The 141,570-nt window shown below is 47.6% G+C and overlaps 5 protein-coding genes and 2 non-coding genes across 20 annotated transcripts in view; 5 read left to right on the forward strand and 2 right to left on the reverse strand.

Annotated features, from left to right (window-relative positions):
- Window positions 1–6,841: 6,841 nt before the first annotated feature.
- LOC138810725 (NACHT, LRR and PYD domains-containing protein 3-like) lies at window positions 6,842–96,419 on the reverse strand. 7 transcript variants are annotated; one of them, XM_069997899.1, is made up of 13 exons: window positions 96,005–96,419; window positions 86,998–87,120; window positions 85,945–86,005; window positions 85,168–85,529; window positions 73,025–73,138; window positions 68,722–70,477; window positions 65,491–65,661; window positions 61,443–61,613; window positions 59,686–59,856; window positions 57,175–57,345; window positions 56,570–56,740; window positions 53,639–53,734; window positions 6,842–8,605 (listed from the first exon to the last, which is right to left on the reverse strand). In XM_069997899.1, the coding sequence occupies exons 4-13, from the start codon at window positions 85,448–85,450 to the stop codon at window positions 8,515–8,517; spliced, it is 3,195 nt and encodes a 1,064-aa protein (XP_069854000.1). In that variant the 5' UTR covers window positions 85,451–85,529; window positions 85,945–86,005; window positions 86,998–87,120; window positions 96,005–96,419; the 3' UTR covers window positions 6,842–8,514. The 7 variants fall into 7 exon arrangements, with proteins under 7 accessions (XP_069854000.1, XP_069854001.1, XP_069854002.1 ...); XM_069997900.1 differs by lacking the exon at window positions 86,998–87,120; XM_069997901.1 differs by lacking the exon at window positions 85,945–86,005.
- LOC138810744 (olfactory receptor 2B11-like) lies at window positions 18,071–19,027 on the forward strand. The gene has a single exon (XM_069997946.1). The coding sequence runs from the start codon at window positions 18,071–18,073 to the stop codon at window positions 19,025–19,027; it is 957 nt and encodes a 318-aa protein (XP_069854047.1).
- LOC138810745 (olfactory receptor 2B11) lies at window positions 45,101–46,075 on the forward strand. Its single transcript, XM_069997947.1, has one exon. It carries the CDS (start codon window positions 45,116–45,118, stop codon window positions 46,070–46,072), a length of 957 nt encoding a protein of 318 aa, XP_069854048.1. The 5' UTR covers window positions 45,101–45,115; the 3' UTR covers window positions 46,073–46,075.
- Window positions 96,420–99,367: 2,948 nt separating the features above from the next.
- Window positions 99,368–99,436, forward strand: Trnaa-ugc (transfer RNA alanine (anticodon UGC)). Its single transcript has one exon. It is a non-coding gene; the product is annotated as a tRNA-Ala (tRNA).
- A 4,635-nt stretch (window positions 99,437–104,071) lies between these two features.
- Window positions 104,072–121,343, reverse strand: LOC138810727 (zinc finger protein 496-like). 7 transcript variants are annotated; one of them, XM_069997912.1, is made up of 11 exons: window positions 121,210–121,343; window positions 120,873–121,043; window positions 119,336–119,455; window positions 118,583–119,009; window positions 118,067–118,250; window positions 111,742–111,783; window positions 110,698–110,771; window positions 107,774–107,885; window positions 107,217–107,324; window positions 105,631–105,744; window positions 104,072–104,998 (listed from the first exon to the last, which is right to left on the reverse strand). In XM_069997912.1, the coding sequence occupies exons 4-11, from the start codon at window positions 118,970–118,972 to the stop codon at window positions 104,265–104,267; spliced, it is 1,758 nt and encodes a 585-aa protein (XP_069854013.1). In that variant the 5' UTR covers window positions 118,973–119,009; window positions 119,336–119,455; window positions 120,873–121,043; window positions 121,210–121,343; the 3' UTR covers window positions 104,072–104,264. The 7 variants fall into 7 exon arrangements, with proteins under 7 accessions (XP_069854013.1, XP_069854009.1, XP_069854008.1 ...); XM_069997908.1 differs by having other exon boundaries at window positions 107,774–107,906; window positions 118,583–119,112; window positions 121,210–121,341; XM_069997907.1 differs by having other exon boundaries at window positions 107,774–107,906; window positions 121,210–121,340.
- Window positions 106,565–106,672, forward strand: LOC138810758 (U6 spliceosomal RNA). The gene has a single exon (XR_011367236.1). It is a non-coding gene; the product is annotated as a U6 spliceosomal RNA (small nuclear RNA).
- Window positions 121,344–129,363: 8,020 nt separating the features above from the next.
- Window positions 129,364–141,570, forward strand: part of LOC138810728 (zinc finger protein 717-like) — a 13,866-nt gene continuing 1,659 nt past the window's right edge. Inside the window, exons 1-5 of one of the 2 annotated variants that reach the window (XM_069997915.1) lie at window positions 129,364–129,437; window positions 136,657–136,791; window positions 138,656–138,782; window positions 139,024–139,116; window positions 141,215–141,570. The exon at window positions 141,215–141,570 is cut by the window's right edge and continues 1,659 nt beyond it. In XM_069997915.1, the coding sequence (XP_069854016.1) occupies window positions 136,777–136,791; window positions 138,656–138,782; window positions 139,024–139,116; window positions 141,215–141,570 (591 nt within the window). In that variant the 5' untranslated portion in view covers window positions 129,364–129,437; window positions 136,657–136,776. Of the gene's footprint in view, window positions 129,438–136,393; window positions 136,792–138,655; window positions 138,783–139,023; window positions 139,117–141,214 lie in introns of those variants that run through there. The other variant, XM_069997916.1, reaches the window with a different exon arrangement.

The following is a 141,570-nucleotide window of genomic DNA, read 5'->3' on the forward strand; positions in this document are numbered from 1 at the left end:
AATATTTTAATCTAAACAGGTACCCCGATGGGTACCGCCAATGTACCATAGCACATATCCTAACATGTGCCCTAACCCTAACAGTAACCATAACCCTACCCCAATTGAGTACCCTAACACTAACACATTCTGTAACATACCCTAATGTGTGCTCTAACCCTAACCCAGACCATAACACCAACAAATCCCTTATCAATTATCCTAACTCTAACATATACCCTAACATGTACCCCAACACATATGCTAACACATACCCCAATACATAACAGATATATTAACAAAATGTACTGTAAACCATAGTTACCCTTACATGTACCCTAACTCATACCTTAACACAAAAACTAACCCAAACCTTAATACCCTTACACATGCCCTAAGGCAAACGCCAACATGTATACTAACGTGTACCTTAACCACTAATACATACGATAACAAGTACTCTTACACATACAGATACCCTCACATGCACCCTAATATGTACCCAAATGAACCTTAACACTAACTGAAACTCCAACCCTAAGTAATACCCTAATACATGCCCTAACCGTAACGCATACCCTAGCCATGTACCCTAATCCTAACACATCATCTAAACCCATATCCTAATTAATTCCCTAGAACATACTCAAAACCATGCAGGTACCCTTACAAGCACTCTAACCCCAAATGTAATCTAACATATTCCCTAACACATGTGTTAACTTTAACAAAACCATAAACCTTATACCCTGAAACATGTCCTAAACCTAACACATACCCCATCACATATCCTAACATGAACCATTAACATTAGCACATATCTTGATATGTAGCCTAACTATGAACACATACTCTAAATGATACATGTGCCTAACATGTTCTCCAAATGTATGGCATAACAGTAGCCTATAACTTGCCATGATCCTAACATGTATCCTGACATGTTCTCTAACATATATACATATCCTATCTCTAGCCCATACTAACTCCCTAATTTGTAAACCTAACCAAAACCCATACCTTGACATGTACCATAACTAACACATATCTTACCATGTACCTTAAAATGTGCTCTAACCTCAAAATATTATTTCAACATTAACATGTATCCTAACAAGCACCCTAACAGTACTGAAAACCACCCTTACATGCACCTTAACATGTACCCCAAATGCACCCTAATAAATACTCTAACATGCCTTAGCCCTAACAGGTACCTTAACCCTGTCATTTCCTACGCTAACATGTACTCTAAATCATAGCAATACCATTACATGCCCTGTAACATGTACCCCAAGCCTACCCCAATGCATGCCCTAACATGTGTGCCAAAACCTAACACCCTAACATGCACCTTAAACCCAAACACTATCTTAACGTGTTCCCTAACATGTACTCCACCATACATCCTAACTCTGACCCATACTCACATCCTAGCATGTGCCCTAACCCAACTCATACCCTAATATGTACCCCAAGCTACTCACCAATCTTATGTCTCACTCTAAACCATCTACTAACCCCAATCCATACATAACTACACAACTAACACTTTCTGCAATCCTAACCCTAACAAGTTCACTAATCCTCACCTGTTCCATAATCAACTTTGAAGACTACTCCATATCCATACCATATCCATAACCCCAACCCATCCCACAGAGTTCTTCCTCACACATTCCCTAACCCTAAACCTTTCCTGGACCCTTACTCTAACATTTCCTCAAGTGCATCCCCAACATCACCCTTTGTCTACCATATTCCCTACACCCTTTCCTGACCTTAAGCCTGACCTATTCCATAATCCAAATGCTAGCCCTAACCTCACCAGATCAAGAACTTTAACCCATAATCCTAACACTGACAATGACCCTGACTCTGACCCTAACCCACAACCCTAACCCATACCATAGCACATGCTCCAACATGTACCCTATCAGTTATCCTAACACATACCTTTACTCTAAAACCCTAAACTGTAACACATACCCTAATAAGTACCATAACAAATATAGTAAACAGTGTCACATTCTATCAAGTACCCTAACAAGTACTGTAAACCATACAGGTACATTTACATACACCCTATGATCTACCTCGAATTCACTTTAACACATACCCTAACACTTGCCCTTAACCCAAACTATAACCCTAATATACACTATAGCATATACCTTAACCCTAAAAATACCCAAACCCTAACACAAACCCTGACATATACCATAAACTTCATCCTAACTCAAACACACGCCATAACATATACTCTAAACACTAAAATGTGTGGTAACAGCTACTCTTACATGCACTCTAATACATGCCCAAACATACCCTAATACATAACCTTAACCCTAAGCCAAACCCTAACAAATACTCTAACATATACCCTACTGATTAACACAGACCCTAACCATTATCATGTACTCTAAAGCTTACATATACCCTAACAAGTACCCTAAAGTTATCCCAACATACTTCCTAACATGTTGCCTAACCCAAACCATAACTGTAACCTTAACACATAACCAAACACGTACTCTAACACACACTCTAAACATTTACGTGTATCCTAACAAGTACTCTAATATGTACTTCAAGTCATACATGTACCCTAGCATGTGCACAAAACATACCCTGTTTGCTAACATGTACTCTAAACACTAACTCATACCCTAACAAGGACCCTAATACTTATTCAAAACCATGCAAATACCCTTAAATACACTCAAACTTGTACCCAAAAGTAACCCAATGTACACCCTAATATGTGCCCTGACTTTAACGTGTCTTTTAATCCTAACAGATTTCCCAATAGTACTCTAACACATTAAACATACTCTAGACACACATACTCTAACAAATACCCTAACACATATTCTATAAAGCATACAGGTAACCTTACATGTACCCTGAATATACCTAACATACTCTAACTCTGACCTTTACATATACCCCAAATACCTTGACACGTACTCTAAAAAATAAATGTACCCTAACACGTGACTCAAACATATCCTAACATGTGCCTTAACCCTAACATGTACCCTAACATGCACCTTAACATCCCCTAACAAGTACTGTAAACCACACAAGTATCCTTACATGCACCCTAACATGTACCCTCAATGTTCCCTAACATATAGCCTAACATGTGCTATAGTCTTAACATGAACCTTCACCCTAACGAATCCCCTGTGAAGTATGCTAACTCTAATACATACCATAATATGTGCCCTAACACACACTCTAACATGTACCATAACCCTAACAAATCCCCTATCAAGTACCCTAACTCTAACACATACCCTAACATGGACTCAAACACATACCCTAATACGTGCCATTACTTTAACATGTATGTTAAACCTAACAGATTCCCAATATACTGTAATACACTAAACATGCTCTGGACACGAACCCATATGGTAACAAGTACCAATTCACATATTCTATAAACTGTACGTGTACTCTGAATGTACCCTAACAAACTGTAACTTAACATGTACCCTAAACGTAGCACATCCCCTAATAAATACTCTAAATTCTAATACATTGTCTAAACCATACAGGTAACCTTATGTGTACTCCAAATGTGTAACCTGACCCAGGCCCTAGTCCTGACACATACATGTACCCTAAAATATTCCCTAACATATACCTCATCACACACCCTAACTCTGGCCCCTACTCACACCCTAACATGTACCCTGACTGACATCCATACGCCAGCATGTACCCTAACTCTAACACCCTATGTACCTCAACCCTAAAATTTGTGGTAAACATTAACATGTACCCTAACAAGTACCCTAACGTGTACTCTAAGTGAGCCTTACATGCACCCTAACATGTACCCAAAATGCTCCTGAGCTCTGCTCTTCCACAAGCCCTGCCCCTGGGCTGCACACTTCCCTGCTCTAGGCAGAAGGTGCTCTAGGCAGGTGCACTATCCATGGAGGACACTGGGTGCAGTGAGGGCTGCTTCCCACCAGAGGGCGCTCTAGGTATGTACACTGTCCTCCTCACCACCAGGGGTTGCAGTGACCACTGCTTCCCACCAGAGGGCACTCTAGCTGTGTGCACCGTCCTCCTCAGGACCCCGGGGCCTCCCACAATCTCCGCCCCTGGCCTGCTCACTTCTCCTTTGCCACACCCCTCCTGTGCTCTGCCTCCCCACAAGCCCTGCCTCTGGACTCGTTCTTGCCCCACCCCTATCACTCTCTGCCCCTCCACAGCCCTGCCTCTGGACCGTTCACTTCCATGCTCTGCTCCTCCCACAAACTAGAGGGTGCAGTGAGCACTGATTCCCACCAGAGGGCGCTCTAGGCTTGCATACTGTCCTACTCCTCTCAAGACCTGGAGTACATTAAGGGCTGATTCCCACCAGAGGGCGCACTAGGCAGGTGAGCTCCTTGCTGCTCTCCTCGGGACCCAGGGTGCAGTGAGAGCTGATTCCCCCAGAAGGTGTCTAGGCAGGCTCATAGTTATCTTCTCCTGAAGACAGGGTGAGGGGGGTGGGGGTGCAGTGAGGCTGCTTCCCACCAGAGGGCGCTCTGGGTGTGTGCACCGTCCTTCTCAGGACCAGAGGGTGCAGTGAACACTGATTCCCACCAGAGGGCACTCTGGGTGTGTGCACCGTCCTTCTCAGGACTAGGGTGCAGTGAATACTGATTCCCACCAGAGGGCGCTCTAGGTGTGTGCACTGTTCCCAGGACCAGAGGGTGCAGTGAACACTGATTCCCACCAGAGGGCGCTCTAGGTGTGTGCACTGTTCTCAGGACCAGAGGGTGCAGTGAACACTGATTCCCACCAGAGGGTGCTCTGAGTGTGTGCACTGTCCTTCTCAGGACCAGAGGGTGCAGTGAACACTGATTCCCACCAGAGGGTGCTCTAGGTGTGTGCACCATCCTTCTCAGGACCAGAGGGTACAGTGACCACTAATTCCCACCAGAGGGAGCTCTGGGTGTGTGCACTGTCCTCCTCAGGTCCAGGGGGTGCAGTGACCACTGATTCTCACCACATGGTGCTCTAGGTGTGTACACCATCCTCCTAGGACCCCAGGGCCTCCCACTAGCCCCTCCCCTGGACCCCTCACTTCTGCTCCCTTGCCACACCCCTCCTGTGCTCTGCTTTTCCACAAGCCCCACCCTTAGACTGCTCACTCCCAAGCTCTTGCCCCTCCCTTCTCGTGCTCTGCCAGTCCACAAGCCCCACCCCTGGCCGCTCACTTCCAAGCTCTTGCCCCTCCCTTCTCGTGCTCTGCCCCTCCACAAGCCCCCCCATTGATCTGCTCTTTTGCACGCTTGCCCCATCCCTCTCAAGCTTTGACCCTCCACAAGTTCTGCCTCACTTCCAGGCTCTTGCCCCTCCCCTCTAGTGCTCTGCCAGTCCACAAGCCCCGCCCCTGGGCCGCTCACTTCTGGGCTCTTGCCCACCTCTCTCGTGCTCTGCTCCGCCCACAAAACCTGAGGGTGCAGTGAGCACTGATTCTGGCCAGAGGGCGCTCTAGGTATGCACACTGTGCTCCTCTCCTCCCGGCCAGGGGTGCAGTGACCACTGATTCCCACCAGATGGTGCTCTAGGTGTCCATACTGTCCTCCTCAGGACCCAAGGTCCTCCCACAAGCCCCACCCCTGCACTGCTCAATTCCTCACTCTTGCTCCACCCCTCCTGTGCTCTGCTCTTCCACAAGCCCCACCCCTGCACCTATCACTTCTTGTTCTGCTCCGCCCACAAAACCAGAGGATGCAGTGAGCACTGATTCCCGCAAGAGTGTGCTCTAGGCTTGCACACTGTCCTCTCCTCAGGACCTAGGGTGCAGTGATGGCTGATTCCAACCGGAGGGCACGCAAGACAGGTGAGCACCTGGCTCCTCTTCTCGGGACCAGGGGTTGCAATGAGGGCTGTTTCCCACCAGAGGGTACTCTAGGCATGCTCACTGTCCTCCTTTCCTCAAGACCAAGGGGTGCAGTGAGTGCTGATTCCCACCAGATGGTGCTCTAGCTGTGTACACGATCCTCGTCGTCTCAGGACTAGAGGGTGCAGTGACCACTCATCCCCACCAAATGGTGCTCTAGCTGTGTGCATTGTCTTCTTCTCAGGACCAGGGGGTGCAGTGACCACTGATTCCCACCAGATGGTGCTCTAGCTGTGTACATGATCCTTCTCGTCTCAGGACCAGAGAGGTGCAGTGACTGCTCATTCCCACCAGATGGTGCTCTAAGTGTGTGTACCGTCCGGCCTCTTCTTCTCTGGTCCAGGGAATGCAGTGACCAATGTTTCCCACCAGATGGTGCTCTAGGCCTGCACATGATCCTCCTCATCTCAGGACCAGAGAGGTGCAGTGACCACTGCTTCCCACCAGATGGTGCTCTAGGTGTGTGCACTGTCCTCAGGGCCCTTGGCCTCCCACAAGCCCTGCCCCTGGACTGCTCACTTCCTGCTCCTGCCCCACCCCTGCGGTGCTCCACTCCTCCTGCTAGCCTGTAGCTGCAGCTACTTCTGCCCAGGACACAGCACAGACTCAGGAGCTGAAACTGCGACCCTGAACAACCACAAGCTAGGGTTTTTAAAGGCAACATCCACGTGGTCCAGCCTGGCCACGCACAGGTGGCCAACAGGGATTGTAACACCACATAAGGGTTGCATGTTTATGTCCATGGCCGGTGGGTTACAGTCCGACTCCTAGGAACTGTTTGAACTAACCTATCATTCTGGCTTGAATTGGCAAGCAAATTTGGGGTCCCCACACAAAGCAAGTGGATATTCTTACTCTTGGGGTTTGTATATTCCGGAAACATAATGTCCTATGCCCCTGCATCCTTGAAGCTGGGGGCTGTTACAAAGATAGCTACAGGAGATTTATTACAAAGATAGCTACAGGAGGATACACAATGTGCACACCGAGGCATCGACTCCCTTGAAGCAGGAGGCAATCGATCACCGGGTGGGATGCACAGCACAGCAGGCACTGTTCTAATTGGGCAGAGTATGAGATAGGGCTGAAGTCCATGTGAAATATGCTTTAAGGTCTCCCTTCATGGCCTCTCTTTGTTTTTAGTAAAGGATCAATTTCTCAGTTTAGTTTTGCTCACACAGTCTGGGACCTTCACAGTCTAGGAGACCCTTCGCCCTACACCATCTCTCAGTGAATTCTCACAGTGTCAGCTCAGGCCCAGCAGTCACGGCCAGCAGTGATCTGCCGGGTGCCAGGAAGGAGATGGGGGGCCCCATCAATAGGGAGGTCAAATATGGAGGTAGAGGCTGCCGGCAGAGGCAGGAACATTGTAATGGGTTGTGTTCCCAAAGTTCATATATGGACGCTCTCATCACCTGGTACCTGTGAATGTGACCTTACATGGAAGTAGGCCTTGGCAGGAGATCAACTCCAGTTCCTGTTGTTACTGTGCCCCTAAAAGTGGGAAATTGGGTCCCAGAAATGCACCCAGGGATGATCCTCTGCAGAGACGTCACCCTGCTCTCACAGGCTCAGAAGCTGAGAGAAGACCTAGAACACACCGTGTCTTGTACCTCCTGAGTGAATGTGACCCAGAAGACACTGATTCCATGCTGCTGGACTTCAGAGCTGTGAACACAGATCTCTAAACCACCCAGTCTGCAGTGGTGTGTCAGAGCCACACTAGGGAAATAACACACAAGTGTTCCACTCTTTCCACACGCTCTCCAGACCACAGTGCCTCCCCCAATTTCACACAAAGGGTTTTATGGAAAGCAGGGCCCTTCACAGGACATAGCCATGGCCAGGTGGTCACTTGCGTCTGTCTGGCATCCACGGCCTCGGCTCTCCACCTCCTGGGACCAGAGGGGAAATTATGCCAAGAAACAGAGGTATGATGTTCTGAAGCTGGTGAGCCTCTACGCTGCTGATGCTGGATCTCAGGATCCCAGCGCTTGGGTCACCTGTGCTTGGAAGAGCCAAGACGTCTCTTGTGAACTCAGTGGGGAACGTGACTCAGGAAGGTTCGTGAAGAGGCTATTCAAGCTGGTCATGGCATTTCGCCCATGTCCACCGAGCCCAGGCTGGCCCTTTAAAGGGGGGAGGGTGGAACAGGCTGTGTATCCACACCCTGCTTCTCAGAGAGGCCTGGGGCGAAACCACAAGGGGGAAAGAGAAGAAAGAGGCCGGGTGTCAGGATGCTAAGGTTAGGGACTCCTCCCACAGGGCTGAGAACTGACGAGGGGCCTCCTGCTCCATCCACATGAGGGCCTCTGAACAGTGTGGAGTGACCCTTCTCAGGAGGCCCAGGCCCAGCAACAGTCAACTTTTCTCAATGTGCACATGAAGCAGCTGCCAAGTCAGAGTTCTAGAACTTTCAGGACAGCCTGCTGCCTGCCCAATGGGAGAGCCAAATGCCCTCTGAGTCCTCAAGCAGCCCACTCCTGCTGGGCCTGCAGGAGGACATGCTGGCCTCAAAGCCTCCTCGTAGGCCGTCCAAGTCGAGATGTGGCAGACAGTCCCTTACCCAACCTTCTGAGCGCCCTCTTGGAGGGAGAAGGCAGGCCTACTGCAGCCAGCATTCATTCATTATCTGTTCCACGTGTCGATGTAGACCATTGCTGAGCCAACTGAGTAAACCACAGGACTCTTGCATTTTCAGTTATAAGCCACCTGGAATAGAGACCAAAGGAAGCAGTCATGGTGTTAAGCAGAAAGTGTTTTCAGAGATTTGACAACCTCAAAAATCCTCTATCCCACCTCAGGTAATCATCGTGACAGATTTGAAAGTTAAGGTGATTCTGAACATGTAATTCTAATAGGCCATATATTTTTTATAGATTTAAGTCACTCTTTATGGAATTATTGCATTTCTAATTTTCTCGCTCTTCTTTTTTCTTTTTCCTATTTTTCTTCTACAACCCCTGAAATTTGTCTTTTTTTTTTTTTTTTTTTTTTTTGTCATGGGGCCTGAACTCTGGGCCTGGGCACTGTCCCTCAGCTCTTCAGCTCAAGGCTAGCACTCCCACTTGAGCCACCGTGCCACTTCCAGCTTTTTTCTGCTTATGTGGTGCTGTGGAATCAAAGCCAAGTCCTCATGCATGCAAGGCAAGCACTCTACCGAGCCACCTTCCCAGCCCAAATTTGTCTCTTTAAGCTGCTTTCTTCCTTTTCAATTATTCATACAATTGTGTAATATGAAACTCAAACAGTCTTACACATTTTCTCCATAGATTTAAACTGTCCCTAAGTTTAATGTTTTCAAAATATTATAAAAAATAAATGGATTCTTTTCCTCTTCTGTGATCAGAGATAACTTTTTTCTCCTGTAACTCAAGCTTCCTGCTACAGAAGCTTTTCTTTCCATTGACTGGGGAATATTTAGTGTAAATGTATCTACCTATGTTCTCTGAACAAATATACCTATTTCACAACATAGATGAATCTGGATCTTATTTATATGTAAGAAACCAATAGAAAAAAATAACAAACATTGGGTGATTCTATTTCTCTGAAGTATAGAGACTAGTTTGAATCATATATAGTAAAATGATGATTAAAAATGAAATGATGGATGACAGTATCTAGGGTTAGGGATGAATGAACAGGGAGGTAATTTTACTAGGACTACTTAGACTGATAAATAGATTCTAGAGTTGAATGGTAGTGATGGAGAACAATACAAATACACAATACCACTAATCTGTACACTTAAATATTCTACACATAAACATGTTTTGCTCAATGTTATGTCCTGTATATTTTATTACAATAGCTGAGTGAAACTGCAAGGCTCTAAGTTAAGTCTCATTTGATGGCCTCTTCAACAAGAAAAAAGTTGCATAACTATGTAGCTACTTGAGCATTCTCAAACTAAAATCTGCTATTTGAGCCTCCTACATCTTTAATCCAACTGAACTGAGAAAATAAAACAACACTGGTTATGAATTCCCTTAATAATTTTCCTGGACGTGATGTGCTAGAGAAAAAGACTGTGTGATGCATTTATGTGACATGAGAGCAGTTTGGACTGGAAGATAAAAATGGTGGCAGGAGGGGGATTTTAAAGATAGGAAGGACATAGAAGACAGAGAGAACAAGAGGGAATAATATTGTAAAGTTATTAGAGTTGACTGAATGTATAGAGATTACCCGTTATGTTTGGGACATTCCAACACTAACTTTATCCCTACTTCAAAGCAGAGCATAGGTTAGTATGACAGAGAATCACCCAATATTTAAGAATTCTATTAGGGAATCATCCTATCAATAGATTGGGAAACTTGTGGTCATTGTCATAGAGTTATGGAAATAGAAAAGTTCTACTTATCTCTTTCCTTGGTAATATATGTATATGTATGTTTGTACTTACACATATATGTATACATACATATACACATATATTTATATGTGTGTAAAGCAGAAGGTCATGGAAAGAGAAAATCTTTCCCCAACACATTTGTCCTTCTGGGCTTCTCAGAGCAGACATGGCTGCAGCTCCCCATCTTTGCAGTGCTCCTGGTCTCCCACATCCTCACCCTCATTGGCAACAGCTCCACCATGCTTCTGTTCATGATGGAGCCCAGTCTCCAGCTGTCTTCCTAGACAACTTGTCCTACTGGACTCTGCATCACCTGCACTACTGTCAGCTGCTTCTGTCCAACCTCTAGGGCCCAGAGAAGTCCATTTCCTCCTGGGGATGCACCACCCAGCCTACCTCTTCCCTTGGACTGATCGATGTGAATGTGCACTGTTGGCAGTGATGGCCGTGATGGGCTTTGATCTATGTGGCAATCTGCCATCCTCTCAGATACAGTCTCATCATGCATCCCTGGGCATGTGTGTCTGGAGCTGTGTCCTCGCCAATTCCCTGCTACAAACTACATTCACCCCCAGCTTCCCCTCGGTGGGCATCACACCATGGACCACTTCTGTGAGGTGTCTGCCCTAATACAGCTGACTTGTTAATTGTCTCTCCTCGACCTTGGGTGCCATCCCTTTTGCAGTGATGGCTCCCTCTGGTGCTCATCTCCTACACCCTCATTGCTAGGGCTCTGCTAAAGTTCCCACTTAGTTCCCACTTGGTGGTTGTCACCATGTTCTTCAGTGATCCTCAGATGGCAGTCTCCTGAGTAGCTAGGATTACAGCGTGAGCCACCAGTGCCCGGCTAACCAAAGATTTTTTTTGCCCCTTCTGAACAGGCAGCTGACTGTGGTATTCTCTGTACCTGTCAACATTCCAAGTGCATTACAAACATCAGCTCATGCCTCCCCGTGACAGATTTGGAGGGCAAAAGCAGTTCTTGACCGGTGCTGATGGCTGACACATCTAACCCTAGCTACACAGGAGGCTGTTCTGAGGACCACTGTTCAAAGCCAGACTGGGCAGGAAGGTCTGGAAGATTCTTATCCCCAATTAACTAGAAAAAAAAGCTGGAAGTGGACATGTGGCTCAAGTGCTAGAGCGGCAGTATGCGCGCGTGCTCCTGTGTGTGTGTGTGTGTGTGTGTGTGTGTGTGTGTGTGTGTGCGCGTGCGTGCGTGCATGCGTGCGCACGCGCGTGCATATGCCAGTCCTGGGGCTTGAACTCATGGTCTGAGCAATAACCCTGAGCTTTTTGCTGGTCTACCACTTGAACCACAGCTCCACCTTTGGCTTTTATTGGGGGGAGGAGGGGTGGCAAGGGATAGTTAATTGGACATAAGACTTTCATGAAGAAAGCCTGGGCTGACTTCAAACTATGATCCCCAGATTTCAGCCTCAGGAGTATGTAGGAGTATGTGAATGAACCACCAGCACCAGCTTTGAGAGAAAAAAATTAGCAATAGTACAAAGCTCCCAGTTCAAACCCCAGTACTGGCACATACAAAAATATAATAACTCCTGTATTTTGCAAATGCAAATGGGGCTTGGAGAAGTTAATGACCTGCCCAGAGGCTCTGAGACTGCAGAGTGATAGACTTCAGTCCTGAAGTCAGTTCAGACCTCAACCACTAATTGAACACATTGAACCTCCACTCTGAATTCACAGTGCTTAGCTCCTCAGCTCTAAATAATAATAATAATTATAATAATAATAATAAGTCTCATGCTCTCTCATTTCTCCATTTCTTCTGGTCCTCTGTTCTTGTAGGATTTGCTCATTAATTACAAGTACTTCAGGATCAAAGAATGCCTCAATTATCAGCCAACCCCTAGACACTAATTAAATAAAACATCAGGGAAAACATCCCCAAACAGAAAATAAGCTTTTCCTCCCAGTCTCTCAGGGAAAAGAGCAAAACTCTCCTAGAAAACAGTGGAGAAGATAAGGTCAAGTTTAATCTCAGAATACTTTTGAAATAAGCAGGAAGCAGGTCATTGAAAGACCCGTTGTGTTCCTCAGAAGTCATCTCCACTGTGTAAGTGTGTTTGCTTGCTATACCATCTCCAGGTAGCACAACTTAGAGAAAATCTCCAGACCTGTGACACCAGGAAAACCCCAAAGCCCTGCATGTCCCCAGCAGGCCTGCAGTGAGGAACCTCAACTGTTAGAATGAGTTTTCAATGCCTGCCAAGGTCAGGTACGGACAACGTCTCAGTAGCCTCATCTGAACACCAACAAGAGGCACTTTCCTAATATATGCTCCACATGTGCAGAGCGTATCTTCCCAGTAGACACGCCTCAGGCTGCTCCATCTTTAAACCGAGTCTTCTGTAGAAGCCATGGATCCATCAAGGTAAATCCCTCATGGTGCCCTTGACTTGGGACAAACAAAAACTCTGCATTATGAAGTAGTGGACCTTGTGTTTAGTTTTTGCAATATTTGCTTTCAAAAAATTTAATAGGTAGAAACTAAAACTGCAGTATAAAAGCTTTTGCAACCAGGCAGGAAAGAAAGTCTGTGAAACTATTATCTCTAAATGACTTTTTAGAAAAAGACAAGACACAGATCTGTGGCTATGGTAAGAGTACTAGCCTTGAGCACAAAAGCACAGGTCAGCACCTAGGCCTTGAGTTCAAGCCCCAGGACAGATTTTTTAAAAGGCTTTTGTTTTATTTTAGCAGACAAGTATTGAAGACAAGAGTTGAGATTTCACTGTTAGAATCTCTCATTCTGTCAGCTAATGTTTTGATTTATTTTAATCATAACCTCTGTCTAATAAAGAGCATGCTATTGAATTAGGGCTTGCAAGTACATCCTGTACTTCCCACTGCTGCTAGGATGAGGACGCACCTCTGGCATCAGTTAAAAAGCTGGCTTCCCCAGGCCTCCTCCCTAGGATCGAGTCTGTGGTGTGATCTAGGTCTGGCCTTGGCAGGTGCCCAGGGCCTTCTGTTTTCTTAGATGACAAGAACCCTAAGTAGAATTTCAGATTGAGTTTTTAAAAGATGCTTAGATCTTTTCAATAAAGCTGTGTTTCCACTCCTGTGCTACTCCAAAGAATTTCCTTTTTCATGTGGTAGAGTAGGTGGAATGCTCTCAATATTCTTTTTTTTTTTTTGGGGGGGGGGGGGTCCAGTCGTGGTGCCTGAACTCTGGGCCTGGGCGCTGTCCCTCAGCTCTTCAGCTCAAGGCTAGTGCTCTACCACTTGAGCCACAGCACCACTTCTGGCTTTTTTCTTTTTGCTTATGTGGTGCTGAGGAATCGAACCCAGGGCCTCAGGCATGCAAGGCAAGCGCTCTACCACTGAGCCACCTTCCCAGCCCGCTCTCAATATTCTTGTGAAACAATCATTATACTTTCCCCCACTATTCTATTGAGTACTGTGTGTGTGTGTGTGTGTGAGAGAGAGAGAGAGAGAGAGAGAGAGAGAGAGAGAGAGAGAGAGAGAGAGAGAGAGAGAGAGAGAGATGGGGCTTGAACTCTGGGCCTGGGCGCTGTCCCTCATCTCTTCAGCTCAAGGCTAGTGCTCTACCACTTGAGCCACAATTTATACCACTTCCAGATTTTTCTGCTTATGTGGTGCTGAGGAATCGAGCCCAGGGCCTCGTGCATGCAAGGCAAGCACTCTACGACTGAGCTACCTTCCCAGCCCCTAGAGAGTTCTTAAAGAGATTAGTTTTACAAATGGAATTTTGTAGCCAGGCACTGGTGGCTCACGCCTGTAATCCTAGCTACTCAGGAGGCTGAGATCTAAGGATCGTGGTTCAAAGACAGCCCAGGCAGGAGAGACTGTGAGACTCCTATCTCCAATAAACCACCAGAAAACTGGAAGTGGCGCCGTAGCTCAAGTGGTAGAGCGCTCGCCTTGAGCTGAAGAGTGCAGGGACAGTGCCCAGGTCCAGAGTTCAAGCCCCACGACCTACCAAAAACAAACAAACAAACAAATGGAATTTTGTCTCTATCAAGATCTGTTTTAACACTGCAAGCTGTGACAGGGCAATGAGTGAAGTCAGAAAGTGAGGGAAGCTGTAGAGTTAGCAACAACCAGTCAGGCCAGAGACCCACCTCCTTATAACCCCCTAGGGTATCATTGAGACCATAATCTCACATTGCCATTACCATCATGAATGCAGACATGGGCCTAATATATACCATAAAAAAGTGGGCTTTAAAAGCACACCAGGCTAGGTGCCAGTGGCTCACGCTTATAACCCTAGCTACTCAGGAGGCTGAGATCTGAGGATCACGGTTCAAAGCCAGCCCAGGCTCGAAAGTCCAAGAGACTCTTATCTCCAATAAATCACTCAGAAAACCGAAAGTGGCGCTGTGGCTCAAGTGGTAGGGCACTAGCCTTGAGCTGAAGAGCTGAGGGACAGCGCCCAGGCCCAGAGTTCAAGCCCCATGACTCAAAAAACAAAAGAAAGAGCACAGGAGCCAAGGGCCAGTGACTCACACATGTAATCTTAGCAACTTTGGAGGCTATCAGGACTGAGATTTGAAGACAGACCCAGCAGGAAAGTCCATGAGACTCTTAGCTCCAATTAACCTCCAAAAAGCCAGAAGTGGGCTATGGCTCAAATAATAGAGCATCAACCTTGAGGAATAAAAGCTAAGGGACAGCACCAGGCTCTGAGTTCAAACACCAGGACCACCACAAATATAAACTAATTAACTAATTTCTAAAAGTGCTAAACCTGATTGTGCCCTGTCACAGCTTGCAGTGTTAAAACAGATCTTGATTAGAGACAAAATTCCATTTGTAAAACTAATCTCTTTAACTACTCTTAATAGTGGGGGAAAGTATTTCTCAAGAATATTGAGAACAGGGGCTGGGAAGGTGGCTCAGTGGTAGAGCGCTTGCCTTGCATGCCTGAGGCCCTGGGTTCGATTCCTCAGCACCACATAAGCAAAAAGAAAAAAAGCCGGAAGTGGCGCTGTGGCTCAAGTGGTAGAGTGCTAGCCTTGAGCTGAAGAGCTGAGGGACAGCACCCAGGCCCAGAGTTCAGGCCCATGACCGGACCAAAAAAACAAAAAACAAAAAAAGAATATTGAGAGCATTACAGCAAACAGTATATACTTTCACACTACTGAAAGAAAAGGGAAATTTACATTTAACCACTTAAACTTTAGGATTTGAGTCATTTTTAAATAACTACTGAGTTCTTTAAGATAGCAACTCATGAAAATCTGCTTTTTGCAACCTCTAAGTGAAATAGATCTCTGTAAGTCTTACAATCTGTGGATAAAGCACCAAGTCAATAATTTGGTGGGGGAAAACTCCATAAATTACTTGCATGTCGGATTTATTTTCAGGTTTATCAATAAGCACAGTACTCCCATTAGAACGGGCAGGGCTTGAGGTAGAAGGCTGGAAGCTAAAGGGGCTCTGTAGCAAAGCCACAAACCAGCAGACGGCAATGCTATGGTGTCTTGATAGTGACAGTATCCACACGTTACATTCACTTGTTTTCTATCACTAAGAGATCAGCTGCTTGGCAAAAAGTCTACCTGAAATCTAAATATCACTCCAGTGTGAGACCAGTTAGCACTAGACTAATTTCTAAGGCCATCTTATTTTTTATTAAACCCCAACAGTTATTTGCTACACTGCACAAGAGCTTTCTTCCTTTGTTAAAAATTCTATGCTTATAAATAGCTATGTCTTTTAAGCCTAGCTTCTACATATGATCCAAAACATACAATACTTTGTGTTTTGAATTTGGTTTGTCTCACTCAAGATAATGTTCTCCAAATGCATCCATTTTACTGCAAATGAAACAATTTCATCTTTTTGTGATTATGTAATATTTCACAGTATATATAAAATATACTATACACTAAATGTATAGTATATATTCTATATATGTATATGTGTGTGTACATAATCTTTATCAACTCAACCATTTTGGGTTTCTCAGTTGACTCCATTGTTTGGCTATTATGAATAGCATAGCAATAAACATGGGTAGACAGGTGTCTTTCTGTGTATGAATTTATACTCATTTGGATATATGCTCAATAGTGGTATAACCCGGTCATAAGAAAAATCCACTTTTAGTCTTTTGAAGAACCTCTATACTAATTTACAAATTGGCTGTACTTCTCACCCAGAGTGTATGAAGTTTCTGGTTTCTCTGCATCTTCACAAGCATATGATGTTGGTTGCTTTCTTTTTTGGTCAGTCCTGGCGGCTGAACTCTGGGCCTGGATGCTGTTCCTCAGCTCTTCAGTTCAAGGCTAGCACCCTACGACATTGAACCACAGTGCCATTTCTGACTTTTTTCTGCTTATAAGGGGCTGAGGAATGGAACCCAGGGCCTCATGGATGCAAGGCAAGCGCTCTACCACTGAGCCACCTTCCCAGCCCATGGTTTTGTGTTTTTTTGGTTGTTTTTTTTTTTTTTTTTTTTTTTTTGGCTGGTCATAGGGCCTGAACTCTGGGCCCTGGCACTGTCCCTCAGCTTTTCGGCTCAAGGGTAGTACCCTATGACATTGAACCACAGTGCCACTTCTGGCTTTTTCTGCCTGTGTGGTGCTGAGGAATCTAACCCAGGGCATCATGCATGCAAGGCAAGCACTCTACCACTGAGCCACCTTCCCAGTCCAACTTCCCAGCCCAACTGGTTGCTTTCTTGATGGCTGACATTCTACTATAATTGTTTCTATGGAAAATATAGCACATAAACCAAATTGAGAGGCAAAGGGGAAGGGAGAGCAAAAAGAGCATGAGTAACTCTGTAACACATTTCAAGTATATATGAAAAAAACATAAAGAAAATGATAACAGGTGATCAAAATGAGGTTGGGCAAGGAAAGAAAAATTCTGTGAGTGGGTACAAGCAGGAAAACATTGGGCTAACAAGAGGATGAAGGACGATGAATACTGTACTAATCAGTCATTTACAACTGTGAAAATGGAATAAAATCTGCTGAAATTGTTTTGGGAAGAAGGAAGGGGGCAAACAGAGTGATATGGTGAAGATGAATAGATTATAGTGAAAATGTGTGGGGCGGGTAGGCGGGAAGGCAGGCAGGCACATTAGAAAATAATTCTAAGCCAGGTTTAGGCCTGTTATCCGAGCTACTCGGGAGGTTCAGATTTGAAGCCAGTCAAGGAAGCAAAGTCTGTGAAACTCATATCTCCAGTTAACCAATTTCGCTCAAATGCTAGAGTACTAGTCCTCAGTGAAAAAGCTAAAGTAGTCTCCAAGTTCTAAATTAAAGCCCAAGTAACAGTATAGAAAGAAAGAGAGGAAGGAAGGAAGGAAGGAAGGAACGAGGGAGGGAGGGAGGAAGGGAAGGGGGGAGGAGGGGAGGGAGGGAGAGGGAGAAAAGAAAAAAGAAGAGTCTCTGCTCCAGAACCTTATCAAGGAAGGTCATCAGGAGTGGGGTCAAGATTAAGCCAAGGCTGAAATACTATTTAAAATTGTTACTCATGTAGTATGGATCACATGAAGACTTTAACCATCTTCAAGATTCTGACACTGAAGTCAGATTTGTTTTCCTCATTTTAACAGATGCAGAAAGTGAAGTTCTGAGAGACTACATGGTTTAGTTAAGATCAGAGAGAAAGGAAAACCTAAGAACTGCATGCTGCTGTTCTGATTTGCTTCTGACTGCTCCACATCCCAGTGTCTTCACAGAAGTCAGGAAGGTGAGACAGGGTTGGAAAGAAGACAGGGAAGACACTGGCGCCAGAAAAAGGCTTCACTATTTATCTCACGAGTTATTTGCTTGAGCCTCCTAACCGCTACCAGAAGATGCCTCGGCATGAGAAGTGACAACCACAGCACCGCGGGGGGTCCCCTGACAGACTTCATCCTTCTGGGTGTTTCTGACCGACCATGGCTGGAGCTGCCTCTCTTTGTGGTCCTCCTGGTGTCCTACGTTCTGGCAATGTTGGGAAACATTTCCATCATGCTGGTGTCCCGCCTGGATCCCCAACTCCACAGCCCCATGTACATCTTCCTCAGCCACCTGTCCTTCCTGGACCTCTGCTATACCACCACCACGGTACCCCAGATGCTGTTCAACATGGGCAGCTCCGAGAAGACCATCAGCTACGGAGGCTGCACAGTGCAGTATGCGATTTTCCACTGGCTGGGGTGCACGGAATGCATTGTCTTGGCCGCCATGGCCCTGGATCGCTACGTGGCCATCTGCGAGCCCCTCCGGTATGCCATCATCATGCACCGCTCTCTCTGCCAGCAGCTGGTGGCTGTGGCCTGGCTCAGTGGCTTTGGCAACTCTCTTGTTCAAGTGGTTCTGACTGTACAATTGCCCTTCTGTGGGCGGCAGGTGCTAAACAACTTCTTTTGTGAGGTGCCAGCCATGATCAAGTTGTCCTGTGCTGACACGACTGTGAATGATACGACACTAGCGGTGCTGGTGGGCTTCTTTGTGCTTGTCCCCCTCGCTCTCATCCTTCTCTCCTATGGCGTCATTGCCCGAGCTGTGCTCAGGATCCAGTCCTCCACGGGAAGGCACAAGGCCGTTGGGACTTGTTCTTCCCACCTGGTGGTGGTCTCTCTCTTCTACCTACCTGCCATCTACATGTACCTGCAGCCTCCCTCCAGACACTCCCAGGAGCAGGACAAGTTTATCTCTCTCTTCTATTCCATAATCACCCCCACCCTGAATCCCTTCATCTACACTCTGAGGAATAAGGATGTGAAGGGAGCTCTCAGAAGGCTCCTGGCAAGGATCTGGAAGCTCTGCAGATCGTGAAGATCTGAGATGAGGCTATCACCACCTATTCAAGTGAGCATCTTATACTTACGGAATTAGTAGCTAAGCAGCAAGCATTTTGAGAGATCTGAGAACCTGGAAAATCCCCAAAACATCTCACCTCTCATGTGCTAATGCCAGTGATTTGCAAGTTACACTAATTTGAACATGTAATTCTAATAGGCTATATGTTTATAGATTTAAATCAGTTAATTGAATTCTTTCAATTCTAATTTTCTGGGTTTTTTTTTTTTTTTTTTTTTGGCTGTCAAGGGGCTTGAACTCTGGGCCTGGGCGCCATCCCTCAGCTCTTCTGCTCAAGGCTAGGGCTATACCACTTGAGCCACAGCACCACTTCCAGTTTTCTGGTGGTTTATTGGAGAAAAGAGTCTCACGGACTTTGCTGCCCAGGCAGATCTCAGCCTCCTAAGCAGCTGGGATGACAGGCGTAAACCACCAGCACCTGGTTCCTTTTTCTTCTTCCTTTTTCTTCTCTCCTCCCTCAATTTGTCTCTCTATAAGCTTTCTTCCTTTTCAATTACTCCTACATGAGTAATATGAAACTGAAAGACAGTCTTACACATTTTTCCAGATTTAAACTCCCCTGTTTAATGTTTTCAAAATAATGTGACTAAGTGAATTCATTTCCTCTTTTGTGATTATAGATGACTTTTCTCCTGTAATTCAAGTTTCCTCCTATAGAAGGTTCACTCTCCACCGACTGGTGGAGAGTAACTAGTCGAAATACATCTACCTATGTTCTTCCCTATCCAAACATACCTATTACAGATTTCAACATAGAAATTAGGTACAGTAAGGGAATAACAACAGCCACCGATAATTTTTAGAAGGACAACCATAATATTGTGCTAATTTATGAATTGTATAGTTTGAGAATGATCCATTTACTATATCTGCACTGCAGTAGACAGCAGAGTAAAGAAATTGTGAAAAATAAAACTGAATAAAAGGGAAGTTACCCATGACTAACTCGGAAATCTAAGAGACAAAATATAAAAACAAATAAAAATTCTAGAAATAAAAAGTACGACTGAAATCGTAACATAAATACTGCAGAAATTCAAAGGCATATTTCAGCAAATAGTAGAAACAATCAGTAAACTAACATGGGCCAAAAGAAATCACAAAGGTGGATAATGGTTTCATCATTGACCACAGTGAGGGAAGCAAGCCCCAGTGCCAAGGGCCAGACACAGGGCACTTGACATCCTCAAGTTCAGAGGGGTGGTGTTCTTCACCCTCAAGGAGAGCATGGACAGAGAAAGGCTCCCCAACTTTTCTGGTGAGGATGCCTTGAGACAGGTACCCTGGCCTCAGTGTCCTCACAAGCAGCCAGTAGGCCCTCAGGCCTGCAGTTTGTGGTCCTGAGTGCTGAAGAGGTCACACACAGTGGCCTCTCTGTGCCTCATGGTGGAGTAGGGAGTCCAGAGCAGAGCACACCGGGATTTTAGACAAGACTGCCCTCAAGACTGTGCCCCGGCTGGGAAGGTGGCTCAGTGGTAGAGCGCTTGCCTTGCATGCATGAAGCCCTGGGTTCAATTCCTCAGCACCACATAAGCAAATGAAAAAGCCGGAAGTGGAGCTGTGGCTCAAGTGGCAGAGTGCTAGCCTTGAGCTGAAGAGCTGAGGGACAGCTCTGAGGCCCAGAGTTCAGGCTCCATGACTGGCAAAAAAAAAAAAAAAAAAAATACTGTGCCCCGGCAGCCCAGCTTCAAGGAACACTGGCGGTCACTGTTACTCTCCGCACAGGGCATGGCTGAGGTCACAAGCCATGCCCCCTCCTTGCCTTACGGAAGAATGAGGACAAACAGCAGGGCAAGCACGATTTCAGACAGAGATACCCGGGAACTAGCACTCTGGCAGCAGTGACCTCAAGACAGTTTCTATGGCTGCACTGGTGATGCAATCAGCCTGCAGCCCCAAGGGACCTCTTGTGGCTGGCAGGCCTGGGCCCCAGGCACCTGTGAGGATGCACAGGATGCCCACAGCCAGGCTCAGAGGTTAGGGGAGAGAGCACGACTCCAGGAAATTTTAGAAATGGTACAGCTGTGTCAATTCTTGGATAGCGGCTGCTAATGGAGATAGTTGGTGATGCATGGAAGTAGCTCTCAGCCCCATAGTACCACCACGTGGTCACACCAGGCCTGAGCCACATGTGGTGAGGTCGAAGGGCATGGCCACACAGGGTGGCAGGGAGTGAAATGGAGCCCAGAGTCATCAAACATGACCACCTAATAGGCAGAGCCCATTCAGCAGCAGTGTCTCCTTGGCAGCTGTGGCAACAAGGGCAATGGCAGCATCCCTCAGGCCCCAGGGCCCACCGCTCCCCCAAAAGACCATGTCCACATACGGACGTGGTGCAAGGAGTGAACGGGGCCCAAGCCATCAGCTATGGCCGCCTCACAGCCAGCACCCAGGGGGCAGTGGTGTCCCCTCCGCAGCTACGACAAGGTCAGCGCCATCAGCACTCAGCCCCAAGGGCCCACAGCTCCCTCAACGATGCCCTTAGATCCAGCTTCTGTAGGTGTCACTGGCAGTGGCTGTGCCAAGAGAAAGAGTGGGATGCTGAGAGATTAAAGACTGGGTCACAGCCAGGTTGGCACTTGAGAAAAGTGGAGGAGATATCCAAGCCAAGCTGCCAGATGGGCAGTCGAGTGAACCTAGAGGCTGCAAGTCAAGCCTACATTGATGTCATTCTACTCTTTCTCTAAGTTTAACATGATGGCCTTCTTTTCTGTTTTCCTAATCACAACACATATCTTAACTACTACCACTTACTCTACCTCACATGCACCCTAACAAGTACTTCATATGTATGGAACCATACCATAACACATGGCTTAATCCTAAACTGTACCCTCATACATGCCCTTACCCTAACACGTAACTTAACCCTAACACATAGCCTCACTCTTCATATATATCCTAAGTACCCTAACCACCAACATGTACATCAACAAGTACCTGAACAAGTACTCTAAACCTAACATGCACTCTAATGGTTTCCCCATTCTACCTTCAAACTACCATCTTCACAACTCATCCTCCTGTGAAGGTAGGATTAAGAGTTTGAATAGCTGGATGCTGGTATCTCACGTCTGTAATCCTAGCTATTCAGGAGGCTGAGATCTGAGGATCATGGTTAAAAGCCAGCCTAGGCAGGAAAATCTGTGAGACTCTTTTCTCCAATAAACCACCAGAAAACCAGAAGTGGTACTGTGGCTCAAGTGGTGTAGGTAGCACTTCCTTGAGCTGAAGAGCTGCAGAACAGCACCCAGGCACAGAATTCAAGCTCCACAACCAAAAAAAAAAAAAAAAGTTTTAGTAAATAAAGCCAGGTGAGGAAATTATTTTGAACTGGAGCTCTAGGTAGCCCTCACCTCTCAGGATGCATCCAACTGAAGGATCCTTGGAAGGCAACAGGATCACTTGCCTCCCAGAAAGAAAGTGAAGACTCACGCCTGTAATCCTAGCTACTCAGGAGGCTGGGATCTGAGGATAGCGGTTCAAAGCCAGCCCGGGCAGGAAAGTCCATGAAACTCTTATCTCCAATAAGCCACCAGAAAAACGGAAGTGGCGCTGTAGCTCAAGTGGTAGAGCACTAGCCTTGAGCTGAAGAGCTGCGGGACAGCATTCAGGCCCAGAGTTCAAGCCCCACGACCGACAAAAACAAAAAACAACAACAACAAAAAAGTGAAGACTCATGAGGCCAATGAAGTTGACAGAATGAGGACTTAGATGGTTGCCAGCCACCTCAAAGGCAAGCCTCAGATACTGAGTTTGAGTTCTGATCTCTGACCAATGCATAGGAAAAAAGAAGAGGGGAAAAGGAAGAGAAAGAAAAAGGAGAAAAGGAAGAAAGCAAAACAAAAGAGAAAAAGAAAAAAAATTAAACTCCTTGAGGCCTTTCTCTCCATGTTATATCTTGTATATGAATACATACCCTGGAGCATTTCAATGAATCCTCTCTTGAGTACCTTATTTTACTCCCTCTGGCGGTAATATATTTAGGCACTTAGGACCTCTTCAGCCATACTTGTACTCTGTTTCTGGTTTTACTTTTTTTTTTTTTTGGTCGGTTGTGGCCCTTGAACTCTGGGCCTGAGCCCTGTCCCTCAGCTCTTCAGCTCAAGTCCAGCGCTCTAGTGCTTGAGCCACAGCACCACTTCCAGTTTTCTAGTGGTTTACTGGAGAGAAGAATCTCACAGACTTTCCTGCCTGGGCTGGCTTTGAACTGTGATCCTCAGATCTCAGCCTCCTGAGTAGCTAGGATGACAGGTGTGAGCCACCAGCGCACGGCTTTACTACATATTTTTTATGCTGATACTGGGACTTCAAATCAGGCCTGGACACTGCCCCGAGCTCTCTACAGCACTCTGCTTTTCCACTCTGTGTGACGCTGACCTCTTACACACCAGTTCCTACACACTCTGCTTTTCCACTCTGTGTGACGCTGACCTCTTGCACACCGGTTCCTGCACACTCTGCTTTTCCACTCTGTGACGCTGACCTCTTGGACACCGGTTCCTGCACACTCTGCTTTTCCACTCTGTGACGCTGACCTCTTGCACACCGGTTCCTGCACACTCTGCTTTTCCACTCTGTGACGCTGACCTCTTGCACACCGGTTCCTACACACTCTGGGACTCCTGCTCGCTGCTAACCAGGACCCTTCCCTGCTTCCTTAGGACTAGAGTCACAGACGGGAACCAAGAGCCAGCTCAGCGCTACTTGTGTTTGTTCGTTTTTCTGGGGGAAAAAGCATTCTTTACAGCGCTGACCTGAGCTCTCCTTGGAGCACGATGAAAGGGACAGCCGTTCCTCTTTCGAAGGTAGCCTGGAGGGGGGCGCGGCCCGGGGCCTCCGCCCTGAGGGGGGGAGGCGGGAGGAGGCCGGGGACACCTGCGGCTGACGCCGGCCCCGAGCCCGAGGGAGGCGGGAGGAGGCCGAGGCCGGGCCTCAGACCGGCCCACGAGGCGGGCGGCCAGGCGGCTTCGGAGACAGAAGCAGCCGGGGCCGGGCACGGGGCGGTCACCGCTCACGCCGGGGCCGGGCACGGGCGGTCACCGCTCACGCCGGGTCCGGCCCGGCCCGGGCTCCGCCGTCCCCACGGGGCCACCGTGAGGCCCGGCCCGCGGCGTCGGCGGTGGCGCTCACCCCGCGGCCCGCTGGGCCCCGCGCGGCTGCTCCCGGCCTGGGCTCCAGCGGCGGCCGTGTCGCAGCGGATCTCCCTGCAGGACGGGGCCGCGGGTGGGGACAGTCGTGGAGAAGACGGCGGGTCCCCACCCGGGGCCACGGCCTGAGGATCCGGGGACGTGGCCGCCCTGGCGGGAGCGTGACCAGCACCGCAGCGTGGACGGTCATCTTGGCGGCGGCCTGTTGGGGGCGTGGCCAGCGCCCCGCGGCGGCCTGTTGGGGCGTGGCCAGCGCCCCGCGGCGGCCTGTTGGGGGCGTGGCCAGCGCCCGCGGCGGCCTGTTGGGGCGTGGCCAGCGCCAGCGGCGGCCTGTTGGGGCGTGGCCAGCGCCCCGCGGCGGCATGTTGGGGGCGTGGCCAGCGCCCTGCGGCGGCATATTGGGCGTGGCCAGCGCCCCCGCGGCGGGCTGTTGGGGGCGTGGCCAGCGCCCCGCGGCGGCCTGTTGGGGGCGTGGCCAGCGCCCCGCGGCGGCCATGTTGCAGAAGCCGCAAGCCCGCCCCGACAGGGACGGAAGGAAGCCGGTCCCGAGGCCGGCCGCAGGGCACCAGGAGGAACCCATTCACACGGGATGGCGCCTTTGAGCCTCCAGGAGCACATGGAGTGGGAAAGGTGCCCGACTTTCCTCAGGGCTACCTTGGGACCGGCACCCTGACCGCAGCGTCCTCACAGGGCTTGCGCGGTGACAGTGGCGTCGCCGCGGCCCGCAGCACTGGGCTGCGGTGTTTGCATCCCGCGCCGAGGAGTCCGCAGGTGGGGGGAGGGCCGGGCGCCGTCCAGGGGTCTGTCCGCGCCTGTGGGGGGCTGTCCAGGGGTCTGTCCGCGCCTGTGGGGGGCTGTCCAGGGGTCTGTCCGCGCCTGTGTGTGGGGGGGGCTGTCCAGGGGTCTGTCCGCGCCTGTGGGGGCGCTGTCCAGGGGTCTGTCCGCGCGTGGGGGCGCTGTCCAGGGGTCTGTCTGCGCGTGGGGGCGCTGTCCAGGGGTCTGTCCGCGCCTGTGGGGGCGCTGTCCAGGGGTCTGTCCGCGCCTGTGGGGGGCTGTCCAGGGGTCTGTCCGCGCGTGGGGGCGCTGTCCAGGGGTCTGTCCGCGCCTGTGGGGGGGCTGTCCAGGGGTCTGTCCGCGCCTGTGGGGGGCGCTGTCCAGGGGTCTGTCCGCGCCTGTGGGGGCGCTGTCCAGGGGTCTGTCTGCGCGTGGGGGCGCTGTCCAGGGGTCTGTCCGCGCGTGGGGGCGCTGTCCAGGGGTCTGTCCGCGCCTGTGTGTGGGGCTGTCCAGGGGTCTGTCCGCGCCTGTGGGGAGGCGCTGTCCAGGGGTCTGTCCGAGCCTGTGGGGGGGCTGTCCAGGGGTCTGTCCGCGCCTGTGGGGGCGCTGTCCAGGGGTCTGTCCGCGCCTGTGGGGGGCTGTCCAGGGGTCTGTCCGCGCGTGGGGGCGCTGTCCAGGGGTCTGTCCGCGCCTGTGGGGGGGCTGTCCAGGGGTCTGTCCGCGCCTGTGGGGGGCGCTGTCCAGGGGTCTGTCCGCGCCTGTGGGGGCGCTGTCCAGGGGTCTGTCTGCGCGTGGGGGCGCTGTCCAGGGGTCTGTCCGCGCGTGGGGGCGCTGTCCAGGGGTCTGTCCGCGCCTGTGTGTGGGGCTGTCCAGGGGTCTGTCCGCGCGTGGGGGGCGCTGTCCAGGGGTCTGTCCGCGCCTGTGGGGGGCTGTCCAGGGGTCTGTCCGCGCGTGGGGGCGCTGTCCAGGGGTCTGTCCGCGCCTGTGGGGGGGCGCTGTCCAGGGGTCTGTCCGCGCCTGTGTGTGTGTGGGCGCTGTCCAGGGGTCTGTCCGAGCCTGTGGGGGGGCTGTCCAGGGGTCTGTCCGAGCCTGTGGGGGGGCTGTCCAGGGGTCTGTCCGCGCCTGTGGGGGCGCTGTCCAGGGGTCTGTCCGCGCGTGGGGGGCTGTCCAGGGGTCTGTCCGCGCCTGTGTGTGGGCACTGTCCAGGGGTCTCTCCGCGCGTGGGGGCGCTGTCCAGGGGTCTGTCCGCGCGTGGGGGCGCTGTCCAGGGGTCTGTCCGCGCCTGTGGGGGGGCTGTCCAGGGGTCTGTCCGCGCGTGGGGGGGAGGGTCCCCGCGCCGCCCTGGCCCGCCCGGGTAGGAGCGGCCTCCCGGCCCCCCAGGTCCTCCGAAGGCCGGCAGGCACCGCGGTTCTCGGGACAAGCTGTGTGGAGGTCACCAGCGGCGCCCTGGCCTCGCCTGGCCTCCCGGGAGAAGAGGAGGCCAGCCCGCGGAGTCACACGACGCCTGCCTTGGAGGGATGGCGACCCGGCCCGCGGCCGCTGCCCGGCCCCGGGATGCGCCCACGGGATGGCCACGCCAGGCTCAAAGCGGCCAGCGCAGAGAGCAGGGCACCCAAAGGTTTTAGCACCCGGTGGGTTACTGCCATGCTGGCGCTTGGGTAGAAGCGAAGATGGTGATGTATACAAGCCTCCACGGGACCACCATGTGGTCAGACTAGGCCTGGGCCACAAGTTCTGATGCGGTGGCAAGCCATGGCCACACAGGGGAAAGCAGAGAGGAATGAGCCCCAGGCCTTCAGACATGGCCTCCTGGAGGGCAGTGACCAGGCAGAAGCAGCATCACCCCGTCGGCTATGGCAGTAAGGGCGGTGCCAACAGACCCCGGGCCCCAGGGCCCACATCTCCCTCAGCAGTGCCCTTCGCTCCAGACACGGTCGACTGGAGGTGGCCAACCGACCCAGAGCGGGCAGCTGTGGGGTCAAAGACAGGATCTTAGCCAGGCAGGAACCTGAGCTAACTGATGGAGGTGTCCAAGCCACACCACCAGATGGGCAGTACAAGCCAAGTTCACGTCCTGTACTGTATCATCACTCCAGAACTCAACCCACTCATCTACACTCTGTGAAACAAGGATGTGAAGGCGGCATGGAAGAGGATCCTACAACCCCAGGGTGGGAGGAAGGCTTTCAAAGACAGATGATCTGCCTGTGTTCTGAAAATATCACCCATACATGTAACAGCCCCAAACACACTTCAGTTCAGGCTGGCAGGGCTACTTTTCCGAATTGAGTGCCCATTAGCATCTAGGTTAACCACCGTGATCACTGGAGAAATATTTCTTCTAGAACATTCTATTAGAGCTCCAATAGAGCCATTGTGCTTTTATCTGAACTCTTCTCAAATGTCTTACTCTCACAGACACAATTCAAGCATGGTAGGCTCCATCACTTACCAGGGCATGAGAATAGAAATTAAGCATTATTAAGATCGTAGTAAATAGTACTAAATATTATTGATAAACTTTTAAGTACTCTTTTGAAGTTTTTTTTTTCTTTAACCTTATAATTGACCCTTCTTCGGGACTATAGCTGCCTTGAGCTAAGCACTGATTAGGCAGCCAGATTTTCCTTATATCAACATGACCTCATCCCCAGAAGAAAGGGCCCTCAGCATATAGCATGTTCTGTACTTCAGTAGAAGACCTATGGTTGCTGAAAACACAATCTTATATTTGTCTAACAGACTCTACCCTCATTGGTGCAAACTTGAGAAGACCATTGAGATTGGTGAAGATGTCCTTGTCCCTTCCCCCTTCTGACCATACAAGCAGTCTGGCTCAGTTCACTTTGTGAGCAACTAGGAAATATCCTACTTGCTAAGTTGCTGATGTTATAACATCTGGTCCCAGGCCAAATTGATGTTGTAACGTCAGGTCCCAGTAAAGACATTCTAGACATTCTCTCAACTTATCTTGCACACCGTTCTCACATGGTACAACTAAAAAAAAAAAGGAAAAGAAAAGCCATGATTGGAAAGGACATTAGCAAAACTGACCAGAATATCAAGGGCAGACACTGGCTGGCATCAGAGAACACTGGTATATAGTGGAGGCACCCACTGAGGGCAGCTGTCAGAATCAACTGGAGAAAGAGTGTTCCTGTGAACCTCATGCCCTCAACCTAGCTGTCAAAAGCTAGGACTGATTGCCACTGCCTACTGTCATCTGGGATGCCTACATATACAGAATAACAGAGAGCTTCTCCCCACCTACCAACTGTTTCCATCTGGATAGAGCAAAAGAACACAAGTCAGCTGGTTTCTAACAAGAGGAGCAGCACAGTCCATATGTCTATGGGATGCTGGAGAACATTATTCGAGTCTTACCCAGGTTCTAGTGCTATTATCATTTTTAGATTTCACATATGAGTGAAAACATGCATATTTGTCTCTCTGGATTTGATTTATCTTGATCAAAATTATTTCCTGTTGGGCACCTGTGGCTCATGCCTTTATGGGCATGAGATCTTAGTATCACAGTTCAAAGTTTGCCCAAGAATCTGCAATGAACCAGTAAAAAAGCTAAACTGTAGAACACCAGCTTATTAAAAAAAAAAAAAAAGACACCAAGCAAAAGTGCAAGGCTCAGAGTAACATTCCCAGTATTTCAATATCACCACACACACACACACTATAATCACATTTCATTTTCCTGCAAACAACATAATTTCATTATTATGAATTAATAATGTCCCATAGAATGTGTATACTACATTATTTATCTGCTTTCATATTTAGCATGAGATTCTGTAGCTGGGTTAGGTGATAAGTGCTTCTATAAAAGTGGATGTGCAGGTGCTCTATCTCTATGCACTTATGGGTCATCTTATACATGTTTATTTACTATATCAGGTAGTTCCATTTCCTCATCTCATTTTTTTATTATAAAGCCTATACACAGAGGGATTATATTATGTAAGTCAGGTAATAAGTGCATTTCTTTTTGAACAGTGTCACCACTTCTCTGGCTCTCTCCCAGTTTTTCCTTCCTATCCCCAATTTTTTGTCTATATTTGACCAATTTTTATAAAAGTGTGTTTTTATTAAAATGTCTCTAAAAGTTGAAATCCATATAAAAACAGATTACTCCAATGTGTTGACAAAATACCTTATTACTAAATGAGTTTAGAAATACAGGTATTATATGTTGCAGAGCACCTGGAAGTTAGGGACCTGGACGTGTCACTAATCGGTAAACAATATTTTCAAGTACTTAGCATTTTGTAACTATTAATACATAATCATTTGCTAATTAAAACTGTTAAAATTGTTATTTAAATATGAGCAGATAAGGGCACTTCATACTATTGTTTGAAACAGTAAAACTGATTTTTAAAAAGTTAATAGAAGTGTATTTTTGCATTAAAATACATGAGAGCAATGACTTAAAACTAGATTTTCAGAACACATCATTTGATCATTTTGCTGTGTACTAGGTTTCTTAAAAAGAACATTCATGCTACTGAACAACGCCTGAGTCTTAAAATCTTACGTAGGTTCAGGTAGTGCCAAATGCTTAGGAACTGGGAAAAATATGTACATATCTCTAGTGGGCATTTTTGATGTAAAGAAGATGATCTTAGGAACTTTAGGTCCAGTAACTTTATGAGTAGTTGCAAACAATTACTTTGAAATTACTGAGAAATTGAACCCAGGGCTTCATGCATGCTAGGCAAAAGCACTCTACCACTAAACCATATTCTCAGCCCTCATTCTACCTTTTAGTGTGCACTGTTCTTGATTATGAATGAATATACTTAAATCTAATATCTTGTTCTTAAATGTTTTCTGTGATGATGTCAAGTATTGTTGCAGTCCCTCTCTGAGAGCCTCTTGGAGAGCCCCACATTATGGCGACATTCCAATTACATTCATTTCATGCTTCAGAGAACTTGAGAGATGAACTATTTACTATGTTTCTGAATAGTCAGTTGCCTGTCATATCTTTTCCACATGGCGATTTGAAAATAATCATTCAAACCCAGCCCAGGGGCTGGGAGGTAGCTCAGTGGCAAAGTGCTTGCCTAGCAAGTGCAACGTCCTGGGTTCGATCCCCAGTACCAAAAAAAGAAAAGACAAAAAAAATACAGTTAAAAGAAAAAAAACCCAGCCTAGGCTCAAAGGTCTATGAGAATTATGTTCCATACCAACAAAAGCCTATGAGAATTATCTCCCATTAACCAGCAAAAGCCTATGAGAATTATCTCCTATTAACCAGCAAAAGCCTATGAGAATTATCATCTCCCATTAACCAGAAAGCCTATGAGAATTATCATCTCCCATTAACCAGCAAAAGCCTATGAGAATTATCATCTCCCATTAACCAGCAAAAGCCTATGAGAATTATCATCTCCCATTAACCAGCAAAACTCTATGCGACTTATCATCTCCCATTAACCAGCCAAAGCCTATGAGAATTATCATCTCCCATTAACCAGCAAAACCTATGAGAATTATCTCCCATTAACCAGCAAAGGCCTATGAGAATTATCATCTCCCATTAACCAGCCAAAGCCTATGAGAATTATCATCTCCCATTAACCAGCAAAAGCCTATGAGAATTATCATCTCCTATTAACCAGCAAAAGCCTATGAGAATTATCTCCCATTAACCAGCAAAACTCTATGAGAATTATCATCTCCCATTAACCAGCCAAAGCCTATGAGAATTATCTCCCATTAACCAGCAAAAGCCTATGAGAATTATCTCCCATTAACCAGCAAAAGTCTATGAGAATTATCTCCCATTAACCAGAAAGCCTATGAGAATTATCATCTCCCATTAACCAGCAAAAGCCTATGAGAATTATCTCCCATTAACCAGCAAACTTATGAGAATTATCATCTCCCATTAACCAGCAAAAGCCTATGTGACTTATCATCTCCCATTAACCAGCAAAAGTCTATGAGACTTATCATCTCCCATTAACCAGCCAAAGCCTATGAGAATTATCTCCCATTAACCAGCAAAAGCCCAGAAGTGGAGTGTAAGTCAAGTAGGTGAGCTCCAACCTCTACCAAAAAGGCTAAGAAAGAGGAAGAGGCCATGTGTTCAAGCAACAGAACTAGAAGAAGAAAAAACGTAGGAGTGCAGGCAGTCATACCAGAATGTATTTTAGAGAGGCATGCATCTGTTGGCCTACATTTTTTTTAGCAGTTGTGTGGCCTGAACTCTGGGCCTGGGTGCTGTCCCTCAGCTCTTCAGCTCAAGGCTAGCACTCTACCACTTGAGCCACAGCGCCACTTCCAGCCTTTTCTGTTTCTGTGATGGTGAGGGATTGAACCCAGGGCTTCATGCATGGGAGACAAGTACTCTACTGCTAAGCCACCTCGACATTCTTTTTTTTAAAGAAAACTTGATAGAGCTTTTTTGAGTAAACAAGCAGGCAAAGAGACAGACAAAGAGAATACAGACAAGCAGAAGGGCAGGGCACACTCGGGCAGAGTGTGGGTGCTCTCAGAGGGAGACGGAGAGAGAGACACCCTGGCCTACATTCTTAATATTCTTACCTACATTCTTAACTAATCATATACTTGCTTGACTGGACTGCTATGACCTGCCCTTGTGCTGTGTCACCTCAGAGGGTCAATAATTAGAGGGCATCGAATTATTTGTTATTCTACAAAAACAGATGTGGTAAGTGGCACTGTAGCACATTTTCTTCCAGGTCCAGTGGGCTCTTCCATAGGACTATTTGTGGTCCTCTTCAGGTCGCTTGTGAAGAGTCTTTTTAAACATTTTACTTGTTTTCCTTTTCTTTGCCTCTTCATTTCCCTATCTCAGGCAGACTGCAAATATATTTGCAGTGCATTTCAAGAATCCTAATATTGGGCTGGGAAGGTGGCTCAGTGGTAGAGTGCTTGCCTTGCAAGCCAGAGGCCCTGGGTTCGATTCCTCAGCACCACATAAGCAAAAAGAAAAAAGCCGGAAATGGCACTGTGGCTCAAGTGGTAGAGCTCTAGCCTTGAGCTGAAGAGCTGAGGGACAGTGTCCAGGCCCAGAGTTCAGGCCCCATGACCGGATCCAAAAAAAAAAGAATCCTAATATTGTGAAATACCATTTTTCAGATTACATAATATTGCCTCTGTTCCCAGAACTTCAAAATCCAGCCACAGAGAACATCACAATCACCTTCTTAAGTGATACTTATTTTTGAACTGCCTGATGTGCAACTTACCAAGAAATTTCTAAACAAAGTTTCACTATACTTAATATCATTCTGCCCCATAAACAGTCTTTGATGGGTGCCCATGAAAATGATCTATGAAATACCATTTCAGATCTGTTGTATAATAATTTCAATTTTTTAGTGGGTACCAAAACTGGGGTTTGAACTCAGGGCCTTGCACTCTTGCTTGGCATTTTCACTCAAACCTGGTGCTCTACCACTTGAATCTTACCTCCACTTCAAGCTTTTAAATAATTAATTGGAGATGAGGCTCACAGATATTTCTATCTTGGCTGGCTTAGAACTGCAATTCTCATATTTCAGCCTCCTTACTAGCTTGCGCTACTCTTTACAAGCATGATGAGCCTCCAGCACCCAGCAACAATTTCATTGTTTCAGATTCATCCATACAACTGGCACAAACAAATTCCTCCAGGGAGAAAAGACTCAAAAATAACAAATTAGAAGAAGCAAAAGTCCCTCTAGAATTCTATCCACAAACCTAGTCCCTGAATTACCCACTTGTTGCTCAGGTCTTAGAGGATCCAAATAACAGAACTGAAGAGGCCTCTCAGTGCCTACAAATTCTCTCTCCTGCCTAGATCATTCTTAGAACTGCTGCTCTACCATTCAATCCAGGCCTTCTGAAAAGAGATATCTTGGACTTGGAATTGAACATTGCCATCGCTGACTCTTTAACTCTCCGCACTGCTTTCTTCTAAAACATCTAGGTAAAAGAGTGGGAGGCCAGGTAAGGCAGGAGCACATGTGAATTCCTGCCTCCTCTAGAATTTTTTTTACCTTTTTGCTTACTGAAAGAGTGAGCTTAATGTAAAATGTGAAAACAAAGCTTCCCCCAAAACAATAAAGGCATTGAGGAGATTGTTTTCTTAAATATCAGCCCAATATTTTTCAGGTCTAAATAATGATCAGGACTGCCATGCGCTGGTGAATCACACCTGTCAAGAGACTGGTTTCTGAAGGTCACAGTTCAAATCCAGCCTGGGCAGGAAAGCCTGTGAGAGTCTTATTTTCAGATAACCACCAAAAGGCTAGAAGTGGTGCTGTGGCTCAAGTGATAGATAGTGTGCTAGCCTTGAGCACAGAGCTCAGGAACAACTCTGAAACCCAGAGATTGCTGGGGACTGGAAGAAAAAAGAAAGATTAGGACATAGAATACATACATATGCCTAGATATCAGTGCCAAGAAAAAAAGTAAAATGGACCAACAAAAATCCAAAGGAAAAAAGGAAAAATAGAACTTATTAAGCTGTTTAGGCATAAGTTGAGATTACATATAGTATAAAAGCAAACAAGAAGATAATGTTTGTCATGTCATATTCATGACCATACAGACAAGTCATTTCAGAAAAAAATAAGTATAGCCGGGCGCCGGTGGCTCACGCCTATAATCCTAGCTACTCAGGAAGGATCACGGTTCAAAGCCAGCCCGGGCAAGGAAAGTCTGTGAGACTCTTATCTCCAATAAACCACTAGAAAACCAGAAGTGGTGCTGTGGCTCAAGCAGTAGAGCGCGCACCTTGAGCTGAAGAACTGAGGGACAGCGCCCAGGCCCAGAGTTCAAGCCCCACGACAGACAAAAAAAAAAAAAAAAAAAAAAAACAAAAAATGAAGAAAGGCCCAAAATGGCACGACAGGAACTTATGATCAGATGAGGATTCTAGGAAGCTGGCAGAACAAGAAGCTCTAGGACATCACTTCCCACATAGCCCACAGTTGCACTGTCAGCATCGTGTTTGGTAGAATTCTTGGAACTCTGGAACCTGATTAAAGGCTCTGACTTCAACAAGGAAGCCTAGACCAGAGGTTGTGGTAAATCTCATCAAGCTCAGCTTCTAGCATGGTAGCAGGAGCCCATCTAACCTTCCCGTAAAGCAGGCCATGTGTCTCCAGAAAAGCATGAGCTCATTTTGCAGGAGCCAGGATTGTTCTTAGACTGTTTTCCAGTTATCAGACATTTGCTGATTGTCTTCCTGCTTCTGATCACAGTGGGACAAACACATGATCTCCTCACCTTTTCTAAGTCTAAGAGCACCTGTCCTTCCTCTAGACATGCATACTAAACTACTGTTCATTTTTCTTATTTATTTATATTGTATAGTTAGTACCTAAAAATGTTTGTACTTTATGAGAAACTATGTGATGTTTTGATACATATATTTGAGATATACAAATAGTACACAATGTTAATCAGCTTTTAAAAGGTGGGAAATACAAGCTGGACGTGTAAACCACTCAGAAAATCCAGGCACTCAAAAGTCAGAGGCCAGAATGGGAAGGTGGCTCAGTGGTAGAGTGCTTGCCTTGCGTTCATGAGGCCCTGGGTTTGATTCCTCAGCACCACATCAGCAGATAAAGCCAGAAGTGGCGCTGTGGCTCAAGTGGTAGAGTGCTAGCCTTGAGTTGAAGAGCTGAGAGACAGTGCCCAGGCCCAGAGTTCAGGCCCATGACAGACAAAAAAATAAAATTAAAAAAAAAAAAGCCAGAGGCAGGGGATCTCAAGTTCCAGGACAGCAAGGTCCATCCTCAAAAGATAAAAATTAAGAGTAGATGAACCAAGCACCGGTGGCTCATGCCTATAATCCTAGCTACTCAGGAGGCTGAGATCTGAGGATCACAGTTCAAAGCCAGCCTGGGCAGGAAAGCCCATGAGACTCTTATCTCCAATTAACCACCAAAAAACTGGAAGTGGCACTGTAGCTCAAGTGGTAGAGCACTCAAGCTGAAGAGCTGAGGGACAGCACCCAGACCCAGAGTTCAAACCCCACAACCAACACACCAACACACACACACACACACACACACACACACACACACACACACACACACACACAAAGAATAGATGGTAAATTGAAACCCCTTTCTACAACTACTTAAAGATTAAATATAAATAATGTAAATATAAATATATTGGAAATTCTGACCAATTCCATGGCATGGATGAAATTTGATGGTATTAATTAGGTGAAATATATTAAAATCACAAATAAAAATCTATTTTTATTTATTTTTTTTTTGGGTCCGGTCGTGGGGCTTGAACTCTGGGCCTGGGCGCTGTCCCTCAGCTTTTCAGCTCAAGGCTAGCACTCTACCACTTGAGCCACAGCGCCACATCCGGCTTTTTTCTTTTTGCTTATGTGGTGCTGAGGAATCGAACCCAGGGCCTCATGCATGCAAGACAAGCGCTCTACCACTGAGCCACCTTCCCAGCCCCACAAATAAAAATCTATTACTATGAAATATATACAGTAATGACAAGAAAACAATGGAGAAGGGAACCTGAGATTTTATAGTTTGTAGGCCTACTTTGAATCCTAAAGATGAAAGCATTCTAGACAGATGATAGTGATGATCACATTCCACTTATCAGTGTGCTTAAAAAAAAAAGTATCTACAAGAAGTGCACATTGGAGAACCATGCCTGAAATCCCACCTATTCAGAAGGCGGATATCAGTAGTTTCCTAGATCCAGGCCAGTCCCAGGCAAAAACTGGCAAAACCCCATCAAACCTGCTGCCATCCAAAAACCCAAAAATCCTTTATCTCACTATACTGAAAAGACACATTAGGTTGCAATTCATTTAAGAACCCCTCCTGAAAGAGGTATAAAAAGTAAAACTGACTTCCATATGACATAGGAGAAATATGTTCATGGAATGGATGGGAAGCCATAAAAAAATGGGAGGGTGATTCAAAAACAAAAAAAGATAGAGGGAGAGAGAGGAACAGAGTCCCTAGATAAACAGATCCCTACCTGAATTGACAAGGCCTCCAAAGGTTTTCTACCAAGAAGTTTGCTCCACACTGAAGTGGACACATGAGAGAAAACTAGAGAAGAGACTGGTGTCAAAGTTCACGGAAGGTGAGTAACTTCCTGCCAAGCTCCACTAGAGTAAGGGAAAGGGCTGCTGAATATTTCCATAACACACCCACACCCAAGATGCCTGTGCCCAATGCCTCAGTGAGCCACAGTGGTGAGCACTGTTGGCCACTGTTACAAACCTCTTCTCACCCAGGTACCTGCCCTCGGGTCCCAGTGGACCATGAATGGGTGTGATCAGAGGGAATACCATCAGTGGCATAGGGGCATATCTCTTTTTCTGCCAGTTCTGGGGCTTGAACTCAGAGCCTGGGCGCTGTCCCTGAGCTTCTTTTGCTCAAGGCTAGCACTCTACCACTAGAGCCACAGTGCTACTTCCAGCTTGGTCTGTTTATGCGGTACTGAGGGATCGAACCCAGGGCTTCAAGCATGCTAGGCAAGTACTCTACCACTCAGCTACCTTCTCAGTCCAATAGGGGCATATCTCTGAGGGGCAGCAGCTCATTGGACAGGACCCTCGCAGACTGGAACTAATTGAGAACAAAATGGCAGGGGCAGCAGCTTTAGTACATACCATACTTGACCTTACCCTGGGATGCTGCCAGGACACACAGTAAAACATAGCCTAAGACCAGCAAGGGCAAAAAGCTCAAGGCTCTGTCTCAAAGATAACCCAAAGGACTAGTGCCTGCTCAGGGATTATGAAGTTCTGAGTTCAAACACCAATATGATAAAAATAAAAATAAAAAAGTAGTCGGGCGCTGGTGGCTCACACCTATAATCCTAGCTACTCAGGAGACTGAGATCTGAGGATCGCAGTTCAAAGCCAGCCCAGGGAGGAAAGTCCATGAGACTCATCTGCAATTAACCACCAGAAAACTGGAAGTGCTGCTGTGGCTCAAGTGGTAGAGCACTCGCCTTGAACTGAAGAGCTCAAGGACAACACTCAAGCCCAGAGTTCAAGCCCCACAACCAACAAAAAAATAAAAATAATAAAATAATAAAAAGTACACTATTTGGGAGGAGGTGGGGGAGGGAAGGGATAGCAGGAAAAAAGGAGGGGATAACAATGATGGACAAGAAATGTACTCATTACCTTACCCCTCTGTACAGCATCTTTACAACACAATAAAGTTTTTCAAAAGAATAATAAAGTACCACATAAATAATGATAAAAAGTACACTATTATATGTATGATTTTAAAGTTGAGAGTAGAATGCTCTGGAGGAATGGTGGTGAGCCTAGAGATAAACCTAGCAGCTCTTTCAGCACCTGGATAGCGCCTCTCAGTCTCTAACCCTTCATCTCTGCTATTAGTTCATGAACACTGCAGCAACAGGACATTACAAAAAATGAAACTTCCAGGTGAGCCTGATTCTGGGGGCTCACACCTGTAATCTGAGCTGCTCAGGAGGCTGAGATCTGAGGGTTGCAGTTCAAAGCCAGCCCAAGCAAGAAACGTCTGCAAGACTCCATCTCCAAACACATGGCTAGAGGCATGGCTCAAGTGGTGAAGCACCAGCTAGCCAGGCAAATGCAAAGCTCTGAGTTCAAATCACAGGTGAAAAAAATCTTTCCTTAAGAAAATGGAGCTTCACACACCTATAATCCTAGCTACTCAGGAGGCTGAGACCTAAGGATCACAGTTCAAAGGCAGCCCAGGCAGGAATGTCTGTGAGACTCTTATCTCCAATAAACCACCAGAAAACTGGAAATGGCACTGTGGCTCAAGTGGTAGAGCACTCGCCATGAGCTGAAGAGCTGAGGGATAGCGCCCAGGCCCAGTTTAAAAACAAAACTGCAGGAAAATGAGATGGAGCCCCATCCCCTGCATCATCATGACTTCCCTCGCCTCTACAGCCAGCGGCAGGAAGTGATCAAGTCAAACCTAGAGAGGAAAGAAGAATCTGAAATGCTTCTACTCGTGATGATTTTATCACTGGCTTTATTCACAGGAATGATCACCCAGGAATAAGGATTTGCACTTCTTTATGCCTGGTCTCTGCCCATAACATTTTTACCCTTTCTATGTAACCAATGGAACGGGCAGCTGACCGTGGTATTCTCTGTACCTGCCAACATTCTGAGTGCTTTACAAACACCAGCCCATTGCTCCCCAGTGCCAAATTTGGAGGGCAGGCACTGGTGGCTCACATCTGATATTCTAGCTCAGGAGGCTGACATGGATCACAGGTCAGAGCCAGCAAGGGCAGAGAGGTTTGTAAGATTCTTATCTACAATTAACTAGAAAAAAGCTGGAATTAGATCTGTAGTTCAAGTGAGAGTGCCAGCTTTGTGTGTATATGTGTGTGTGCACACGCGTGCTCACGTGAACTCAGGCCCTTGGAGCTGACCCTGAGCTTCACTTCTGGAATTTTTGGGTGGCATAGTTAATTGGACATGAGTCACAGGAAAAGCCTGGCCTGACTTAGAACTGTGATTCCTCACGACTCAGCCTCCTGAGTAGCTAGGGTTACAGGCATGAGCTTAAAGGGTCAGTTTGTGGGGGGTGGGGAGAGAAAAAGATAAAAGAAAAATAAAGCTAAGCAAGAGTGAAAGGCTCTGAGTTCAAATCCCAGCACTGGTGCACACAAATATATAGTAATTCTTCTTATATTTTCCAGATGATGAAAGTGAGGCTCAGAAAAGCTAGGTGGTTGGCCCAGAGGCTTACAAATTTTGCAGTGATCTACTTGGGTGCTGGAAGTCAGTTCAGGCCTCAAGCACTGCCTAACCCACACACAGAAACGCCACTCTGAGGTAACTGTGCAGCTCCCAGCCTTAAAAAATTAAAAATAAAAAGTCTGATGCACTTTAGTGTCTCCATTTCCTCTGGTCTTCTGGTCTTCTAGGATCTACTCATTAATTATAAGTCCTTCAAGCTCACACAGTGCCTCAATTATCAGGCAACCCCTTAGACAATAATTAAATAAAACATCAGGGATAACATCTCAGCCAGTGGAGAACAAGCTTTTACTTTCAGTGTCTGGGGAAAAAGAGCAGAACTCTCCTAGAAACAGTGCAGCTGATAAGGTCAACTTTAACATGAGGACAATTTGAAATGAGCAGGAAGCAGATCACTGAATGGCTTGTTGTGTTTCTCAGAAGTCAATCCACGCTATAAGTGTGTTCACCTGCTCCACCATCTCCAAGTGTCTACAGCACAAGCTAGAGAAAATCTGCAGACCCGGGGCCCCAGGAAACCCCAGAAAGCCCTGTATCTTCCCAGCATGACTGCAGCAAGGAAATTCAACTCAACTTCTAGAAAGAGTTCTCTACACCTGCCAAGGTCAGGTAAGGGCAAAGTCCTAGTGATCAGAGCACCAACAAGTGTAATGAGTGCGTCTTCCTAGCAGACACACCTTAGGCAGCTTCATCTCTCAGCTGAGTTCTCTGTAGAAGCCAGGGGCCCATCAGAGTACATCCTCTATGGATATCCTTGTCTCTGGACAAAATTCATATGGAGTAGTGGGACTTGCATGAAGTCTTTGACTATTTATTTTGCACAAATAATACTATATGTAGAAGCCAAAGTTGTAGTGAAAAGCTTTTTCAGCCAGCCCAAGCAGAAATGTCTGTGAGACTCTAAACTCCAAATGACTTTTTTAATGCAGGAAGTAAAGCTGTGGTTCAAGTGGTAGAGCACTAGCCTTGAGCACAAAAACTGAGGTTCAATGCTTAGATCCTGAGTTCAAGCCCCAGGACAGATTTTTTTAAAAAGCTTTTGTTTTATTTTAGCAGACAAGTATTGAAGACAAGAGTTGAGATTTCACTGTTAGAATCTCTCATTCTGTCAGCTAATGTTTTGATTTATTTTATTCAGAACCTCTGTCTAATAAAGAGCATGCTATTGAATTAGGGCTGCAAGTACATCCTGTACTTCCCACTGCTGCTAGGATGAGGACGCACCTCTGGCATCAGTTAAGGAAAACGCTGGCTTCCCCAGGCCTCCTCCCTAGGATTGAGTCTCTTGTGGTGTGCGCTAGGTATGGCTTTGGCAGGTGCCCAGGGCCTTCTGGTTTCTTAGATGACAAGAATCTTAAGTAGAATTTCAGAGAAAAGATAAAGATATGTAGAAAATTTCCAATAAAGCAATAAAACCCTTTCAGCTGAATCCTCTCATGGGCTGCTTTCCAAAATTCAATGTAGTACTGTAAATTAGATTCTGTTTCTCATGTTGTAGAGTAGGTGGCATGCTTATTAAGTGAAGTAAGTCCCAGACAGACAAAGGTTGCATGGTCTCCCTTGTATGTGGCAGTTAGAACCAACCTATAAACCTGTAGGCAAGCATGTTGAATTCCAGAAAGCTCTAAGAGGTTGAGATAGGCATCCCTACACAGAACAGAAGGAAGATGCAGGCAGTACGTGCCTGCCTTGCACTGACGGAACCAGTAGCCTAGGAGTATGAGCGGATGAAAAATACATCATTATTAGAAACAATCTGACTACTTTGAGTCAGAGTGACTTGAGAGAGCTGTGCGTAGTGGAGAACATGGTCAAACTTGGAATCCAGTGCATGACGATTCACGTCATGAGAGGGTTTGGCACGCCCTGCTGAGATGGCAGCTGGCAATAACGTCTGGAAGGACATCATTAAAGAGCCAGAGTGGTAGGCATGGAGATTACCATGTTTGCCCTGGGAAGGAGCCTGCCTCCTGGAAAATGCCTCCACCTGGGTAGTGGGGAAAGCAGGGGGAGGCCAAGTAACCCAGCAGGGACATAGCCTTGAACAAGGCACCAAGAGAAATAACTGCACACAGGGTGTCAGCTGCAAGGCCTGGTGGTCATGGGTGGACAGAGACGTTGTGTGTGTGTGTGTGTGTGTGTGTGTGTGTGTGTGTGTGTGTGTGTGTGTGTGCGTGTGTGTCATCTCAAGGCCTCATGAGCTTTCTTGGCTGTTTTGCTCAAGCTAGCATTCCACCACTACTACCACTTGAGTGTTTTGCTGGTTAATGAAAGTAAGAGTCTCACAGATTTTTCTGCCCAGTCTGTCTTTGAATGATGCTCTTCAGGTCTTAGTCTCCTGAGTGACTAAGATTACAGGTATGAGCCACCAGTTAACGTTCACTGCAAGCAATCCTTCCTTACCTGATCCAGCATTCAGCTCACTGTTCATGGTCATGCAAATTTGTACAGCCATTATAGACAGAATAGAAGTTAATTACAAAACTAAAAATAGACCTAGCCTAGGATCCAAACTAGCCTAGGGTCCAGCTATCATATTCCTGGATATATATCTTAAAAAATTAAACAAGTAAACAAGATATATATATGCCAATATTTATTGCTACACTATACCTAAAATGTGAAATAAGCCAAGATATCCACCCATGGATGAATGGATAAAGTAAATAGACACATAATAAAGTATTTGCCAGGCATAAAGAAAAATGAAGTCTTTTAATCTGAGGCAAAATGGGTAGAACTAGAGAACTTTGGAAAGTGAAATATTACATACAAACACACACACAAACATACATACACACAAGAAATAACTGCCTGTTCTCTTCATATGAGGAAACTAAAAAAGGTCCACCAGAAAGTACAGTGAGATTAAAGATTGGGAAGGATGTGGTGGGGGGGAGGTGGAAAAGCAGTGATAGATTTTATCAATACATGTGTGAGAATTGCACTGAACTCCATCAATATGAGTATGAATATTAATAAAAACAAAGCAAAGACCCTCTAAGTTAGGCCCTCGAGGCAAGGAGCTGAAATTGGCACCTGAGAGACTGCAGAGTCAGCAACAACCAGTCAGCCCAGAGACCCACCTCATTCTGTCCACCTAGGACACCCATGGGGACCACAATCTCACCATCATGAAGGCGGATAAGCCCAGACCTGGGCCCTAATCCAAGTAATAAAACGTAGGCTTTAAGCCGGTGGCTCACGCCTGTAATCCTAGCTGCCCATGAGGTTGAGATCTGAGGATTGTGGTTCAAAGCCAGCCCGCCCGAGCAGGAAAGTCCATAAGACTCTTTTCTCCAATTAACCACAAAAAGCCAGAAATGGAGCTGTGGCTCAAGTGACAGAACACCAGGCTTGAAAAATAAAAGTTAAGGGACAGCACATGGCCCTGAGTTCAAGCCCCAGGGCCACCACAAAAATAAATTAAGGAATTTCTAAAAGTGCTACGCCTCACTTTGTAGCTTGCATGTGTTGAAAAAAATCCTGAATACCTACGGACAAAATTCAATTTGTAAAGCTAATCTCCTTAAGTACTCTTGATATAACAGTGAGGGAAATATTCACAAGAATATTGGGAACATTACAGCAAACAGTATGTACTTCACACTACCGAAGGAAAAGGGGGCACTTTCATTTAATCATTAAACTGAGTTCTTTAAGATAGCAACTCATGAAAATCTGCTTTTTGTAACCTCTAAGTGAAATAGATCTCTGTAAGCCTTATAATCTGTGGATAAAGCACCAAGTCAACAATTTGGGGGGTGGGAGGGAAGCTCCATAAATTACTTGCATGTAGGATTTATTTTCAGGTTTATCAAAGAGCACAGTACTCCCATTAGAACGGGCAGGGCTTGAGGTAGAAGGCTGGAAGCTAAAGGGGCTCTGTAGCAAAGCCACAAACCAGCAGAAGGCAATGCTATGGTGTCTTGATAGTGACAGTATCCACACGTTACATTCACTTGTTTTCTATCACTAAGAGATCAGCTGCTTGGCAAAAAGTCTACCTGAAATCTAAATGTCACTTCAGCGTGAGACAACTGTTAGCACTAGACTAATTTCTAAGGCCATCTTATTTTTTTATTAAACCTCTAGAGTTAGTTTCCACACTGTGCAAGAGTTTTCTTCCTTTGTTCAAAATTCTATGCTTTATAAATAGCTATGTCTTTTAGGCCTAGCTTTCACATATGAGTGAAAACATACAACATTTTGTTTTTTAGACTTGGCTTGTCTCACTCAATATGATGTTCTCCAAATGCATCCATTTTGCTGCAAATGAAACAATTTCATTTTTCTTTATGGTTGTGTAATAATTCATAATATACACATATGCACATTATATATATATATATATATATATATATATATATATATATGTATGTACACACATACAATCTTGCTTATCCATTCATCTGTTTTGGGTGCCTCAGCTGATTACATTGCTTATTATGAACACAGGTGTCTTTCTAGTATACAGATTTACATTCCCTTGGATATATGTTTAATAGTGGTATGACAGGTTCATAAGAAAGATCTACTTTTAGTCTTTTGAAAAACCTCTAATGATTTCCAAACTGGATACACAAAAGTGTATGAAGTTTCCTGTTTCTCTGCATCTTCATGAGCATTTGATGTCGTTTTCCTCATGGCATCCATTCTAATGAGATGGTATATATATATATATATATATATATATATATATATATATGGAATATATACATAATTATTTATATGGATAAACACAAAGCATAAATGAAACTGAGAGGAGAAGGGGAAGGGAAAGAAAAATAGAAAGAGGTGAGTAACCATGTAACAAATTTCAAATATATATGAAAGGAGCACATAAAGAAACTCAGTGATAGCAGTGATTAAAAAGGGGTAAGCAAGGAAAGAAAAATAAATTCCACTAGTGTATGGGTAATGTAGGAAAACATTGAGCTAACGAGGAAGATAAAGGAAGTTGAATACTGTCAAAATAGATTTTGTACAACTGTGAAAATGGAACATTAAAACCTGCTGGAATTGTTTAGGGAAGAGGGATGGGGACAAAGAGAATGATACCGTGAGATTGGATTATAGTGGAAATGTGTGTAGAAATGTAACAATGAAATTCCCCATATATAAGTAATATAAGATAATAAAAATAATAATACAAAGAAGAAAACAAAGAAGGTACAAGGGAAGGAAGGAAGGAAGGAACGAACGAACGAAGGAACGAAGGAAGAAGGGAAGAAACACACAAACAAAATTATAAACCAGGCACTGGTGGCTCATGCCTGTAATCTTACCTATGCATGAGGTTGAGATTTGAACCCAGCCTAGGCAGGAAAGTCTGTGAGACTCTTTCCTCCAATTACCTACCAAAAAGCCATAAGCAGAGGTATGGCTCAAATGGTAGAATGCCAGCTCTCAGTGAAAAAGTTGAGGGACAGCACCCCAGGACCTGCACCAAAAAAAGAAATTTATGCTCCAGGACCTTATCAAAGAAGGTCATCAGGGCCGGGCGCTGGTGGCTCACGCCTGTAATCCTAGCTACTCAGGAGGCTGAGATCTGAGGATCACGGTTCAAAGCCAGCCCGGGCAAGAAAGACCGTGAGACTCCTATCTCCAATAAACCACCAGAAAACCGGAAGTGGCGCTGTGGCTCAAGTGGTAGAGCGCTCACCTTGAGCTGAAGAGCTGAGGGACAACGCCCAGGCCCAGAGTTCAAGCCCCACGACCGACAAAAAAAAAAAAAAAGAAGGTCATCAGGGGTGGGGTCAGGATTAAGCCAAGGTTGAAATACTATTTAAAATTGTTACTTGGGGCTGGGAAGGTGGCTCAGTGGTAGAGTGCTTGCCTTGCATGCATGAGGCCCTGGGTTCGATTACTCAGCACCACATAAGAAAAAAGAAAAAAGCTGGAATTAGTCCTGTGGCTCAAGTGGTAGAGCACTAGCCTTGAGCTGAAGAGCTGAGGGACAGCGCCCAGGCCCAGAGTTCAGGCCCCACGACCAGATCCAATAAAATAAAATAAAATAAAATTGTTACTCATGTAGTATGGATCACATGAAGACTTTAACCATCTTCAAGATTCTGACACTGAAGTCAGATTTGTTTTCCTCATTTTAACAGATGCAGAAAGTGAAGTTCTGAGAGACTACATGGTTTAGTTAAGATCAGAGAGAAAGGAAAACCTAAGAACTGCATGCTGCTGTTCTGATTTGCTTCTGACTGCTCCACATCCCAGTGTCTTCACAGAGGTCGGGAAGGTGAGACAGGGTTGGAAAGAAGACAGGGAAGACACTGGCGCCAGAAAAAGGCTTCACTATTTATCTCACGAGTTATTTGCTTGAGCCTCCTAACCGCTACCAGAAGATGCCTCGGCATGAGAAGTGACAACCACAGCACCGCGGGGGGTCCCCTGACAGACTTCATCCTTCTGGGTGTTTCTGACCGACCATGGCTGGAGCTGCCTCTCTTTGTGGTCCTCCTGGTGTCCTACGTTCTGGCAATGTTGGGAAACATTTCCATCATGCTGGTGTCCCGCCTGGATCCCCAACTCCACAGCCCCATGTACATCTTCCTCAGCCACCTGTCCTTCCTGGACCTCTGCTATACCACCACCACGGTACCCCAGATGCTGTTCAACATGGGCAGCTCCGAGAAGACCATCAGCTACGGAGGCTGCACAGTGCAGTATGCGATTTTCCACTGGCTGGGGTGCACTGAATGCATTGTCTTGGCCGCCATGGCCCTGGATCGCTACGTGGCCATCTGCGAGCCCCTCCGGTATGCCATCATCATGCACCGCTCTCTCTGCCAGCAGCTGGTGGCTGTGGCCTGGCTCAGTGGCTTTGGCAACTCTCTTGTTCAAGTGGTTCTGACTGTACAATTGCCCTTCTGTGGGCGGCAGGTGCTAAACAACTTCTTTTGTGAGGTGCCAGCCATGATCAAGTTGTCCTGTGCTGACACGACCGTGAATGATACGACACTAGCGGTGCTGGTGGGCTTCTTTGTGCTTGTCCCCCTAGCTCTCATCCTTCTCTCCTATGGCGTCATTGCCCGAGCTGTGCTCAGGATCCAGTCCTCCACGGGAAGGCACAAGGCCTTTGGGACTTGTTCTTCCCACCTGGTGGTGGTCTCTCTCTTCTACCTACCTGCCATCTACATGTACCTGCAGCCTCCCTCCAGATACTCCCAGGAGCAGGGCAAGTTTATCTCTCTCTTCTATTCCATAATCACCCCCACCCTGAATCCCTTCATCTACACTCTGAGGAATAAGGATGTGAAGGGAGCTCTCAGAAGGCTCCTGGCAAGGATCTGGAAGCTCTGCAGATGGTGAAGATCTGAGATGAGGCTATCACCACCTATTCAAGTGAGCATCTTATACTTATGGAATTAGTAGCTAAGCAGCAAGCATTTTGAGAAATCTGAGAACCTGGAAAATCCCCAAAACATCTCACCTCTCATGTGCTCATAGTGTCCAAGACCCAACATTGAAGTTAACCTGGTTCTAAACACGTAGTTTTTTGTTTGTTTTTCTTTGGTCAGTGGTGGGACCTGAACTCTGGGCCTGGGCGCTGTCCCTCAGCTCTTCAGCTCAAAGCTAGCGCTCTACCACTTGAGCCACAGCACCACTTCCAGTTTTCTGATGGTTTATTGGAGAAAAGAGTCTGACAGACTTTCCTGCCTGGGCTGGCTTTGAACCGCAATATTCAGATCTCAGCCTCCTGAGTAGCTAGGTTTACAGGTGTGAGCCACCAGCACCCAGCTTAAACATATAGTTCTAATAGGTCATATATTTTCATAGATTTAAGTCACTCAGTTTATTGAATTATTTCATTTCTAATTTTCTGGATTTTCTCATTTTTCCTCTTCTTATTTTTTCTTTTGTCCCCACCCATTTGTCTCTTTCTAAGCAGCTTTTCCCTTTTCAATTGTCCCTATGTATGTGTATTGAGAAATGGAAGCAGTCATGTAAATTTTCTCCATAGATTTACTCTCCCTGAATTTAACATGACATTTTCAAAATATTATAAGAATCAGTTGAAACCAGGCATTGGTGCTCATGCCTGTAATCCTAGCTACTCAGGAGGCTGAGAGCTGAAGATCGCAGTTCAAAGCCAGCCCAGGCAGGAAACTCCATGAGACTCTTTTTTTTGGGGGGGGGTGGGGGATCCAGTCGTGGGGCCTGAACTCTGGGCCTGGGCGCTGTCCCTCAGCTCTTCAGCTCAAGGCTAGCGCTTTACCACTTGAGCCACAGCGCCACTTCCGGCTTTTTTCTTTTTGCTTATTTGGTGCTGAGGAATCGAACCCAGGGCCTCATGCATGCAAGGCAAGCACTCTACCACTGAGCTACCTTCCCAGCCCCTCCATGAGACTCTTATCTCCAGTAAACCACCAGAAAACCGGAAGTGGCGCTGTGGCTCAAGTGGTAGAGCGCTTGCCTTGAGCTGAAGAGCTGAGGGACAGCGCCCAAGCCCAGGTTTCAAGTCCCATGATCAAAAAAAAAAAAAAAGAAGATAAAATTGATTCTTTTTCTTTTGTGAACATAGATGATCTTTTTTTCCTGTAATTCAAGTTTCCTCCCAGAAAAGGTTTTCTCACAACTGACTGGGTACTAACTAATATAAATATACCATATTATGTTCCATGGGTAAAAATAAAATTTATTATCTTATCTTATAAAATTTGTCTGTTCCAAGGAAGTGGCATTGTGGCAGGCCCAGAGTTCAAGACCCATGGCTGACAAAAAAAATAAAAACAAAAACAAAAAAAAAAACAGTTTATGGTAAAAATTATCTGTTCCAATTAAGAACGCAAATTATAAAGACAATCAATGCTGACAATAAAACTTTATGTATGTGTACAGGTACTGGGGCTTGAACTCAGAACCTGGGCACTGTCCCTTTGCTGTTTTGCTCAAGGTTAACCCTCTACCACTTGAATCACTGCTCCTGTTCTGGCTTTTTTGGTGATTAACTGGAGATAAGAGTCTGCAAACTGGGCTGGGAATGTGGCTTAATGGTAGAGTGTTTGCCTAGCATGCATGAAACCCTGGGTTCGATTCCTCAGTATCACATACACAGAAAAAGCCAAAAATGGTGCAGTGGCTCAAGTGGCAGAGTGCTAGCCTTGAGCAAAAAGAAGCTGGGCGCCAGTGGTTCATGCCTATAATCCTAGCTACTCAAGAGGCTGAGATCTGAGGATTGAGGTTCAAAGCCATTCCGGTCAGGAAAGTCTGTGAGACTCTTATTTCTAATTAACTACCAGAAAACCAGAAGTAGCGCTGTGGCTCCAGTGGCTGAAGAGCTGAGGGGACAATGTCCAGGTCCAAAATTCAAACCCCAGGACTGACAAAAAATAAATGTTAAAGCGAGTGAGCGATCAAGCGAACGAGCGAGAGAGAGATTGTTTGCAGAGTTTTCTGCCCAAGCTAGCTTCAAATCATCATCCTCAGATCTCAGTCTCCAGACTAACTCTGTTTACAGGCATGAACCATTGGTGCCTGGCTTAAACAATAAAACTTTAAATAAAAGTTTGAAAGGCTGTACATGTGACTGTGGAACAGCACTTGTTTAGCGTGTTCAAGGCCCACGGATTGAACCTCAGAACCAACCAAAACAGTTCAAGGTGATTATTACAGTTAACATTTGAAGAATTTTCCAAGATGCAGACAATATGCTCATATTTATTGGCAGCAACTATTCAAGACTCAGTCTGTGATGTGATCACTGTTCCCCTTTTCATGTGAGAACTGGATTATTAGAGACTGCAGTATTGCCCAGTCACTACCCAGTGTGGTAGCAGAGGAAACTGGGACTAACACAGACCGCCCCGGGAGCCCTCCCCCTTTAGTGGACTGGACTCAGACGCTAGCATCATATATTGTCATTTTGTTTTTCCATGTTGAAGATCCACTTACAATTAGTTTATTTGTTTTCACCCTGCTGCCTTATATAGGCCAAATATCAACCTAACCAAACCCATAAAACAACAAGTATGTGAGATTTTATAAGAGTTTCTCACAGTAAAGGCAGAAATGAGACATTATATATATATATGATATATATATTTATATATGTATATATCAAAGTTTCTGTAAGATCTTATTTAAGAATTGTGAAAAAACAATAAGAACAATAAGGTACCAAGAACACAGAGGATTTTCCCAGTGGACTGCCATACAGCAATCACTGCACAGTGGCTCAAAGCCACAGATCCAACACACAACTCAAATCACAGCAAAACAACATGAGGCCTAGAAAAAGGTGATCTGTACATAAATCAATATACAGATATGATGTAATTCTAGGGCACATTTGAAACTATTGAGAACTGTTTCTCAAAATAGATGTGCTAGTTTACAGAGATAGCCTCAATTCTCCTTATTTCTTCCAGTGACAGGTAGAATCTAATTTCCTTCCTGTTAAATAGTGAGTTGCTTGGTTACACTGTGTCTGAAATCCCTGAGTCACCAAGAAATCTGTCAACCCAAAGACTGACAGTGAAGGAGGCCACGTCTGGGAGCCCCCACCTGCAGCTCTCCATGAGCTAGCTCCTGGCCAGCCATTTTGGAGTCTCCTGATTAGTCAATACCAGTTCAATACCACCCAGTGACATCAGAAGACACGACAAGGAGCAGAATTGCTCAGCTGAGATCTAGCCGATTCCTAATTCTCGAAAGGGTGAGATGTAATCAACAGTTTAGTCTGTGTTATTTGGTGTTGGTGTGGTTTGCCATCTGGCAGAGATAGCTAGAAAAGAGGATCACTTAAATATTAAATACCAGAGCTATGTGATTCCACAGGGGAAACACCATGAATTTCCCAGAAGCTTCAACAGCACTCAAAGTTGTATGAGGATATATCTAAATAATTCAACTGGCAAGTAAATTAAAGCATGCTTAATAAACTGATAAACTGGTATGTAGTAGACAGAAAAAAGGTAGATTTTTATAATGAAACCCAAAACTTCAAACATTGCATATGGTTTGGGTGATTTGTGCTTTTATAATTATTTGAGAAAAACTGAGAAGAATCACTGACAACTATAAATGTTAGAATGTGTGTTCTTCAGGAACTCCTTCAAATGTACTATTTTTCTCCAAGAAAACCATGGAAACACAGTGGCCTCTATTGCGAATATAAGCAGGCTTCTTTGAACTTTCTTGATCATGAGTATTAAATGTTGCCAATTAAGAGCAAAACTATGATATTTAACATTCATTCATTTCACGTTCCAGTCAAAATAAAGTGGTGGAGCTGGGGGCCTTGTTTAGTGGTAGAATGTTTGTGCATGCACAGTCCCCTCCAAAGTATCCTCCTACTACATTAATACATGGACACACACACACACACACACACACACACACACACACACACACACACACACACACACACACACACACACACACACACACACACACACACACACACACACACACACACACACACACACACACCAGCCAAGCACTGTGCTGTACCTGTAATCCAAGCTAGTTGAGAGACTAATGCAGAAGGACAGCTTAAGCTGAAGAGTTGAAGATCAGCCTTTACAACACAATGAAACCCTGTCCAAAAAAAAAAAAAAAAAGCTGGGCACCTGTGGCTCAGGCCTGTAATCCTAGCTACTCAGGAGGCTGAGATCTGAGGATGACAATTCAAAGCCAGCCCAGGCAAGAAAGTCCATGAGACTCTTATCTCCAAAAAACCAGAAGTGGCGCTGTGGCTCAAGCAGTAGAGCACTAGCCTTAGCTGAAGAGCTGAGGGGCAGTGGCCAGGCCCGGTTCAAGACCCAGGACCGACACAAAGTTTATGGGAGATATTCATGTCCACTCTCAAGTGGAGTGGCAACTATTGGGGAAGAGAAAGGGGATGGGAATGGGGGGAGGGGTAAGAGAGGGAGATGGGAATAAATATGATCAATCTGCAGTATATGCATGCACAAAGCTGTTACAATGAAACCCATTAATTTCATGTTTTTCAAGGCATTAAGCTGTCACTCAGCTGTTTCAAGCACAGCTAACTTTGCCACTTGAACCACTGGCTTTTGTCAGTAAGAATCTCTCAGAGCCAGGTACAAATGGCTCACGCTTGTAATTCTACCTACTCAGAAAACTGAGATCTAAAAATCATGGATTGAAGATAGTCCAGGCAGAGAAATCCTCACCTCCTATGTCCAATTAACCAGCAAAAAGCCAGAAGTAGGGGTATGTCTCAAGTGGTAGCCTTAAGCGAAACAGCCAAGTGACAGAGAGAGAGAGAGAGAGAGAGAGAGAGAGAGAGAGAGAGAGAGAGAGAGAGAGAGAGAGAGAGAGAGCACAAGGCCCTGAGTTTAAGCCCCATAACCAGCACAAAAAGAAAAAAAAAGAAGGCCTCATCCAGGGTTGCTGCTAATGAGCCTAACAGTCACACACACACACACACACACACACACACACACACACACACACACACACACACACACACACACACACACACACACACACACACACACACACACACACACACACACACACACACACACACACACACACCCCTCAGATTAGACACTAAAATGTAAATTTCAAAGTTCCCCCTCAAGGGCTGGAAATCTGGCTTGGTAAAACACCTGCCTAGCACACATGAAACCCTGGGTTCAATTCCTCAGTACCACATCCACAGAAAAGACCAGAAGTGAGTGGCCCTGTAGCTCAAGAGGTAGAGTGCCAGCCTTGAGCAAAAGAAGCTCAGGAACAGTGCCCAACCCTGAGTTCAAGCCCCAGGACTGGCAAAAAAAAAAAAAGTTCCCCTCAAAAAAGTCTTGCTATTTAAAGAAAGTCAGCTTATCTGAAAAATATATTTAGTGATATGTTGGTTCACTCTGTGTATGTGTGTGAGAGACAGAGAGAGAGAGAGAGAAAGAGAGAGAGAGAGAGAGAGAGAGAGACCGTTAGAGACAGAGACAGAGAGAGAAAGAGACAAAGGCAGAGACAGAGAGAGACAAAGACCTTTAAAGACAGAGACAGTGACAGATAAAGAGACAAAGGCAGAGACAGAGAGCGAGAGAGAGCGGGAAAGACAGAGAGAGACAGAGACAGAGAGCGAGAGACAGACAGAGAGAAAGAGACAGAGAGAGACAGGGACAGAGACAGAGAGCGAGCACTCAGGGCCTAGCAATCACTAGGCAGGCACTTCATCATTTGAGTCATACACCTAAACTTTTTTTTTTTTTTTGCCAGTCTAGGGGCTTGAACTCAGGGCCTGAGCGATGTCCCTGAGCTGCTTTTGCTCAAGGCTAGCACCCTACCACTTGAGTCACAGCACCACTTCTGGCTTTTTCTGTGCATGTGGTACTGAGGAATTGAACCCAGGGCTTCATGCATGCTAGGCAAGCACTCTACCACTGAGCCACATTCCCAGCCCCATATATCCAGACCTTGGCTTTAGTTCTTTTTCAATTTGGATCTCGTATTTTTTCCCAGACCAGCCTGCAGCAGGAGTCTTCTATTTATGCCTTACATGTACACACCACTGTGTGTACTTTATTGGTTGAGATGAGACCTTGCCAACTTTTTGTGCAGACTTTCTTTAAACTATCATCCTTCCCATATCTGTCTCCTGTGTATCAAGAATTCCAAGTGCCAGTTACCACCCCTGGCCTTGATTTATATTCTTGCTTATGCTTCTTATTACATCAACACTTTATGGCTCTACTTTTTAAGCAAAGATTTAGATGGTTCACTGGACAGGGAAAGCTGTATCTCCACCCTAAGTGAAGCCATGTACTTGAAAGTTATCAATTTGTACAGAAGCAATTAATTGCTATTTATTTGTGATTTAATGCTATATGGAGTATGAAAGATAAACTATTCTTCATTTCTACTTTTTTTCTTCTACTTTATTTGGGATAAATCCAAAATAAGTTGTTACCAACTGAAGGCAAGACTCACTTTCTACAGAATATTCCTCTTGGTGGATATAGGATCTGCTATTTTAAAGCCTTCTCTTGAGTACTATGTCCCTCTGTGCTAGTAGAATTCTACCCATCAGCATTAGTGGAAAATAACTCATTTTTTCCCATTAAGCATAACAAAGAGGTTTCCAAAATGTATAGAGCAATCTATCTTTAGAAGTTTAAATCATGTAAAAGATTTGTAGGCAACCCAGGCGCCGGTGGCTCATGCCTGTAATCCCAGCTACTCGGGAGGCTGAGATCTGAGGATTGTGGTTCAAAGCCAGCCCGGGCAACAAAGTCCGTGAGACTCTTATCTCCAATAAACCACTAGAAAACCGGAAGTGGCGCTGTGGCTCAAGTGGTAGAGTGCTCGCCTTGAGCTGAAGAGCGCAGGGACAGTGCCCAGGCCCAGAGTTCAAGCCCCACGGCTGACCGGAAAAAAAAAAAAAAAAAGATTTGTAGGCATTTTTATTTAAGGAAATAATTTACCTTGATAAATACAAGAGATGTTTACGTATTCTCAAATTTGTAAGTAGCTAAAATAAGCATCCATTATTTTTTATTCAACAATATAATTGTTACAAAAAATTTTAAATAAATAAGTAGCTGCCACATGACCTAGCTCTGTATTATGGTCAGTTAGTAGATAGCCAGAGTGAGATGTGTGCAGTAAATAAAGAAGGGAGAAGAGACAGGGAGAGTAAAGAGTGGGAAAGGTGTTTTGCTGAGTAAGTTAGTTACATGAGGTCACCAAGAATGAGCACCTTCCAGCTGCAGCTCTGGGTGCATTCCCATCCCCGGTGTCTTTACCCAGGAGTCAAGGAGGCCTCTAAGTGCCCCATACAAGGCACCATCAGTAAGCCTTTGTGTTGTGACACTGGGCCAAGAGAACCAATGGAGAGGGGCTCGCCCCACCTCAGGCTTGTATGCAAGAAATACCAGCAACTGGCACGTCTCCATCCATGCCTACCAAGAAGGCTCAAAGACAAGGGTCAACTCTGGCTTTTCTTCCTGAAGTGCTTCTAAGGCACGCTTTGTCTCATAATTGAAATACATTTCACACAACCTGTAAAAACAAATAGAAAGCCTTAGGTTATCCTCTTCAGAAAACAGCTGTTGGCCTTAAAATCGGGCCTCTTCTCCTCCCTTATCTACATACTGTGTGCTCTGAAAAGCTACACTACATGTCCAAGGTCATGTTTGAACTGTTCTTTCTGAAATGGGGGTCTCACTATGCTGCTCATGATAGCCATGAACTCTTGGCATCTTGCCTCAGCACCCTGAATAGCTGTGATACAAGTGTGTCACCACATCTGGCTTGTTATATTATAAACCTTCATGATGGAAAACCTTTCAAACAGAAGTAAAAGTAGAGAAGATGGTATAAAGAATCCTCATGTGGCCGGGTGCCAGTGGCTCACGCCTGTAATCCTAGCTACTCAGGAGGCTGAGATCTGAGGATCTCAGTTCAAAGCCAGCCCAGGCAAAAAAGTCCATGAGACTCTTATCTCCAATTAACCACTAGAAAACCGGAAGTGGTGTTGTGACTTAAGCAGTAGAGTATTTGCCTTGAGCTGAAGAGCGCAGGGACAGGGCCCAGGCCCAGAGTTCAATCCCCACAAAGAAAGAAAGAAAGAAAGAGAGAAAGAAAGAAAGAAAGAAAGAAAGAAAGAAAGAAAGAAAGAAAGAAAGAAAGAAAGAAAGAAAGAAAGGAAGGAAGGAAGGAAGGAAGGAAGGAAGGAAGGAAGGAAGGAAGGGAGAGAGAGAAAGAGAGAGAGGGAGGGAGGGAGGGAGGGAGAGGGGGAGAGAGGGAGGGGGAGGGAGGGAGGGAGGGGGAGGGAGGGAGAGAGAGAGAGAGAAAGAAAGAAAGAAAGAAAGAAAGAAAGAAAGAAAGAAAGAAAGAAAGAAAGAAAGAAAGAAAGAGAAAGAGAAAGAAAGAAAGAAAGAAAGAAAGAAAGAAAGAAAGAAAGAAAGAAAGAAAGAAAGAAAGAAAGAAAGAAAGTGGAACAGCGCATATGATGATGATCTACGGGGAAGTGAGAAAAGAGGAGAAAGGGGTGCTGGGCTCCTGTCTTCTGTAGGCCAGTGAAAAACAGCCTCAATGAGAAGACCAGTGAGCAGATGACTTCGGGATATGTGGGAACAAGACAAATGGATGTTGAAGGAGAGAGAGGTTCACACAGAGGCAACAGCACGTGCAATGGCCCAGAGCTGACTGTGTTTTTTCACAGACCACTATGATAGAATGAGAAGCAGGGCTCACTCCTACACTTGCCCGCGATCTCAGCAGCCACCGTGAGTCTGAAGCTCTTGCTTCACTGGAGGGTGTTGTCGGAAGCGACGTGATCTCACTCAGCTTTCAACTACTACAGGAAGAACTCTAGCATTGGTGGTCTGTGAGGAGGCTTCCACTACCGTCCAGACAAGACATGGCGGTACCTGAGAGTGAGCACTCTGTGAAAGCAGGGCTGACAGGGCATGCTGGTGGATCCGGAGTGTGTATAAGGAAAAGAGATGTCCAAAACAAAACCAGGATGGTTTTGCCCTGAGCAATTATGAGGAAGCAGCAAGCCTCAGACAGGAGAGAATAGCATGAGTTAGGGTTTGAACACAAAAAGTTTGGGAGGCCATTAAACACCACAGTGGAAAGACCAGAAATAAAATCCAAGGAGAGTGAACATGCAGGCGAGCAATAGAAATTTCTTCGGTAGGAAATGCGTCAGTCGTGGCTGACAGAAGTCATGAGACTCATAGAAGTTTCTTACTAGGGCGGTAGTGAGACTGCACTGAGGGCAGAGAAGAAGCAGTCACTGCTGCTGAACTTCTGTTTCTCGAGCACTCTGTTACTATTTAGAAACCCTCAGAAATGAGAGCAATATTCACATTAAGTGAAGCCCTTTAAAGTGAATCATAAATTAGTTCTGTAAAGAGCATAAATAAAATAGTGTTTCTTTCTAGACTTTTCACAGGCAATTGAATCTTTGTGTGTGTGTTACCAGTCTGGTGCTTGGATTTGAGGCCTGAATGCTGTCCCCTAGATTTCCCACTCAACGTTGACACTCTACTGCTTGAGCCACACCTCCACTTATGCTTTTTGGTGATTAATTGGAGATAAAAGTCTCACAGACTTTCTCGTCTAATGCTAGCTTGAAACTAAAATCCTCAAATCTCATTTACTGATCCTGAGCTGCTAGAAATACAGGCATGAGCCACCAGGGCATGGCTGAGTCTAGATTATTCTAAATATGTGAATGGTGTTGAACATTCATCTCATTTCCTATTTGCTCAATTTTTAAAAATCTGCAATGGGGGTGGGGGAGAACAGGTGAAAATGAGGGAGGGGATAACACTGTTCAAAAAGAAATGCATTCATCCCTCCCCCACAGTATAACCCCTGCTTTCACTGTATTTGATGTCGGTATAATCTGTGGAGGGGAAGGGGAAAAACAAGTCGTTTAAATAAGGACACAGGTGGACCTGTTGCAACAATGAGAAGTACAAGTTGTCATGTCAAAAACGAACTTTACAACTTGGGGGGGGAGGATTGGGTGGGGAGGGAGGATGCGAAGGGATGGGAAGGGTAAACAAAGGAGGAGGCTACAATCCTTGATAAGAAATGTACTCACTATCTTGCCCATGTAATTGTAACCTCTCTGTACAGTATTTTCACAATAAAAAAAAAAGAAATGCATTCATGACCTTATCTATGTAACTGTAACTCCTCTGTGCATCACATTTCCAATAAAATTCTTTAATAAATAAATATTTCTTTAAAAAATCTGAAATAACTGGCTCCAGCCCAGCCCAACCCTAGGTACAAATGAATCTAGAGAAAACCTGAATGCTGCAACTTTCCAACTCCCTTGAACTCCTACCCACCAAGCTGCGGGAGCCCACTTACTGCAAACTCTGCAAGAGGCAGCCCTGCTGCTTCAGGACCTCACAGAGCATCATGACCCCCAGATCTCCAAGGTCGTTATTGCCTAGGCTCAGCTTCCGGAGGCTCCTATTGGAGGTCAGGATTGTAGAAAGATCCCAGCAGCTGTGTGAAGTGAGGCTGCAGTTGTCTAATCTGCAAGAAACAGTGATTTAAAGAAAACACCTTTTAGCCATTCCCCAAGGCCCTAAGATTTTAACCTGTACTATTTCCAACACCAAAAAAAAAAAAATGAGATTAACTAGCAGGTGTACAGGCCAGTAGTTATTTTTCTCTTTAGATGGGAAGGCCTTTTCCAAGTGCACTGGATTGCGCACGTCAACTTAATTAGCAACTGATTTATCCCAAATGCTGTCTTCTCCAAACACGTGCAGGCCATACCAATTCTGCTTTTCTGTGGTACAGAGGATTGTGGTGACAGGAAGCCAACTTCCTGTCTACAAAGTTCCACCTCGTACCATGATCCTGGAATAAGCCAAACCCTAGGACACCACCTGAGCTAGAGATTGTCTCAGGATTGCTCCCCACAGAACTCTACTTTTCCACCACATATCCCCATCATGACTCACTCCAACATCTGAAGCTTGCAGTCAGGGTGCAAGAGCCCTTCACACAGTAGCTTGAGTCCTCCGTCTCCAAGGGCGTTGCCTCGAAGGTAAAGGTGTGTGAGGTTGTGGTTAGCTTGGAGTGCAGAAGACAGAGCTGAACAGCAAGCTGATGTAAGGCCAGAATTCACCAACCTGCAGAGAGAACAGCAAGAAGGGCCTTTGCTGAGCAGCCTCTCCCAGACATTGCGCAGAACCTTTCTCATGGAGCCTCACTTACAGTCTAACCTGCTACAACCTGCAACTTGAAAGTCAGAAGGCAGCATCTTGGATTCAGTCTGAGTGACACAGGACTCCCTGTCTCTGAATCCCACCAAACAGAAAAGTGATGGTCTCAGCAGATGCTTTGTTGGGATTGGAACAACAGAAAGAGTGAAGGAAAACAGATACAGATTCCCCATCATACCACTCCTCTTTACACAGATTCCCCTGGCAGTGGATGCACCTTAGCACTACTTTCAGAAAGATACCCAAGTTACTCCCAGGTAGTAATGAATGACCCTGACACTGGCAGAGACCTGTCTTATTTGATTGTGATATAACCCTAACAAAAACAAAAAAAAATAAATGTAGCAGCCGGGCGCCAGTGGCTCATGCCTGTAATCAGCTACTCAGGAGGCTGAGATCTGAGGATCAAGGTTCAAAGCCAGCCCCGGCAGGAAAGCCCATGAGATTATCTCCAATAAACCACCAAGAAACTGGAAGTGGCGCTGTGGCTCAAGTGGTAGAGCGCTCGCCTTGAGCTGAAGAGCTGAGGGACAGCGCCCAGGCCAGAGTTCAGGCCCCACGACCAGACCCCAAAAAAATAAATTAAATAAATAAATAAAAAGGAAGGAAAGAAGGGAGGGAGGAAGGGAGGGAGGGAGGGAGGGAGGGAGGGAGGGAAGGAAAGGGGAAAGGAAAAAGGAAGAGAGAAAGGAAGGGAAAGGAAAGGAGAGCTAGCTTGGGCTCCAGAAAGCCTGAGGCATGTCATCAGGCAGCGGCGGCCCTGGAGGTGAGGGCAGGGCCAGGAATCACCAAGCTGTGTGTGTGGTGAGGGCAGTGGCCTTGCACCCTTTCATCTAGGTGTCCTGAGGCAAAGTCAGACACTCCTGGGCCTCATTTTTCTTTTCCTCAAATCAGGAGTCCTGGTAACAATTTTTGCCTCATCTTTCTGAGGTCAACCAAAGTAACTCACAGAAGACTGGTGTTACATGGTAAGCTCATGAATTATTTGGGGTATTTTCTATTTGTGTGTGTGTGTGTGCACGTGCGTGTGTGCGTGTGCACGCACCAGTACTCAAGTTGAACTTTAGGCTTGAGTGCTCTCTCCGCTTTTTCACTCAAGTCCGGTGCTCTAACACTTGAGCCACAGCTCCAGTTCTGGCTTTTTGGAGGTTAACTGGAGAGAAATCTCATGTCCAGGCTGGCTTTGAACTGTGATCCTCGTATCTCCGCTTCCTGCTAAGACTATAGGCAGCCAACTGATACTTTCTAGTCTTATTTACTGCAGAATTCCAACTTCAAAACCTGAATACAACTGCCAAAAGATTCTGAAATTATCCTTTGCTACTGCCACAGGAAGCAAACATTGTACCATGCAGTTCAAAGAGAGACATTAAAAAGCCAGCCCTTACCTGAAAGAGCATAACTAAAGAGGTGGAGATGCTAATTTGCATTGTGGTTGGGGATCCAGGGACAGGAAGACCTAAAATGTAAGTGCTGCATCTGGGGAATGGGGCTGGAGTTGCTTCTTGGACCCCTGGAGAGAAGGACAAGGACCAGTGGCACAGAAACCAGCGCTACATGGAGAAGAGCTCTCCCAGGGCAGTAACCTTGCGTGCTTGCAAGACTACAGACATAACATGGGTAGCCATCCATGTGACTGCTTTACAATTCACCACGCTAGGGCTATACAATCTAAAAGGTTTCTTCCCATTCTAAGAACCCTCAATTCTATCATCTTAAATTGACATAAATTATTAACAATAATCAAGTGGTCCCTCTGTATGTTTGGGGAATTGATTACAAGACTCTCACAGGAACTAAAACCCACAAGTGCTCAAGTTCCTTATATAAAATGGCTTAGTATTTGCATATTACCTATGCACATCCTCCTCATACTTTAAATGATCTCTAGGGTATGTATAGTATCTAATAGAATGCATGCTGTTACACTATATATAATTGTTATGATGTACCATTTAAGGAGTGATGACAAGGTAAAAGTTTACATATTTCAATGATATAATATTTTTCAAATATTTTTATTCACAGTGGTTAGCTGAATATGCAGTGCTGATCCTGTAAATATAGAAAGCCACCTGTATTCAGCAACACACAGCTAATGCTTCAAACCCTTTCTGATCTTGTTATTATTGGTCTCTACCCTCAGCTCCACCCAGTTAACTTTTTTTAAGAGTAACCCCATCTGTATTTTCCAAATAATTTATCTTTGCGGAGGATTTTCCTTTCTGCTGAGATACAAAGACTTACCCCAGTTTCTGCAAGTTACATTGCGGATGCTTCACCTTTTCACATAAAATTCCAACTCCCAAATCTCCCAAGGCATTTTCCCCAACATAAAGTCTGGTCAGGGAGCAGCTGGTGCTGAGGACGGTCGCCAGATCCTGACAACAGGCCGATGTGAGGCAGCAGCTGACCAACCTTCCATAAAGACAGGAGAAAGTCCGGGTCACGTCTGTCACCACCTCCACCACACACTGAGGTGACCCCTCTCCTTCAGTTCACACATAGGAAGAGGGTGCTCGATGTAGTAACAGGTAAGCACCTTCCAAGCGCGTCTTCCCTGCCCCTATAATCATGGGATGGGGGTGGGGACGCGGGGGGTGGGGGGAGCGGGGGCCGCACATGTGCGGGTGACAGTACACTCAGGACCTGCCACTCGCATGTGCCTTTTTTGTTCACAGCTGAAGCTCTACCACTAGAGTCCCTCCTCCAGAATGGTTGCTTTACTGGTTAATTGGAGACAGAGTCTTGTGGAATTTTCTACCCAGACTGTCTTTGAACTGGGACCCTAAGATCTGACTGGTGTAGCTAGGATCACAGACATAATTCAGCAGTGTCCAATAACAAATATATGGGGTTTGGGGGTTTTTTTTGGTGTGGAGCTGGAACTCTGGGCCTGGGCGCTGTCCCTCAGCTCTTCAGCTCAAGGCGGGTGCTCTACTGCTTAAGCCACAGGGCCACTTCCAGCCTTTTCTATTTATGTGGTGCTGAGGAATGGAACCCAGGGCCTCATGCATGCAAGGCAAGCACTCTACCACTGAGCCACTAAATAATAAAAATAATAGCAAATAAAACAAGTAAATAAATAAATATTATTTATTTATGGTGATAAACTTATTACAAATAAATGTATGGAGCTGGATGCCAGTGGCTCATGCTGGTAATCCTAGCTATTCAGGAGGTTCTGAGAGTCTCCAGTTAATCATAAAAACTGCCAAAAAGGCCTGGGAAGGTGGCTCAGTGGAAGAGTGCTGGCCTAGCATGCATGAAGCCCTGGATTCGATTCCTCAGCACCACATACACAGAAAAAGCCAGAAGTGGGGCTGTGGCTCAGGTGGTAGAGTGCTAGCCTTGAGCAAAAGCAGCTCAGGGACAGCGCCCAGGCCCTGAGTTTAAGCCCCAGGACTGGCAAAAAAGAGAGAGAGAGAGAGAGAGAGAGAGAGAGAGAGAGAGAGAGAGAGAGAGAGAGAGAGAGAGAGAGAGAGAGCATCATTGTTTTCCACAGTTTTACATTCACTAGCAATGCACAAAGCTCTAATTTCTCCCATTCTTGGCAACTCTACTTCACTAGGGTTTTTTATGTTTGTTGTTGTTGTTTTTTCTATGATCATCATGGTAATGAGCTAGGCCTGCCAATTTTGGCACTTTTTCTCTTGTTCAGAACCCAAGTGACTCAGAGGCGGTCAGTGACAAACGCAGTGTTTCCATTACCTCAGCCTGATGTGAAGGCTGAGGTTCATGTCCTAAAGCATTGTATTGCAGTAGTTTTGTTTTCTCAGCTGTATCATACAGACCTTAAGGGCAACCATCTTTTTTGTGTGTGTGTCATTTGCTGGACTCTCATATGTGGCTTTCCTCATGCAAGCACTAACTGACTAAATGATTGGCAAGCAAGCAGATGAGCACAGGAAATCTTTGGGCAGATAGGAGGCTCCTGGTGTTCTCACTGAAGTCAGAGCTCTCCAAACAGACAGAGCTTCTAAGAGACATGAATGCAAACTCACCAGAGTTTCTTCAGATTGCAGGATAGATGCTTCAGCCCCACACACAAGAGTCTGATTCCAAAGTCTCCCAGGGCATTGTCACTCAGGTCCAATTCTATCAGCTTCTGGTTGCTGCTCAAGACTGAGGAGATGTCAAAACAGCACTGATGGGAAAGGCCACAGCGTCCCAACCTTCATGCCAAGTACAGAAGCAGAGTGTCAGAGGAGGCCTCTCACCACTCTCACAGTTTAGACCTTACTTAAGGTCATGTGCTGAGGCTACCTGGTGGAAGTGGGGTCTGTGAATGAAGCAAAGTCACTGGACGTGCACCTTGGAGGGAATATTGGGGCCATGGTCTCTCTCTCTCTCTCTCTCTTTCTCTCTCTGCTATGATGTAAATAAACTCCTCATTGCTTTTCTGAGATTGTCTGTCTCATGGATAGAGGACTGACTCCAACTGCCCCTCCTTACAGTCTTCCCTCGGTTTCCTCACCAGGAAGGGGCTTGTGTAACAAAGTTCATGGCAGGCAGCTCATCTGACCAGAGAGCTCCTGACACAGACCAAGACACAGCATTCCCAGGCTCACTGGCTCACAGCCTGAGGACACAGTGTTCAGGGCTGGGCACTGTAAATAATGCCAGGAATGTCATGATCCACCCACAGGTGCACAAATAGAAGCCTGTGGTTTCCATTTCTTTGGTACTTCTAATAGTTGAAGTACCAGCACTGGACATTGATGACACAGACTTCCTGTCCTTGCCAACATTGTTCCTCTTTTTTGCTAGCTGACTTAATCTAGCATTCCATCTGTACTGAAGGAGAAATTAAGAGAACAGGAGCTCTGGTTCTTGATTTGTTACATATTATTGTTTGTGTATGGGCTGGTCTACAAGGGTTCATGTGTCAGATACTTGATTTGTAGGGATATCGGGAGATTGTGGAACCTTTAAAAGGTGGGGCTAAATGCAAGGTAATTCTGTCCTCAAAAGAAATTAACATAGTTCTTACGTGATCCCATTAGTTCCTACCAACAACTAATTATATGAAGAGAATGAACTTTCCCGACTTTCTGGTTTTCTTTCTCAATATGTGATCTCCCTCTCTGGCCCACATTCCCACAGTGAGTAATCCACCATATTCCCTCACCAGACTGCTTGGACTTTCAGACTCTAAAACTGTGAGCTAAAGAAATCTCTTTAGAGCCAGGTGCCAGTGGCTCACGCCTATAATCTTAGCTACTCAGAAGGCTGGAATCTGAGGATCGCAGTTCAAAGCCAGCCTGGGCAGGAAAGTCTGTGAGACGTTTATCTCCAATAAAGCACTAGAAAACCGGAAGTGGCGCTGTGGCTCAAGCGGTAGAGCGCTCACCTTGAGCTGAAGAGCACAGGAACAGTGCCTAAACCCAGAGTTCAAGCCCTCGACCAACAACAACAACAACAAAAACTCTTTTTCTTTACTTATTTTTGTTTCTCATGGGGCTTGAACTCTGGGCCTGGGTGCTGTCCCTCAGCTCTTGGACTTTCCTGCCGGGGCTGGCTTTGAACCACGATCCTCAGATCTCAGCCTCTTGAGTAGCTAGGATTATAGGTGTGAGCCACCGACGCCCAGCTTCTTTACTTTTTAAAGCATCCAGCCTTAAGCATTTTGCTTTAGCAGCAGAAAACTGATTAACACATTTTACAACCACACACACACACACACACACACACACACACACACACACACCCTTAGCGCTAGCAATTTTCACCAATCATGGAAGCGAAAACATCATTCTAATGCCTTTCCAGGCCAGTAGTTCATCCTAGAGCCTTTCAGACCACTTCCCTTATGTCCCCATCTTCATACCAACTCCCAGCAAATAGCTAGATCATTCCTCATCTGCAAAGCATGTCATTATCTTCCGTGCCTCCTTGTCTCCCATGTGGAGAGCACATGGGAGAGGTCATGCAGATAATATTATCGGGAGACACAAGGCTCCATGCCAAAACCAAAATTCCAAAGCCGGGAAGGTGAAAGAACATTTATAATTCATCAAGACTGAAGAAAAAGCACTTAAACAGCAGAACAACACAATCAAATTAAAATCTTCTACCTTTGCATGGAGGAACACCCCTGTAACCTCAGAAAGCAGAGGCAAGTAGACCTCAAGTTCCAGGCTAGACTACACTACATAGAGAAACCTAGTCTCAAAAAATAATAATAAGCTTGGGGCTGGGAAGGTGGCTCAGTGTTAGAGCGCTTGCCTTGAATGCCTGAGGCCCTGGGTTCGATTCCTCAGCACCACATAAGAAAAAAGCCGGAAGTGGCGCTGTGGCTCAGGTGGTAGAGCGCTAGCCTTGAGCTGAAGAGCTGAGGGACAGTGCTCAGGCCCAGAGTTCAGGCCCCACGACTGGACCCAAAAAATAATAATAATAATAATAAGCTTGGGGCTGGGAAGGTGGCTCAGTGGTAGAGCACTTGCCTTGCATGCATGAGGCCCTGGGTTCGACTCCTCAGCACCACATCAGCAGAAAAAACTGGAAGTGGCTCTATGGCTCAAATGGTAGAGAGCTAGCCTTAAGCTGAAGGGCTGAGGGACAGCGCCCAGGCCCAGAGTTCAGACCCCACGACTGACCAAAAAAAAAGACACAAGAGGTCGGGCACTGGTGGCTGAAATGTGCAATCCTAGCTACTCAGGAGGCTGAGATCTGAGGATTGTGCAATGGTTCAAAGCCAGCCCAGGCAGGAAAGCCTGTGAGACTTTTATTTCCAGTAAACTAGTCAGAAAAAGCGGGAAGTGGTGCTGTGTCTCAAATGGTAGATAACGCACACACTCACACACACATACAAGGCACAGGAAAGCCTCTGTGACATTTCAACCTATACAAACATTGTGCTGTGCTCTAACTCAGGAAGCCATGATGGTCTCTGAGGAAACTCTCCAATTATCATCTAGGAACAGAGCCCATGAGGAAATGAAAGGCACTCAGAGTTGTAGACTTTTTGTTTTACTATTGAGAAATGACTCTTTTCAGTTCCTCTTCATTTTTCCCCATCGGAACTCCCCAAACTGACCTCTATTACATTCTGTCTCCCCACGTACAGTGACTGGAATATGTCCTCCAAAAGTTCTTGTGTGGAAATCCTACCCAGAAGGCCACAAATAACAACTATGATCTCCAAATACTAATTATGTTAAAATGAGCTGTTAGTTTGTGATTGCTTCCTTGTAAGAGCCAGGTTAGAGCCAGGTACAGGTAGCTCAACATGCTTTTAATCCTAGCTACTCAGGAGGCTGAGATCTGAGTATCCAAGTTTGAATCTAGCAGGGCAGGAAAGCCCGTAAGACTCTTATCTCCAATTAGCTATCCAAGAATCTGGGACTTGAGCAGGAGTTGTAGTGGTAAATCGCCAGACTTGAACAGAAAAGCCTGGCAAGAGCTCAAGGCTCTTATATTCAAGCTCCAATACTGGCACTTATTTAAAAAAAAATGAGGGCTGGGAAGAAAGCTCAGTGGTAGAGTGCTTGCCTTGCATGCATGAGGCCCTGGGTTCGATTCCTCAACACCACATAAGTAGAAAAGGCTAGAAGTGGTGCTGTGGCTCAAGTGGTAGAGTGCTAGCCTTGAGCTGAAGAGCTGAGGGACAGCACCCAGGCCAGAGTTCGGGCCCCTTGACTAAAAAAGCTAAAAAAAAATGAGGTTAGCACATCTATATTGTGTAAAGTTATCAGAAGAAAGGGGTTATCTACAAGCCAAAAGATGAGTCCTCAGATAAACCAACGCTGCTGCCAGGCACTGGTAGCTTACGCTTATAATCCTAGCTACTCAGGAGGCTGAGATCTGAAGATCACAGTTCAAAGCCAGCCCAGGCAGGAAAGTGCATGAGACTCATCTCCAATTAACCACACAGAAAACAGGAAGTGCAACTGTGGCTCAAAGTAGCAGAGCACTGACCTTGAGCAAAAGAGCCCAGGGATAGCACCCCCTCCCCCGCCCCGACAGACACACATACACACACACACACACACGCACGCACGCACACACACACACACACACACGCACGCACGCACGCACATAGGGACTTACCACAGTCTCCGAATGTTACAGCCAGGATTCTGGAGTGTTTCACACAACACCCTCATCCCTGGGTCCCCCAGCACATTGTCGCTGAGGTCTAGTTCAGTTAGACTTGTGTTACTGCTCAGAACGGAGAAGAGACCCCGACAAAAGCTGGACGTTAGACAGCAGTTCACCACTCTAGAAATGAGAAGGCAGAAGAACAGAAAAGAACATTGATCTCTAACAAGAACAAATGAGTAAGAGCCAGGGTGCTTGGCAACGTTCATACAAATGATTCCCAGGAGGAGGACATGGTGGCACCATCTTTTTTTGGGGGGGGCTGGTCATGGGGCCTGAGCTCTGGGCCTGGGCGCTGTCCCTCAGCTCTTCAGTTCAAGGCTAGCACTCTACCACTTGAGCCACAGTGCCACTTCTGGCTTTTTCTGCTTATGTGGTGCTGAGGAATTGAACCCAGGGCCTCATGCATGCAAGGCAAGCATGCTACCACTGAGCCACTTTCCCAGCCCAGCACCCATCTTTAATCTCAGCACTCAGGAAGCTAAGGTAGGGAGGATCTCAAGTCAAGGCCAGCTGGGCTGTACAGGAGGATCCTGTTGAAGGAGAAGGAGGAGAAGGAGGAGGAGGAGGAGGAGGAGGAGGAGGAGGAGGAGGAGGAGGAGGAGGAGGAGGAAGAGGAAAAAGAAGAAGAGGAGGAAAAAGAAAAAAAAGGGATGAGGGAGCCCTCCTGGGGCTTAAGAAGTAGATCACAAATCCAAAGAATATTCATGGAGGAGTGAGAGGGTAGGTGAGACTTTGAAGAGAACTTCTACCTTTTGACAAAAAACTGAGAGCCTTTGGCCACTCGTGAGCATTGTTGCCCCTCCCTCAGCAGTCAGCTGACCTATCCTAGCTTGGACCCTCTGGAATTACTGCTCTAAAAAGAGACTGTCACATGGTGAAAGGGATGTCACTGATCAAGATGCATTACATTTTTAAACTGCTTTTTAATAGCAATTCCTGTATAACTACTCAAAGATAATAAAAAAATTTTTTTTCTGGTTGTGGGGTTTGAATTCTGGGCCTGGGCGCTGTCCTTGCGCTCTTCAGCTCAAGGCGAGCGCTCTACCACCTGAGCCACAGCAATACTTCCTGTTTTCTGGTGGTTTATTGGAGATAAGAGTCTCACAGACTTTCTTGCCCGGGCTGGCTTTGAACCGTGATCCTCAGATCTCAGCCTCCTGAGTAGCTAGGATGACAGGCATGAGCCACCAGTGCCTGGCTTAATAAAATAATTTTTTAAAAGAAAGAAGAAAGCCTCTCGCATGGGCTGCACAGCAGCAGAGTACATTCTCAAAAATCCTGAAACCAGGGCTGGGAATGGCTCAGTGGTAGAGCGCTTACCTTGCATGCATGAGGCCCTGGGTTCGATTCCTCAGCACCACATAAGCAAAAAGAAAAAAGCCAGAAGTGTTGCTGTGGCTCAAGTGGTAAAGTGCTAGCCTTGAGCTGAAGAGCTGAGGGGCAGCGCCCAGGCCCAGAGTTCAGGCCCCACAACCGGAGCCCCCCCCCCAAAAAAAAAAATCCTGAAACCAGGCTGTGCCCATAGATATAAAGTCAGAATCTCTGAGTGAGATCATTCTATATTAATTTTAAGCCATTCCAGAAATTCACATTTAAATTACCTGAAGCTCCTGTTAAAATGCAGTTTGAGCTGGGAACTGGTGGCTCACACCTGCAAACCCAGCTACTTGGGAGACTGAGGTTGGGAAGATCATGGTGCTAGGCTAGTCTGGATGGAAAAGTCTGTGAATCTCCTTTCAATGGAAGAAGCTGGGCGTGCCTGCCATCTCAGCTACTGTAGAACATAAAAAATAGGGGGATCGTGGTCCAGGCACAAACACAGGAAAGAAGCAAGACCTTGACTCAAATATATTCAGTGCATTGCCAAGTGCCAGTGGCTCACACCTGTAATCCTAGCTACTCAGGAGGCTGAGATCTGAGTATCTTAGTACAAAACTAGCCCAGGCAGGAAAATCTGTGAGACTCTTAACTTCAATGAACTACAAAAAAAAAAACTAGAAATGGAGCGATGACTCAAAAATGGTAGCATACTATAAATAAATAAATAAGTGATCAATGCAAAAGTTGGGGCTGGGGCTATAATTCATTTAAATGGAGTGCAAGGTCCTGAGTTCAAACCCCATACTGCCCAAAAAATTTTTAAACTGAGGAATCTGACTGCAAAGGTCTTCAATTCTGCATTTACAATGGGCACCTAGTATCACTTCACCACTGGTCTTTCCGAAGGTTCTAGAATCCAAAGCAATCATTACCTTCTCTGTAAATGTCATCTAGAAAGATGGATGCATACCTCACTTCTGACCAGAAACTTTAGCCAGGCCCTGTAAGCCATTACTTTCTTCAAAGGTGCATGATCTTGGTCATACCTCTTGTTCTCTCCTCTTTTCTTTTAGGACCTTAAGGAGCATGTCTTCCTTCTTTTCTGTCTCCCTGTCTTGTACCTCCCTCCCACATTACTGTAACCTGAATGCCCATCTCTCCCCTGTCTAAATGAATAAGTAACAAAATCATCTTGATCCCCTAGCCCCCAGTGTAATGGCATTAGGAGATGAGGTCTGTGGGGTGATTAATCATGGTGCTCCATAAGTGAGCTTAGTGCCCTTATAAAAGGGAGCTTAAAAGAGCAGTCTTGCTCCTTCAATTAGGGCAGGACATAGCACAGAAGCTCCAGCCTCTCAACCATGGTCTTCTCAGCTTCCAGCTTGTAATAAATTGATCTTGGGCTGGGAAGGTGGCTCACTGGGAAGGTAGAGCACTTGCCTTGCATGCTCAAGGCCCTGGGTTCGATTCCTCAGTACCACATAAGAAAAAAGCTGGAAGTGGCACTGTGGTTCAAGTGGTAGAACGCTAGCCTTGAGCTGAAGAGCTGAGGGACAGTGCCCAGGCCCAGAGTTCAGGCCCCACAACCGGACCCCCCCCCAAAAAAAGAAAAATGAACTAAAAGAATGAACTAGAGTGAACATTTGCACACCTGCTCCACATCCTGATTCATTGTGCTGAACTGGCATTCCTTCCCAAACGTGAGTGTCCTATATTCTGGGAGTACTGAGTCTGATGGCGTTGCTATGTAGCTTGACAGTTATAGTCAGAAAATGTTCAAAAGAGAGAAAAAAGAAGGCAACAAGGAAAGTAGCCAGAAAGCCATGTTCTACCACCTCTGGAGGTCACACTACTTACGTGTGAGCGCTGGTATCGCGAGGGCCTGGGAGGGCACAGAGGGCCATGCCCGCATGTGGACTGTCTTCCTCCTCCTCTTCTTCCTCCTTGGGCGAGTTATGGAGAAAGCCCAGGGAAAGTGTTTCTACTCTGCGACAGTTCTCAATGCAAAATGAAGAAACCATGTGGTCCATTCTGGTGGAGAGATTGACCTCAATTTTGGGGAAGTGGTCCATGGCCCTTCTCACAAAGTCCTCCTCCTGCATCTCATATAGGCAGTAGAACAACTCCAGCTGGCTGGGCTGGATCTGCAGCTTCTTGGCCTTGGCTTTTGCTTCAATCCATTTCAGCAGCTCCAGTCTGATTTGCTGGGAGATCTTACAACTTAATTTCCTCTCCAAATAAGAGGTTCTCTCCTGATTTACAAGGCCAAAAAGGAAGCGGACCACAAAGATCAGATATCCCTTTTCGAATTTGCCATAGTTTTCCAGGAGCACCGCCACATCTCGGTTTGGAAGCTCTGAACAACTCCCAGACTTGCTCCTTGTCATCACATTGTCTTCTTCCTCTTCCAGCAAATAGTACATAGCAGCAAAGAACTCCTGGAAAGTCATGTGAATAAAGCTGTAGAATTTCTCACAGTCCACTTCCTTCTGGAACACATTCATCCTCAGGAAAGCAGACACATCCACCTTCTGCAGGCCGTGATTCCTGAGGTCACATTCCTCAAATAAAATTTTCTGGTTCCAGATTCCATCAGCAGCCAAAGAGCAGAGCCCACGGAGGTTGGCATGGAGGTGGGGCTCTTGGCCCATGCCTCGGGACTGCAAGAGACTGGACAGGAAAAAGACATAGACTGCAGTGGTGGTCTTAGAGGTCTGAGCGAGGCTCTTGCCACTCTGCATCTGCTGCATTAGCCCTGTACACACAATCCAGCACACCAAGGGAATGAAGCACATGGTGAAGAGGACCTCATTCTCCTGGATCAGCCTGAAGGCCTCACTGGCCTGTGCCTCATCTGAGAAATACTTGAAGAAATACTCCTTCCTTTTGGCTTCAGAGAAACCCAGGATCTCTATGTGACGTGGGTGGTCCAGCAGGTGCTGCAGCTTCTCCAGGGCCACTGGTCTCGTAGTGATGAGCAGAGAGGCCTCAGGCAGCAGCTTCTTTCTGATGAGGCTGCTCAGGAGAATGTCCCCCCTCTCAGCCTTCTGCCAGTCTGTGCAGAGCGCTCCTATGTGCTCATCAAAGGCCCCCTGGAGCTCGTCAAAACCATCCATGAGGAAGAGGACCCTGGAGGGCTTGTGCATGATCTTGCACAAGGGTGGGTTTGGGTCAGGGCAACAGCTGACAATCAGGTCCCCCAGGCTCCTCGACATCACAAGGCTCACCTCGCGACAGTGGATATAGAATAAATAGTCAAACTTATCTTGGAACAGCTTCCCTGATGCCCAGTCCAGCATAATCTTCCTGGCCAGTATTGTCTTCCCAATGCCTGCCGCTCCCTGGAATACCACTGTGTGCACAGGCTCAGAGTGTTCATCATTCGGATCAAACAGCGATTCCAACTTAATAGGACTCATGGGGCTGTCCCATGTCTTGGTCCTGCCAATGGCCAGCAGCTCATGCTCCCTTTCCTGCTGGCTTGGGTGCTCCTTGACCAGCTGCAGCCGCGTGTAACGTTTATTGAGATTCACACTCTCACCTAGACGCGCATTCCTATCTTCAATACAGTGGAATCTACTTCTCACATGTCTTCTGTACTTCTTACAGTAATCTAGGACAGAGACAGAAAGTCAGACTATAGAAGTAGCCTACACATATCTGAGATGAGCAACAAATAAGCCTGAAAAAATACATTCACAAAAACAATAATAATAATCCTGTGCCCTAAGAAGGAGAATTGAAACAGACTCTGGTGGCTCATGCCTATAATCCTAGCTAATCAGGAGGCTGAGAACTGAGCATTCTGATTTGAAGCCAACTCAGGCTGAAAAACTCCATGAGACTTATCTCCAATTAATCACCAAAAAGCTGCAAGTAAAGATGCTTCAAGTGGTAGAGCACCGCCATAAGCAAAAATGCCAAACCCCTACTCAGGAGGCTGAGATCTGAGGATCACGGTGCAAAGCCAGCCTAGTCAGGAAACTCCATGAGATTCTTAAACCACTTAGAAAATCGAAAGTGGTGCTGTGGCTCAATTGATAGAGCACTCACCTTGAGCTGAAGAGCTGAGGGATAGTGTCCAGGCCCAGAGTTCAAGCGCCCCACAACCGAGGAAAAAACAAAACAAAATGCCAAACCAGAGTACAAGGCCCAGTACTGGCATAAAAATAAAAAGGTGTGTTTGGGGGACACTAAAAACTGTGAAGTTCCAAGAACACAAATGCAATGTAAGCACTGACTGTGAACTAGAGAAGCAGACATGTGTTACTCCTGTTTGCAAATGTGAATCAATGAAACATAAGATACAGACTTATATTAAAGCAAGTTTGCACTCCTACAAAGGAAAATAAGGGGTTGGAGATGTGGCTCATGTAGTAAAGCACCAACCAATAAGCAAAAGCATCAGATACTGAATTCTGGTACCAGTCTCAGAAAAAAAAAAAAAAAAAAAAGCCGGGCACTAATGGCTCATGCCTGTAATCCTAGCTACCCAGGAGGCTGAGATCTGAGGATCACGGTTCAAAGTCAGCCCGGGCAGGAAAGTCCATGAGACACTTATCTCCAATAAACCACCAGAAAACTGGAAGTGGTGCTGTGGCTCAGGTAGTAGAGTGCTAGCCTTGAGCTGAAGAGCTGAGGGACGGCGCCCAGGCCCAGAGTTCAAGCCCCATGACCAACCAAAACAAACAAACAAACAAACAAAAGAACAAAAGAAAAAGAAAACAGATTTGCAACCTAGAGAAAATAGCAGTTAGGGAGAGAAACAGAAAGAGTAAGTTTTCTAGTCTCTTGGCTCTGAAAGGCCCCCAAAATCTAATGCTCAGTGTTTTATATACACAACTAACTAAAAGACAAGTGTACATGCAGCCACCAGCCAGAAAATCTTGTTTGAATCTTACACCATTAGTCTGAAGCTCATATCATTTTTTTTTGTGGGGGGGTGGGCCTGGCCCTGTTCCTGAGCTCTTCAGCTCAAGGTGAGTGCTCTATCACTTGAGCCACAGCACCACTTCTGGTTGTCTGAGTGGTTTATTGGCATAAGATTCTCACGGACTTTCCTGCCGGGCTGGCTTTCAATAGCAATCCTCAGATCTCAGCCTCCAGAGTAGCTAGGATTACAAGTGTGAGCCACCAGCACCCGGCACTCAAGACATTTTTGTGTATGTGTGCTGGTCCTGAGACTTGAACTCAGGGCCTGGGAGATGTCCTTGAGCTTCTTTTGCTCAGGGCTTAGTGCTGTACCACTTGAGCAATAGTTTTATTTTCTGCTTTTTTGGTAGTTTATTGGAGATAAGAGTCTCATGGACAGGGGCTGGGAAGGTGGCTCAGTGGTAGAGTGCTTGCCTTGCATGCATGAGGCCCTGGGTTCGATTCCTCAGCACCATAAGCAGAAAAAGCCAGAAGTGGCACTGTGGCTCAATCGGTAAAGCTCTGGCCTTGAGCTGAAGAGCGCAGGGACAGCACCCAAGCCCAGAGTTCAAGCCCCATAACAAAAAAAAAAAAAAAAAAAAAAAAAGAGTCTCATGGACAAACTATGCAACTGGTGGGCAGGGGCAGGAGGAGGGAAATGGGGGAAAGCAAAAGAAGGAGTGACACTGCCCAAAACGAACTGTACTCATTTTAGCAGGGCACCAGTGGCTCACACCTGTAATCCTAGCTACTCAGAAGGCTGAGATGTAAGGAGCACAGTTCAAAGCCAGCCCAGGCAGGAAATCTATGAGACTTCTATCTCCAATCAACTACTTAGAAAAGGCCAGAAGTAATTGTAGCTCAAGTGGCAGAGCACTATTCTTGAGCACAAAGAGGCTCAGGGACAGCACTCAAGCCCTGAGTTCAAGCTCCAAGACTGACAGAAAAATAAAAAAGAAGTTTACTCATTACTATCTGATTTATGAAATTGTAAACCCTCTACACAACACATCAATAATAACAATAAAATTATATTTTTAATAAAAACCTCCCCTTATTTCTGAGACTCCAAGTAGCAATGAAAATGAGTTTGCTTCTTCAGCTAGCCATGGATCTCCTAGCACTAGCCTTGCAATACACCCCAAGTAGCAGGAGCATGTGAAAGGGACAAGTCACCCTGCTACTCAGCTGCACAGGGCCTCCTGATACAGATCTGAAAACAACTAGAAGCAGCACTCCAATTGCTTACCTTTCTTTTTCTTACAAGCTGAGATTCTGGAAAGGAACCCCAGTAAACCCATCCACTCCTCTTCAATACTGTCTTCTTGGCACACCACAGTGAGACTGGAATCATGTGTATTATCTGAACAGAAAAGGGAAAAACGCAAAGTGTCAAAACCCAAAACCCGTAACTCAGAGGACGTAGTTGAGAACCAGTCTAGCACTTGGCATGGTTCAGATGCTCCTGTCCTAGGTATCTCCTGAATAAAACACGGCTCAGGGCTGCAGATGACAGGTGTGATGTCAGAATTACACATGGGAGTGTTGTGGCATACCTCACTTTGAAAGAATGGCCATCAGCTACCTGCCAAGCATTCTGTACCCACTACATTCAATCTCAAGTCTTCTTTTCCAGGCCCAGAAATCACCAAACACGTACAGCAGGCAATGTTGCTTTTACTCTCACCTGTTTCTGGCAGTATCTGGCTCCCTGATGTTGAGACCATTCCCAAAAATCTCCAGTGTCCTCAAGATAGCCATGGACCAAGAAGTGTCCCCCCTTCCCTGATTTCACTTAACTGCAAACCATTCTACCCACATCTTGAGCTTTCTCTTCTAGGTTTCTAGATCAAATCTACCAACTGTCATGTAACTGTGACCTCTCTGTACATCATCTTTATAACAACAATAAAAAATTAAGATACATTCATAAACTGATGTGTTCAATAGAAAATTCCTTGTATAGGTAAAGATAATAACATTTAAAATTACATACTCATAAAAAATAAAATAAATATAATAAGATAAACCACCAATTGGATTTATGTATAGTTCAGTAATTCAAAATCCTGATTGACTTTATATTCACCTAGGAGGCTTTTAAAAAGCTAACTCCAAAGGCTGGGAGTATGGCTTAGTGGTAGAGTGCTTGCCTAGCATCCATAAAACCCTGGGTTCCATTCTTCAGTACCATATAAACAGAAAAGGCTGGAAGTGGTGCTATGGCTCAAGTGGTAGAGAACTAGCCTTGAGCAAAAGAAGCTCAGGGGCAGTCCTCTGAGTTCATCCCAGGACTGACAAAAAACTAATTAATTATTTAGAAAAGACTGGCTCCACAACTCTACCCCCAGATGAAGAAATTTTTCTCTAATCGCTCTGAGAAGCCCAGGCACTATGACATATTAAAAGTTTCTAGGTGATTCCAAATGTAACTATAGCTAAGGATCACCAATCTAAACACCACTAATAACATATCCAAAAAAAAGTGTTTGATAGGAGAAATTTAGGCATGACAGAATAAAAGATAATCATCCAAAAAACACAAAAGCCAAGTGGGCAGGAGCCTAACAGCCAGATGGCTTCTGGTAGGTGAGAACTTATTCTGAGGGCAAATACTATTGGCAATCTGGTCATAAAGCAAAATCTAAATATTAACTCAAAACCTGAAGCAATTCTTACCCAAAGTGTCTCCTAACCCAGAGAAAGAAAGAAAGAAAAAGAATTTCAGCAGACAGTTTCTTTCCATTCAAATGCAAGCCAGACACCGGGGACTCACACCTGTAATCCTAGCTATTCAGAAGGCTGAGATCTGAGGATTGCGGTTCAAAGCCAGCCCAGGCAGGAAAGTCTGTGAGACTATTGTCTCCAATAAACCACCAGAAAACTGGATGTGGCACTGTGGCTCAAGTGGAAGAGCAATAGCCTTGAACTGAAGAACCCAGGCCCAGAATTCAAGCCCCACGACTGACCAAAAAAAAAAAAAATGCAGATGCACAAGTCAGCATGACCTAGCAGTTAAGACCACTTAGCATTTAGTCCAGTTGACCAGAATGAAATATGCACAATCAGAACCTCTTCTAAGTTACTTTCACCTACTTGAAAGAAGGGAAAACACAGTAAGTACTTCGTGGGTTTGCTGGATAAACAAAATGAAAGATACTGCCTGGCGAAGTATTTCTACAGCCTAGGCTAATTATACCTTAATTTGAGTATGAAAATACAAGCACTGTTACAATTGTATTATTATGTGCAATGGTAGAACACCCTCAGTCTCTTCAGAGCCATACCACTTTTCTTTTTTTTCTTTTTTTTTTTAATTTTATTTTATTTTATTTGAGAACATACTGTACAGAGGGGCTACAATTACATGGGCAGGATAATGCATACATTTCTTACCAAGCATTGCAGCCTCCTCCTTTGTTTACCCTTCACCTCCCTTCCCAGCCTCCCCCCTCCCCCCACCCAATTATACCCCCCCCAAGAGCCATACCACTTTTTTATTTCCCCCACAAATTTCCTGTTCCCCATCTTGCTGTGTGCCTCATTATCTTTGGTGCATTTTATTCTTTCTTTCCCCAATACCAGCTAAGCATCATCACCTGTGATATTCAGGGCTATTCTGAGGTCTTCTTAGCATACTTCCCTTATATGGAACATTAAGCAAAAAGAACAAGACTCTCCCCCAACATATACACAGGGATTAAGATAATTTCTTTGACTGAGCATAGCAGCACACACTTGTAATCTCAGAACTCTGGAGACTGAGGTTGAGGATAATAAGCTCCAGCCAGCCTGGGATACATAGTAAAACCCTGTCTAGAGAGACAAAAACAGAGAGAGACAGAAAAATACAGAGAGAGACAGAAAGAGAGAATGCATTTCTTTCACTATCTAATTCCTAAAGTCATGGCCATCACAAAGGCTTTTCTGTACAAGTTATATGATTCTTAAAGAGCAAGGATTCACTCTGGAGCCATAGCAAGGATAAACTCAAGCTTATGAACCATGCAAGTAGACACTGGACAAGCAAAAACATGAGGAGCCGGGCAAAGAACTAGAAGCAAGTCTGGACACTAGAGAGATTCAGATAGAGCATCCCTAACAAAGGCAGTTTGCAAGCATAAGTAAAGTCTGGGCTTTTAAGTGGTTAGAAAAAACAAACTGGGTGCTGGGAAGGTGGCTCAGTGGTAGAGTGCTTGCCTACCATGCATGAAGCCCTGGGTTTGATTCCTCAGTACCACATAAATAGAAAAAGCTGGAAGGGGCACTGTGGCTCAAGTAGTAGAGTGCTAGCCTTGAACAAAAAGAAGCTCAGGGACAGTGCCCAGATCCTAAATTCAAGCCCCGTGAATAGTGAAAGCAAGCAGGCAAGCAGGCAAGCAGGTAGGCAAGCAGGTAGGCAAGTAGGTAGGCAAGCAGGCAAGCAAGCAAGCAAGCAATAAAGGAGGGGAAAGGAGAAAGAAAGAGAAAAAGAAAAATGTTTTTATCCATCTTCCCACAGCATTCCTATGAAAAAAAGGGGGGGGGAATATAGTATAGGAAATGATTCCTTTAAATACTGACTATAGCTGGATATGGTGGCACACATCTATAATCTCAGAAATTTAGGAGGCTGAGGTAGGAAAATCATAAGTTCTAGGTCAGCCTGGGCCACAAAGCAAGTTTGAGGCCAACCTAAGCTATAAAGCCTCAAGAAACAAGAAGAGTCAAGCACCGGTAGCTCACACCTATAAACCTAGCTAATTGGGATGCTAGGATTGGGAAAATTGTGGTTCTAGGTCAGCCCAGGCAGAAAAGTTCAGGAGAGTCCTTCTCAACCAGAAGTTGGAGATGGAGGTGAATGAGAAACCAAAAATAAGTTTAGCAGTAATAAAAATAAGTTTAGCAGTAATTTCAGACAAAACTAAAACACTTGTCATCTGTTACTGGAAAGTAAGTGTTAGATCTGCACCACGGCAAGATAACAGAATTATTAAGGGATCAGTCTGCCCTGACCAGTCCAGTTATTTGGGCAGTCTCTCCCCCCAACTCTGTCAAGAAAACATTTAGGACAAGACATAATTCAGCAGTCCTGTGGTTAGCCCCACTTATCCAACCAATGATGTATGATTTAACCTATACTGTAACCGCTAAGCTAGAAAGTCCCTGCCCTTACTGGAAATGATCATACCCCTAACCAATGAGCTTGACATCCTTCCCCCTGCTACATACTCAGTAAAATCCCTGCTGGACAAGGGGTAAGGGCTCACAACTCTGACCTGCTGCATCAGTGACGATTGTGAGTCCAAGCTCGAGCTTGCAAATAAACGATTCTTTTGCTGTTTGCATTGGTTGTGGTCTCTGGGGGTGCCTTGGGGGTCTTGAGTTTGAATCTAACAGATGGGGGCTCGTCTGGGATCCCCCTCACAAGCCCACCCAGATGCCTGATCAGAGTCGCAAAGAATGTCCGGTAAGTCAAGGCATTGCTGCTTTGTAATTGTGTAGTATCTGTGTTGCCTGCAGGTTTGGTATTGGGGTTGGCAAGAAGTCTTGGCAGACGCACTATAAGACAGCCAACGGGACCGGTGGGAGACGTCCCCCAGCGGATCCCTATAGGGGTAAACTATCCACTAATGTGGACATTTGAGATTTTTAGAGGGGGTTCGAGTCCCCTGGTGAGTGAATGGTGGTGAGATATTACCCCACTCACTGCCCGCCTGAAGTCCGGCACTTTCTACCTGATAGTTTATAGGTAGGCTGTTTTAGAAGGAGTTCAAGTCCCCTGGTGAGTTGGAAGGTGTTCAAGTTCCCTGGTGAGCCTGGCACTTTCTGTCTGACAGTCTACAACGTGCATGTTGTAAATGTGTTTTGTCTCAATGTTTGTGTATATGTGTTTTGGAATTCTTGGAACATTTCTCCTCCCAGATTCATTCTGATGCCAGAGCCTGGAGGAAACTGGCTAACACCTCCTTAATATCTGTTTCTCTCTCTAGCCCCCCCTTTTTTTTTTTTTTTTTTGTCGGCCGTGGGGCTTGAACTCTGGGCCTGGGCGCTGTCCCTCAGCTCTTCAGCTCAAGGCGAGCGCTCTACCACTTGAGCTACAGCGCCACTTCCGGTTTTCTGGTGGTTTATTGGAGATAGGAGTCTCACGGTCTCTCCTGCCCGGGCTGGCTTTGAACCGCGATCCTCAGATCTCAGCCTCCTGAGTAGCTAGGATTACAAGCGTGAGCCACCAGCGCCCGGCGCACCCTTTTTTTTTTTTTTTTTTTTTGCCGGTCATGGGGCCTGAACTCGGCCTGGGCGCTGTCCCTCAGCTCTTCAGCTCAAAGCTAGTGCTCTACCACTTTGAGCCACAGTGCCACTTCCAGCTTTTTCTGCTTATGTGGTGCTGAGGAATTGAACCCAGGGCCTCATGCATGCAAGGCAAGCGCTCTACCACTGAGCCACTTTCCCAGCCCCTCTAGCTCCTTTTTTATCTCCTTTTTTACTTGCACTTTAAACTGACCTCCCTTTCTACCCTTCACTGCAACCTCCTCCACCCTCTCTGGATCCAGAAGAAGGGGAGGGGGCGGTGGGAGGGCAAGGAACCTGGAGGATCTAGCAATAACTTGGAAAGGCCAGCAGGGAGAACTCGCAGCCAGATGAAACTGCCACTGACCACCTGCAAGTGGTACCAGCAAGATCTTTGCCTCGGGCCTTGGCCCAGGAGGTCTGAGTATGGGGGAGAATCTGTCAGTCTGAGGAGATGGCCACTAGGGACTTCCTTCCCTTGCCCCAAGATGACTAGGAATTCTCCTCCACCTTGGAAGGCCCCTGGGTCAACGTTTGCAGGAATCTAAAAGAAAAATCCTCTGGAGGTGAGTAGAGGGGGTTGGAGTCCCCTGGTAAGTGAATGGTGGTGAGATGTCACCCCATTCACTGAGGCCTGATTTTGTCTTTGTGGCCACTTGTCTGTCTTGTTTACTTCAGTGTGTTTTCTGTTCTATGTTTTCTGAGGTAGGAAAGTTCTGAGTGAGAGTGGCAGGCTCACTCAGCAGACTCGATTCAGCTTGCTGAGTGAGAACAGCGCAGAGTTCTGGTAGGGATAAACTGAGGACCCATTATAGTTCCCAACTCAGCCTTTGGTTGTTGTCTTGTCTAGTTCTGTTTTAGACTTGGTACCAGTTTTAAATGTGAATCCTTGTTTTTTGTGTTTTTGTTATCTGTGTTTTTGTTATTTATTTGAATGTCCCAGCCTCTGGCTGGGCTTGGTCACAGACCTGCTAAGACCCCCACCCCTTGTGTTACAGCAGCCAAGAGGCAGGGCATGGACAAGCCTCAGGCTGCACCTTCTCCCAGTGGAGGCTGCTGGAGGAGGGGCGAGGGTGTAGATAGCAGTGAGCCTGGTCTGGACTTTCAGCTGCTCCAGACAGCTTAACAATTTGTAAAGTGCTCTTGTCAAAATTGGGTAAAAATCAGGCCAGTTTAGTTTCAGGCACCCTCCCCCAGCCTTCCTCCAACAGAAGAGATTCAAAAGACTGATTGGTGAAATGCCTTGCTAAACAAGCAAACCCTGGGAAAAAGACGTTCAACAAAGATACTTAGTTTAAAAGAAAAATTGTCTTAAATTTTTGTTTGAAAACTTTATAAAACGTACATACAACTGATTTTAATTTTTGTATGCTTTAAGATCTGTGTGTGTTTTGTATGTGTTTGTGAACATGTTCAAGATAAGAATTGTCGGCATGCTGCAATTGGATGAGTTTAAGTTTAAAATTGAAGTGAGGTTTGGACGTTACCAAAAATTTTTTTTAAATCTTCACATTATTTATTTATTTATTTGTTTGTTTGTTTGTTTATTTATTGGGACCAGTCGTGGGGCCTGAAACTCTGGGCCTGGGCACTGTCCCTCAGCTCTTCAGCTCAAGGCTAGCTCTCTACCACTTGAGCCACAGCACCACTTCTGGCTTTTTTCCTTTTTGCTTATGTGGTGCTGAGGAATTGAACCCAGGGCCTCATGCATGCAAGGTGAGCGCTCTACCACTGAGCCACCTTCCCAGCCCTCTTCACATTGTTTTAAAAGGCTTTTTAAGGATTCTTTAACTTGAAAATTAGAAAATCTGGTAATTTCAATTCTAATTTTAAAATGCATAAAGCTGTTTACACTGTAACCAAGTTATCTGGCTTAACAAAAATACATTGGCTGCTTGGGATTTAGTTCTCTTGGCTAAAATTTGGGGATAAATATTAGAAACTTAAATGTAAAGGTTAGTTTAACACTGTCAAAGACGTTACCTGTTCTGTCTGGCTGAAACTGTATTTCATTCAAGAACCAAGAGAAAAGAAAGGGGGAAAACTTAGAAGCCAACAGAAGACCTATCTTTAGGGGTGAGGGGTGAAATGGCAGAAGTGCAGTTCAGCTGATCATGCACAGTGGGACAGGCCCTGGGGGGATCCACAGATGGTGGGACAGGCCCTGGGAGGAGTCCATGCATGGTGAAAGAGGGCAAGCTGGCACAAATGCAGTTCATCTAACCCTAAAGAGTCGGACTGGGTGCGTTCCCATTCCACAGGAGGGGCCGAGTGGCCCATCTTTGTTCTGTCTCTTTTCCCTGAAGACAGACACTGGAAACATGATGGTTAAAATGAGTGGCATGATGATCTGATTAGTATTGCTAAAACTGCCCCCTTGGATGTGCTAAAATTAAAAAGGCCTTAAAAAGAGGGTTAAAAAGTTTATTTGTATAATGTGACTCACTTTCAATGATGTCCTACAATTAGGATATGTTTTTAAAAGTCATAAAGGAGCCTGGTGCCGGTGGCTCACACCTGTAATCCTAGCTACTCAGGAGGCTGAGATCTGAGGATCACGATTCAAAGCCAGCCGGGGCAGCAAAGTCCATGTGACTCTTATCTCCAATAAAGCACTAGAAAACCAGAAGTGCCACTGTAGCTCAAGTGGTAGAGCACTCGCCTTGAACTGAAGAGCTGAGGGACAGCGCCCAGGCCCAGAGTTCAAGCCCCACAACTGACAAAAAAAAAAAAGTCATAAAAGTGTTAAATCTAGCTTCTTGGTACAGTAATGGTGATTGTAATTCTTGCATTAAGGAAAAATTGTCATTTGAGTTTGAAAGTTTTAATGTGCATCTGTTTTAAAACAAGCAGCCAAGGGGCTGGGAAGTTGGCTCAGTGGTAGAGCGCTTGCCTTGCATGCCTGAGGCCCTGGGTTCGATTCCTCAGCACCACATAAGCAAAAAGAAAAAAGCCAGAAGTGGCGCTGTGGCTCAAGTGGTAGAGCACTGGCCTTGAGCTGAAGAGCTGAGGGACAGTGCTCAGGCCCAGAGTTCAGGCCCCACAACCGGACCAAAAAAAAAAAAAAAAAAAAAACAAGCAGCAAGAGACAATGAGTGACACTTGGCCTCAAGATTTCAAGGGATCTTTTCAAAATGCAAATGAAAACTGAAGTATAAAGTATTAAAAGAGATTAATAAGAGGCTTAAAAAAACTAGGATTACCAAAATAATTGCTAGTCCAGTTAGTTCTTACATTTTTTTAACAGTTTTGAGCAAAGTACAGAGGATTCTTACAAGTTTGTCAGATGTAACTCTGGCTCTTAATAAGTTTCAGGTAAGAGCGTGCTTAAAAGCTACTTCTAAAAATAAATTTTAAAAAAAAGCTACTTCTATGTTGACCACCTTGTTGTTTTTAATTGGAGTAAAGTGGCTTTTTATAAGACTCATTGATCTGCAAACTGGTTGGAAGCCAGCCTGGGAAGGAAAAGGTCCCTGTGAGACTGTCACCTCTACTCAGCCAGCAGAGTTCTGAAAGAGCAAGCAGAGTTGCTTTAGGACTCAAAGTGACAGAGTGCTAGCCTTGAGCTGTAGAGCTGAGGGACAGCACTCAGGCCCCGAGTTCAAGTCCAGGGACCAGCTAAGGGAAATGCCAATGAGGCATTTATCCCAGTGTGGAGAAGACACTCCTGGGACGAAAGCAATGGAGGAACATCCAGAGGCAATAAGCCACTGCTTAGATGGCAGAAATAATATGAGATCCTAGAGTCATTTGTGCGTGGCCCTTCAAAACTGGTCAGAGCCAGGAGGTCATGGGAAGATAGTTTGTAAGCATACCTAATGTCCATGACTATCTACCTTGTAAAGGACAAGAACTTGCCATCCTCTGTGATAGTAGTAAAAAGCTAAAATTATAAAATGTGGGGAATAGTTTAAATCCCAACCCCTGTCTGTGCCAAAGCTCTAATTGGCAGTAACTTTTGAACTGACAACAGCTACATAAAATTTATCTGTTCACAAAAAAAGTTTGTAAGCCTGAGAGTGTGTTTTAATGATATCTGTCTCAAGGCCTGCATAGGTAACTTAGGCATTGTTAGGATCGCCTAAACCATCCAGAAAGATGCTTTTGCAAACCAGAAGGCTAAATAAGCTACACTGCTGTAGCCAGAGAAAAGGTTTGTGCATTTGTCAAAAGTTAAAATATTGTTCTTAATGACATCTAACCCTGGTAACCTCTTTGTAAAATAGGCTAAGGTTATAGGTTCCTGGCTAGGTAGAATCAACACCCCTGAGTCAGCTTAGTGAAGTTACAGAAGATGGATCTTTGCCCATCATCCCCTTTTAAGAACAGGGGACCTCGGGCTGGGAAGGTGGCTCAGTGGTAGAGTGCTTGCCTTGCATGCATGAGACCCTGAGTTCAATTCCTCAGGACCACATAAGCAGAAAAAAAAGCTGGAAGTGGTATTGTGGCTCAAGTGGTAGAGCACTAGCCTTGAGCTGAAGAACTGAGGGACAGCACCCAGGCCCAGAGTTCAGGCCCACCACCAGACCCAAAAAAAAAAAAAAAAAAAAGAACAAGGGACCAGGGTCACTTTTAAATGTGGCAAAACAGAAGGAAAGGCCGTGGGAAATAGTGGTACAGGCCTGAGCCCACTATATCTGCCTAGAAAATCCTAGCCTTATTAAAAGAACTATTTAGTTTAAAAAGTTGTCATCTTGGTAAATTGTCCTGGGCTATTGTCTAAATAGTCTTAAAAACTAGTGGAGTCTCAGCCTGCCAAGCCTATGCAATAACCACTGGTCTGTGTAGGAATTTGCAGCCCAGCACAAGGTGTGACAGTCCCTTGGAGCCACTGAGAGACCCTGCTGCTGCTGCCGCTGCCACAGCCTGACAGTCACCTGGAGGAGATCTACATTGTTACCCTGACCACCTCCACCGTGGAAAAAGTAGACTGAACTGCCTGATTCCATCCCCTAAGACTGCTTCCCCAGTGGAAAGCTGCTAAAACTAAGATTTAAGAAAAAACAACTGAAAACCTAAAAACAAATCTTAAAAAGTGGATGTAGGGGCTGGGAAGTTGGCTCAGTGGTAGAGCGCTTGCCTTGCATGCCTGAGGCCCTGGGTTCGATTCCTCAGCACCACATAAGCAAAAAAGAAAAAAAAAGCCGGAAGTGGCGCTGTGGCTCAAGTGGTAGGGCACTAGTCTTGAGCTGAAGAGCTGAGGGACAGTGCTCAGGCCCAGAGTTCAGGCCCCACAACCGGACCAAAAAAAAAAAAAGTGGATGTAATAGAAATAAAAATAAAAAAATAGCCAGGCATCGGTGGCTCACGCCTGTCATTCTAGCTACTCAGGAGGCTGAGATCTGAGGATCAAGGTTCAAAGCCAGCCTGCGCAGGATAGTCCATGAGACTCTTATCTCCAATAAACCACTAGAAAACAGGAAGTGGCACTGTGGCTCAAGTGGTAGAGTGCTCACCTTGAGCTGAAGAGCACAGGGACAGTGCCCAAGCCCAGAGTTCAAGCCTCACGACCAACCAAAATAAATAAATAAATAATAAAACAAAATAAATAAATAACCAGTGCAAGCCGGGCACCAGTGGCTCACACCTATAACCCTAGCTACTCAGGAGGCTAAAATCTGAGGATCTTGGTTCAAAGCCAGCCTATGCAGCAAAGTCCATGAGACCCTTATCACCAGTAAATAACAAGAAAACCAGAAATGGCTCTGTGGCTCAAGTGGTAAAGTGCTACCCTTGAGCTGAAGAGCTGAGGGACAGCACCCAGGCCCAGAGTTCAGGCCCCATGACCAAAAATCAAAAAAAAAAAAAAAATAGTGCAGAATGGATAAAGGATCAGTGCATAGGTTGAAAAGGATCAAAGAATGTTACATATATACATGTATGTGTGTTTGTATGTATACATATGTGTACATACATGTATTTATGTTTATACATATATAGCAAATAATGAAACTCACCACTTTGTAAACAGTAGACAGGACGAATTGGAGCAATGGTTGGGAGGGGTAGATTTGTTCAAAGAACACTATCTGCATGTATGGTAATATCACAAGGAAACCTCTCATACTACAAGTGTAGGTTAACTCAAAAGTTAGTCATAATACTCAATGTACATATAAAAATGGAACTAGTAAACTTTAAAGGATGGTTGGTATTGGGAGAGATGGGGAGAATGATGAAAGACTTAAAATGAGGTGGAATTTGGGTACACGGCAAACACATTCATGAGGGCATACAACAAATACTAAGCATGGCTCCCTGCCTCACAGTCAAGAGTTAGACCATGGGTAGAGTCTTTCTCCACTAGGTGTTTCAGTCAGAAACAAAAACAATCAAAGGCCAGGTACCAGTGGTTCATGCCTGTAATCCTAGTTCTTCAGGAGGCTGAGATCTGAGGATTGTAGTTTGAAGCCAGCTGGGGTAGGAAAGTCTGTGAGACCCTTACATCCAATTCACTACCATAAAGATGGAAATGAAGCTATGGCTCAAATGGTGGAGCATTAACCTTGAGAACAAAAGCTCAGGGACAGCACCCAGGCCCTGAGTTCAGGCCCCAGGACAACAGGACAAGTGAAGGAGAAGGAGAAGGAGGAGGAGAAGGAGAAGGAGGAGGAGGAGGAGAAGGAGGAGGAGGAGGAGAAGGAGGAGGAGGAGGAGAAGGAGGAGGAAGAGGTGGAGAAGGAGGAGGAGGAAGAGGAGGAGAAGGAGAAGGAGAAGGAGAAGGAGAAGGAGAAGAAGAAGAAGAAGAAGAAGAAGAAGAAGAAGAAGAAGAAGAAGAAGAAGAAGAAGAAGAAGACGACAACGACGACGATGGGGAGGAGGAAGAGGAGGAGGACGAGGAGGAGGAAGGAAGGAAGGAAGGAAGGAAATTCTGACATAGTATATAATATGAGGGAACCTTGAAGACAACATGCTGAGTGAGATAAACCATTCACAAAAAGATAAATGTGTCATGATTTCAGCTATATGAGAAACTCAGAACAGTGAAGTTCACGGAGATGTAACAGAAGACAGCATGGAGCACAGGGTAACGGACAGCTATGTTTAGTGGGTGAGCAGTAAGATCCTACACTTATTTACCTCAAGTTTGTTTTGTTGTTTTGTTAGATAGTCTTTACTCACCCCACTCTAGCTGATCTCTCTTAGCTTTCTCATGTAGGTCTCTCCTGTTGATTTCAGCAAATATCCTCACAGCCATGGCCCAGGCTTTCTCTTCCCCATTGAAGGCAATCATGAGTGTGGCCAGGTCTACATGGTCTGCCTTCTCGAGCTGGCCCCTGGGGAGGGCAATGCAGCCCTCCCCTGGAGGGTAATCTTCTAAATGCATTTTGAATTTCTTAAGGTCTGCATCCTCCAGGTCTTCCAGATGGTGGGCGAGCTTGCAGCGGGTGCTGGTCATGCTCATCGGCAACCCTCTCTAGGATCCTCAGGCTCAGGTCCACGCTAACAGGCCAGGCAGTCAAACAGCATGTTTGACTGAGAGTCTATTAAAGACAAGAAATTATCAGGAACTCAGAAAACATTATTATGCATGTGTCAAGACACCCTCCAAGCACATGCAAATTTGACGTATCAGTTTAATTTAAAAATAAAAGTGCTGGGCTCTGGTGGCTCACACCTGTATTCCTAGCTACTCAAGGAGGCTGAGATCTGAGGATCGAGGTTCAAACCAGCCTGGGCAGGAAAGTCCGTGAGACTCTTCTCTCCAATTAACCACCAAAAAGCCAGAAGGAGAGGTATAGCTCAAGTGGTTGAGTGCCAGCCTTGGAAGAAAAAGTCAAAAGAGTGTGCAAGACCTGGGTTCAAGCCCCAGTACTGGCACACATACAAAAAGAAAATTCAAAGGAAAAAATCCACTGACTAAAATGAATTACCAGCTTTCATTTTTGAAAAGCATACCAGAAAGCTCTCCATTGGCATGATCCATGAGTATGTCCTGAGCTATGAATGAAAAGTTTTCCTGTAGAAATAAATAATAAACCCATAAATACGATTATATCACAGTGAACACAAACCTTCACATATCAATAAGAGAACTTTGGGTAACGGGGCTGTGACCACGGACAAGCTAGTCACTATTTCTCAACTTGGGCTTCCTCATTTATAACCTGAAAACAGAAGGGATTGCCTTCCAGTTCCTTCTCACTGAAAGCTATGGTTTCTTGCTATTTTTACCTGAAGGAAAAAAGAACAAAGGAAAGAGAAGGCTCAGAAATGAGTGACTACTTAATAGAAGAGCAGTTTGTGGAGGGACAGAGAAGAGAGCAGCAGGGGATGTACAGAAGAAAGGATGGTTCCCATTTGTCCCTCTATCCATCATTAACTAAAAGTGAAGAACTCAGATACATACAAGTGCATATAAACGTGCATCACCTTAACCTCTCCTTGTAGAGTGTACAAATACAAAAAACATGACTCATATTAGTTCTTGTATGGTGAGTGTGCACTGATTATTCTCAACTGGACTACACAAAGCCCTGTGCAGCATGTATATTCCTTCTGCCATCTTTTGTATGTGTGTGTGCTAGTAACTGGGCTTGAACTCAGGCCTCAGGCTCTTACTTGGCTTTTTTGCTCACAGCTGGTGTTTTATCATTTGACCCATGCCTCCAATATGATAATTTGCTGGTTAATTAGAGATAGAGTCTCTGAACTTTTCTGACTTAGCTAGTTTTAAACCTCAGTCCTCCAATCTCAGCCTCCTGAGTAGCTAGTCTGAGCCACCTGTACCCGGCTACATACTATCTTATGTAGCCACTGAGCATCTTGCTCAGTGATTGACAGTCAAGACTGAGACCAGTGACATGGACCAGGTCTTTCACCCTACTTATTTAGGTTTTCCCATGGGAAAAAAAAAAAAAAAAAGCCCACAACAATGAAACAAGATAGGTGATTAAAAGGCAAACACACTTTCTCCAGCACTTATTGCAAGATTTTCATTGCCATGCTCACCAATGTGGTCTTCCTGACATGACTGCAAATTCTACAGAGCTTTGTGTCCTTAAATCTTCCATATCTTCTAGTGTTTGAATGGAAGAACAAGTTGGTTCCGCTGGAACTGATCCCTTCATTTTACTGTTTGCAGCAAAAAAATAATATCAACTCACCAGGCACTAGTGGTTCGTGTCTGCAATCCTAGCTACTCAGGAGATTGAGATCTTAGGATCAAGGTTTGGAGCCAGCCTGGACAGGAAAGTCCATGAGACTCTTTTTTTTTTGGTCAGTTTTGGATCTTGAACTCTGGGCCTGGGCGCTGTCCCTCAGCTCTTCAGCTCAAGGCTAGTGCTTTACCACTTTAGCCAAAGTGCCACTTCTGGTTTTCTGGTGGTTAACTGGAAATAAGCGTCTTAGAGACTTTCCAGCCCAGGCTGGCTTTGAACCGCAGTCCTCAAATCTCAGTCTCCTGAGTAGCTAGGATTACAGGTGTGAGCCACCAGCGCCCAGCTCCATGACTCTCATCTCCAATTAACCACCAGAAAACCCAAAGTGGTGCTGCTGTGGCTCAAAGTGGAAGAGCGCTAGCCTTGAGCAAAAAGAGCTCAGAGACACCACCCAGGCCTTGAGTTCAAGCCCCAGAACTGATAAAAACACAAAAATAAAAACAACATCAATCAAAGCTATAAATAACACTAATGGGAAGGAGAGAGCGTGAAAAGGGTTGATACTCGAAATCAGATGCCTCATTTGGTGTTCAAGTACCTCAAGCTCACCCTCCCCCATTCCTGGTCCATCTCCATTCTTGTCTCTCAACTCTTGCCTCACGCCCCATCCCCAAGTCCACTCCTTCATGCATCTTAAGGGGCTCCGATTCACTTCCTCATGTAAGGTTCATCTTTCTACATGCATCCTGCTTCTCCAGTCTGCTGAGGAGATGTGAGGAAAGTCGGCTGAAGTCCTGGGTATGAGCTGTGTTTGTGCTCCTGCCCTTCTCCCACTCCACACCCCCAAAGACATGCACCCACATACAGGGAGCCCAAGAAATTATAAACAGAAGAGAACATTCTAAAATATCCTAATGTCTGCCATTGAAGGACAGACTTAGAGGCTAGGAGACACTGCTAACCGCTCAATGCTGACCCCATTCCTCCCCCAGGCCTGCTGCCTACCCTGCACCACAGAGCTGAACTCACCCAGACGCCAGCTTTAGGGACAGGCAGAGAGGAAATGGCACGAATTTATAGTGGCCACAGCCCCAGCAGGGGCAGGAAGGATGTGGCTTTTAGCCTGGAGTGAACAAGGTTGCATCACAAGCAAAGGCAGAGGCTAATAGTTCCCCATATGGCTGGATTTTCCAAACTGAATCAGTCTTATTACGCAGTTTGAGAAGGGGATGGGTAGTAAGACACATACTCTAAGGAGCACTTCAGAGGTGCTCTTCTAGCTTTTCTTCTTCTAGCCTCTGAGTCTACCCTAAGAATCAATGGGAAAGTGGAAAAACAGTGTTCAACCTGGTCTCCCATACTGAGCAGTTAGGGAGAGCGGGGATGACCTTACTGAGGGGGAAGTGAGGCCAACCAGAAGGTCAGGGATTCCCAGTGGAGAGCTGAGAACAGGACTTGGCTTTCTAACCCCATATCCCATGTCCTTTCCCCAAATGGAGGACCATAGTTCAAAGCTCGCGTGAGTAGACAAGTCTGTGACTCTCCATCAGATTCTCACCATCTCATATGATTCTGAAGGCCCAAACTCCACCTCGTCCTGTAGCTTGAACTCAAGGCCTGAATGCTGCCCCTGAGCTCCTTTGCTCAAGGCTATCTTGCTCTACTTGAGACAAAGCTTCACTTCTTGCTTTTTGGTGGTTAATTGTAAATAAGAGGCTCAAAGGTTTTTCTGTGAGCTGGCTTCAAACTGTAATCCTCAGATCTGGGGAGTGGTGGAAGAAGGGCTGGGAACAGGTGGCTTACACCTATAATCCAAGTGGTTCAGGAGGCTGAGATCTGAGGATTCAGATAGGAAAACAGCTAAACAGGAAAGTCCCTGAAATGCCTTTCTCCAATTTCTCCAAAAGTGGAGCTGTGGCTCAAGTGGCAGAGAGCTAGACTTGAGCCTAAAAACAGTTCAGGGACAACAGTTCAGGGCAAGGTGGAGGAAAAAAGCGTTTCATTTCATTTCTGAAATGAAATTTCAGATGGCTTGCAACAGTAATCATAGTTACTTAGGAGACTGAAACCTCAAGGTTCACAGCTAGCCCAAGTATAAAAGTCTTGAGATTCTTATCTCCAATTAACCCACAGAGCCAAAAGTGGAGTGGCAGAGCATGGCTCAAGGGTCAGAATGCGCCTTCGTGAAAAAGTCATAGGACAGCTCAAGGCCCTGAATTCAAGCCCCTGTACTGTCACATCACACACATACACACACACACACAAACACACGAAGAAATATAATTGCCTTTATTATGTATACAATACTCACTTCAATAGAGCACAGCAAACTGAAATCTTGAATGCTGGGTTCCATACCTAAATGCCACATTCTTTAACTGAATAAACTAAATGAAACAAACACAGTAAGTCCACACTAAAAAAGCAATGACTAGTATAAACTACAATGACAGCAACCTACTAAAGCTTGAGGGGAGGAAACTGGTCCTGAATAAGCCATTTCCACACTAAGGGTAGAATGGAGTGGAGCCACTGGAGTTTTCCTAACCCCAAAATACAGACACAAGCCGTGAAAGGGTAGGTGGAACTGATGCCAGAGCCATGAAACATCCTATTCAACAGTCCAAGCAGAGGAACCACGAAACATTCTATTCAACGGTCCAAGCAGAGGTACCATGAAACATCCTATTCAACAGTCCAAGCAGAGGCACCATGAAACATTCTATTCAATGGTCCAAGCAGAGGAACCATGAAACATCCTATTCAACAGTCCAAGCAGAGGAACCACGAAACATTCTATTCAACAGTCCAAGCAGAGGAACCACGAAACATTCTATTCAACGGTCCAAGCAGAGGAACCACGAAACATTCTATTCAACAGTCCAAGCAGAGGAACCATGAAACATTCTATTCAACGGTCCAAGCAGAGGTACCATGAAACATTCTATTCAACGGTCCAAGCAGAGGAACCACGAAACATTCTATTCAACGGTCCAAGCAGAGGCCCACTGACCCTGCAGTGCACTCCTGAGCTTCATGGAGACCGTGGCCCAGTCTCTCTTCCTAGACCTGACCCTTGGACAGCATGATGTCCTCAGCACCCCCACCCGGGGCTGTGAGAGGCAGCATCCCTCTGTCTCTTGCACATTCCTTGGCCTGAGAGATTACAGTTATTTTTCACTACCCTGTCCAGGTTGGGAGCCACTTACCACATGTGGAATTCAAATTTCAGCTGATTTAAACTAATTAGTTCCAGTTTTATGTAAAACACTTTAAGGATGAACTAGCACAAGTGGGAAGTCAATAGAACCATGAGGATAACCAGGAAAATAACCCATCAATCATTGCATAGAGCTCTTAATCCCAGTCCCATGGCTCTTATCACCTGGAAGAGTGCAATATTGTTCAATCAGATATTTCAAAAGTTTAGAAATTAGCAGTTCACGTCTGTAATCCTAACTACTCAGGGGGCTGAGATCTTGAGCATTAAGGTTGGAAGCCAGCCCAGCAGGAAAGTTCTGTGAGAGTCTTATATCCAACTAGCCACTGAAAAGTCAAAAATAGATCTGTGGCTCAAGTGGTAGAGCACCAATTTTGAGCAAAAAAAAATCTAAGGGACAGAGTCCAGGACCTTAGTTCAAGCTCCAGCACTGGCCTGAAGAAAAAAAAAAAAGCGAACAGAAGAGAAGTTGCTGAAAATATATACAGTATTACTTGTTGTTGTTGTAGGGTTTTGGTTTTTTGGGGTTTTTTTGGTCGGTCATGGGGCTTGAACTCTGGGCTTGGGCGCTGTCCCTGCACTCTTCAGCTAAAGGCAAGCACTCTACCACTTGAGCTACAATGCCACTTCTAATTTTCTAGTGGTTTATTGTAGATAAGAGTCTCACGGACTTTCCTGCCTGGGCTGGCTTTGAACTGTGATCCTCAGAGCTCAACCTCCTGAGTAGCTAGGATTACAGGCGTGAGCCACCGGTGCCAGGTTACTTGTCTTTAAAGTCGTTATTTGCAGACTATAATTTAGCCTGAAATAAGGGAGATCTATCACTTGTGCCAATTTGAATAACCTCAGGCTCATTATGTGAAAAAGAGGCTAGTGCAAGCAAACAAAGAGCTAGGAAGAACACTTAACCGTGGTAGTATACCACAAAGCAGATGGGAATTAATGTGGTATGGTTCCACTGTGGATTCCACAGCATAGAATGCAAAGAGAGAGCAAATGTTTAAGAGGTGGAGGCCAGCGAAAGATGCTTATGTCACTGGGTGCCCAAAGAAGGTATTTTGGTAACCCTACTAGAACCCCTGATTTCCAAAGGGCAAGGCTCTTTAGAAGGGAAACTGTAACAGCTGCATTTGATCCGGTTTCTTAATATTTGCCTCTAGCAAGGTGATGGTGGCTTACTCCTGTAATTCTAGCTAAACAGGAGGCTGCAATTTGAGGATTGCAGTTCAAAGCCATCCCAGGCAGGAAAGGCTATGAGACCCTTATCTCCAATTAACCACCAGAAAAACTGGAAGTGGCCCTGTGGCTTGAAGTGGTAGAGCACTAGCTTGAGCAAAGACATCAGGGACAGTGCCCAGACCCTGAATTCAAGCCCCACAACTGGCCAAAAAAAAAAGTTGCTTCCCTTAGTTAGTTGACATTACTATTTTCAAACTTGGAATCCATAGACTAATCTGGCTGTAGGTTCCTGCTCAGTTCCAAAGCCATGGTTTTCATATGCTCCTGGAGTGCAGGGATAGCTTGTTAAATAGTGACTTTGTCTTCCTGTCTTCTGGATCTTTCCCAGCTGGCTACTAGAGATGTTTGTCTGGCTGACTCTCAGCCCAGGTGACTTGTGTGTGCAGCTGGTGCTTGGCTACGGTAAATGGGCCTGCTGAGGCTGTGAGGGACAACTCTGCCTAAGCCCCGCCCTCTGCCCTGTACCTGCCTGTTGCCTAGAAGATTGTTTTTGTCCCTTTTCACTTGTGCAGAGCAAGCCAGGGTTCCAGGGTCAGTGAGACTGATCTTTGACCTGGGCAGTAGAGAGCTCTCCTGTCATGTTCTGTGATGAAGGGCAAATGCAGCCTCCCAGAAAGCCAGCTGTCCTTGGAATGAGAGAAGTAGGTTATCAGGATCAGAAGGGTTCGGTGTTGGGGACCAGTACTGTTGGGAACAGCCATGCTGTCAGCCAAGGCAACAGCACATCTGACTAGAGATCTTCCAGGCATGTGAAACCTGCAGAGCCATCATACTGGGTCTTGAACGCTACCACTTGAGACACTTCTCTACTTACAGTTTTGGTTTTAGTTTTGTTTCGGGTTTTTTGAGACAGGGTCTTTCTGTATATCCCACTGGCTCTAAACTTAAGATCCTCCTGCCTTACCCCCCCCCCCCCACGTGCTGAGCTTATAGGCATGTATGGCCCTATCTGGCTAGATTTGAATGTGCTCCCTCCATCTCCTCAGGGTCTGTGCTGGGAAAAAAAAAAAAAAAAAAACCTCAAATCCCTACAATAACTGTATTTGGAACTGGTCCTTGTGCAAAGTGGCTAGGGTTAGATAAGGCTATGAAAGTGCCCTGCAGGGCTGGGAAGTGGCTCCGTGGTGGAGCGCTTGCCTCGCACTCATGAGGCCCTGGGTTCCATTCCTCATAAGCAGAAAAAAGCCAGAAGTGGGACTGAGGCTCAAGTGGTAGAGTGCTAGTCTACAGCTGAAGAGCTGAGGGACAGCCCGCCCAGGCCCAGAGTTCAGGCCCCACGACCAACAAAAAAAAAAGGAAAAGAAAAAAAGAAAGTGCCATGCACTGGTGGCTCAAGCCTGTCATCCTAGCTATTCAGGAAACATATCTGAAGATTGCACCTCACAGCCAGCCTGTGCAAGAATACCCACCAGACTCTTACCTCAATTAACTTCTAGGAAATCCGAGGTGGAGCTGTGGCTCAAAGTGGAAGTGCACTAGTTCAAGCCCCATGACCAGCAAAAAGAAAAAACAAGATTATGAAGGTGAACCCTGGTGCTATTCATGATGTCATAAAGAAGGGAGTAGAGATGGCACAGGTTTATAATCTCATTTTGGGGAGGACAAAGGAGGAAGATCATTAATTCCAGACCAGCCAGAGTTACAAAAGGAAACTGACCTTATCAAAAAAAAAAAAAAATAATGCTGGGCGCCAATGGCTCACCCCTGTAATCCTAGCTACTCAGAAGGCTGAGATCTGAGGATCATGGTTCAAAACCAGTCCAGGCAGGAAAGTCTATGAGACTTTTATCCCCAATGAACCACCAGAAAACTGTAAGTGACACTATGGATCAGGTGGTAGAGTGCTAGACTTGAGTTGAAGAGCTAAGGGACAGCACCCAGGCCCAGAGTTCAAGCCCCATGACCAACTAAATAAATAAATAAATTTTTAAAAAGGAAGGGAAGAAAAAAATGGAGAAAAGGAAAGAGGGAGTGAGGGAGGAGAAGGAGAAAGGGAAGGGAAAAGAGAAACGCTTGAATAAAGTTTGGCTAAGCAAAGAATTTTTGTGACCCTTGATGTCTCCTCTAAATCATTTAGAAGACACTGAAAAATTGAACCAAGGTCCTTATGTGTGCTGAGCAACACCCATAGTCTCCCTCTTAATCATTTCCTTTTTCTTTTTGGTTGGTTGTGGGGCTTGAACTCTGGGCTTGGACGCTGTCCCTGTGCTCTTCATCTCAAGGCAAACACTCTACCACTTGAGCCACAGCACCACTTCCGGTTTTCTAGTGGTTTACTGGAGATAAGAGTCTCACAGACTTTCCTGCCCGGGCTGGCTTTAAACTGAGATCCTCCGATCTCAGCCTCCTGAGTAGCTAGGATTACAGGCATGAGCCACCAGCGCCCGGCCTCTTAATCATTTTCTATCTGTGGAATCTCATCCTCTCCACAGCTATAAATCTTATTGGCATTGGGCCCATTCTCTCTCCCCTACTACAATACCCTCCACTGTAATTATCCTGAATAAGTCATCTTCGCTATTTCAGTTAGAGTCTTTACTAACTGCTGGCACTCAGTCTGCTAGTGAGCTACCACTAATAATAGCAAAAGTCTCAAGATTGAGATGGTTTTAGTATTAGTCAGCTAATTCCATCACTGCTTTTCCTCTATGCAGAAAAATCAATGTTACTGAACTAGATTTTGAGTTTTCAGTAAAAGGGAGGTTCGGCTGACTATAGTTTTGTAACACTGCTTTGTCATTGCTTCTTTTTTTTAAGGCACTGAGATCCTCAGAACTGCTCCCCCTCCCCTAAAAAAAATAGAAGTAGCCTGAACCTGCTGTTACAATGTTTTTCCTGACTATATTCTGGTCACTTCTCCTTTCAGGAACTTAGGTCAGCTTTAGTTGCTGCTGTTCTAACCATGTGTAGAGCTGGATATCCAAACAGCTCTTAGGTCTCCTCTCTCTGCTTCTTTCCTCCCCCATAGCCCTCTCCTAGGATTCTAAGCCTAGCCTGGCCTGACTGACAGGACCCACTGCTCCACATGCTGACCTGGTTGTTGAACTGAGCAGAGATTTTATCATTCTGGTCGTGACCGTTGATGCTCTCTGCTGCCCTTTACTGTACAAAGGTATTCTAGCAGTCTGCCCTATACCAGCTGCAGCAGATAATAGAAAGGCAAAGGACCAGAGGAGATAGCAGAGGAGTGCTGGAGGCTACAAATGGAGGCATGTCAAAGGATGAAGGGTAGTGGTGGGAAATCAGACTTCATGATTTGATTAAGTAAAGCTATCAGGGTAAAAGTGAAGTACACTATATTGGTGGAAAATAACCAAGTGCCAGTGGCTCACACCTATAACCCTAGTAAATCAGGAGGCTGAGATCTGAGGATCATAGTTCAAAGCCACAGGCAGGAAAGTCTGGGAAACTCTTCTATTTAACTAGCAAAAAGCTGGAAGTAGAGCTGTGTCTCAAGTGGTAGAGCACTAACTAGCCTTGAGCAAAAAAGCCTCAGGACCAGCACACACACAAAAGAAGAAAATGTATTTATCTAGATGTCATCTCACATAATGAAATACGGAAACCAGGTGCTAGTAGCTAACGTTTGTAATCCTAGCTACCCAAGAAGCTGAGATCTAAGGGTCAAGAATTAAAGTCACCCAAAAAGCAGAAGTGGAATTGTGGCTCAAGTGGTAGTGTTCTAGCCTTGAGCAAAAAGAGCTCAGCCAGAGTTCAAGCCCCAAAACCAGCATACACACATGCGCTGGGCGCCAGTCATTCTCAGGCAGGTTTTGGGTCTCCAACAGTAATCCTACTCAGGAGGCTGAGATGTGAGGATCACGGTTCAAAGACAGCCCCTGCAGGAAACTCTGTGACTCTTATCTCCAATGAACCACTAGAAAACCAGAAGTGGTGCTGTGGCTCAAGTGCTAGAGCGCTAGCCTTGAGCTGAAGAGTTCAAGCCCCACTGTGGGGCACATGGGCAGCAAAGATGGCGCTGAGAGGAAGTTGAGTGGGCAGAGTTGTTTATGTTAAAATCTGATTGGATACCATCAGGCAAAGTGATGTCAGTGCGAGAATGGCTCGTGAATGGCAGGGAAAGTTCAGAAGCACTGGGGCCAAATAAACCCCGGGCCCCAGGTGAAAAGTGCATGATAGGGTGACCTTTACGTGATTGGTTGGTTGCTTTTCCTCCCCTCCTATGCCAGGCGTCTTGCTTTAAAAAGGCTTGCTGTGTGATAATAAAGAGTTCTTGCTTGACTTTACTCCCCGGAGGCTGATGTCTGATTGTCTCCTTCTTGCAAAACTTGATGTTTTTGTTTTCTTTCTCTCTTGTTGTTTATACATCTTTGGGAGTGTAAGGAGAGGGACAGAAATAGGGGAAAAAAGGGTAAACAGATGTGGTAGAGATACTCACTAGAGCTGGCATCGGTGGCTCACGCCTGTCATCCTAGCTACTCAGGAGGTTGAGTTCTGAGGATTACGGTTCAAAACCAGCCCGGGCAGGAAAGTCTGTGAGATTCTTCAATAAACCACTAGAACACCGGAAGTGGCACTGTGGCTCAAGCAGTAGAGAGATGGGAGGAGGGAGGATGGGGGCAGGAGGAGGGGGACTGGGCGGGGAGGAGGGGGGAGGAAGAAGGAACCAGGCCGCCTTCCTCCTCGCTGCTCGGCAGGAGGCCGGCCTCCACCCCTGCCGCCGGGGTGAAGCGGTGCGGCCTGCGGGGCGCGGGAAGGCGCCTGGATCCCGAGTGCGGGGCGGCGGCTCCAACGGCGTCCCGTCGGGGGCGCAGGGCGGCTGGGAACCGCACCGCGGGGCCGGGCTGGCCCGGTTCAGCTCCGTCCACCCGCCCACTCCATCCACACCGTCCCCCCCTCCCCATCCCCACCGTCCTCCCCGTCCCCCCCTCCCCGTCCCCACCGTCCTCCCCGTCCCCCCCTCTCCGTCCCCACCGTCCTCGGTCCTCCCCGTCCCCCCCTCTCCGTCCCCACCGTCCTCCCCGTCCCCCGTCCTCGGTCCTCCCCGTACCCCCCTCCCCGTCCCCACCGTCCTCCCCGTACCCCCCTCCCCGTACCCCCCTCCCCGTCCCCACCGTCCTCCCCGTACCCCCCTCCCCGTCCCCACCGTCCTCCCCGTACCCCCCTCCCCGTCCCCACCGTCCTCGGTCCTCCCCGTCCCCCCTCCCCGTCCCCACCGTCCTCCCCGTACCCCCCTCCCCGTCCCCACCGTCCTCCCCGTACCCCCCTCCCCGTCCCCACCGTCCTCCCCGTACCCCCCTCCCCGTCCCCACCGTCCTCCCCGTACCCCCCTCCCCGTCCCCGCCGCAGCGCGCGGACCCCGCTTCCAGCCGCACCGGGCCGGCCTGGCGCCCTCGGCCGCCTTGGGCGGGCTTCGCGCCCTCTGCTGGTCACGGCCGAGTGAAGCGGGAGCGGCTGCGGTCGGCGCTGCGGAGAAAGCGCGCGAGCGGGGCGGGGCGGGCGCGGCTCGGCCCCACCGCGGCCCCGAGGCGCGGGAGAACCGCCGCCGCGGCCTCGGGTCTCCGCCGCCCGCCGCCACCCTCCTCAGAGCGCCTGCGGCTCCGCCGCCGCCCACGGCGGGGCCCTCGCGGGGCCGGGCCTGCCCCGCGCCTGCCCCGGGCCTGCCCCGCGCCCGCCCCGCGCCCGCCCCGGGCCTGCCCCGCGCCCGCCCCGCGCCTGCCCCGGGCCCGCCCCGCGCCTGCCCCGGGCCTGCCCCGGGCCTGCCCCGCGCCTGCCCCGCGCCCGCCCCGCGACCGCCCCGGGCCCGCCCCGCGCCCGCCCCGCGCCTGCTCTCAAGGCCCGGCATCTCGAAGGCAGGAAGAGAACCAAGCATGCACGCTCGCGCGACATGCGCACGCACACATGCGCACGCGCACTCACACGCGCACTCACGCGCAGCGCAGTGGCGGGTGTGGCCTCGCCCGCCCACTCCCGAGGACGCCCGGCCCGTCGGCCCGCCGCCCACCCCGCCTGGGAAAGCCCCGCTCCCAGCGTGGCGGCCCTCCATCGGGGCTGTGAGGCCGACGGGGATTCACCACAGCGTAGCACTGAGGTCACTTTGTCATTTGATGCAGACGAGGGTCTAGAAGTCGGGGCTCTGCACTCAGGGTGCTTGACTTCCCGGGCAGAACAAGAATTTCTGGACAAGACTCGATGGTAAGGAGACCTGGGGGTAAGCAAGCAGGCAAGCAGACAAGTGGAAAGGCCAGCGCTTCCAACACTGGTGCTCAGAGCGAGGAACACACACAACTCCAGGGATCGCAGGGGTATTTATACGGTGAAGACAGAGGTTCCGGGGCTGGGGAGGTGGCTCAGTGGTAGAGCGCTCGCCTTGAGCTGAAGAGCTGAGGGGCAGCGCCCAGGCCCAGAGTTCAGGCCCCACAACTGGACCCAAAAACAAAAAAAAGGACAGAGGTTCTGACTTTAAAGTTAGGCAAAGATAGTTGCTCCATCCACTCCTGGTGTTACTGCTTGAGTTTCTGGATGTTTGAGGCATTTTTTCCAGGTAAGAATGCATCCTGCCATAAAACAGACGCTTCTCCTGGAGATAGGGAGCCAGCTGTCTGCATTTTGGGTAAGAGATTGCTTAAGTTTTGGGGAAGCACTTTTCTCTGAAAGGCATACATCCTACCAGGCAAAAAATTCTTTGGGTGAGAAATGCAACCTCTGGGAAGGAATGCATCCTGTTGTCTCCCTTTGAAGCAAAGATAGTGCTTCCTTGTTTCTAAATACCATGTTTCTGAGTTGCCTTCACCAGGCCTCATTTCCCCTAAATGACTTTGGTCCCTTCATCTTACGAAAAGTAAATGAATTAATATCTCCTGTATTTGCTGTAAGCTTACCATACATGTTCTCTTTGTCTGTCCTGGTTCAATTTGATAGCCTAGGCTGTTAGCAAGAGTTCTTTATTCCAATTGTGTATGTGGGCGCACGTGGGGGGGTCACAGGCGCGTGCGCACGTGCTCACGCACACACACACACACACAAGTACACACTGAGAGGAGACTGGAGCTGGTACAGCTTCTTTCCAGGCTTTGCTTTTTTTTTTTTTTTTTTTTGGGTCCGGTCATGGGCCTGAACTCTGGGCCTGGGTGCTGTCCCTCAGCTCTTCAGTTCAAGGCTAGCACTCTACCACTTGAGCCACAGCGCCACTTCCGGCTTTTTTCTTTTTGCTTATGTGGTGCTGAGGAATCGAACCCAGGGCCTCATGCATGCAAGGCAAGCACTCTACCACTGAGCCACCTTCCCAGCCCCCAGGCTTTACTTTTGTTTTAGGGATTTTAGGAAAAAAACACACCTCTAAACAAGGTTAGCTCGACCTTGGCTCCAACCAGCTCAGTTCTTGGAATGGAAAGAATGCCTCTAGGTCCCCCTCCCCACAACAACTTAACCCACCTTCATTGTTCTGTTAAGGACTGACCGATTAAACAGATAGCCAGTAATTTGGCTCATTCTGGCAACTTCAGGAGCTTACCATAAACTCCGCCTTTTTCATGTGCTTATGTTAAACTCCACTAAACTCCTCCTTTGTGTATGCTTACCGTAAGCTCCGCCTTACTGTTGAATTCGTGAGTCATTTAAACCAAAAGTGATAGGCTGGCTTAAACTGCCAATATGTGACAAAGTGTAACCTCATTGGCCTCCTGCATGTGGTCTAGTCTGACTGTGCAATCTTTTGGGTGTGTGACAATCTCATTGGTCACCTGCGTGACCAGGCTTGACCTCATGAATTTTGCCTTTAAAAACCTAAGTAGGGGGGCTGGGGAGGTGGCTCAGTGGTAGAGCGCTTGCCTTGCATGCATGAGGCCCTGGGTTCGATTCCCCAGCACCACATAAGCAAAAAGAAAAAAGCCAGAAAGTGGTAGAATGCTAGCCTTGAGCTGAAGAGCTGAGGGACAGCGCCCAAGCCCAGAGGGCAGGCCCCATGACCGGACCCCCCCCCCCCAAAAAAAACAATCTAAGTATGTTGGCCACTCAAGGTCGCAGTATCAGCTCCCGAAGTAAAGTTGCTTCTTAACAACTCACTCCGCAGGACTAGGTGGGCTTACCTGCCTGGGTCTTCCTACTACAACACAAAAACACATATACCAGTCCTGGGGCTTGACCTTAGTCTAATACTATCTTTAAGCTTCTTTTGCTCAAATTTAGTTCTCTACTACTTGAGCCATAGCTCTACTTCCACCTTTTTTGGTAGTTTATTGGAGGTAAGCATTTTACTGCATGTTAGGACCCAGTCCTAACACTTTGACCTTTTATTAGAAGTATTCTGAAAGGAAAAGTGTCCAAACTTGGATACCTTTTCTCCAAAGAAAATAGGGATTCAGCTCCTAAGTTAAATTACATAACTAGAACATTTACTAAATGTGCTAAATTTTTTCAAGCCCTTTCTATTTTTTAACAAAATTTACAAGCATCCTGGGATAATTGTTTACATGCAATGAAAGTCCCTATTTATATTAATCATTTGAAAATATCAAGTTCATTTAATACGCTATTGAGAGATTATTAGACTTTGCCAGAGAACCATAGACATCCAGGAACAGAGAACAAAGAAAGGTTTAATGCCAGGAAGGGGGCCGGCAAGACCCCTTCTCACAAAGGACAAGTGAGAAGAAGTGCCAGCTATTGTCTGGGGTGACGACGTATGTAACCTAGGTTTAGAAGGGGCTAGGAGGCAGAGACCCTTGTGTGGACATGTGGGCCAGGGGCTTCATTGTGGCAGACTAGGTTTTATGGCTGCTGTCCAAATAGTAGGTAAGGTGCCCTGTAGCTGCCCAGACCTGAAGGTCACTTTAAGGGCTCTTGTTGCTTTATATGGTGGTTGCTGCCCCTGAGTGTCATCCCCAGGTAGAGGGGATTGGAAGTTGATTATTTACTGCCTTTACTAAGTGGGCCTAGTGTTGCCTAGGAAAAGAGCATGCTAAACTGTGGAGAAGGGAAGGAGTGGACTAAGCTAAGGGAAGGGAGCTCATTTTGCTAACAACTATTGTGTTATTCGGGAATTCAGTTGCAAGAAACAGTGTTAGGAAAATGGAGAACAGGAAAGGAATAGGCCAGACTTGGTCACCAACAGACTGACTCTTTTGTTGTTTGTTGTTGGTCATGGGACTTGAGCTCTGGGCCTAGGTGCTGTCCCCCTCAGCTCTTCAGCTCAAGGCTAGCACCCTACCACTTGAGCCACAGCACCAATTCCGACTTTTTCTGCTTATGTGGTGCTGAGGAACCGAACCCAGGGCCTCATGCATGCAAGGCAAGCGCTCTACCACTGAGCCACCTTCCCAGCCCCCAGACTAGGGCTCTTTATTACCAGCGATTAACACAGACCTTCCTGTGGGTTTGGAGGTTGTCCAAGGGAGTGGATTTTGAGATGGGCTTATTAAAACAGGGCTTAACAAGGAAGCAGAAAACAAAATATGGGCTATGGTCTCTTGGAAGCCAAGGACGGTTTTCTTGGCCAGCCCCAGAATGCATGAAGCCCTGGGTTCGATTCCTCAGAACCACATAAACAGAAAAAACCAGAAGTGGTGCTGTGACTCAAGTGGTAGAGTGCTAGCCTTAGGCAAAGAAGCTCAGGGACAATGTCCAGGCCTTGAGTTCAAGCCCCAGGACTGACAAAAAGAAAAAGGAAATTGAGCCATAGCAGTAGTAAAGAAGGGGGGGGGGGAGGCTGGGAAGGGATGGGAAGGGTAAACAAAGGAGGAGGCTGCAATGCTTGATAAGAAATGTACTCATTATCTTGCCCATGTATTTGTAACCCCTCTGTACAATATGTTCACAATAAAAAATAAAAATAAAGAAAGGGCAGAGAAAGCCACCATTTTGTGTGGAATCCAGGAAATGTTCCAGTTTATTTCTCCCTACTTCCTTTAGTTATGCTAAAATCTCCTTTGACATAGTAAAAGCCTAGGAATTCTTGAATGGTTAGTCACAGAAACAATGAAAGGCATTTAGAGTAGGCCTGACCCATCTTAACCTGAACTGTTGCTAAACACCAGGCCAGTAATTTTAGCCTAACTCAGTAAGTACAAAGCCTGCAGAAGGAGCTGTGATTTTGAGTCTTTTAACTCCCATTTGTGTGGTTTGAAGCAGCCTGGGCATAAAATTTGAGACTTTTATATCCAATTAACTGGCAAAAAAAAAAAAAAAAACCCTGGAATTTGCCATGTGATCATGGTTCAAAACCAGCCCCAGGAAGAAAGCACATGACTCTTCCAATTAAATAACAAAAACCAGTAAGTAGAACTGATTCAAGTGGCAAAGCACCAGCTAAGTAACAGTATCCAAATGCCAGCCCAGGCAGGAAAGTCTGTGACACTCATCTCCAATTTACTAAAACCAGAAATGGTGCTGTAGTTCAAAGTAGTAGAGCTCTAACCTTGAGCAAAAGAGCTCCAAGAATGTACCCAGGCCCTGAGTTCAAGTCCTGCAACTGAAAAAATTACTTTTTCAAGTTTCATGGACTTTTCCTGGTCCTAACTGCCTCTGAACTCTACCCTCAGATCTCAGCCTCCTGAGTAGCTAGGACTATAGGCAGTGCCTGGCTCTGCCAGACAGCGGGAGGATAACCCCACGGCCCCACATGGGTTGGGCTACACCACCCAGGAGAGCTTCCAATGTAACTTCACTTTCCACGTTCTTTTGTTACCTTTGGATGTGAGGCGGGGGTGAAAGGGCGTGTCTGGCTGTATTTTATGGGGACTCAAGATAGAGGCCTCCTCTTGGCTACATTTGTTTCATGGCTTTATGATCTGACCTCACATGTAAAATATACCTAATGTTCCCTTACAGACAAATGTCTTAAGCATTAAGGGGAAATAAGAGCCAGCACTGTTTGGAATTTTGTCCTGAACTGGCCTTAAGAACAGTTATATCCATATGTACATCACCTTTATAATAAAATAAAGTTACTCCCCTTTCCAGGTATATCAACACAAGAAAAGACTATTTAAAAACCAGACATTTAGCAGTTTATTCCTTGTTCCAAGTTAAGACCAAATAATTTTATTGCATTTACTATTCCTGGGCTTATAGATGCAGCTACTCAGAAATAGAAATTTAGTTATAAAATCATATAACTCTTTCATTGGGTTGGGGTAGAGGCTTCTTGAAGTGAAAATCAAGTGACAAAGAGCACCAGGAGCCTTAAGTTCATCTTCCCAGGCTTCCTGTCTCACACAGAACACAGAGGAGCAACCTGTTAGTGTCAGGCCCCGCCGCAGCTACCCAAGCCTCCATGCCTCCTCACGGAAGCCTGGCCCACTTCACCAGTCTGTCAGGATAATTAAGACCATGTTGTTGATTGTTTGAGGTTTTACTACCAACTGTCTGTCACTCACAGTCCAGACCCCCAGGATTTGACCTAAAGGCTATGGATGAAGATTCTTCCATCCTGACAACAGCAGCCCTGAATGCCAATATTGGGTTTGGACCCTACCTTCATTGGAATGGCAAACAAGTCCATTGAAGCTTGTATTGGCTCATGTGAGTCAGGACCATCAACAGTACCATAAGGTTGGAATTGTGGCTTGAACCGTGTGTCCTCAAAATCCCAAGGTTCAAGTCCTGACCCCTAGTACCTCAGAATGGGACTCTAGGAAATGGTTACTGCAAATACAGATGAGGCTATATGGCACAGGTAGGGTGGGCTCTGAGCCAGGGACTGGCTTCCTTATCCAAGAGGGAAATATGGAGCAGACACACATAAGGAAAAAGGTGTAATGTGACCACACACCAGCAAGTCTGGGGTAAGACCAAGTGTCCCTCCAGCCTCAGAAAGAACCAGCTCTGCCGACCCCCGACCTGGACATGCAGCCAAGTCCAAGTGTAGTCCCCTGACATGTGCTACTGTGCTGCAATACTGGTGGGAAACTAACTCAACCACCTCCAAGTCAGCATCGATGGAGGACACGACTTCACCAGGCCTTCTGCCCAGAAGAGCCCGGACTCCAGGGCTGAGCTACACACTCCCAGACAGAATGGAAGAGGAACTTAAAGGCCGTGCAACTCAGCATCTAACACACATTTCCTAAGGACCTTCAGGATTTAAAAAAAAAAAAATAAAAGGCAGGTTGGAGTAGATAGGCAAGAGGTTAAACGGGAGCTTGCCTGGGATGAGCTCCCCATCCGTGCCACGTGGCTGCCAGAGCATGTCCACCCCCACTGCCAAGGCTGAAGGCCTGGTGATCCTCTGGGACCTGTGGGGTGCTCCTGGGACAGGGTGGGCTGGGGCTGGCTTCTGGTAACAGGACATAGTTCAGTGTTTGGCCCTGCTCTCTACTGGGGCCCCAGTCCCACGGCCTTCCTGTCAGCCCATCATCCCACTGGCAGTTGGACAGGAACTGCAGTTACCCTTGACCTGGGGGGGAGGATGGGGGGAGTGTGCTGAAGATCTAGGGAGAGTCCCAGACGGTGGGGGCGGGGGGGATGTCCGTTACGACACGCATATGAAGCATGCTGAAGCTGGTGGTGACATGCCTTCCCTGGTTTTTGGCACAGCAGAATGGGAAGGAAGGCTGGGCAAGCCATTCTCCTTATCTGGGGAGGAGGAAGGGGGCTCCCATGGCACCAGAAGTTGGACACTACCTGAGAGCAAAGGGCAGGAAGAGCTGCCGTCTCTGTCCTGGGCAGGGGCACAATGCGTGTGGCTGCGCGGGGAGGGCTCAGTAGGAGTTGAGGGCCTGCTTGGAGCGCCGCTTCATGTGCAGGCGCTCGTGGCGGAGGAGGTCGCAGTTGTGCACGAAGCTCTTCACACAGTACCGGCAGCGGAAGGGACGCCCCTCGTCCTTCAGGTGGAAGGTGCTGCGGTGCCTGAGCAGCTGGTCCTGCCGCTGGAAGCCCTTCCCACAGTCACGGCACTGTGTGCTCGGCTTGGCCTTGCTCTTTTCCAGCAGGGGCTCTGGACCCCTGCCCTCGCTCTCTGACTCCCGCTCCTCTCTCTTCTGCACCGGCTTGAGTCTGTCTGGCTGCACGTGTATCCGCCTGTGCGAGAGCAGGTGTGCGTTGAGGCGGAAGCTCTTCCCACAGACGCCACACCTGTAGGGTTTCGGGGTCTCGTGGGTCTCCAGGTGCCCGTCCAGGTCCTCGCTGTCACTGAACAGCTCCCCGCACACCGAGCACTCGTGCGGCTTCTGCTCCCTACGACTCCGCAGGTGCCGGATGAAGTTGACCCTCCAGCGGAAGATCTTCCCGCAGTTTGGACACACATAGGATTTCTGGGAGGCCTGCCCCTCGCCCCGGACCTCGGCGCTGCTCAGCTGTTTCTCCGGGCTGCTCCTTCGCTCTTCCCTGCAGTACGGTCCGTGCTGGGAGTCCTCTTCCCCAGAGCTGGACAGGACGATCTCAATGGTCACTTCCTGGTCAAGGCCATTCTTGAGGGGCGGCGAGTCACCTCCGGCTGCAGGCAAACAACGTGGTGGGTCAGTGGTGCTGTCCTGGCTATTACATCTCACCCCAGACCCTGTCCAAGAAGGCTCCGCTGGCAGTTCAGAAACTCATGTTCCCAATGCTTGGTGACCATAAGGGACCTAAGGTGCACTGCACAGGCCCCTGGAGTTGGAGAAGGAAACGCCTGGGCCATACCAAGACCAAAGCACCTTGGGCCCCTTTCTCTCATGGCTTCAATGCTGTTTTCCCTAACCCCTCACCCTCAACTCATGTCTTCCTGAGCCAGAGACTACAGCTGATGCAGTATTTATCAGTGTAACATTTATCCTGGACTCTCTGCACAGGAGCCACCTCACTAAACCAAACAACAAAAGTCGGTCAGGATCATGCCATGTGCGAGCACTGAAATGCCCCAGGGACTATGCTAGACTTCACATGTGCTCAGCCTCTTTGCTTGGACACTGCTGGGTGATATGACTTAGCAAGTTATACACAGTAACAACTGAAGTGATCTAGTCCTACAATGCTATTTCACAGTAAGGTTGCTTAATGGCCCCAGACTGTCCAGGATCACTGAATTCCACCTCTTACCCCTGCACATGCCCCCAAGACCTACACCCATGACACAAAGGCCCTCCTTACCTGGACAATTGCTTTGTGGGAGCATCACCTGTGGGCAGGCCTGCAGACCTGGCACCTGTAGCTCCTCCCACCTCCTTCTTTCCTCCACCTGGAATGGCTGAAGACTAGGAAAGTCTTTCCAAAGAAGAAAATGAGAGAAGTAATTGTCTTGTACTGTCACCACTACCTGGGGCCTGAAAAGAGGCCAGGCAGAGAGTTGAGGGTATGGAGCTCCCCACAGGGGCCTAAGAAGTAGTCACTCTGCATTTACTGAATGAATAATGCTGAAGGCAAAATATGCTGATACCATGAATCTAGGGTCTGAAGCCAGAATCACTATAGGACTTGGTTCTGTTTATCTTTGTAGCCAAACAAGTAATGGCTTTAACTATGAGGTTCTTTTTTTTTTTTTTTAAGCCAGTTGTGGGGCTGAACTCTGGGCCTGGGCGCTGTCCCTCAGCTCTTCAGTTCAAGGCTAGTGCTCTACACCACTAGAGCCACAGCACCACTTCTGGCTTTTTCTGCTTTATGTGGTGCTGAGGAATCGAACCCAGGGCTTCATGCATGCAAGGCAAGCACTTTACCACTGAGCCACTTTCCTAGCCCCAACTATGAGGTTCTCTACAGACAGACCTGCAGACCCTCTACATAGCCCATGCAGTCTATGGGGCAGAGACTGGAGGGATAGGAGCTACCGCACCACACCAGAGGCTCTGAATGCATGTTCCGCATGAAGACGGTGCACCAGAACCTGACACCGTGGTGCCAAAGCAGGAGTTCCAGGGCTGTTGCTGACTGGACACCAAGCTCCAAAGAGGCAAGTTATTCACAGCATGGCACAGAGATTACAAACATGAGTTGCAGAGACCAACAGCTGAACACCAAGACAAGGCAGAGCCCCTCCCTGCAGCACTTGTGCCTAAAGGTAGGGGAAAGGAGCAGGAAGCAAAGTGTCATGCTTGCTTCGGCAGCACAGGTACTAAAATTGGAACGATACAGAGAAGATTAGCATGGCCCCTGCACAAGGAAGCAAAGTGTCAGGGGGGTTATTATGCTCAGTGCTTGATCAAGAAGAGATGATCCCAGCAACCTGGCTTGTCCCAAGCATCTGACTTCACTTCTAGAGGGCCTTGTCAGTACAAACCAGGTGCTGCTTCTTGTAGGCAAACGATTCCCACTATTTCTCAGCCCTTAGTAAAGGGAGAACAATCCCTGTTGATGGCAGAAATGATCCCCATTCTTTTAGCAAGAAGTCAGGGACAGAGCTAGGAATGTGGCTCAGTAGTAGAGTGCTTGCCTAGCATGCACGAAGCCCTGGGTTCAATTCCTCAGTACCACATACACACACAGAAAAGCCAGAAGTGGTGCTGTGGCTCAAGTGGTAGAGTGCTATCCTTGAGCTGAAGAGCTGAGGGACAGCGCCCAGGCCCAGAGTTCAAGCCCCAAGACTGGCAAATAAAACAAAATAAAAAAGGAAGCCAAGGACAAGACAAGAGCTGAACCATCACTAAGACAGAGTGAAGGGGATGTGGATGGGAGGCTTGGGGAAATGATGAGGGAGCAGCCCAGCTCTCCCTTTATACCACCCACGTCTGGATCGTACTCACCCAAGTGGGGGACCTGAGGCCCTTCTTTGCCCTGGAGGTCCTGAAACTCTGGAACCCATGGCTCGCTCTCCTCTCCCTGGGAAAGATCTGGCTGGGCTGGTGCTTCATCTGTTTAGAAAGGCGCAGGACACACCTGGATTTGTGACCTGTTCCTGCAGGCCATCAGGGCTTGGTCCAGTGTGAGACTCTCACCCACAGTCAGGGACCAGGAGGGACTGAGAGGTGTTGGAAGTCCAAGCGGAGGCAGCACCCCGGAGGGACAGCCCAGCCCAGGGCAGCTCTCAGAGCTGGAAAAGGCGACGGGGTAACAATGGTTGAAGAACAGAAATGCTACAATGTCATAACTGGCTTCTAGAACAGACTGGGAAGCCTGGCCTACAAGTGCAGAGAAATGCAGCTGTGGGACCCCGCACACAGGGCCTCCTCTCAAGGCTGAAAGGTGAGCAGTAAGACTGGAGGCAGTGCCCAGTGTCCTGACCTTTTAGGAGGAAGTCACTGACTCAGGGCTAGACCCCTGCCAGTTCCCGGTCTCAGAGGGCATAGGAGTTAGGTCTTACTTGGAGGCACTGAGACCTCGTAGTCCTCTCCAATGATGAACTCTCCATAGTAACCAGTCTGGGCAGGGTCTAGAAGGGACCAGTCCTCTTCAGAGAAACACAGGATCATGTCCTTAAATGGAGAAACCCGGTTCTGAAACCACAGGAGAACAGAAGGTCTCAATCTAGGGATGACCTAAGTATCTTAGTCCACTCAGGGTGCTATGAACAAACACTACAGAGGGCTGGGAAGGTGGCTCAGTGGTAGAGCGCTTGCCTCGCATGCATGAGGCCCTGGGTTTGATTACTCAGCACCACATAAGCAGAAAAAAGCGAAAGTGGCACTGTGGCTCAAGTGGTAGGATGCTCGCCTTGAGCTAAAGAGCTGAGGTACAGCACCCAGGCCCAGAGTTCAGGCCCCAGGACCAGCAAAAACAAACAAACAAAAATATATAGACTCAGTGGCCTCCAAACAGCAATTATGTCCATTCCAGAAGCAAAAAATCCAAGATCAAGGCACCAGCAGAATAGGTCTCTTGCAAGGGCCTGCCTTTTGGCTCAAAAATGTCATGCCAGGCGCTAGTGGCTCCTGCCTGAAATCCTAGCTACTCATGAGACTGAGATCTGATAATCATATCTTGAAGTCAACCCAAACAGGAAAGTCTAGATGAGACTCTCATCTCCAATTAACCACCTGGAAACTAGAAGTAGAGTTGTAGCTCAAAGTAATAGAGCACTAGTCTTGAGCCAAAAAGCTCAGTGACAATACCCGGACAAAGCTCAAGCTCCACCACCAACAGAAAAAAGAAAAGAGTGTCAAAAAGCAAAAAGCATGACAGTGCTGGCTCTGCATACCAGAAAAGACAGCCCTGCTGGAAACCAGGTCCTTTCCAAACGCAAGGGCATTTTCTCTGCGACTCAGGTTTCCCAGGCAAGACCAGGTGAAATGGTCCAGCAGAGGCCTCAGGCTACTGACAGCTCAAGTCCAGACCAGCTCTTCTGAGCTCCAAGCTCCTCATCTTGCAATGATGATTAGTTTATATTACTGTAATAATTTGTTCTTGGCAATTTTGATTGTGCAACCCCAAAATCAGTCCTTTTGTGTTTTAAATTATCTAAAATGGTCTTATCCATTAAAAGTAAGAATGAGAATGTGACTGTGTGTGTTTATGTACTACACCTAGGGGCTTAAACTTGGGGACTGGATGCTTTTATTCTCAAAACTAATGCTCTACCACTCTAGCCACAGCTCTCTATCCGGCTTTTCAGTGGTTAATTGGAGATAAGCCTCACACACTTTCCTGCCCAGATGGCTTTGAACCATACACACCTAAGATCTCAGCCTCCCCAGCATCAAACTGAGGGTGTGAGCAAGATTTAGTCTCGTAAGATCACAAGGCTAGAGGCTAAATTTCAAGAGAAAAAAAATCTCACATTTTTATCAAGAATCAAAAGAGATTTCAAAAAGAATGGAAAAAACTCAGGGCATGGGCACTGAATCTGAGCCTCTTTGTGCTCAAGGCTGGCATTTTACCACTTGAGCCTCAGCACCACTTCCAGGTTTTGAGTGCTTAATTGGAGATAAGAGTCTCTCCGGGATGTTCCTGTCCATGCTGGCTTCAAACACGATCTTCAGATCTCAGGTCTAAGCCACAGGACTGACTGTGAGACTCTTATTTCCAATTAACCACCAGAAAACCAGACGTGGAGCTGTGGCTCAAAGTGGTAGACCACTAGCCTTGAATGAAGTTTCAGGCACAGTGCCCAGGTCCTGAGTTCAAGCCCTATAGCCAACAAAAAAGAAAGGGTTGGGAATGTGGCTTAGTGGTTAGAGGGCTTGCCTAGCATGCATGAAGCCCTGGGTTCCATTCTTCAAAAACAAAACAAAATAAAAAGCCAGAAACGGCGCTGTGGCTCAAGTCGTAAAATGCTAGTCTTGAGTAAAAGAAGCTCAGAGGCTGCCGGGCGCTGGTGGCTCACGCCTATAATCCTAGCTACTCAGGAGGCTGAGATCTGAGGATCATGGTTCAAAACCAGCCTGGGCAGGAAAGTCCGTGAGACTCTAATCTCCAATAAATCACCAGAAAACCGGAAGTTGCACTGTGGCTCAAGCTGTAGAGTGCTCGTCTTGAACTAAAGAGTGCAAGGACAGAGCCCAAGCCCAGAGTTCAAGCCCCATGACCGACAACAAAAAAAAATAATAATAAGCACCTCAGGGACAGTGCTAGGCAAGCACTTTACCACTAAGCCACATTCCTAGCCCATAAGACTCTTATTTACAATAAACTACCCAGAAAGAGGTAAAAGTGGAACAGTGGCTCAAATGGTAGAGTGCTAGCATTGAGCAAAAAGAAGTTAAGGGACAGTTGCCAGGCCGAGATCAAGCCCCAAAACCAGTACAACTATATCTTCAACAAAGTAACCAGAAAGCACTGATTTACTAGAACCTATGTGTTAAGCTGGGCACTGGTGGCTCAATCCTATAATGCTAGGTACTCAGGACATTGAGATCTGAGGATTGCAGTTCAAAGCCAGCCTGGGCAGGAAAGTCTGTGAGACTCTTATCTCCAAATAACCATCAGAAAACTGCAAGTGGTTCTGTGGCTCAAAGTGGTGGAGCACTAGCGTTGAGTAAAGCTCAGGGACAGTGTCCAGGCCCAGAGTTCAAACCCCATGACTGCCAAGAAAAAAAAAAACAAAACTAAGCACTGGTCTTCGCCTCAGAGGTCCATAGGTTAGGACTCCTGGCCATTGTGCTCTGCCATCTGTCTGCACAAGGTAGCACCATTGCTCAGTCCTGCTCATGTTCATTTTTGGGGGCTGGGGCTAAACATCTAATATGGCCACCAGCAAAGTGACCGGGGTTCCAGGAAGCTGCCCTGCCCTGTGGTATTGTTCTGAGAGGCTGATGCCAGGTTTTCAAGGACTGTACAGCCATTACTCACCGGGGGCAGGTGGCAGGTGGTCACCTGCTGGGCATCTCTCATGCTTTCCTCTTGAAGGACAATATCTTGAGGAACTGAAAGAGATCAGAAACCTGTCCTGAAGGGAGCCGGGCCTGGCTCTCCCACTTTGTGGGCTCCTCAGGCTTATCTACTTCCAATTTTGCAAACAGAGATTTCAAGTGAGAGAACCAATAGCAAGACATTCCTGGTGCTTCTAAAACTCCTAAAAGTCCTCAGGACCTGGAGGATAAGCAGCACAGGAAAAACACTTTGCAAACCAAAGCATCTTGGCCACCACAAGGATGCCTGCATTAGATATAATTAGCTCCCTGACCTCACCTAGGCACCACCCCTGGGGCTTGAATCAAGGCCTGGGCACTGCCTGGCCTTTTCTGTTTATGTGGTACTGAGGAATCGAACCCAGGACTTCATACATGCTAGACAAGCACTCTAATACTAAGCCATATTCCCAGCCAAAGGACTTCAGTTTTGTTGTCTAAAATACAGGGAAAACAAGCTGGGCATTGGAGGCTCACACCTGTAATCCTAGCTACTCAGGACAAGAAGTTCTGAGAACAATGGTTGTAAGCCAGCCCCTGCAGGAAAGTTTGTGAAACTCTTATCTCCAAACTGACCACCAAAAAAGCCAGAAGCAGCGCTATGGCCAGCCTTGAATAAAAAAACTCAGGAACAGTGTCCAGGCCCTGAGTTTAAGCCCCAGGAATGGCACACAAAATAAGCCAACAAATAAGTAGAAAATAAAGTGGCAGGGCTGGAAATGTGGCTCAGTGGTAGAGTGCTTGCCTAGCATGCATGAAGCCCTGGGCTGAACTCCTCAGTACCACAGAAAAAGCTGGAAGTGGAGCTATAGCTCAAGGGGTAGAGCACTAGCTCTGAGCATAGACTCAGGGACAGAGCCTAGGCACTGAGTTCAAGCCACAGGACCAACCAAAAAAAAGAAAAGAAAGAAAAAAAATGCCAATAAGGACTGAAGGGAATAAGTCAACATGGGACCCCTGGTTGTCACATAAGTTTACATAATACCTGTAAGTTTGTGTACTCCAGAGCTCCAGGAAAAGACGTTATCTGAGGATGGGAGATAAAGAACCCTTGTCCATTACCAGTAACAACATAAATCTCAGCCGTTAGAGAAAACAAGAGGCCCTCAACGTGAAGACACCCAATGATCTAATAATCCCACCATGAGTCTCCATTCCTGTTCACTGCAGAACTTTCAATAACTCAGGAGTGGAATCAGCCTAGGTACCCTATAGCTGGTGACCAGATTAAGAAAACGTGGTCTGTATACACAATGGAGTGCTACTGTTCTGCCTTCACTAGTAAGGACACATCATTTGTAACCACACAGATGAAGCAGGAGGACATTATACTATTTGAAACATGCTTCAGATAGAAAGACAAATGCCGCATGATCTTGTATGTAGAGGCTCTAGCTGGCTCTGGGCAAAAACATCAGACTCTACCTGAAAGCTAATTAAGAACTGGGAGGCATATCTTAACTGGTAGAGCACCTGTCCAGGAAGCATGAGGCCCTAAGTTCAAACCCTAGTACTAAAAAATTAATAAAAATCTTGAAAAACCAAATTCACCAGCTGGGTGCTGGTGAGTCATGCCTCTACTCCTAGCTACTCAAGATCTGACTGAGGATGGTGGCTGGAAATCAGCACAGGCAGAAGAGTATGAGACTTTATTTCTAAAAAAAAAAAGCCAGAAGTGGAGCTGTGGCTCCAGCAGTAGAGTGCCAAGCCTTTTGAATGGGAATGTGAATGAGGCCCTGAGTAGCACCAGCACCAGCTCCAGCACCAGAAGGCGGGGAAAAGGGAGAGAAAGGGTAATAAGGAAAAGAGGGTAGGAGGACAGAGAAAGAAAAGTGGTGAAAAGGGGAGGAAGAGAAGGGAGGGAAAAATGCCAGCGGTTTCTGTCAGATACCCCTGGAAGAGCACTAGCCAAGACCCAGCCACCGTCACCTAAGCTCGGAGTGCGACTTTGGAACCATCTCACTTCCCTCACTTACTTTGAGCCTTCAGGACCTGTGCCATAGTCTAATGCTTCTGTTTGGAAACTATGCCTAGTTCAAGCTCTGCCAACAATGAGCTCCATACCTGGTCAAGGTTCAACTAGGTAATAATAATGTGCTTCCAAAGGCCTCCTGTCAGGACAGAGGGTTCAGTAGTAGAGTGTTTATGTCTTGTGCACAAGGCACTGGGTGTGATGATATCAGACTAAAATTGGGGGAGCTGGTAATAAAGAGCCCTAGTCTGGGGGCTGGGAAGGTGGCTCTGTGGTAGAGTGCTTGCCTTGCATGCATGAAGCCCTGGGTTCAATTCCTCAGCACCATATAAGCAAAAAGAAAAAAGCTGGAAGTGGTGCTGTGGCTCAAGTGGTAGAGCGCTAGCCTTGAGCTGAAGAGCTGAGGAACAGCGTTCAGGCCAAGAGTTCAGGCCCACAACCAGCCCCACCAAAAAATTTTTTTACATAACATAGAATTGGGGGAGCTTATTACCTACACACAGCTCTCAGCTCACAGAATATAACCCAGGTCACCTGCTAAGTCACTAAGTATAAAAGCCAGCACTAGAAGCCAGGGACCTTTTACTTTCAGACTTGGGACAAGAAGTCCGCGGGGACCCTGGTGGACAGAGCAGCCACTGAAATGGGGTTGAGAGAGAAACTAGAACAATAACTTGGTCCAGGAGGACTACTGCAGATGGAGTAACTCTGGGGGACCAGGGGGGGGGACAGTATATTCTCGCTGATGCCTGGTGGCCTGGAGGGCCAGCTAGTTGGGCATAGCTTGAAGGAGGTTTTTTTTGTGTTCAATTTTGAGGTTTATGTTTTGATTTTTTTTTCTTTTACCACTCAGCATAATAGAAAAGTAAAAATGATACAGTTGGGTTTTGTTATTGTTGTTTTGTTGGTTGTGGGGCTTGAATTCTGGGCCTGGGCACTGTCCCTCAGCTCTTCAGCTCAATGTTAATGCTCAGATTTCAGCCTCCTGAGTAGCTAGGATTACAGGCATGAGCCACTGGCACCTGGCCAAGAACATGTTTTGAGTACAAAAACGATGTACAAAACAGTAAGTACAAAGTGAGATGACTGATCCAGCTAACATACCCATCACCTCACATAACATCATTTTTTATGAGATCATTTTGCATTCAATCTATGGCCTCTGTGCTATACACCACAGACCTCTCAAGTTTTTTGGGTTTTTTTGTCGGGTGTGGGACCTGAACATTGGGCCTTCTCTGCTCCTTTATGCATTGATAACTTTCCTGGATGACAGGCTTCAAACAAACCTCAAATCTCAGCCTTCTGAGAGTATGATTACAGGCGTGAGCCACCACCACTTGGATTATTGGTTTGTTTTTTAATTTATTGTTATTTTAGAGGTGATATACAGCAGTTGCATTGGCTATTTTTTGTTTGTTTTTTTGGTCAGTTGTGGTGCTTGAACTCTTGGCCTGGGCGCGGTTCCTGAACTCTTCCCCTCAAGGTGAGTGTTCTACCTTTTGAGCCACAGTGCCACTTCTGGTTTTCTGGTGGTTTATGGGAGATAAAGAGTCTCCAGGGCTGGCTTTGAACAGCAATCCTCAGTTCTCAGGCTCCAGAGTAGCTAGGATTACAGGTGTGAGCCACTGGCACCCAGTGCATTGGTTATTTTTTTTATCGGTCATGGGGCCTGAGTCCTGGGCCTGGTTGCTGTCCCTCAGCTCTTCAGCTCGAGGCTAACGGTCTGTCACTTGAGCCACAGCGCCACTTCCGGCTTTTTTCTTTTTTTTTTTTTTTGCTTATGTGGTGCTGAGGAATCGAACCCAGGGCCTCATGCATGCAAGGCGAGCACTCTACCACTGAGCCACCTTCCCAGCCCACATTGGTTATTTTTGAAGTAACATTTCATTTTATGTCCAGGATAACTTGGGCTGTGACTCTTCTCCATGTCACTAGGGTGACATGTGCCTGCCACTGTGCTCAGCCACTATACCAAGTCATCGGCTGAGATGATACTCAAACTCTAATCAGGGCTCAGAAGAAAAGTTCCAATGATCCAACAATCTCCATCTCCCAAGTAGCTCTAATTATGGGTTTGAACTACATGCCCAGCTAGAAGGAGTATTTTATTTGCTTACTTATTCATTCATTCATTCATTTTTTAACCCAAGGCCTGGGCACTCTACCTTATTTTTTCACCAAAGTTTAGCACTTGAGTCACAGCTCCACTCCCAGTTTTTGGTAGTTAATTGAAGGTAAGAGAGTCACAGAGTTGTCTACACCTGTTGGCTTTGAACCATGATCCTCAGATGTCAGCCTGCTGAGTGGGATTACAGGAGTTATTTTAATTCTGCTCCTGCAGACAGACCAACTACCATGGCCTTGATAATACAAGACCACTTTTGAGTGTCACATTCTGGATGTCATGTTAGAAGGCAAAACAAAGGTCTAGCATTTTTGAAAGAACTTCATGATCAGAAAGAAGGTAATTCTGATTGGTAGCTTGTTGTAGGCTCTGTGGTAATCATTAGTGTTGACCCTGCTGACTCAAAACCCATAGATGGAGCTGAATGCTGGTGACTCACACCTGTAATCCACTCAGGAGACAGATCTGAGGGAAGCCTGGGCAGGAAAGCCCACTGAGACTCCCTTTTTTTTTTTTTTGGATGGTCTTGGGGCTTGAACTCTGGGCCTAGTCAGTGTCTCTCAGCTTTTGCGCTCTATGTGTTGAGCCATAGCTCCACTTTGTGTGTGTGTGTGTGTGTGTGTGTGTGTGTGTGTGTGTGTGTGTGTGTGTGTGTGTGTGTGTGTGTGTGTGTGTGTGTGTGTGTGTGTGTGTGTGTGTGTGTGTGTGTGTGTGTGTGTGTGTGTGTGTGTGTGTGTGTATAACAGTGTCACTAGCTGGGCACTGGTGGCTCACACCTGTAACCCTAGCGACTCAGGAGGCTGAGATCTGAGAATCACAGTTCGAAGCCAGCTCAGGGAGCAAAGTCCCCATGTGACTTTTACCTCAAATAAAATACTCAAAAAACAGAAGTGGTCCTGTGGCTCAAATGGTAGAACACTAGCCTTGAGCACAGAGATGCAAGGGGCAGCACCCAGGCCCTGAGTTCAATCCTCACAACTTAAAAAAAAAAAGGCAATGAACTTTTCTGCTCAGGCTGGCTTCAAACCACAATCTTCAGATCTCAACCCCTGAGTAGCTAGGATTACAGGTGTGAGCCAACCAGCACCTGCCTCCTTGAGACTTTTATCTCCAATCAATTACCCCAAAAAGCCGAAGTGGAGCTGTGGTTCAAGCAGTAAAGCACTAGCCTTAAGCAGAAAAGCTCAGAAGCCGCACCCAGGCCTTGAGTTCAAGCCCCAGTATTGGCACAAAATAAAATAAATCACAAGTGAGCCGGTGGCTCACGCCTGCAATCCTAGCTACTCAGGAGGCTGAGATCTGAGGATCACAGTTCAAAGCCATCCTGGGAAGGAAAGTCCACAAAACTCTTATCTCCAATTAATCACAGAAAAAGCCAGAAGTGGTGCTATGACTCAAGTGGGAGAGTGCTAGCCTTGAGCTGAAGAGCTGAGTTCAGGCCCCATGACCAACAAAACAAACTTACTGTCTCCCATATGCTACACAAATGCTCTACCAGCTCTCCTCCTAGGCCACTGAAAAACATTACAATGTCCTGGACAACTTCCACAAATAACAATAATGCACTTCTGTCTCTGAATTCTCCACTGTTAAGTACAGGGCAATCTAGCCAGACAAACAACAGGCCACATCACTCTTCGTCCTAAAAGCACAACTTCCCGTCAAGTTGGCTAATCAACCCAACTGAATTAACTACAGCTCAAATGCATTTAGACAAAAAGAGGACAACAGAACTAGGTCTATACTGAACGTAAGCAACTCTTCAAGTACTTACTGAGCGCTTACATTGTATTAGGCATTATGAATAACTCAGAAATGATTTAAAGCATGGGGAGTTATGCCTAAATTATGCAAATACTATGCAATTTTACTAAAGGAATGAATGTGTCCCTGGGTTTTGGACTGGAGTATCCCGTTACCAATATCCTCAGACATCACAGGGTGGCCCACTTGAGCTTAAAAAGCACACTACTGCCGGGCGCCAGTGGCTCACACCTGTAATCCTAGCTACTCAGGAGGCTGAGATCTAAGGGTCATGGTTCAAAGCCAGCCCAGGCAAGGAAAGTCCGTGAGACTCTTATCTCCAATCAATAAACCACCAGAAAACCAGAAGTGGCACTGTAGCTCAAGTGGTAGAGAGTTAGCCTTGATCTGAAAAGTGCAGGGATAGCAGTCAGGCCCAAGAGTTCAAGCCCCAGGACCGGGCTGGGACGGTGGCTCAGTGGTAGAGCGCTTGCCTTGCATGCATGAGGAGAAAAAGCCGCCAGAAGTGGGGCTGTGGCTCAAGTGGTTGAGCACTAGTCTTGAGCTGAAGAGCTGAGGGACAGCGCTCAGGCCCAGAGTTCAGGCACCATGACGAAAAGAAAAGAAAAGAAATTTTCAGAAAAGAAAAGAGAAGAGAAGAGAAGAGAAGAGAAGAGAAGAGAAGAGAAGAGAAGAGAAGAGAAGAGAAGAGAAGAGAAGAGAAGAGGAGAGGAGTTCAGGGACAGTGCCCAAGACCTGAGTTCAAGCCCTAGGACTGGCACACACACACAAAGCCAGAAGTGGAGCTGCTAGCCTCAAGCCAAAGCAGCTCAGAAACAGTGCCTAGGCCCCAAGTTCAAGCCAAAAATAAAAAAAGGTGAAAAGGAGGGCTGTAGGTATGGACCAAAGAGCTGAAGGCCAATCTAGCAAGCATGATGCCCTGAGTCAAATCTCAGCACCACTAAAAAGAAAAAGGGGAAAATAAAGGATGACTACTATCTCCATTGGACAGAAGAAAATGAGCCTGAAGGGTTCAGGTCACCCCTGTGAGACTCAGAACCCAGCATATTGGGGACAGATCCATCTGCCATGCCCTGGTCACTCGGTGGAGACACACAAAGCCCCATCTCATGGTGTCTAGGGCCCTATGATGCAGAGGTCACTGCTCAGGCCAGTCTTGGAATTCATATTGAACCTGTGAGCCAAAGTTGCTTAGCAAAGGAAAGGATGTGACCAACTCAGGCCAAAGGCCTTGGCTTATAGGAGCAGTCCCTGGCTGTCTTAACTGACAAAGTCCATAAGAGGTACATTCTCCAATAGGTGAGACCCCACAACCTTGTGAACTTCTCATTCAATAGTTTTAGGGAAGATCAGACCATTGTAACTCTCCTGTTTCCTCAGAAGAAGTATGTATGTGCCAAGTGGTCCCTCCCGCCACCCCACACACACATTCTATGGACTGCGTACCTGGGTCTTCGCAGAGCTGGCCTGGTGGTCTACTTAGGAGCCCCAGGCCCTGTGCCAAGGCTGCGGGCTGAGCGTCCTGGCTCTTTGTGAGGTCACTCTGGGGTTCCACTGGCAAACGCTCCTGCTCTTGGTCCGGGGGGCCATCCCCATCATCGATCACCACAGGGTCTTCACAGTGCTTCAGCTACAATCCCAGAGTTATTCAAGGCTAGGTAGAGAGGACCCTGGGCAAGGCTCAGCCAGCAGGCTCTGCCACAGCCCGAAGTCCGATGACCATGCCATCCCACAGCTGGACACCAACTGTTCGACCTGAACCTTGGACAAGGCTTTCAGGAGGATGCCAGGACCATGCCTAAATCAGACCCCTTAGCAAGTAAAATTTGCTTTCCTCAGAAACCAGACTCAATCTGGGCCTGATATTAAAGGTCATACCTCTAGACAGAATTACCCCTACCGAAACCCTGAACCCAGGCTATCTGACCAGGTTCTCCTTCCCCCAGCCTGCCCCCTGCTCACCCACTGCCAGGGTCTCCCTGGCTCCCGTTCCAGTGCCTCCACTGCAGCCACAGCCTGCTCGCCGTTCTCGGGCTCTTGGGCACGCACCCAGCTCTGGATCTCCCATGGCAGGATGGCTAGAAACTGCTCCAACACGAGGAGCTCCAGGATCTGCTCTTTGGTGTGCCTCTCCATTCGCAGCCAGCCCCGGCACAGGTCCCAGAGGCGGTGCAGAGCCTCCCGGGGGCCTGCAGCCTCTTGGTAGCGGAATCGGCGGAATAGGCGCCGGGAAGACTCAGGGCTGGGAAGCTCCCCCTGGGGGGTAGGGTTCTCTCCAGGAGGGCTTCTCATTTTCCTGGGCTCCTCACTTTCCTTCGGAGCCAAGACTCGGGGGCATAGGGCTGTGGGCATGATGGGATTTGATGGAGGTCAGCAGCAGAAGACGACCCTATTTCCAAACAGAAATCGCTGGCTTCAATGCTCTGGTTTCCTGAGGTTGTTTCTGGGTGGTAGCAGACAAAGCCCACAGAGACCAGCCCTTTGGAGAAGCCCTGGGAAACGTAAGGAGTATCTATGTGATCTGTCCTTACGTGTGGGGACAGAGAGCAAGATAACCCTTCCCATCAGTACCATCAGTTGTATTGCCCTAATTGGAGAAGTGAACAAATCTGGGAGAAGAGTGTTGGCACTGCAACACAGCACTGGTGTTCCCCAGTGCCCCAGGGGCCACTGAGACCATGTGCAGGTAAGGTTATAATTAAGGCTCTGAGGTACCTTTGGGGCCAGGTCCTACTGGAGAAAACCCAAGGTGTACAGATGTGCAAAGCAGGTCACTATCTTCACGCTCTGGAGTTGAAGTCACTGTCCTGGCTCTTGAGAACTTTACAAAATAAGCTGGGGGAGGAGGGGGGGAAGGGAAGGGAGACAGACATGTTCGTGAAGAGCCATCAAGCTGGGACAAGGATAGTAAATCCATTCTGCTTGCGGTCAAGGGCTGAGCACTGGGGCTACATCCTGGACAAACAGCTAGAATTCCCCTCACCCACCTTACTTTAGAAGGCAGAGATTGAAGCATTAGGGGAGAGAAGATTCTCAGAGATGGAGGATGTAACAAGGAACAGCTACACATATTATACCAGAGAGGAATAACATTGTATTTTAAAATATCAGCATTTGGGCTGGGAAGGTGGCTCAGTGATAGAGTGCTTGCCTAGCATGCATGAGGCCTTGGGTTCGATTCCTCAGCACCACATAAGCAGAAAAAAGTCAGAAGTGGTGCTGTGGCCCAAGTGGTAGGGCACTAGCTTTGAGCTGAAGAGCTGAGGGACAGCATCCAGGCCCAGAGTTCAGCTCCCACGACTGACAATAAATAAATAAATAAATAAATTATCAGCATTGCTAGGTGCCGGTGCCTCTCTGGCCGGTAAATCCTTGCTATTCAGGAAGCTGAGCTCTTAGGATTGCTTTTCAAAGCCAAGCAGGGAAAAGAAAGTCTGTGAGACTCTCATCTCCAGAAGTGAAGCTGCACAAGGCTCAGGGGCAGCACTCAGGCTGTGAGTTCAAGTCCCAGGGCTGGCATGGTGTGTGCACACACTCAGCTTTAAGGCTGCAGGTGTGGCTCAATGGTAAAGTACCTGCCTAGCACATGCAGGACCCTGGATTCTATCCCAGCACTTCAAAACACGAAATGATAACTGCTCTTCAGACCAGCTCCGTTCAGTTGCGTCAACTATCTGGATGAACACTCCAAGCCTCCCTCCATCCCCTGCGACCCTCGCTCTCCAAACCACGCCCAAGGCCACGGCGCGCGCCGGGGAGGAGCGCCCGGCTCCGGAGGACGCGGCCCACGACCGCCTCACTGCGGGCGGCCGCGCAGGGCAGGGCCGGGCTTCCGCGCTCCGCTCGCGGGCCGCCCGGCCGCCCCCTCGGGGTCGGAAGGAGCTTCCGGCTCCGAAGGAACCGGTGACAGCCCGGGGGGCGCGGGCCTCCCTCTCCGCCAACGCCGACGGCTGCCGAAGGGCCCCTCGAGGGAGCCGCGCTGCTCCAGCGGCCCGAGGCCCCGGACGTCCTCAGGTCCCGGGGGCCGCCGCCCGCCGCGGGTCTCCGGGCCCCGGGTCGCCGCGCCGGGCGGACGCACTGACGCGGCCGGCGGCTCTCGCAGGGGCGGGGCCTGGCGAGCGCGGCCACAAAGGGAGGGCCGCGGGTCGGGGGGGCCGCGGGCGAGGCCGGGGAGGGGACCCCCCCCGTCAGGGCGCGCCGCCGCGCACGCGCGCACACGCGCGCCTCCGGGACGGCCCGCTCCGCCGCTCACCTCGCAGCCGCCCCGCCCCGGGCACGCGCAGCTCCTCATCCTTCCCGCGCGGCCTCCGGGCGGCCGGGTCGAGCGGGCTCTCGGCAGGGCGCAGACTCCGGCGCGGCGCGTCCGGCGCGGGCCCGGCTCACCCCGAGCGCCTGGGCCCGGCTGGGGGGCAGAAGAAGCCGCCTGAAAGACAACAACGCAGCCCCATCCTCGCCCGCACGGCCGCGGACACGCAGCGCCGCGCGGGGGTGCAACGCGGGCGGAGGCGGGAGCCGGGGCGCGGGGAGCACGCGGGGCGCGCGGGCAGCGGGGCCGGGGCGCGCGGGCGACGGAGCCGCCCCCCACTCACCGCCTCGGCGCCACCCGGTCGGCGGGCCGCGCTGGCCGGGCTGCCGCCGAAAGGAAAGGCCGGAGCCCTCCGGCTCCCTCCCCTGGGACACTTCCTGCTCCGCTCTAGGACCGAGGAGGTCTCCGCATCTCAGTGGTTCGCGTCCCCGCCCCCCGGCCGAGGTGTGCGCGGGGGGTGACATCCGACACCCCCGGCCCGCCCGGCCTCGCGCCCGCCCCGCCCCGCTCCGCGCGCGCCCAGGCCCGGGCGCCCGGCCCGCGGCTTTGTGGGCCTCCCCGGGGCGGGCGCGCGGGACGGCGCGGGCGCGGGGGGCGGCGCGAGGCCGGGGGCGCGGCCGGCGGGAATGTTTGACCTGGGGCGCCTAGCGGGAGGCCGGCCCGACGCGCCGCCCTTCCCCGCCCATCCCGCTCCCCACGCGGGGGTCGCGGGGCCGCTGGCGGCGCGCCGGGATGGAGGAGGCGTGAGGGGCTCCTCAGGGGCCCGCGCCCCCGGTCTGCGCCCCCCGCTCCACGGCCTGCGGCCCGCGTCCCCGGCCTGCGCCCCCCCCCCGCCGCTCCACGGCCTGCGGCCCTGCTCCACGGCCTGCGCCCCCCCCCCCCCGCTCCATGGCCTGCGGCCCTGCTCCACGGCCTGCGCCCCCCCCCCCCGCTCCACGGCCTGCGGCCCTGCTCCACGGCCTGCGCCCCCCCCCCCCCCCCCCGCTCCACGGCCTGCGGCCCTGCTCCACGGCCTGCGCCCCCCCCCCCCCCCGCTCCACGGCCTGCGGCCCTGCTCCACGGCCTGCGCCCCCCCCCCGCTCCACGGCCTGCGCCCCTGCTCCACGGCCTGCGGCCCCCCCCTCCACGGCCTGCGCCCCCCCCCCCGCTCCACGGCCTGTGCACTCTCCCCCCCCCCCCGCCTGCGCTGCCCTGCTCCATGGCCTGCGCCCTCCCCCCCGCCCCCCCTCCACGGCCTGCGCCCCCCCCCCCCGCTCCACCGCGTCCCCGGCCTGCGCCCCCCCCCCCGCTCCACGGCCTGCGGCCCTGCTCCACGGCTTGCGCCCCCCCCCCCCTCCACGGCCTGCGCCCCCCCCCCCCGCTCCACCGCGTCCCCGGCCTGCGCCCCCCCCCCCGCTCCACGGCCTGCGGCCCTGCTCCACGGCTTGCGCCCCCCCCCCCGCTCCACGGCCTGCGGCCCTGCTCCACGGCTTGCGCCCCCCCCCCCCCCCCCCGCTCCACGGCCTGTGCACTCTCCCCCCCCCCCTCCCGGCCTGCGCTGCCCTGCTCCATGGCCTGCGCCCTCCCCCCGCCCCCCCCTCCACGGCCTGCGCCGCTCCCCGGCCTTCAGCCTGCGGCCCGCGCCCCCCCGGCTCCACGGCCTGCGACCCCCCCCACCCCGCTCCCGGCCTGCGCACCCCCCCACCCCGCTCCCCGGCCTTCGGCCCCCCGCCGCTCCCCCGGCCTGCGGCCCGCACCCCCGGCCTTCGGCCCCCCGTCGCTCCCCCCGGCCTGCGGCCCGGGGTGACAGCTTCCCACTGCGGACCTCTCTGTCCGTGTCCCACCGCGGCCTTTGAACAGGTGTGGGCCTGATGGCAGTACCGAGAGTACCGGGTGGCGTGCCGGCAGTACCGGGCAGCAGTGCGGGCCGCCTTCCCGCGGTCTCACCCCCGGGTCCGTAACTTTCCAGGCTCCTAAACCGGGGGAGGTGAGGCCGCGGGCCGAGGAGACCCCGCCGCCCTGGGGTCGGGCTTCCAGGCACGTGCGGGAGCGGCCCCGAGGAGCCCGACGCTCCGGGCCCGCAGGCCTCGAGCCCTGCTCCCGACTGCTGGGCCGCAGGCCCGCGGAGCCGCGCTGGGACCTACCGGGATCGCAAAAGCCTGAGCCGCGGCCTGGAGGAAGAGGCCGGACGCGGCTCCCACCCAGCGCCCAGCCCGAGCGGACCTCGGCAGCCCGGACCCGAGCGCGGACCGTGGGCCGACGGAGGAGAGCCCCGGAGACCGGAAGCAGAGGAAACCTCCGGCATCCCGCCCGCCCTCAGGCTTCGCAGGGCCGCGCGGTTGCCTGTGTGCTGTCACTCAGCGCATGTGCGTCTGGCCTGAACCCTGCTACCCTAGGCCGGGCAGAAGCATTGAGAATGCCCGGGACTGTTCAGTTAACTCGCAAATGACCAAAAAGAATGAGGTCCTGAGGTCAGGCCATCCCAGGACTGGCACACACACTCACTTCCAGTACTGGAGCCCTTTCAGGACCACAAACACATCCATGAACACTGTTGATTATCAGAGGAAAGCAGCCAAATCAGGGCTGGAGCCACAACTTAACAGATACAGCACTTACTTAGCAAGTGAATTACAGGGAATTCAAAGCCTACTGCAAGAGGCAACTTAAAAGCTGCTTTTAAACCAGGCACCAATGGCTCACACATGTAATCCTAGCTACTCAGGAGGTTGAGATCTGAGGATCGCAGTTCAAAGCCAGCCAGGGCAGGAAAGTATGTGAAATTCTTATCTGATAAACCTCCAGAAAACCAGAAGTGGCGCTGTGGCTCCAGTGGTAGAGTGCTAACCTTGAGCTGAAGAGCTGAGGGGACAGCGCCCAGGCCCAGCTCAAGCCCCACAACCAACAACAACAAAAAAAGGTTCTTTTATTCACATACATATATGCATTTATGTATGCATGTATCTATACACATATATGTATCTATGTATAGATACATGTATGTGTGTATAACTATATTAACTAATGGCCCATCCTATCTGGGATGAGAGCATTTCAGTTGCATTTCCTTAATGTCTAGTGATGTAGAACACTTGTGCTTATTGGCCATTTGTATTTCTTTTCGTAAGTACCTATCCAGAACACTTGCTCACTCTTTTTTTTTTGTCGGTTGTGGAACCCGAACTTGCAGCCTGGGTGCTGTCCCTCAGCTCTTCAGCTCCAGACCAGCACTCTACCACTTGAGCCATAGCACCACTTTGGCTTTTTCTGCTTATGTGGTGCTGAGGAATCGAACCCAGGGCCTCGTGCATGCAAGGCAAGCGCTCTACCACTGAGCCTTCCCAGCCCCAGCATATATTTTTCTTTAGCAAAGTCTCTGTGCAGAATAGATTGGCAAGAAAGAGAAAGCATACCCTTTAAATCTGCTGGTGAAAGCAGAGGTAGTGAGTAGTGGTCAGACTCAGTTCTCCCAAGGCAGTGCAGGGTCTTCACAGGCTTTGCTGCAGAAGTTAGAACCACCCCCGTGGGTGACTGACTTTCCTTCTAGAGGCGGGAAATGCTGGGAAGCCCAGTTTCTGGAAAAGAGCAGGAAGCCATCCAAGGCTTGGGACTTGCTGGCTTTTGAATGTGTGATAGACCAGGAGTTGGAGCCTGAGGGATAGAGTTTGGTTGTGGTGGAGCTGGAATTGCAGAGTGCAGATACTACCCCAGGGCGAGGGAGTGCTGCTAGCAGGGGCCCTGCCGGGAAAGCCTGGGGGGCAAAGAGACAGGATCTGAGGAAAGGGTGTTAGTAGGGAGGAACTGGAGATCAAGGAGCCCCACCTGGAGGAGAGGGAGACCCGGAGTGGAACTAGTACCTTTCCTGGAAGAGGGAGGCACCATCTGATCTTGCTGCTTCCAGGTCTAGGAGGTGGGGAAAATGACTCCTTGGCCTGGGAGTCATGTTTGCTGTCAGCATACTATTGTGCTAGTGAGTCACTACCCTGTGCCCCATCCCCACATCCACTCAGGACAGTCACTGGCAAGGCTGCTGGTGCTTCCATCCATCTTGGCTTATTTTCACACTTTTTCTCCTTGCAGTGCCTCAGGTACTCAGATGTGCCCACGACCCTAGGCTTGTCCCAATCTCTTGACCTCTACAGCCTGCTTAATCCTTTAGTGAGCTGATTACAGCATCCCGTAATTTCAGGAAGGTTACAGTCAGAGAGAACAGGAGTCAAGGATCCAATGTAAAGATGCAAGAACAGCTAGTGGTAGAACACTTGCCCAGCATGAGAAATCTCTCCTGGACCCAGTCCAGAAGTTCAGTGTTACTGTGTGTGTGAGAGAGAGAAATACATAGACAGAGAAGAGAAGCAGAGACAGAGACCAGTAAATATAGGAGAGCAGACCCACCTTGGATTGTGATATTTGTCCTATTTTCCGTGTCAGAGCCCAACTCCTGAGTGGCCTGTCTTCTCTGACAGTCTACTACGTCAGATGCTGTTTAAGTCACAAGACCATTTTGTCCCCGCCTTGGGTATTTTGTCTCTTTCCAATCGAAGTACAGGAAAATACCATTTTTTTCTTTCGGGCTATGTGATTAATGTAAATGATGGGAAGTGATAGATTAATTTCTCCAGTCATAAACTATTGATGAAACGTTTGGCTTATAGGGATAAAACAAAACCTTCTCCATGAATAGCTCAGTAGAGAATGAATGGTTGTTTATCATACTTCTTTCACCATTAGCTGCAAATAACTCAAACAATTTAGTGTTTGACATCAATTTTAGTGTATCTCTGTCAGCCATTCTACCACTGACCACTGTAAGGGATGGCTATAGGCGTCATCTTGACTGAACTAAGGGACTTCCAGCTGGTATGCACCTAGCATGGTTTCCTCCCAAGATGAACATCTGTGTATGAAGATCAGTCCTTACCAGCCATCAATCATCAATTATCCTCAATCTCTGGCTGAGTAGAGGGTCAGGTTGAATAAGGATGCTGAGGAAGGAGGAATCTTCTTCTTCGTCATTGTCCTTGTGGAGCTGAGCTCTGGGCCTGGGCACTGTCCCTCAGCAAGTCAGCTCAAGGCGAGCGCTCTACCGCTTGAGCCACAGCGCCACTTCCAGTTTTCTAGTGGTTTATTGGAGATAAGAGTCTCACAGACTTTCCTGCCCTGGCTGGCTTTGAACTGTGATCCTCAGATCTCAGCCTCCTGAGTAGCTAGGATTACAGGTGTGAGCCACTGGCACCCGGCTTCTTTTTTTATTTTTTGCCAGTCCTGGAGCTTGAACTCGGGCCTGGGCGCTGTCCCTGAGCCTCTCTGTGCTCAAGGCTAGCACTCCACTACTCTAGCCACAGCACCACTTCCAGATTTTTCTGTTTATGTGGCACTGAGGAATCGAACCCAGGGCTTCATGTGTGCTAGGCTAGCACTCTACCACTAAGCCACATTCCCAGACCAGTTAGCCATCTCTTCCTCAGCATTTGGCTCACCAGAGTATCAACATGCAAGTCCAGGGAGTCATTATGAATGGAAACCATCTCACATGGCTACTCCAAGGACACATTCTTGTCACATACATAGCCCTGGAGAGTCACTGAGAGGACCACAAGGACATTTCCCTTTGCCCTTGAGACCTTTTGAGATAAGGCAATGGGAATTTGTGCAAATATCACCACTTCAGAGTACAAATACAGATAGATTTTGGTTACAATTTATTTGCTCTCAGGGCTGAGGCATTTCCAGGCTCCCAGAGCCATAGCCCAAATGCTACCACACAACATTATTCACACTTGGGCAAGGCTTCTGAGCTGCACAGACACTAGGACTATTTCCTGTCAAGTCATTTTGTCACCATTTCCAGTATACCATTGGGCTTGTCCTTTTTTTTTTTTTCTTGTCAGTCATGGGGTTTAAACTCTGGGCTTAGGTGCTGTCCTTCAGCTCTTCAGAGGGAGGTGAGCACTCTACTACTTGAGCCACAGCTCCACTTCGGGTTTTCTGGTGGTCAATTTGAGATAAGAATCTCACAGACTTTCCTGCCTAGGCTGGCTTTGAACTGAGATCCTCATATCTCAGCTTCCTGAGTAGCTAGGGTTACAGACGTGAGCCACCAGGGCCTGGCATAGCCCTAGCTTTTCTTTTCTTTTTTTATTGGTTGTGGGGCCTGAACTCTGGGCCTGGGCATTATCCCTCAGCTCTTCAGGTCAAGTCTAGTGTTCTACCACTTAAGCCACAGTGCCACTTCCAGTTTTCTGATGGTTTATTAGAGATGAGTCTCACGGCCTTTCCGACTCCGGCTGGCTTTGAACCTTGATCCTCAGATCTCCGCCTCCTGAGTAGCTAGGATTACAGGTATGATCCACCTCTGCCTGGCAGCCCTAGCTTTTCTAAGAAGATTCTTTTTATTTTTTTCTAGTGGTAATAGAAGTTCTTTCTTAATTGTGTGGAATGGGGGATTGTTAGAAACTATCTCTGGTTGGTTAGAAGTGACAACTGGGGATAGTAGAGGCATTCCTGTAAGACTGAGACCTTAACCTGTGTAATTATCAAATGACACTGTAACCATAGTTGAGAGAGCTTAATAGGCCTTGTTAGTAGAATGCTTTGTGTGGTTCTTGTACATGGTGGTTGCAAGCCAGCACGTGCCCCCCCCCTTTTTTTTTTTGGTCGGCCATGGGGCTTAAACTCTGGGCCTGGGCGCTGTCCCTCAGCTCTTCAGCTCAAGGCGAGTGCTCTAGGACTTGAGCTACAGCGCCACTTCCGGTTTTTCTGGTGGTTATTGGAGATAGGAATCTCACGGTCTCTCCTGCCCGGGCTGGCTTTGAACCGCGATCCTCAGATCTCAGCCTCCTGAGTAGCTAGGATTACAGGCATGAGCCACCAGCGCCCGGCCAGCACGTGCCCCTTAACACACTGCAACCAAAGCACAAGTCAGCAATGGAGACTGGACTATGGAGTTGAGATTTGGGATGCCAGCTTCAAATCCCAATGTTCCATTCACCAAGGTTTTTTGTTGGTTTCCTATAGGAAAGTATGCAGACAGTAAGGTTTAAACAGAACGAGTGGCAGCATTTTGTATACTAGTGGTGGCAGACCTCCTTATCTTAGGAATGAGAGCTTACAATTTGATTAAACATTAGTCTACTCCCAAGCATTTCAGGGTGGAAACAGCTCACACACCCAGTATAGAAATGGGAATTCTTGTTAAGCCAGGACTGATTGACCTTTCCAGGAAACCCAGTCCTGAGAGTGGGAAGAAGGCCTTCCAAACTCCCAGTCCTTTCAGGTCTCACACCTCAGCTTTTCTGGCTTTCACAAGTGGTTTCTACAAGGATTGCCTTAAAGTTAGTGAGAAACAGAAAGCAATTCTTTTTTTTTCCTTTAACATTACATAAGGTTATTTTATTTAAAAGATCATTCACAAAATACCATGTCCATAGTCCAGCCTTTTTTTTTTTGAGTCCAGTCGTGGGGCCTGAACTCTGGGCCTGGGTACTGTCCCCTCAGCTCTTCAGCTCAAGGCTAGCGCTCTACCACTTGAGCCACAGCGCCACTTCTGACTTTTTCTGCCTATGTGGTGCTGAGGAATCGAACCCAGGGCCTCATGCATACAAGGCAAGTGCTCTACCACTGAGCCACCTTCCCAGCCCCAGAAAGCAATTCATATAAAGTCAGCATAAAGCCGGGCACTGGTGGCTCACACCGGCAAACGCAGCAGCTCAGGAGGCTGAGGTTTGAGGTTGAGGGTTTGTTTTTGCTGTTTGGCAGGCTTGGGGCTCGCACTCCGGAACTGGCGCTGTCCCTGAGTCCTTCTGCTCGAGGTGGCGCTCTACCACTGAGCGCAGCTCCACGTCTGGCGTTTTGTGTCTGTGCTGAGGACTCGAACCCAGGCCCTCTGTGAGGCGCTTGCTCCCGTTATCCGCCACAACACTGGAAGCGGAGCCGCGGCTCCAACGGCCGAGCGCAGGGGCCGCGCCCAGGCCCCGAGTTCAAACCCCACACCAACAAGAACTGTAAAGAAGCCGGGCGCCGGGCCCCCGGTGCGGGGGCTGAGGGCCGCGGGAAAGCCCGCCAGACTCATCGCCAGTAAGCCGCAGGACACCGGCCGTGGCGCTGCGGCCCACGTGGCGGGCGCCGGCGGGGCACGGCTCGAGGACGGCGCCCAGGAAGCTGTCCAGGGCGTTGCTGCCCGGGCTGGCCTCGAACCGCGGTCCTCAGGCTTCAGCCGCCCGGCGCCAGCCACCGGCGCGGGCTTGTAGCTCGGCCCCAGGGGTGGGGACAGGCGGGGACGGTACTAGCCGCCTCGCCCACCTCGCCCAGGGTCTCCGGTAGCCGGACGGACTTGGCCCGGTTTAAGCGGGAACTCAACGTCTTGTGGGAAATGTAGTTTCCCCGCCCGTGACGTCAGCGCTCAAGGCCGCGGGGCTGGCGTGGCGTGTGCGCGCGCGCGTGCGCAGTCCCGGCCCCGTGCCATCTTGCCCACGGAGTCCCCCACGAGCGGGGGCTGCTCCCGCCTGTGCTGCCGCGGTCGGTGTTCCAAAGGTGAGCGAGGGGTCGGGAGGAGAGTCCGCGGACCTGCCGGCCGGGGTCGGGCGGCGGCGGCGCCCGCGAGCTCTGTCCAGCCGCCGGCCCCAGGTCCGGGCACTGACAGCCGACCCCCAGGTCTCGTCCACGCGTGGCCGCCATCCGCGTGGGCTTCGGCCCACACAGGCCCGGGGCGCGGAGCGGAGCGGCGCCGGGGGCCTCGGCCCACACAGGCCCGGGGCGCGGAGCGGCGCCGGGGGCCTCGGCCCACACAGGCCCGGGGCGCGGAGCGGAGCGGCGCCGGGGGCTTCGGCCCACACAGGCCCGGGGCGCGGAGCGGCGCCGGGGGCTTCGGCCCACACAGGCCCGGGGCGCGGAGCGGCGCCGGGGGCCTCGGCCCACACAGGCCCGGGGCGCGGAGCGGGGCGCGGAGCGGCGCCGGGGGCTTCGGCCCACACAGCCCCGGGGCGCGGAGCGGAGCCGGGGGCCTCGGCCCACACAGGCCCGGGGCGCGGAGCGGGGCGCGGAGCGGCGCCGGGGGCCTCGGCCCACACAGGCCCGGGGCGCGGAGCGGCGCCGGGGGCCTCGGCCCACACAGGCCCGGGGCGCGGAGCGGCGCCGGGGGCCTCGGCCCACACAGCCCCGGGGCGCGGAGCGGGGCGCGGAGCGGCGCCGGGGGCTTCGGCCCACACAGCCCCGGGGCGCGGAGCGGAGCGGCGCCCGGGGCTTCGGCCCACACAGGCCCGGGGCGCGGAGCGGATGGAGGTCCCGGGCCCGGGCCTCCTCCAGCCCCGCGCGGGCTGCCGGCGCCGGCCGCTGCCGGGATGAGTGGGAGCCACGGGCCGCGCGGGCCCGCCGGCGCTGGGTATTCATGACCGGAGGCTCCCGCACGGCCCGGGGGACGTTGACGACCGCGCCCCCGACCTGCGCCCGTTTCTGCGTGGAGCCCTCGGGGGCCGGCTCCAGCCGGGCTCCAGTCGCTGTCCACACCTTTTCTTTGGTCGGTCGTGGGGCCTGAACTCTGGGCCTGGGCGCTGTCCCTCAGCACTTCAGCTCAAGGCGAGCGCTTGAGCCCCAGCGCCACTTCGGTGTTCTGCTGGTTCATTGGAGATCGAGGCTCACGGACTTTCCTTCCCGGGCTGGCTTTGAACCTCGGTCCTCAGGTCCCAGCCTCCTGCGTAGTGAGGATGACAGGCGTGAGCCACCGGCGCCCACCTACAGTGTATTTTATGAACAGATTTTATATGTCATGAAATAATGAAAACCAGGTATTGAGGTGTAAAAGTTGACTTTTGCTATTCACATGCCCACTGTTAATGCCTGACATGTCTCAGAAATCCATCCAGTTGACATACATTGTAAGTTTTAAACTTTTCCATGGGTTTGTGAAGGTCTCTGCATTTGACATGTTCTAAGGCTTTCTCAAAACTCCACATATTTTTGTCTTTTGAAATAGCTCAGGCTCACTTCAAATTCACAATCCTTTAGTTACAGGCATGTACTGTTATACCAGAATTCGGGGACCCCCAGAAGACCACCAGAGACCACGATCAATGTAAGCAACAAAGAGCTGTTTATTGCAAGCTGGAGCTTGGTCCTCCGCGCACATGGTGACGCTAAGAGGCCCTAAGCATAGAATCAGCACAGTTTTTATAGTATTGAACAACCTTAAGGAACTTCTACATAAGAAATTACATGAGGGCTGGGAAGGTGGCTCAGTGGTAGAGCACTTGCCTTGCATCCCTGAGGCCCTGGGTTCGATTCCTCAGCACCACAAAAGCAAAAAGAAAAAAGCTGGAAGTGGCGCTGTGGCTCAAGTGGTAGAGCGGTAGCCTTGAGCTGAAGACCTGAGGGACTGGCGCCCAGGCCCAGAGTTCAGGCCCCACAACCGGACACACACACACACACACACACATACACATACACACACACAAAGCTACAAACAAAGGAATTACATGATTGGTTAACATTTAAAGCAAGCTAAGCTTGGCAAATACGATTGGTTGACCTTTACAGAAAAATGTCGTTGGTCCATAGCTTGACCAAAAACGGTTATGAGTCACATCTGGACCAACAGAATGCATGGCATGTCTCGCCCTGGGCTCTGAAGAACCGGTTGGTCAAAAACTCTTAGTCCTAGGTGGCTGGGGTGGCAACACCACTTGGGGGCTAACACCTGCCTTACGCAAACGCCATCTATGGCTCCAAGAATTGTGCATGGCTTTCTGTCATAAATTCCTAGCATTGGGGCTAATGTGGGTCACGAGTCAAGTTGCAGAACTGAGATGGAGTGTTAAATAAAAATGGAGTTAATCTTTTATATAAATGTTTCTTCCCTAGGACTTTACTGCCCCGACCTCCGGGAGGGGCATTGCAGCTGTGGGGATAATTTCCAGACCTCTGGGAGGAGAGTTCTGGTGCTCTATCTTCTGAGGACTTTGTGCCCTTGGTCAGGGCTGTAAACCCTTTGAAGTCTTTTTTTTGGGGGGGGGGGCGGGGAGGGTCCGGTCATGGGACCTGAACTCTGGGTCTGGGTGCTGTCCCTCAGCTCTTCAGCTCAAGGCTAGTGCTCTACCACTTGAGCCACAGCGCCACTTCCCGGTTTTTTCTTTTTGCTTATGTGGTGCTGAGGAATTGAACCCAGGGCCTCATGCATGCAAGGCAAGCGCTCTACCACTGAGCCACCTTCCCAGCCCTTGAAGTCTTTTACTAAGCAACTCTAGGCTCCCAGGCTGACATTCCACTATTGAGTAACTAAAACCAGTCACAGTTAAAATCATACAAAAACCATAAAATCATCTAGCACAAAGCAATTCGTACAGAAGCAAAAATAGCGGTTAGTAATCATAACTTCTAATTTCTATTACATTAAGCATTAATGTTACTCCATACCTTTTAATAAATTCATTCAGGGGGTGCTTGCCTACTTTGATGAAGATAGTCCAGTTTTCTGCCTCTTTCACTCCACTCGTCAAGGTTTTAGCAGAGTTTTTAGCAAGCAAAGGTACAGAAACGAAAATGGCTGTTAGGTGCTGTCTATATATATATATATATATATATATATATATATATATATATATATATATGTATGTATTTACGTTCTTCAGTACCACCATTCCTGGCCTCCCATATAATTTTATTTAAGAATGTATATGTTGATCTTTTGGGGGCTTAGGTGCATCAACATTTGCTGGGTAAGCACCTAATTTTTAAAAAAAGCTTAATGTCTCATCAGACATGGGTGGCTCACACCTGTCATCCTAGCTACTCAGGAGACTGAGATCTGAGGATTGCTGTTCAAAGGCAGCTGGGGCAGGATTATCTCCAGAAAAGAGGAAGTGGCACTGTGGCTCACAAGTGCCAGCCTAGAGCTAAAAAGCCAATTTGGGATAGCGCGTAGGCCCAGAGTTCAAGCCCCACAACCAACCAAAAAGAAAAAACAAGACAAGGGCTGGGAAGGTGGCTCAGTGGTAGAGCGCTTGCCTTGCATGCGTGAGGCCCTGGGTTCGATTCCTCAGCACCACATAAGCAAAAAGAAAAAATCGGGAAGTGGCGTTGTGGCTCAAGTGGTACAACGCTAGCCTTGAGCTGAAGAGTTGAGGGACTGTGCCCAGGCCCAGAGTTCAGGCCCATGACCGGACCCCCGGACCCCCCCCCCCCCAAAAAAAAAAGACAAATAATTTCTCAACTCAAGTAAACCAACTTTTTTCTTTGCTATTCTGTGGATCTGCATCTTGTGGGGATAGGTCTTGGGCTAGAGTTGCTTGGATCACAGATGAGGCTTTAGTCTTTTGACAGGTATCTTGACTGGCTGATTGTTTTACGGTGGTTCACTCCAGAGTTTAGAGATTTGTGCTTTTTTGTTGTTGTCAGCACTGGTTGTGCTTGACTTCAGGGCCAGGGTGCTGCCCTTGAGCCTTTTCATTTAAGACTAGCTTCTCTTCTGGCTTTTTGGTAGTTAATTAGAGATAAAAGTTTAATAGAGGGCTAGGAGGGTGGCTCAGTGGTAGAGCGCTTGCCTTGCATGCATGAGGCCCTGGGTTCGATTCCTCAGCACCACATAAGCAGGGGGAAAAAAAGGCTGGAAGTGGCGCTGTGGCTCAAGTGTTAGAGTGCTAGCCTTGAGCTAAAGAGCTGAGGGACAGCACCCAGGCCCAGAGTTCAGGCCCATGACCGAACACCCCCCCCCCAAAAAAAAAAAAAAAGTCTAATATTCCCTTCCAAGGCTGGTTTCAAACATGATTCAAAGATCTCCGGAGATCTCAGTTCTCAGGCCTCCCAAGTAGCTAGGATTACAGGTGTGAGCCAGTGGTACCTGACTTATGTTGACTTTTTTGAGTAAGTCTCAGGTTCCCTCAGAATAGCCTCAGGCCTTTTCACAATATGACCATGTCTAGTGGGCAAGCAACAATGGGGAATCTATATTTGTACCTCAGGAACCGTTTTTCCATTTGCCAATGGCAAAGCCCAGTCCTTCCTTCCTTCCTTCCTCTTCCTCTCGCTCTCCTCTATTGTCAATTTATTGGAGGTAAGAGTCTCATGGACTTTCCTGCCTGGGATAGCTTTGAACTGCAGTCCTCAGATCTCAACCTCATGAGAGTAGCTGAGATTACAGGTGTGAGCCACTGGAGCCTGGCTCTTCCTTAGCTTTTTATGCTCAAGTCCGGCACTCTACCACTCAAGCCAAATCTACACGTGCAGCATTTTTCTGGGTAATTGGAAATAACTTTTTGTGTTTTTTTTTTTTAATTTAATTTTTTTTTTTTAATTTTTTGCCCGTCATGGGTCCTGAACTCTGGGTCTGGGCGCTGTCCCTCAGCTCTTCAGCTCAAGGCTAGCACTCTACCACTTGAGCTACAGTGCCACTTCGGGCTTTTTCTGCTTATGTGGTGCTGAGGAATCGAACCCAGGGCCTCATGCATGCAAGGCAAGCACTTTACCACTGAGCCACCTTCTCAGCCCCGGAAATAACTTTTTGGATATGTCTGCCTGGGCTGGCTTTGAACCAAAATCCTCAGATCTCAGCCTCCTGCATAGCTATGATGAGCTGCCTAAGCATGGCTATAATAGTAATTTAATTAAAAATAAAATGTTCTAGCTGGACCCTGGTGGCTCACACCTATAATCCTAGCTACTCTGGAGGCTGAGATCTTAGGATTGCAGTTCTAAGCCAGCCCAGACAGGAAAGTCTGTGAGACTCTCCAGATAACCACCAGAAAACCAGAAGTGGCGCTGTGGTTCAAGTGCTAGAACACTAGTCTTTTTTTTTTTTTTTAATTTTTTTATTGTAAAGATACTATACAGAGGGTTACAGTTACATGAGTGAGGTAATGAGTACACTTCCTCTTGAACATTGTTACCCCCTCCATTGTTTTCCCCCTACCATCCCCTCCCTCCCTCCCTTCCCCGAGGTTCTTTTTTTTTTTTTTTGATTGTGATTAAGTGATTACATAATTTCCGGAAATTCACAGTATTGCGGAATAATGATGCTCATTTAAAGTCACAAGTTCATTCTAACTTTCCTGGAGCAAATTGTCTATCACAGTCTGTAATATATAACGGTGCTCACATGTTATATACCATATATGTGATCAGTAGCATGGGGATATTTGGTAGTGGTTCAACCAGATGAGTGGGAGTTCTTTGTTTCTTAAGTCCTGTTAGTTTTGTCATATCACCTAACATTTTGGATTCATCATCCACTTATCAGGGAAACCATGTACTGTTTGTCTCTTCGTTCTTGGCTTACCTCGCTCAACATGATTCCTTCTAGCTCCATCCATTTCCCTGCAAATGCCATTATTTTGTCATTTCTAATGGCTGCATAATATTCCATTGTGTATAGATACCACAATTTTTGGATCCATTCATCTGTGGTGGGGCATCTAGGTTGTTTCCATATCCTGGCTATTGCGAACAGTGCTGCAATAAACATGGAGGTGCACGTGTCCTTGTATATTGGTTCCTGTTGTTCAGGGTAGATGCCTAGAAGTGGTATGACTGGGTCGTAAGGGAGGTCAATCTTTAGCTTTCTAAGGACCCTCCAGACTGCTTTCCAAAGTGGTTGTATGAGTGTACATTCCCACCAGCAGTGTAATAGCGTTCCTCGTTCTCCACATCCCCTCCAGCATTTGTCGTTGGCTGATTTGTGGATGTGGGACATTCTGACTGGGGTAAGGTGGTATCTCAGGGTTGTCTTTATTTACATTTCCTTCACCACCAGGGATGATGAACATTTCCTCATGTGGTTCTTTGCCATTTTTATTTCTTCATTTGAGAAGTCCCTCTTTAGTTCCCTTGCCCATTTAGTAATTGGTTTGTTAGGTTTGGGAGGGATTAGTTTCTTGAGTTCCCTGTATATACAGGATGTTAACCCCTTGTCTGATATATTGCTGGTAAATATTTTTTCCCAATTAGTTGGTTGTCTTTCTAGCTTGGTTGCGATAGCTTTATCTGTGCAGAAGCTTTTTATTTTAAGGTAGTCCCATTTGTCAAGTCTCTCTCCAACTTGTTGTGACCCTGGGACTCTGTTCAGGAAGTTCCTTCCTGTTCCTATTAGTTCAAGTGTCTCTCCTACTCTGTCCTGCAGTAGTTTCAGAGATTCAGGTTTAATGTTAAGGTCTTTAATCCATTTTGAGTTGATGTTGGTGCATGGTGATAGGCTGGGGTCCACTTTTAGTTTTCTGCATGTGGCTGCCCAGTTTTCCCAGCACCAGCGGTTGAAGAGGCTGTGTTTCTTCCATTGTATGTCTTTGGCTCCTTTGTCGAATATCAGCTGGCTGTAGGCCTGTGGATTTATTTCTGGATCTTCTATTCTGTAGAACACTAGTCTTGAGCTGAAGAGATCAGGGACAGTGCACAGGTCCAGAGTTCAAGTCCCATGGCTGACAAAAACAAATACTCCTATTTAGTTTAAATGATATACATATTTGAATTTTTAATTATTTTTAAATATTTTTTACCTTTTATAAAGGTGATGTACATAGCAGAGAGTTTATGGTTACAAAAGTCACTCCTTCCCTTGCACTCTCCCAGTTAAATTATATTTTTAGCTAATATAATTGTTGCTAAGTCAGTAGATAATCATGTTATTAATCCCTAATTAAGTTGTGTGTTGTATTATTATCATGATGTATATTGTATGTTTTCAGCCAAATATTTATTGCCCTGTTGAAGTGTGAAGGACTATTCTACAGAAAAGCTTTTTCTTTTCAGTTCTCCTTTTTGTGTTTCCTAGCTCATGCACAGAAAAATTTGAGTGGGAAAGTGAACATCGAGTATCCCCAGTTCTTATGAGTCCACGTCACTCACATTTCTCCCAGTTTCCACAGAGATCTGGCTCCGAGAGCACCAAAATATGAGTATGTCTCTGGTGAGTGGTTTTTCATTTTGTTTTGTACTGTATTTTAAGTGTTTTATGAGGTCTATAACTTAAAATGAAAATGTAGAAATAGCCAGGTACCGGTGGTTCATGCCTGTAATCCTAGCAACTGAAGTTGGAGGAGGATCACAATTCAAAGCCAGCCCAGACAGGAAGTCTGTGAGACCTTTTTTAATTTTTGTCATCATGGGGCTTGAACTCTGGGCCTGGGTGCTGTCCCTCAGCTCTTCAGCTCAAGGCTAGTGTTCTACCACTTGAACCACAGCACCACTTCCAGTTTTCTGGCTATTTATTGGAGATAAATCTCATGGATTTTCCTGCCCAGGCTGGCTTTGAACCGAGGTCCTCAGATCTCAGCCTCCTGAGTAGCTAGGATTACAGGCGTGAGCCACCAGCACCAGTGAACATTGTGTTTTTTGGCAAAACATTACAGCTTTTTTGGACTATAATGGACTCAAGTGTCTTATTGCAGTTCTAAGATTTCAAATCTTTTTTTAATTTTTTTTTTTTTTTGAGGGGGGGAGGTCAGTGGTGGGGCTTGAACTCAGGGCCTGGGTGCTGTCTCTGAGCCTCTTTGTGCTCAAGGCCAGCACTCTTCCACTTGAAAACTCAGCTCTGACCCAGGCCTCCAGCCCCTTTTGTTTTGTGCATGTGCTAGTTATTTTGAGGTAGGGTCTTTATTGTCTGCCCAGGTAGACAACTATTTTAGGATCTGTTATAGCTGGGGTGCTATGTGGTTGAGAAAAGAGGCTCCTTGAGCTCTGGGCAGTCAGCACAGCAGTTAGCCATCTCTGGCTCTTCTGGTTTCTGTCTCTAGCCTCAGCTCTCTACTGTCAACAGGCTTCCTACTACCGCTATCGCTTGTTGTCTCTGTCACCACCTCTCCCCCCTCTTTCTCGGCCTGGCCCTGTCTAGCATTGTTAGCTGTTCTCTCATTGCTCCTTCACTGCAATTATCTACTGCAACTTTCATGGTCTTTTCTTTTTTTCTTTTGTTGGTCACAGGACTTGAACTCAGGGCCTAGTTGCTGTCCTTGGGCTCTTTTGCTCAAGCCTAGCATTCTACCATTTTAAGCCACAGCTCCACATCTGGTTTTCTGGTTGTTAATTGGAAATAAGAGTCTCGTTGACTTTCCTGCTGGCTTTAAACCATGATTCTCACTCAGACTCTTGAGTAGTTAGTATTACGGGTGTGAGCCATCAGTGACCACTTGACCAGTCTTTCCTCTGTTTCATTAACTCAGCCTTCTCTACAGATAAACAACTTAGGAAAGATTAGCTGGGCGCCAGTGGCTCAGGTCTGTAATCCTAGCTGCTCAGGAGGCTGAGATCTGAGGGACTCGGTGAAAGTCGCGATCAGCCTTGAGCTGAAGAGCTCAGGATCAGGGCCCAGGCCCAGCCCCATGACCAAAAAAAAAAGAAAGAAAGAAACAAAGATTGATTCTAGTCATGGGTTCAGAGGTCTTAGTCTATTATGGCAGAAAGGAAGTGAGAGAGAAGCAGCAGTTTACTGTTTTATCTGAAGCCAGCTCAGGCAGACAAATATGAGAGCCTTATCTCCAACTAACCAGTAAAAAACTGGAAGTGGAGAGAAGCTCTAATGGTAGAAAACAGCCTTGAGAAAAAAGCTGAGACACAGCCCTGTAGTACTAGTGCACACTTTCATGCACATGTGCGTACGCAGGCGCACACACACACACACAAAGAACTGAGTATTCTGTGATTTTCTTTTCTCCTTTTAATGTGGAGTAAAGAACCGGCTCCTGTGTAAGACATTCACACACACCAGTGTACTCCCAGGTTGTTCTTGTGACCAAATGTGGTGACTTGGGTTGAGGAGAAATGTGCCATTACAGGAGTTGGTGTCATTTGAGGACGTGTCTGTGGACTTCAGCTGGGAAGAGTGGCAGGACCTGAGCAGTGCTCAGCGGACCTTGTACAGGGACGTGATGCTGGAGACCTACAGTAGCCTGGCATCCTTGGGTGAGTAAAATTGCCAGTAACTCCCAGAAGCAGCATTTTCTTTGTTGGTGAACCAGCTTACCATTTGTAATGGTAAGTGCTTTTTTGGTGTAGAATTCCAGACAATGGAATGTGTCACCCTCTCTAACAAAAGGTTCAAATGACCCCTGCACTAAATAGTTCCTCAAGGTGAGTTGTTAGCATTCTTCACAAGATTAGAATTAATAGTTTGGCAAAACCCTATATTGTATCTCATTTACAGGGCATTTCATGACCAAACCTGCCGTGATTTTCAAATTGGAGCAAGGAGCGGAGCCATGGATGGTTAAGGGACCTCCAAACCAGAGCTGCTCAGGTCAGTCTGCTCCCTGCCCAGGCAGGGAGCCAGGGACCAGGAAAGCTGAGCAGATGTTGCTACCACTGATCTGTAAAGGTCCATTTGTATAGTATCCACTGAGGGCTCTTGACTCATATATCTCCACCTTTTATTTTGCTTAACTTTTTGTTATATTTATCCCAATATTTAATATCTATCCCTCCCTTCTATCTTAGATGATTTTCTTTGCTATATACTTTTCTGTTGCTCTCATTTTCTACATTTGCATATGCCAATTTTTTTAGACATTTATAGACCTGATTTATTTATTTATTTAGCCAGTCCTGGGGCTTGAACTCAGGGCCTGGGTACTGTTTCTGAGCTTTGTTTGCTCAAGGCTAGCACTTGAACACTTGAGCCACAGCACCATTTCTGGCTTTTTCTGTTTACATGGTTTTGCTGTTTACTGAGGAATCAAACCCAGTGCTTCATGCATGCTAGGTAAGCACTCTATCTACCACTAAGCCACATTATAGCTGTATTTACAACAGCAATGATCAAAATAATGTCCTTTTTTTATGGAGCTTACATTCTTTTTTTTTTTTTGGTCGGTCGTGGGGCTTGAATTCTGGGCCTGGGCGCTATCCCTCAGCTCTTCAGCTCAAGGCGAGCGCTCTACCACTTGAGCTACAGCACCACTTCCGGTTTTCTGGTGGTTTATTGGAGATAGGAGTCTCACAGTCTTTCCTGCCCGGGCTGGCTTTGAACTGCGATCCTCAGATCTCAGCCTCCTGAGTAGCTAGGATTACATGTGTGAGCCACCAGCGCCCGGCTGGAGCTTACATTCTGATGATTATATAAAGTAGATTTCCCATGCCTGTGACAAGATAACCTAAAAAAAAAAAACAAAAAACTTAAAGATTCCAGTCATGGCAGAAAGGAGGTGGCCGAGAAGAAGCAGTTTACCTTGGGACAGCCAGGAAGCAGAAAGAAAAAGGAGGCTTGCACTAGCTGCTATTCCCCATCCTTTCATTTCATCCAGGCCTTACCTTTAGTGCCACTAACATTCAGGCAAGCCTTCTTTCTGGAAATGCCCTTAGACACCGAGGGTTTTTTCTCAAATCAAGTTGACATGACAGTCAAAATTAACCATCACAAGTGGTTGGGTTAGAACTGAATCAGCATTTGTAATTAGTGGGAAAAAAATGAGAAGTGATAATTTAGGAAGGATGGTCAGACAAGACAGTTTTAGGGGGATTATTATTTACTTTGGCCTAGCTGTATTTGATCTTAATATAGTTCACTGGTAAATAGCCTCTGCAGGAGTCAAGAGTTCATGGGTTTACTGTCAGTGATACAAATTTGTTATTTAGAGTCGTATTTGTAGAGGAGGTCATCTACAGTTGATAAGGAGATGAGAGAAGTCCAAGAGTGAAATCTGTACACCACAACATCATAAATCACGAGGAGGATCCAGGACAGGAACATGGAAAGAGGTTTCAAACATGGGAGAAAACCAGAATAATCTGGGTCGTTAGCCACGGGAACCAATTTTTTTTTTGTCGGTCATGGGGCTTGAACTCTGGCCCTGCACTCTTCAGCTCAAGGCAACTGCTCTACCTCTTGAGCCACAGCGCCATTTCCGGGTTTCTAGTGGTTTTTATTGAAGATCAGAGTCTCATGGACTTTGCTATCTAAGCTGGCTTTGAACTAAAAGTAAAAAAAACTAAACAAGCTTGAAAAATGCATGTAATTTATTATGTTATAATGTAACTACATTTATAATTATTGTGTAATTACTTTGTTATAAAGTCAATAAGAAGAGTCCTATAAGGCTAGGAATATGGCTTAGTGATAGACTGCATGTATAAAGCCCTGGGTTTGATTCCTCTACCACATAAACAGAAAAAGCCAGAAATGGTACTGTAGCTTGAGCAAAAGAAGCTCAGGAGCAGTGCCCAGGCCCTCTGTTCAAGCCCAGGACTGGCAAAAAATAAAAATAGAAAAGAAGAGCCATACAGTTCAATACTTGTGATTTTCAAACCTTATGTCACAGTGGTAGGAGAAAACTTTACATGAACATTCTGTTGAAATGCTTCATGGATTTGTTTTGTTTTTCTTTTCTTTCTCATTTCAGAGATCCAGAGATTTGAAGACCTAATAGAGAAAAACCAAGAAAATCACAATAGACATTTGTGGCAAGTTCCTGGCAACACCAACATATCAAATGGGGAAAGAGCTAAAGGAGGAAAAACACTTAACTTAAGCTTAAAACAATTTTCACATGTGCTTATAAATAATGGAAACTATTCAGGGAAGATCCCTAAGGAGTTTAACAACATACATGAAAACATGCTTCTCTCTAACATGCTCAAAGAGACCTGTACTGGAGGGAAATCTGAAGATTGTAGTATAACTGGGAAAGCTCTCACATACTGTGCACTTCTTAAGCAAAATCACAAGAGTCCCACTGGAGAAGAGCATTTTGAATGT

This window comes from Dipodomys merriami, unplaced genomic scaffold (assembly GCF_024711535.1).
Source record: "Dipodomys merriami isolate MVZ:Mamm:240054 unplaced genomic scaffold, mDipMer1.0.p SCAF_508, whole genome shotgun sequence".
Lineage (NCBI taxonomy): Eukaryota > Metazoa > Chordata > Mammalia > Rodentia > Heteromyidae > Dipodomys > Dipodomys merriami.

Bases quoted from the DNA above. Each gene is read 5' to 3' on its own strand.
- LOC138810744 (XM_069997946.1), top strand. From the start codon at position 18,071: ATGAGAAGTGACAACCACAGCACCGCGGGGGGTCCCCTGACAGACTTC.
- LOC138810745 (XM_069997947.1), top strand. From the start codon at position 45,116: ATGAGAAGTGACAACCACAGCACCGCGGGGGGTCCCCTGACAGACTTC.
- LOC138810725 (XM_069997902.1), bottom strand. From the start codon at position 85,450: ATGAGCATGACCAGCACCCGCTGCAAGCTCGCCCACCATCTGGAAGAC. The intron at 61,614-65,490 runs GTAAGTCCCTAT...CTTGGCATGAAG, and splicing joins TGTAACATTCGGAGACTGTG to GTTGGGACGCTGTGGCCTTT. The intron at 56,741-57,174 runs GTGAGTCATGAT...TGTTTCTTGCAG, and splicing joins TGCAAGCTTCAGATGTTGGA to ATTAGACAACTGCAGCCTCA.
- LOC138810727 (XM_069997911.1), bottom strand. From the start codon at position 118,972: ATGCCCACAGCCCTATGCCCCCGAGTCTTGGCTCCGAAGGAAAGTGAG. The intron at 107,907-110,697 runs GTGAGTAATGGC...CTGTGGTTTCAG, and splicing joins CCACCTGCCACCTGCCCCCG to AACCGGGTTTCTCCATTTAA. The intron at 105,745-107,216 runs GTGAGTACGATC...TTCTTTGGAAAG, and splicing joins GCCTCAGGTCCCCCACTTGG to ACTTTCCTAGTCTTCAGCCA.